Consider the following 144179-nt stretch of genomic DNA (forward strand, 5'->3'; position numbering starts at 1 on the left):
TCTCATTAAATTGGGTCCATAAAATTGGCAACCAGAACTACATAGGCTTACAGAGCCCACCCTTGGGGCAAGCAGCAATATGTGGTGGCTCCATGCATGTTTATAAACTTAAGACATGTTGCTCTTCATTGGCTAATGGTAATTTAAATTTCAAAGAGGGTAATAGTGAGGACTGCCATATTTTGGTGCTGAAATGCACATTTCACAAAATACAGTTTACATCAAAATGTTCTGTCACTAGTAAACGCTTTGGGCTCACAGCTTACTGAACTAAATAGCTCTATCTCCCCAGGTGATAATGATAAAGACTTAATCAAGCATCTAGTTTTTCTCAGCTGGAAATTAAACCTGTATTTACTTACAAGGAAGTGTGGACGAATAGCTGGGACAGGCAAAAGTAAAAGGTCATGTGGAAGCAAAGATGCAGATGTATTTTTGTTATATAATGTCCTTTCCCTCAGATAGAATAAGAACCATGTTACAGAGAAAGTGCTAGGGATGGATCATCAGGTAATGAGTTCAGAGACAAAAGCCTACGGGGATAACCAGCACATTCTTCATCATGGTCCCACTTCTACAATGCAGTCTACCCTCTTTTCGGTTTCCAACTAAACATTAAGTATCTATGACCCATTGGGAACAAATATAAGAATGGCCACAATGGGAATTTATCCAGCCACCACCGTGAAAGTGGTGTAAACCTGACCCTTCCACTAGTTACATACTTGGCCACAGAGGGAACTAAAAGGCCAGCTGCTGTGCTATCTGCATCATTACTTCCATTTAGAGATAGCACTAACTGTCTCACACCAAAGCTGTGCTTTTCCCAGTTCCCTGCACAATCAGACCTGAAGGGTCTAGAGGTCTTCCACACATGCAGGGAATTCCAGCTGTCTCTTCATCCTTGGCACCACAAACCACCTTGGCTCTAAGCACAAGAAAAAAAAGATTTTGAAAACTCCAAATTAATGTGCTTCAAACATTAGACTTATATAATTTTGTTGATATAATATGGTACCAGCACTTTCCTGATCTAAATCCATATAAACAAGAAGTCACCCAAGATTCTTCATCTCAGGGCAGGATTTTAACAGTAGCCTCTTAAGTAATATCCTTCAGGCCATTAGTGCTTCTTCCAAATCCATTATGCTCTAAATACACTTTTCTACATACCTACTTTATCATGATACATTCAGGCTTTTGCGTTTCTCCCATGATCTAGAATAAAATCCAAACTCCCTACTTCGGCATTTGAGGCTTTTCTCAATCTCACCTCAGTCTAGACATTCGGGCTTTTCTGATGCTCCATTTCATGAATCTTCCTTTCTAATCAGTCACATATATCTAGTTGCTAGAAAAATTTTCTGACTAAAATTATTCTGCTGCTTCACTGCTGTATTTCTCAAATCTGGAGTGCCCTTGCCAATCCTCCCTGCTTGTCCAGATGTTACTCACACTTTTCTTGTCTCAGCTTTTAGTCTGATCTCCTTTGTTAGCTCTTCATCATGTTAACTCTCACTGGTGACTTTGATCATGGTATTTCTCCAGCCCTTATAGTCAGCATCACTTGGTAGAATGAGGTGTGTTTGTGTGTGTTTGTGTGTGTGTGTGTGTGTGTTCCCATTGCACTGAACCTCACTTGGGGCAGAAACATTTTCAACATTTTCAACTCAATTTCTTTTTTTTTTTTTTTTTTTTGTTTGAGACAGAGACTCACTCCATCATCCAGGCTGGAGTGCAGTGGCATGATCTCAGCTCACTGCAACTTCTGCCTCCCAGGCCCAAGAGATTCTCGTGCCTCAGCCTCCCAAGTAGCTGGGATTATAGGCATGTGCCACTATGCCCAGCTAATTTTTGTATTTGTAGTAAAGACAGGTTTTTGCCATGCTGGCCAGGCTGTTCTCAAATTCCTCACCTCAAGTGATCTGCCTGCCTTGGCCTTCCAAAGTGCTGGGATTACAGGGTTATGCCATTGCGCCCAGCCCCAACTCAATGTTAAAATACATTTATTGAGAATCTACTTCATGCCAGGTACTGTGCTCTGCACTATCTTATACTTCTTTTAACCCCCAACATAACACCTGATGCCCAGCTGGGCTTAAATTGTGTATTCAAGTAATATTTGTAAAAGAAAGAAAAAATGAACACTATTTGAAGGCATATTCTGCACCAACCCCTGTAGTAGATGTTTCTATGTACACTGCTTTATATAATCATAAGAAGCATAAAGTATAATTTTATGATTTATATATTACATAATCATAAAACCACCCTAAAGAGTAGTTATAATTTTCTTATTCTTGAGAATTCTGAGACCTTAAACAATTCACCAAAGAACACCTAAAAACATGGCCAAGTTTAGATGAAAACTAGTGGTTCCTGTCTCCAAAATCTGTTATACTCTACAGCTGCCTTGTCTTTATCACAGTTAAATTTTTCTTCTGCCTTATTCTCCCACCTAGCATAAGCATTTAAATAAGTTAGTAAGGGATCCCATGAGAAAAATTTTTCTTGAGTCTTTCAAATAAATGTCATCTTGTAAGGAGAACTTCTCCTTCCATCACCAAACTGTGCTGTAAATTAGTTAGTGCATCCAAGTCCAAGCTACAAACTAGATGATGCAAACTTGTTATAAAATAGTAAACTTAGGTGCAAACATTATGTTTAAATCTTTAAGAATGTGGTAGTAGGAAGAATTTTTTTCTAAAAATTAAGCCTGTAGATTTAACTACCAGATTACAGAAAACTCAGGGTTCTGGGGACAAGCCGAGCAACACCGTGAAGAATCAATAAGCCAAATCCAAAATACAGAGTATATTATTGAACAAATGACCCAATTTGACAATAGATCAGCAGCCCAGATGTTAGTAGCTAAGCTAGTACTGAACTCAAGCAGTGTGCAGTTTGCTCTAAAATGTGGACTTGTAACCTCTATACCATATATAATGTTGTATTTCTCCCTTGACTGTTAGATTATCCTCAGTCAAATAGAAAATATAGATATAGATATAGATATAGATATATGTATATATATGGCAATGTAGTGCCACTTAATTTAGAAGCTGACCAACTTCACTTTTTATCCCCAAAACAGTCGTTTATAATGCCTAGTTATTTCCCAGTAGCATAAATACTGCTGACAGTATGGCTCAGGGCCATGATGAGAAATGAAACCACAAACCAGTCTTAGGCCACCATTACTGATATCCACAAGCCTGGGATGGTTGCCATGATTCTAACAATGTGTTTCCACTATTGTCTCACACCACACTCCTGATTATGTAACATGACCATTGCATAATAATTGAACTTCCTTTCTACTAGGTTGAACAATATCAGTATTATTTATAACCAGCTCTTTGCAGGTTCTTGGCTAGGTTGTGGGGCACTGGGGAACTGGGCTCTACCATCCATCCTATTAGCACCTATATCCAGCCCCATTTTTGCTGCTTCCAGGGCCTCCGCCTTCAAGGCCCCCACGGGGCTGTCCATCCGTGGCTCTCCCTAGGAAGCAGCTTAATGCATGTGCCTGCCCCCTCCCACCCAGCTGTTTTTAATGAAGCCAAAAAAACAGATTTGATCCAGGCAGGACTGTGGTGCAGAGCCCCAGCCTGCCCAGCCAGCCCCAAGATCTCAGGAGCTTTAGGGAGAAGAGTATTGGCAGGGCTGGAGTGCACCTCAGGCCTCAGTGGTTTCTGTGTCCTCGTGGTGCCAGGGCCTCTGGGCGGTGCAGGCAGCTGCTGAGCCCAGCCCCGACCTCCACTCTGGCTCAGCAACCTGGTTATTTACGTGGGGCCCTGCAGGCTTCATCCCACTGCCTGTCCGTCCCATTTCTCTTACCTATTGAAACTCACTGTTGCTCTATCCTTATGTCTCCATCCCCTTCCATTTGTTAAATAATAAAAGGTGGGAAAGTGCAAAACAATTTTTTTTCTGGATGCTTTATTATGCATCCCGATATTGATTTTAACATTGGCAAACATAGTTTGTAAAGCAGTTTAAGACCATCTAATTTAAAAGTCAGTCTAAAATGGTTACTAACTGTTGTCTGTGGTTTTAAACTCATGTGGGTTGGACTATTTCTTCCAAGCAGATAAAATGTATTTCTACCATGTGAATCCCTTGAAAAAGCTTTAGGAAGACGAAGTTCCCAAGTTTAAGTCATGATTCCCACACCTGATTAATCATCAAAACTTCTGGATCAGATTTTCAAAAACACAGGCTCCCAGCCTCCACCTTAGAAAATCTGAGTCTGAGTATGATTTTGGTGAGGCCCAAGAAGGTGTAATTCTTAAAACTCCCAGTGATTTTGATGATCAGCTAGGTTTCAGATGCTCTGCTTCAGAAAAAAAGAGGACTCCCTCTCTTTCTCCTTGTTCTATTTTGCTTCATGAAATAGAAACTTCCACCATCAATTTTACCTTAAGTATTAGGGAATCTGATAGCCATTTGTTCCTCTTGTCAATTCCTCCCACCCAAAAGAAAAGGAGTCAGTTGCCCCAACTGGGGAAGCCGGGGGAAAGTCCCCGAGCATGCATAGCTTGTCCTCTGGGGTCTGGTTTATTGCTGTCTCCCAAGGGATCTCAGAGGTAGACAATCTTCTCTAATGAGCTCCTGCTTCCATACTGGAAGTACCTCCTGAATTGCTCTGTCTTCTAGCCTTCTCTCTTGGCCCTCTGACTCTTGTTTATCTGAATTTGAAGGGCCACAGTACTCCGTGAACTTCCAATTGTCTGGAAAAGAAGCATCTACTTTATGGACTTAATAGTCTCTACATTCAATTCCCATGATCTTGATTTGAGTGCATGTAGAAGGAGTTTCCTATGCAGGCAACAAAATGGATCTTGCTATGATCTGAATGTGTGTGTCTCCCATCTATCAAATTCCTATATTAAAACCTAATTCCCCATATGAGAATATTTGGAGGCCTTTGAATGCTGATTAGGTTCTGGCCTCATGAATGGGATTAGTTCCCTTATTAAAAAGGCCCCAGAGGGCTCCCTCACTCCTTTTATCATGATACAGCAAGAAAACCCCATCAGTGCACCAAGAAGTAGATCCTCTCCAGACACTGAATCTGCCAGCACCTTGATCTCAGAATTTCCAGCCTCCAGAACTGTGGGAAATGTTGTTTATAAGCCACCCGGTTTATGATATTTTCTTAAACAAGTCCAAATGGCTTAAGACAATCCTGCATTTTCATTCCCATCTGGTTCCTATATCTACTCAACTGGCTCCTCCAGAACTGCTAATTCAGACCACCTGGCATCAATCCACAACACATCTGCATAGTCCATGATCCGTTTTACCATTCATCAGGAAGTGGTGCACAAGGAGCTCCAAAGCCAACATAAAGTTAAAGCCTCTTCCCTGAAAGCAGACACAAATTTGTGAACGGTGTCCTTTGGACTGCCTCTGACAAACCTCGCCAGTGGCATCAGCAGGTTTAGAATACAAGATAGAGTAAAGGAGGATGCATTGGTTAGAAATATTAAAATAAGGTGGTTGCAGGGAACAAAAGAAAAAGGAAAAGGACTTTCCCTCAGTTATCTCTGCTCAGTAGAGCCCAATTTGCCAGCACCTGTAGAGGACTAATCCTCCTACTTTTTCCTCCCTTTCTTGCTAACACACACACTCACACAGGTACACATACACAACCCTCATTTATAAGACCATACCTGTGGCTAAGTCACTTTACCTAGAAAAAAAACCACAAACATATGTATTGGGCATGTTAATTTTACTGAATGTGTTTTAGTGTGAATTTCTTTTTTTTTTTTTTTTTTTTTTTTTTTTTTTGAGACGGAGTTTCGCTCTCGTTACCCAGGCTGGAGTGCAATGGCGCGATCTCGGCTCACTGCAACCTCCGCCTCCTGGGCTCAGGCAATTCTCCTGCCTCAGCCTCCTAAGTAGCTGGGATTACAGGCACGTGCCACCATGCCCAGCTAGTTTTTTGTATTTTTAGTAGAGACGGGGTTTCACCATGTTGACCAGGATGGTCTCGATCTCTCGACCTCGTGATCCACCCACCTCGGCCTCCCAAAGTGCTGGGATTACAGGCTTGAGCCACCGCGCCCGGCTAGTGTGAATTTCATACATAATAATTGTACAGAGAAGTAGCAGCTTTTCCAAAATAATTGCTGTGAAAAACACTCCACACTCCGATTTCCTATCAGCTTTCTTAATGCAAACCCCATTACGCTGCAGGTAGAAATACATAAGTAATTTTGAGGTCGCTTTAGAGAAAGGGTCCAGGTGTTTTCGGTTTAAAGATAAATGCTCTTTATGGAACCAGGTGGAGTTCTCATAGAGAAGCAAATGCACTTTTCAAAACTCTTCAACTGAAATCTTGTTGATGTTACAAAGAGTTTCAGAGTGTACTGATAGAATAGTAATGAGAAAAAAATAAAACAAACCAGTATACCAGGAAGCAACTTTAATGCTAAAAGAACTAACAGCCTCCCAATTATCTACTATCAGAGTTTAATATATATGCAATCAACATGCATCAAGCTTGACTCTGCCAACTTTAAACTGATTATAATTCACACAGCAAGTTTTTTTTTTACTTGCCTATGAGAGAAAAAAGGCTTATAAAAAATCAATAGCATTGATAGCCTATGTGGGAGAGTGCTTCTTTGAAAATAAAAAGTGTTTAAATGCTTTTTAGAATTCTTTTGCAAGAAAGTAATATTCAATTTAAAAGCAAATGTTATTGCCTCATTATATAAACAAACATTCCTAGGCTATTCTTTAGCAATAAAAATTAAAGAAGGGACTAGTGTGACTTCCCACCATAACGGCTATTCTTTGATCCATTCTCATTCTTTTTTTTTTTTTTTTTTTTTTTTTTGAGACGGAGTTTCGCTCTTGTTACCCAGGCTGGAGTGCAATGGCGCGATCTCGGCTCACCGCAGCCTCCGCCTCCTGAGTTCAAGCAATTCTCCTGCCTCAGCCTCCCTAGTAGCTGGGACTACAGGCGTGCGCCACCATGCCCAGCTAATTTTTGTATTTTTAGTAGAGACGGGGTTTCACCGTGTTGACCAGGATGGTCTCGATCTCTTGACCTCGTGATCCACCCGCCTCGGCCTCCCAAAGTGCTGGGATTACAGGCTTGAGCCACCGCGCCCGGCCATTCTCATTCTTTTCTATGAGCTTCCTACTGACCAACAGTGCTAATCTGTCAGGACAAACAACCCTGACAGAGTAAACTTACTTGACCAATGTGTGGATGGTCCTAAGCTAGTGAGAACTGCGCCCTGATGTGGTTATTATAGAGTCCTAATCAAAACTAAACATAGTTATAAGAGGCTGTTTGCCCACTTTTAGAGTGTCTATTTATATACAAACAATGCAACTGTAATATACTTATTCTAGTGGTTTCATGAACTTTTCTATTTGTGGTTTCATTAAAGCAAGCATTCTAGGAGGCTTTCAGTGCAAGTGGGCACTTGAAAAAATTCAGTTGAATTTATTTACAAATTTCTGTTCAAATTTATTCCGTTTATGTCGACATTACCACCCACATTAACACTCATTTAAAACCTAAATTAGTAACATGGGATTATCATGTTGAGTTCTGAAGAATTCTGTCTATGAAATGCTTTTCATTAATGAGATAAATTATAACTGTACTTTCCTTGAAGAGCAATTATATATTCTCCACCTTGCAGCTTATATTTAAAAATAAGTTATCTTAATGCATTGTGTCTACACATAAAATATTTATCAACAATCACCAAGGATTTCATTCTGCCATTTTTAAAATATGCTTCACATCAAAGGCTTTAATATTCTTAAGTTACCCGCCAAGATGACATCCCAAGCAAGACATGATTTAATCAGATATTTGGAAACCATTCAATTTCATATAAGAGTGAAGGAAAGAAAACACATTAACTCTCAAAGAAAACGCATTTTCACCTATAAAAATATTTATTTGCTCATATGGATGATTTACTTTACCAGAAGAAATCTCTAAGTTGGACCCTCAGGGTCTATTTTGCACTATAATTTCAAACACGTGAATATTAAATTCCTCCAAGTTACAAATTTATTCTCTTGCATCAAAAATGTATTCCTCTGCGTGGTTTTTTTCAACTTTGACACGAATAATTTATTGCTAGATGCCTTTATAAGACAGCAGGAAACATGCTTACCTCTTTTATATCCTTTTAATCAGAAATGGACTGGAATCCATAGGGAACATTTAAACACATTTGGAAGAAGGAAAGTTTAACTAACTTGCTATTTTCTTATGAAAACATTGAGAAAGGAACCCTTCTAAATAACTTATGCTGTTTGTTAAATCTCTCTACCTAGAGAGAAATCCAATAATTGAATAATGGTGATAAGAAAAACATATCTCATCCTTATGCTTTATCTGTGTGACTCATAAGAAAAAAGATAAAAAGGAAAATTCTTATCCCATAATCACAAGAAACAGGATAATACTACCCGAATATTGTCATTTGTGTAGGTACCTCCTTGGAAGGAATCAGCATTCTCATCCATTGCAAGATGATCTTCAATTATATGATTCACATAGTATTTTATCACAGCAACACTAAAAGAATTATGCTATTTAAATTACAATGTATTTTAATATTTTTATATCTTAAAATGGATGTTGATGGCTGTCTTTTTGGCCACCCCCTTCATTTTACAAATGAGGAAACTAAGTTCTAGTGAGGGTAAGTGACTTGTTCAAGGTCACAAAATTTATGCTACAAGAGGTAGTAGAACTCCATATCACCTGGCTTTCAATCTAGGATGTACAAACAATACAACTGTAACACATTTAGCCTGGTGGCTTCATGAACTTTTCTATTTGTGGTTTTTGGTTATAGACCCTTGTTCTATAATCAAGTCATGCATCTACTAACTCAGCTAGCTAGCTTGGAACAAAGGATCTAGCCAACATTTATTGAGGACTTACATATGAGCAGAGACAAGGAACCCTGTGTACCAGTTATCAATCTATTGCTCAGCTCCAAATGCTCTTCATTAATGGATGAATTTTCATATGCATTTCTCTTGTGCAGTCAGCATGGTGTTAAGCTTTTATTGAGGAAGACACTGCAGCAATATCCCAAAAGGAAGGGACTCCCCTTATTTTTCCTGTGACTGCATGCATGGTCAGTCAGGGGTGTTATGGGAGGGTGTGTACAGCGCTTGACACCAGTCATACCCTTAGAAGCTTGACCTTGAAGCTCTGGCCTCGCATAGTGATCACCTTCCCAGAACCCTATCAACACTAACACTAGCCTATTCTGATGCCATTCTTCCCTCTGCACACCCACATGCCGTGCCCTGCCTAGCCATTAGCTGCAGCTCACCTGTTCCCCCTCTTTTCCTCTGTTCCTAAAGAGTTGCCTCCAACTTGCCCGGAGACTACAGACCAGCTCTGGCCCAAACAAACCAGCAAAATTCTCTGCCATCCAATGGGCTACAACTATACGTTCTCCAATAAGGTCTGAACCTCAGTCTTAAGGGGGAGCCCCCAAGTATGCATTTGCCCTTCTCCTCAGCCCTATGGTACCCTATAAGGTTTTCTTATATCTTATAGTTACCCTTTATCATAGTTTAATAATTATTTATATCATATGTCCCCTATTCAAATCATTGTGTGGCTTCCATCTCCTGATTGGACCCAGGCTGATACACCTTGCCAGAGATGGAGTCATGGCCCAGTCCAAGAATTACAGCACCAATGGCCGGGCGCGGTGGCTCAAGCCTGTAATCCCAGCACTTTGGGAGGCCGAGGCGGGTGGATCACGAGGTCGAGAGATCGAGACCAGCCCGGTCAACATGGTGAAACCCCGTCTCTACTAAAAATACAAAAAATTAGCTGGGCATGGTGGCGCGTGCCTGTAATCCCAGCTACTCAGGAGGCTGAGGCAGGAGAATTGCCTGAACCCAGGAGGCGGAGGTTGCGGTGAGCCGAGATTGCGCCATTGCACTCCAGCCTGGGTCACAAGAGCGAAACTCCATCTCAAAAAAAAAAAAAAAAAAAAAAAAAAAAAAAAAAAAAAGAATTACAGCACCAAGAACAAAGGTAACAAAAAAAAACAAAACAAAACAAAACAAAAAAAAAACTCTTTTTTCTGATACAGTGGATTAAATCAAGTCACCCAAGGAACATTACCACTGTTCAGCTATACAACAGGGGTTCTGTTGTGCTGAGTATAGTATAAAAATAAAAAGAATCATCAAACCTTTCTATACACCTGTGAGGCAAGCAGGGCAATCACCAGACACTTGTGTGGTGATCCAGAAGAGTATCTGCAGAGCTTCCACAGACAGACTCAACCTGCTTCATCACGGGCATGGGTTGGTCCTACCTGAAGGACCATTTGCCTGGTGCACAGGCTTCTTGACTCTCCCCATCCTGGAAACTTTCCCTGAAATAATTTCTTCCTGCTTTTCTCTGTGGTCTGCAGGCTGAGCTCTTCTATATTTCCTGGGTCTCAACTTGTAGGCATTGTGATTAACCTGTATTTCCTTACTTCTGACCAACATTAGTCATCTTGTGTCCTGAGTTCTGAAGGCTCTGATGACACTTTTTTGTTTGCTTGTTTGTTTGTTTGTTTGAGATGGAGTCTAGCTCTATTGCCCTGGCTGGAGCAGAGTGGTGCAATCTCAGCTAACTGCAACCTCCACCTCCTGGGTTCAAGTGATTCTCCTGCTTCAGCCTCCCTAGTAGCTGGGATTACAGATGTGCACCACCACACTCAGCTAATTTTTGTATTTTTATTAAAGACAGGGTTTCACCATGTTGGTCACTCTGGTCTTGAACTCCGACCTCAGGTGATCCACCCACCTCAGCCTCCCAAAATGCTGGGATAACAAGTGTGAGCCACCGCACGCAACCACTAACAACACTTTTTAAGTGATAAAAGAAATCTACTACTTCTTCTCACCTTCAACCAGCCATGGCAATTTCAGTTCCGTTAGGGACTGAGTACCTCTTCTTGACGCTTGTTCTATAATCAAGCTTATGTTTGAATCTAGAGGTGTTGCAAAAATCCACAGAAGCTGAGAGATGACCAAGCACAACCTGACTTTCTAGGCACTCGAGCCTCTCTCTTGCTCACTCATTCAGCAGCCGTGTGCACTGAGCCCCAGCTGTGGGCCAGGCAGTATTCAGGCTGGGGCATAATCATGACAATATCTGCTCTCCAAATTGACAGTCCACCAAGAGACAACTACAAACACAAAAGTCCTGCAAGGAGAAGCAGGGGCTGCTGTGAAAAGAGGAGGTGGCCGAACCTGGTCTGAAGATCAGTAAAGGTTTCTCACAAGAAGTGACATTGGCAGCTAAGGCTTTAAGGGTGAGCAGGAATTGGTCAGGCAACTGCCTTATTATCCCCAAGTGTCCAGTCCCTGCATTTCCTGTGCTCCAGAGGACACACCTGATTTGGCACCTCATCCTAGCTCTCCTTTCTCAGGAGTTTCTGCATTTCCCCTGGTTACCCCTCATTCTAGCCCCCATAATGAAACATAGGTCTTTGTCTCATATTGTCTTGGTTCGTTTGTGAACAGCACTCATAGTCCAATCACCTGAGATCAACATTCTGACCCTACCACCTACAGTCTTTATGAATAAGACAAGTCTTATTGCTTTTCTGAGTCATTTTTCTTATCCTGAAATATAGAGTTATTTATATCTTCCTACCTACTTCACAGGCATAAGAATAAATCAAATAATTGTGCTATTGCTGCTAGAGTATAAAAGGAGATTTTAAAGAAGTAGAACTATTTAGTTTAAAAAATATGAGTTAGGCCAGTTGTCCCCAAAACACTTATCATTTCCTATGATGCTCTTTATATTATAACTATAGTCATAGTAACAATAAAAGTGAATAATTTCATTGCTTATTTTGGGGTCTGTGCAGAGCAGACACCCTACAAGTATTTTTCAATCACTTAATCTTCCCAACAAGTCTGTGAGGTAGATATTGGTACTATTACTATTGTTATGATTATCCCATTTTCAGATGGATATGAGGCAGAGAGAGGTCCAGTAATTTGTGCATAATCACGCAGCCAAGAAATGGTGGAGCGAAGAGCAGTTGTGAGTGGGCACATCATGGCTATCTTCCCTTCATTTCCTAACTCTCTGCTTCAACACACCTCCCCTGATTCTGCCCCTGGTATTGTTTCCTGTGGTCTGAGTTAAAAGCAGCTTAGTCTGTTCTTTTCTTTATAGCACCTCCACAGAGCTGACTTTTACATGCTGCAATCATCACAAACTCCAAACCGCTTCTTGAACAGGCAGTCACACAGAGATAGAGAATGTGACAGTGGCCCACTCTATCAGTGCTGGAAAGACTGAGTCCATGGAGGGGTAGAGAAAAAGCAGGTCAAATGAAAGCCTCCTGCCTAAAGTGTTAAATTTTCTTTTTAAAAACAAAAACCTCTATCTACAGACAACAGCATGTGCATCCATCAGGGCACCTGACTCATTGCCTCTATTCCAGTGGCAATTCCTAACTGGATTAGGTTCAAAAAAGCAGGTAGAGAAAATATGATACTATCAGAGAGCCTTGGGCCTTTTTGTTACCCTGACAGGTTCTAGCTAGATTATCACCATCGGTGTTCCGATAACAAGATACTCCTTTTCTTTGCTAAAGCTCACGGGAGACTTTCTTTCAAATAGACAGGAAATTGAGAGTCCTGAATAGTCTATGCCCAAGGCACTCTCCTATAGCTCATTTCAAAAAAGCGTTGATTCTGTTATCATTTGGGGACATAATGTGCTATACAGAGTAAAGTAATGAGAAAGGAAATTAGATGAAAATGACTGAGACCAAAAAGAAAAGAGAAAGAGAAAGAAATATATCCATTCGAATAAAGTAGTCATGTCGGGAATCTCATTTGCTGAGAGGAGACAAACTATGTGCCTGCTAGATGGTCCTCCTGGCTCCACCCACACTGTACCTCCTCTGGTCCCCTCTACCCTTCAGAAGGTCTAGAAGTGCGCTCTCCCAGCAGGAATGAGCTGGTTCAGCTGAAGGCTACAAAGCCATTAGCTCACACTGGCATTGGTAGGTGAACTCTCTGAACTATTGACCTGTGGGTGCTGGACAATCCCTTGTTCCAGCAAGGCCACTTCTTGCAACCAGAAAACTCTCATGGCGCATGGCCAGCCAAGTGTTTCCTGCTCCCCTCCCTACTTCTCCATATAAATGAAAAGTCGTACCAGGGCAGGATTCTTCTTGAGGAGCATCTTCTTTGGTGCATCCAGCTCTCCCTGAGCACCTTGCACACAACGAACTGACTCTTTCAACCTTCCCCAGTAGATTTCATTTTAAGCATACCCCTCATGGTACTAGAAGTGTTTGTCCTACCCTATGACATGGCACTTGAATGACACAACTCAAGAAGTACACCCCCGTGCTCCATAATCACCCACTGATTTTTATTCCAAATAAATCTGCCCTGAGAAGGCAGGGTGGTGAAAAGGAAAAGCCAGTCTTTGGGGAAAGACAGAGCTGAGATGCAGTCCTGGCTCTGTCAACATGAACTATAAACTGTTGGGTCTCAGGAAAACAATACCCCAAAATGAAGGCCTCAGAAGCAGCCTCAGATGCAAAAGTTATTTTCCAACCCTCTGCCCTCCTGTCCCTGGCCCCTCATTCCAGAGGAGGCCCTGCCCCACATCCAGAGGGAAGAAATGCTTTCAGAGGCCATATTAGAACCAGACAGGCCTTTCTGGGTTTCCCTATTCAGTCTCTCAGTGCTTGATCACGCCCTTTTTGTCCAGTCATATTTCTACACAGCTGTGCATACTTGGCTGAACTTAAGCATAAAAATGGACCATTTCCCCTGTCTCTTTGGCTTTTCATTCTGAAGGCTCCTAAGTCATTTAACACTATGATCTATGATCAAATAAATTTGTTCACCTTTTCTCCTATGAACCTCCCTCTTGCCAGTGATTTTCAGCAAACCTTCAGAGGCCTGAGGAGAAGCTTTCCCTTAATCCCGGCATTACTCTCAGGCCAATTTATCCAACTTCCAGGTAAACTAGAGATAAAAATGCATACTTCGTAGGTTCTCACGAGCTTTAAAAAACTTGATAAAACTTTATTTCCTTTCTACATTTCTCCTTCTTCTACTTCAGTCTCTTTCTCTTCAGACTTAAGAATTCATTTCATTTGAATTCTGGATGTCTGTAGAAGTCAGGTCATTTTTATAGGATGAAGATTTACCTCTGCTGAGTTATTTAATTTAAAAATGCCACAGATTTTTTTTTTTTTTTTTTTTTTGAGACAGGTTCTTTCCCTACCATCCAGGCTGGAGTGCAGAGGCACAATCATGGTCTACTGCAGCCTCAGCCTCCCAGACCCAAGTGATCCGCCCATCTCAGCCTCCTAAGTAGCTGGGACCACAAGCATATGCCATTACGCTTGGCTAATTTTTTTATTATTTGTAGAAATGAGGGTCTCCCTATGTTGTCCAAGCTGGTCTCCAATTTCTAGACTCAAGTGATCCTCCCACCTCAGCCTCCCAAAGTGCAGGTATTACAGGTGTTAGTCACTGCACCTAGCCCTCAAAGATTTTTAAGGCAATTTTATAACATCATTTCTCAAAACATACTGAGCAATGACAGTAACATTTATTGAAGTGTGTCAAAGACTCCAAAGTGACTACTTTGAAAACAATAATAGGCCTTCTGTGAGTTCTGGTCTGTTGAAATAAAATTAGTTTAGATGTCTAATACTGGTCAGTCATGCCATTGTTAAGCACCTGCTCTCTTGAACAAACAGGGTTGTGCCCTGTGAGAAGCACAAAAACAAATCCAACAAAATCAAACACTACATGTTCTCACTCATAAGTGGGAGATGAACAACGAGAACACAAGGACATGGAGAGGGGAACATTGCATACCCGGGCTTGTTGGGAAGTTGGGGGAAAAAGGAAGGAGAGCATTAGGACAAATACGTAAAGCATGTGGGGCTTAAAACCTAGATAACAGGTTGATAGGTGCAGCAAACTACCATGGCAAATATATACCTATATAACAAACCTGCACATTCAGCACATGTATCCCAGAACTTAAAGTAAAATTTTTTTTAAAATGAATATAATCCACTCTTTGTTTACCTACCTAAATGATAGATACGTTTTGAGAATTAAAGTAATAAAATGGTGCATGTGAAATATGAGAATTAAAGTAATAAAATGGTGCATGTGAAATATTTTGTGATTATGTAAATAACAGGGAAAGTAGTCGTCAAGAGTCTTTCAGTCAAAAATGATAAATCCAATTGTCTTTCAGGAAAAAAATGGGGGTTTATTGTCTCAAGCAATTAAAGTCCAGGAAGATTTAGCTTCAGGAATCACCAGATCAAAATGTTCAAGTGATCTAACAATCTGTTTCTGTGTGTGTGTATGTGTGTGTTATTGTGTGTGTTTCTATGTGTGTATGTATATGTGTATACATGTGTGTGCATCATCTCTGTTCCAGCATTTTTCCTGTGTTGACTTATTTTGAAGACCAGTCATCTTTTGTGTTAATAATAGCCTTAAATTTATATCCTCACAGTTGAGCAACTGTGGTGGAAAAAGAGCCTGTCTTTCCTGTCTTTCCCATTAGTTACAGCAAAAGTCCCAGATTGCATCTCATTAGTCTGGTATGGACCATGTGACTCTCCATGAACTAATAACTAGGGCCCAGTAGATGAAATGCTAAGATTGCTGAGGCAAGACTCATATGGCCTTCCCTGGAGTCTGGAGTCAGCTTCATATAATCACATGGACAAAAGTAGGAAAATTCGGGTGATGTTTCCTAAAGAATTGGAAATATACGCTGGGCATGCAAAAAAAAAAAAAGTAGGTATTAAAGACAATATTAGAATGTGTGTGCCAGAATAACCCAAAGTTATAATGGCTTCAGTAAAAATAGAAGTGCACTTCTCTTTCACATTCAAGAATCACAGTGGTAGTCAGATCAGAACTTCAAGGAGTAAGAGATCAGGCTCAACTACCCTGTGGGATTTCCACTCTAAAAATCACCTCATAGTGCAAGATGAATGTTGCAGCTCCAGTGATTACATTCTCCTTCTACCCAACAGACAGGAAGTAGTGTACAAAAAATGCAGATTCCCCTGCCATTGGACCACTTCCATCTACATCCTATTGAGTAGAACATAGTCATGTGGTCACATCCATCTACAAAGGAGGCTAGAAAATATGGCCTTTATTCTGGGCAACCATGCACCCAACCAAAAAATTGAGATTTAAAATCACCATTGAATAAGGAGAGGATGAATACTCAGGGAAAACTAGAAGTCTTTACCACACAGATTTAAATATATACTTATAATACAATATAAGTAAGTGCTAATAATAATAAGATGATGGATTTTGCTTTATATTTCTGGAATGCTAAGCAGCTGAAATTCAAATTAGTCTTCTGATAATGCCGCCAAATTAGGGAATCACTGACCCAGAAGAATAGTAAATACTGATAAAAGTAAAATTGTGGCAGCCACAGACTTCAAACACATAACTTTTTTTTTTTTTTTTTTTTTTTTTGAGACGGAGTTTCGCTTTTGTTACCCAGGCTGGAGTGCAATGGCGCGATCTCGGCTCACCGCAACCTCCGCCTCCTGGGCTCAGGCAATTCTCCTGCCTCAGCCTCCTGAGTAGCTGGGATTACAGGCACGTGCCACCATGCCCAGCTAATTTTTTTGTATTTTTAGTAGAGACGGGGTTTCACCATGTTGACCAGGATGGTCTCGATCTCTCGACCTTGTGATCCACCCGCCTCGGCCTCCCAAAGTGCTGGGATTACAGGCTTGAGCCACCGCGCCCGGCTCAAACACATAACTTAACATAGCTTTAGGCATTCACCAAAAACATAGTTCTGAGAATATTAACAAAATAATTTTCTACACAATGGGAGTTTATAATTTCCTATCTTCAGATCATGTCACAAACAGTAACAACTAGTTTACATGATAACTTTGAGAATAATTGTCAACAAATATTATTCCTGTTTACCATTAAGGAATCAAAATCAAAGGCAAGACAAGAAAATACCTAAGAATTCTACATGTCTGCAGAATAAAAGGAAGAGGCTTGTTTCTAGGATTCTCATTGTTATGGATCCAGTCTACATTTCCAGATTCCCTTCTCAGAAATTCTCTTCCCAATGCAGCCATTGCTTCAGTGTAACTCTCCTTTCATTCTGCACAGTCCTCAGGTTTTCACCGGAATACTTTGATGCTGCCAAGCACTCCAGGTGAAACTTCCTGAAAACATTTCCTCTTGTGAAAATTTTATCCTTCCTTTCATAATTGCAAAACCACTAAACAAACACTTGACGGGCGCACTGGGAGAGAGAAAAATAATAACTAAAACTAAGCTCCCCTTTTAAAATAAGAATGCTCTCTCTGAACACTAACATAATTGAAAAAAAATCTAATCAAGCAAAAATATAAATGCAATCAATTTCTGTATCATTTGATAAAGACTAAAACAAGTATATTTAATTGCTTATAAAAATAAATGCAAAACACATTATTTTATTTATTTTATTTTTTCTTGAGACAAGGTCTCATTCTATTGCCCAGGCTGGGGTGCAGTGACGTGATCATTGCTCACTGCAGTCTGAAATTCCTGAACTCAAATAATCCTCACCTAAGCCTCTTGAGTAGCTAGGATGATAGCTGCAAGCCACTGTGCCCAGCTAATTTTTTAATATTTTGTAGAGACAGGGATATCACTATACTGCCCAGGTTGGTCTCGAACTTCTGGGCTCAAGCAATCCTCCTGCCTCAGCTTCCCAAAGTCCTGAGATTACAGGAATGAGAGAATGAGCTACTGTTCCCATATTAAAAAGCATTATACTAAAAATAACAACTACAGTAAGAGATTTATAACATAACCTCAGAAACTAATAGAACAAGCTAACAATAACAAATGAAGATATCAAATTCTTGAACAATTGGTATTGGATATATTAAATTTATTTAAATATTAGGTTGGTGTAAAAGTAATTGCAATTTTTACACACTATCAAAGTTTAATATTTAAATAAATCGCATTTATTCAATTACTTTTAATGGCAAACACTGCAATTACTTTTGCACCATCCTAATAGATTAGCTGTAGTATGATACATCATTTGAACATACATGCAACATATATAAGAATAAACCATTTCAAGCCTTTACAATAATCTCATCAAATTCCAAATGACCAATATGTACTTCAGACTATTATTCAGACTACTATACAATAATTTTATAAATGAATACCAAAAATATAGCTATTGAGATGTAACAAATGTTTGAGAACTAAATAATATATAATCCAACAATCCATGGGCTAAGATTAAAAAAAACTTAAAGAAAATTAAGATCTATTTCTACCCTGAATGCAAACAAAACCCAGTTTATGTAAAATTTTGTTTGACATGGCTAAGGCAGCACTTGGGGAATTTATTGTTTATATGGACTCACTAGGAATTAAGAAAGGTTAAAAATTAACATCTTTGTTATTTTTCTCCTTGCTTCTTTGGATGTGTCTTTCTCAGGAGACTTTTGTTTATTCAGTCCAACATTTAATTACTTGAAGTTTTTTCAGCCTTCACCTTTTATGGCGCTTTTGAAGCAATGCTATCTGAGATATTATTAAGCAGAACTGCTAGACAGTTCAAACCCTGGGGACTGATGGCAGCCAGCAACTTACAGTGAAAATCAGATGACCTTGCTTTTCTGTTTATGATATTCTATTGTTTATCAATAGTTTTATATTTTCAATTCTTTTCACATGAAAAGAACTATAAAACTTTTTGAATGCACTGACAAAGATTTGTAATACCTCTTTGTATCAAGAACACCATCTCTGGAAAACAAATGGGCATTTGACAAACCAATCAATTGTTTAATTGAATGCATTTGACAAAACAATCCATTGTTTAATTGGGGGAGGTGATTATTCACTTCTCCGAGTGGATTTGAAATGCCATAGTTTCTTGCCACAGAGGCTTCTAGTTACTTTCCAAGAAACAAAATTACCTGGTGTTATTAATATATAAAAGCTTGATTTTTTTATTCAGAAATATTTTAGTCTTCAGCCTTCCCGGCAGAATCTGGAAATTTTGTTGAACACTGAAAGCATTAAGAGACCTGTTGACACTTGTTACTGTAGTGAGAGGAAATGAAATATCATTTTCTTTTATACTGCTTGTCTCCTCTTTCTCATACCATACAAGAAAATGTAGATACGCAAGTAAAATCTGTCAAAAATTTACATTTGTTTAAGAAAAATATATTTAAGAGGAGATTACAGGAATTGGCCATATCATCTTTTTACTGGAAAACTACTGCCTGTCTGCCAGCATCAATGTCGAGTACCAGGTAAGCAACTTACCATATTTTAGGGATGGATCTAATTATAGCAAGCAAAATTAAGCTACTTTCTGATGGCACATGCACTTTCCTGTGTCCCACGTTTTATAATGTGCATTTCCTGTCATTTGTCCCTTTGCCTAATTCAGAAGTCTTGGGAGATGTTTAGCAGGAATGTGAGAGTCCTGAAGGTACAAGACATGCAAAAAATTCTAACAGGAAGTATAATCAATGGTGGGCAATGATGACAAATTGTGTCCCACAAGAATTTATGTTCAACCAGCACTCAAGTAAAAGAGGGCAAGACTGAGGAAGAAGCTGAAATACAGGTATCTGTGCTCAGGAAGCAAAAGCTAAAATTTTTTAGAGGCAGTTTTTCTGTGAGCAAAGAATTTCCTGCAAGGAAAAAAAATGGGATAAAGGGCATACAGGTGCTTCAAAAAAAGAATTTCGGAATGAATTAGCACTTTAATCTATGTGACTATATAATTTAATTTGAAAGTAAGCACTAAACAATTAAAAAGTTAAAATACAATTTATTTTCAAGTCCTAACTTCCAGTACCTGTGAACATGATTTTATTTGGAAACAGGCTCTTTGCAAATGTAATCAAATTAAGATGAGCTCATACTGGATAAGAGTGGGCCCTAAATTCATTAACTGGTATCCTTATAAGGAAAGAAAAATTTAGAGACACAGAGACACACACATACATAGAGGGGGAAAGTCCAAATAAAGACAGACAGAGATTGGAATCAGACAGGTATAAACCAATGTATTAATCCGTTCTTCCCCTGCTAATAAACACATTCTCAAGTCTGGGTACTTTATAAAGGAAAGAGGTTTAATTGACTCACGGTGCAGCATGGCTGGGAGGCCTCAGGAAACACACTACGATGGAAGGGAAAGCAAACAAGTCCTTCACATTATGGCAGGAAGGAGAAGAATGACTGCCGCGAAGGAGGAATCCCATTATAAAACCATCAGATCTCGTGAGACCTAACTCGCTATCATGAGAACAGAATGGGGGAACTGCCCCCATGATTCAGTTATCTCCACCTGGTTTCTCCCAAGACACATAGGGATTATGATAATTACAATTCAAGATGATATTTGGCCGGGAACACAGCCAAACCGTATCAACCAAGGAACACGAACAAATGCTGGGAGTTACCAGAAGCGAGGAAGAGGCAAAGGAAGGAGTCCTTGAGTCTCTGAAAGCTCAAGGAGTCTTCAGAGGGTATATGACCCTGCCAGCACCTTGATTTAGGGCTTCTGACATCCAGAACTGTGAGAGAATAATTTCTATTGTTTTAAGCCAACTCAGTTTGTAGTGATTTGGTTCAGCAGTCCTAGGAAACGAACATAGATAGAAATGATATTTCTGGCTCAAAATTTTCAACTACATCATCAGGAGTTAGTTGCAGACACTGGACCCTCGAGGATATGGAAAAGTCTGGCACTGGTTATTTGATTTAAACGTAGTAAGAACCATGTTAACGCTCAGAAACCAGACTTTAGCAGCCCATAGCATGCTGCAGTGAATTATCTAATTAAACTAATTCCTATGTTCACCTGGAATAAATTGACCTTTAAAAGAGATTTAGGGAACCTGAGCTACTCTCTGATCTTAGAATAGTATGAAGAACTAAAGAAATTCAAAATTGTGGAGTAGCAACTTTTAACAAAACCAGAAAGTTTAAACAGAGAGAAGTTCCAATGCTTAAATTCTCTGTACTAGGATGAACTGAAGAATTTCTAGTATTATTTAACACTAAAGCTAAGATAATTGGAGACCAAATTTCTTCCAAGGGCTGAGGTCAGTTTCATGATTTCTTACATGACAGTTACAGCGTTGGTCACAAAGGAGTGGGACAGAATTTAGAATATTTGGACTACACCAAGACTCCAACTCCCCATGAACCTCCTCAGACAAATGGATCAGCCCTCTCTGCCCTGTCCTGATAAGGCTGTGCCACTTTCTTAAAGACATTGTCTCTCCCTTACCTGAGTAGATCGCTTTGCAAGAGGAAGCCACTTCTCAATTCTCATCTTCGATCTTCCCGCACCCCACCGCCACTCCTCGCAGTCTTTAGATATGAACCATAAGAAGATACAGTGTATGCTAGTAGACTAAACCCAAGAAGAAAATTCCTTGTAGTATGTTAAATTTCAGGAAGGATACTATACCATGGTGGTTAAGGCACTGGCATCCAGCTGCCTGAATTCAATTCCCCCTGTGATACTTACTGTGTGACCTTTTTCAAGGTTTTTTACATATTTTTGCCTCAATTTTCTCATTTGTGAAATTCAAATAGTAACAGTTTTATCCCTTAGGGTCTTTGTAATAATTAATCAATATATACGTAACATGCTTAGAATAGCTGGCATACACTAAGTGCTATGTAAGTCATAGCTATTAGGGTACATGAAACTCTAGAATACAGTGTGCTCAGGGTCCACCCAGCAATCATCCCTTAGTGTAGTTAGACTCTGGCCTTTTCTGCTCTGCAGGCTCCATGCTGCTGTGTTCCACACCTCTGGATGACTGCTACCCTCGGCACAGTCAATCTGGACATCTTCTGTGCTGAGCAGGTGCACATGGCTAAGGAAACAAAGACAGTAACAAAGCCATATGTGCTGATATCAGATTCAGCTTACTTAATCTGCAACATGTAAAAGCAGAATTATGTAGTGAGACCAAAAGAGTGAGGCCCAGGATACAGCTGCTTCTTTTTATAAAACTACCATTTATTGCTTCTCTTTATAAAACCACCATTTACTGAGGGCCTTCAGTTACAGACACTGTGTGCTTCCCACTTTATAAGCTATTGTGGATTGAGGTCCACTCAAATGTTTATGTCCCCTCAAATTTCGCAGTTGAACCCTAACCCCCAGTGTGATGATATTTAGAGGTAGGGGTCTTTGGGAAGTAATTAGGGGCCCTCATGATAATGGAATTTATGTCCTTATAAGAACAGACCAGAGAATTTGCTCTATAAAGCTGTCTTCACCATTCTCCCTCACCCTCATATGAGGATACAGGGAGCTGGTGGTGGTCATTTACAAACCAGGAAAAGAGCCCTCACCAAAATTCAACCATGCTGGCACCCTTACCTTGGACTTCCAGCCCCCAGAACTGTGAGAAAATAAATGTATATTGTATAAGCCACCTGGGCTATCACACTTTTTACGGCAGTCCAAGCTAACTAAGACATGGACGTTTTCCATTGTCCTCACAAGAGTGAAGGAGACCCAGTCCCTGCCCTCAGGGAACTTTCAGTTTACTGATTAGGTACTGATACCAGGGTGATTAGATACAGAGATAGGGAAATACGCTAAGGATAGCTTGAGGAAAGAAATATATAAAGTTCCCCTTCAACACACACCTACAACTCTCTGACAAACACAAGGGGTTTGTTTCTTGCTTGATGACAGCAAACAGTGCACTTTGAAAACAATGTCAAACATGTTTCTTCCCACCCCTTGCCTAGCAAGTTCTTAGGAGTTATGCTTTTCTCTCTTCCTTCTCCTCCTCCTCTATGTTTTTCTCTACTTTTGCCCTCACCTGCTTCAAAATTCTTGGAAGAGGTTGTACCAGCGTTCACCAGAATCCTGAGATTTCATGGCAATTATGTCCCACTTAGTGTGGTTGTTTCAGAACCAAGGACAGCACTATCTTTCCCAGACCAAGTTTTCTATCTATGCTATAGAGTGATTCGATTTCCCCCAAAGTCACAGTTAAGACAGGTCTTTCATATGCCATTCTAAGAAAATAATATTAATGTAAAATAATAGTAGCAATGCCTAATGTTTATTGAGTGTTTAATGTATGCTATATGTTTATTATTTAATTTAATTCTCATAACAACCCTACAAAGTAGATATTTTTATTATCCCCATTTGACAGTTGAAAAACAAACATCAAGTGGTTTGCTCAAGGTCACATGGATAGTAAGAATCAGAACCAGAAGTGGAATCCAAATTAGGCATTTACTATTGTTATTCTATTTGATATCACTTCTTATATAACTCTGTTTGCTGCAATTATTCTTTCTCTTAATAACTTTTCCATAATAAAGCACTGTTTTCCAGGAGCGCTATCATAAATATGTGCATTTCACCATATGAACCTTACACAACATGACTTCATTACTCATGGGACGTCAAGCTTTCATGAAGCCAGATAACATTAGCAGAGACTCCTGCAAGGAATTACATGGTGAGGCTGAGACAAGACATTCACAATTAACCAGTGCCTTCCACCTTAACCGTTGAACCGCCAGCCCGCAGGACTGCAAGAAAGTGAATGTATATTGTTTAAGCCACCTAGTCAATAACACTTGGTTATGGCAGCTTAAGCTAACTATAAGACATAGACATTTTCCTTTGTCTTCAACCTGTGAGTGATGAAGAGTTACTGCCACCAACAGGAAGGAAATAAGAAGGGCAAATAATATTCATGAAAAAATGCTGTTTTGCAAGGATCTTGGTAGGTAATTTTTGCAATATTTTAAAATTTTATGCTCGATTTTTAAATAAAAGTTATTATAGTTTTTTTCAATTTTGTATACCTACTCCAGAGAAAAGGAAAACCTCACTCATTTTCCAGTACTCAAAGGTAACTACTCTATCTGTTTTGTGTATTTATCCACGGTCTTTACTTTCTAAAGTTATCTTCAGCAAGTAGGGGAGCAAATAGACCATCCAATGACAAACTAAACATTTATCAGCTAAACACACCAAGTAAACTCTCATTCGAAGAAAGGATATCATCTGTTTTTAAAACTAAAGTTTTTTAAATTTACCTAGTAAATATTTTGGATAAGCTTGTGAATATTTTGGAGTTGAGTTTTGATTGTAAACAAGGAATATTAGTAGCTGATTAGCAATCCCATGGAAGAGAAATGTCTAATCTGAGTACTGGATTTCAAAAATCCCAAAACCAACTCGCTATCTATTTATACACCACTAGGTGGTACTAGTTGCTTTTTCTTTCCTCTTTAAGAGGATTTGCACGTGTTTTCTGCTCTTAACACTCCTTAAAATGTGAAATTGAAGGAACTTTGGGAAGTGCTGGAAAAGTTCTAAAATTGGATTGTCGTGATGGCTGACAAATTTAAATCACAAATTTACTAATATGTCTTGAATGACATCTCAGTAAAGCTGTAAAAAAATTTTTAAAGTAAAATTTTCATGTGTGGTTTATCTTAAGAATCCATATGCTTTTCCTGTATATTCAAAGAAAGCAATCTACTTAGCAAATAGTTGAAAATTTTGAATTCATTTATATAATCTGGACATGCTTCCACCATTGTACTTTAGCTTCTTTAATCTGCATACTTTCAGACTTGCCTTACATCAGAAAATTGCCCTAATATTGCAGAAACCTAATTAACCAATATGATTAATTACTTATTTAAAACCTTTTTATATAGTACTCTCAAATAGAAGCAATTCGATTTTGGCATATTGCCTTGCAATAGGTTATTTGCCACGCAGATTATCTCTATGAAGCACAAGAGCCCATAAACCCACATCTTTAACTTGGATGGCATTTTCAGTATTTAATTTGATTAAAGATGGACTTTCTTTCCACAGTGATATAGACGGTACAGCCTATTATCACTAACGCAGACATCCCTTGTTAAGGAAATTACAAAATTGAGAAGTAAGCAAATTTAGTCCAGTAGTTAAATCCCTTGGCCTCTTGGATCTACATTGAACTCCTTATCCTAAGCTCTGTGAGCTTACACAGCATTCAGAAGTTGGAAGCTGCTTAACCTCCCCAGGCCTTTTCCTTATCTGTAAATTTGGAATAAAGCTTTCTCATAGAGATTTTGAGGATTAAATGGGTTTGACATCAGTAACATAGAGGAAGAAAAATGTTATTGAAACTACCATAGTTAACTGTGCTTGCCAAAAGTGGCTATCATAATTCATTTCTGTAAAACTAAATCTCTGTTCTTTTATTCACAGACGTTGTTGAGAAAGAAGAGAACAAAACTGAGATTTGAAGTCTTGGCCAGTGCTCTTAAGCTCAAGATCCGAAGTAGGTGGATGGCTTGTTCTTTTTAATAAAGACATTAAAGACTCAAATATAGCAACTGTTAAAAATTCCAGGAGAGATGGAGGGATATGAGGGTAGTTTAAGACATAGATGTTTAACATTCTGTTTCAATTTGTTTGCATTATTGCAATGCACCCAAGTTTATCATTCTCAAGCCTTCCTTTAATCCTGCCACACAAACAAAGTCTCTGTGTGATTCGTATGAGAGGAAATCAAAGAAAGGGAGCTGAGTCTTACCCTGGCTTGTTATGGAGCAGAAAGAGCAGCTGCAGAATTAGACAAGATCAAGGGCTGCTGTCCAGGCTGGAGTGCAGTGGCGTGATCATAGCTCACTGTAACCTCCAACTCCCTGGGCTTAAGTGTTCCTCTCCTATCAGCCTCCCAGGTAAATGGGACCACAGGCGTGAGTCACCATGCTCAACTGGTTTTCAAAAACTTTTTGTAGAGACAGGGTTTTGCTTTGTTGCCCAGGCTTGTCACTAACTCTTGGCCTCAAGTCATTCTCCCACCTCAGCCTCCCAAAGTGCTGGGATTACAGGCATGAGCCACTTGCACCACGCCTCAAATTTTTTTAAGATGTTAAATAGAAGGTTATAATCAAATGTTCCTGTTTGTGTGCGTGTTGGGTGGGGGGTGTCTTAGTGTATACAGAGTTGAGCCTCATTATTCATGGATTCCATGTTTGCAAATTCACCTACTTGCTAAAATTTATTTGCAGCCCCAACATAACTACTATAGACAACAATAAATACTGACAGCATTTTCTCAGTCGTTTGCACACACACACAGAGCAGGAAAAAAAAATTGAGTCACCTGAGGCACACTTTCCTAGGTACAATCAAACAAGGTAATGTTCTGCCATCTTGTTTCAGCTCACATAAACAAGTATCCTTTCCACTGTCTATTTACTGCCATGATTTTGCGTTTTGGTACTTTTATTTTATTATTTTTATTTACTTTTTTGGTGGCATTGCTTTTTAAAATGGCCCCACCAAGAGTAGTAAATGTAGCATTCCTAGCATTCCTAAATGTAGCAGGCCGTAATATGTATGAGGAAGAAAATATGCATGTAGATAAACTTCATTCAGGCATGAGTTACAGTGCTATTGGCTGGGGGTTCAGCATGACTCAATCAGCATTATATATTAACCAAGCTGTCTTTAAACAGCAATACACATTAAGATACTGCAATACAATTCTGTTGCTAACTATCCAGTTGACATTCAGACTCCACAAGTTAAAGGGCACAGTCCCTCCCAAAGACTGCCCTTACTTCAGATGCCAATATGGGGTATCCAGGCCACCCATACTTCTGACCAACTGGCTACAAATCTGGGGGTTTCAAGGACACCCTCAGGTTCAATAATTCACTAAAGTGACTCACAGAACTCAGGAGAGTGCTACACTTATAACAGTATATTGTAAAGGATTCAAATTACAGTATATTATAAAGTATACAAACCAGGACAAATTAAGTAAAGAGACACAAAGGGTGAGGTCTGGAAGGGCCCCAAACACAGAGCTCCCGTGCCTGCTAAGAAAGCTTCTATTAAAAAGAAAAAGAGTAGCTGTTGGCTGGGTGCGGTGGCTCACGCCTGTAATCCCAACACTTTGGGAGGCCGAGGTGGGCGGATCATGAGGTCAAGAGATCGAGACCATCCTGGTCAACATGATGAAACCCTATCTCTACTGAAAATACAAAAATTAGCTGGACGTGGTGGCACGTGCTCCTGTAATCCCAGCTACTTAGGAGGCTGAGGCAGGAGAATTGCTTGAACCCAGGAGGCGGAGGTTGCAGTGAGCTGAGGTCCCGCCACTGCACTCCAGCCTGGTGCCTGGTGACGAAGTGAGACTGTCTCAAAAAAAAGAAAGAAAGAGAGAAAGAGAGTAGCTGTTGAAAAGCAGGTAGAGCAGAACTACATGAGAGCACAGCCAGCTAGAGCCATTTATGCTCCAATAGCTTTGGAATCCTCAAAAGCCCCTGCAGCTAGTGGGGAACAGGACTGCAAATGTTTATTCTCTACATTTTAGAGTTACCAAAAAGACATTGCTCATTCATTCATTCTTTCTTTCTTTCTTTCAGTAAATATATAATGAGCACCTGCTCTGTCCCAAGCAGTGTTCTAGATGCTACAGAAGCAACCAGAAACGAAATTGGCAAAGCTTTTGCTCTCCTGGAACTTCCCTTCTAGAGGGGAAGAATATGGTGGGGGGTGGGGGCGGGTGGTTCAGGATGGGAGAGGCAGACAATAAATCAGTAAGAAAGACATAATGTATATATATGAAGAAACATTTGACAGTGTAAAATGCCTGAGTCATGAGGCACTGGTTGTTCTTATCCAGCAAAAAGCCTTCTAGGGCAATGACACAGGCACAGGGAACCGGAAAGCATCAGAGAGAACTCTATGAAGATGTGAAAGTTCAAAGCTCCAGGTAAAGGCAAGTTCAAATTCCGGTCATAGGAGGAAGAACGGCACAAAGCGCACAGAGGGCTAAGTATGATAGGAATGGAAGGAAATGTGATCAGAGAGGCAGTCACAGGTTCTAGAATGTAAGGCTCTGAAAGTCACTCTAAGTATTTTGGATTTTATTCAAGTGAGATGGGACACTTTTAGAGGATCTTGAGTGGTGAAATGACTTGACCCAGATTTTAACATCCTCATTCTCACTGCTGGTGGAGAAAGAGGATAGGGTGACAAGAGGGAAAGTATACAAGCATCTAGGAGGTCACTGGCAACCCTGGAAAGACATCATGGGGACTTGGACCAGGATATTAGCACTGGAGGTGCTGAGAGGGAGTCGGACTCTGCATGTATTTTTGAAGGAAGAACCAACAAACTTTACTAATTGAACAGATTCAGGAGAAAAAGTCAAAGATGACTTTTGTTTTGTTTTGTTGCAGAAACAGCTGGAAAGATGGCATTGACTCCAAAGATGGAGCTAAGGATCACCAGAAAAGAATCTATATTTTTCTAAGACTTTTTGGTTTCCTTACTGCTCTGATGTAGCTAAATTAGACTGAGACTATTTCTAATTGCTTTGGCTGCTAAATGGCTAATGGCTTAATTTATATAAAGTACAGTGCTTGAGAGTAAGAACTCAATGAATACTAGCTACTGTTACTACACTTTAGATCACAGTTTACCTTCTAGTCACTGCACTTTAGACTACGGTTTAAATTCATTAAATTCAGTAAAATATCCAGAATAACCAGACCAAAAATTAGGATCGTTCATGAGAAAGTAATCCTTTGTTTTCTAACTTGGTGACTTATCATCCATCTAAGTAAAGAAAGGGTGTTCAAGTATGAAAACTCAGAAGAAACTAAATTTGAATGTATGGCTCTCTGATTTGTTCTTTTGGAATACAAGTTTAAGAGCTAGAGATTAAAATGATTGGGCCAGGGGCAGTGGCTCATACCTGTAATTCCAGAACTTTGGGAGGCCGAGGCAGGTGGATCACGAGGTCAGGAGTTCAAAACCAGCCTGGCCAATCTGGTGAAACCCCGTCTCTACTAAAAATACAAAAAAATTAGCTGGATGTGGTGTCACGAATCTGCAGTCCCAGTTGCTTGGGAAGCTAAGGCAGGAGAGTCGCTTGAGCCCAGGAGGTGGAGGTTGCAGTGAACCGAGATCTCACCACTGGACTTCAGCCTGAGCAACAGTGAGATTCCATCTCAAAATAATAATAATAATACAATAACAATAATAATAATTAGTGATCTCCTAAGAGATGTTGCTGGGAGAGGGACATTTAACCTTTGTAAACCAGAAAATGTATTTTTCTTTCAGTCATACTGTGTTCTGCTCTGTGCTTTACTATCTAATTGCTGTGAAAACAAACTGAATGCATGTCTTAGAGCAAGGACAATTGGCAGAGCATGTGCAGGCCCTACATTGCCTATTGCTTATTTTCATAACTCTATTCAATTATAATTTACATATAACAAAATGTAACCATTCATAAGTTTCTCAAGCCTTGACAAATTCATAACATTTGTATAACCACTATCACAATCAAGGCAAACAATATTGCCATCAGTGCTTTCCCAGAACCCCTCATGTCTTCTGGTGACCACCTCTTCTCTTTATTGTTAAAGATTATTAACTCTAAGCCACCAATCTCTGTCCAGCCAGGTAAATCGAAGCCTCTAAGTTCAGTGGTTTTTTCCCTTTTGGGGAGAAGGAGGGAATTCCACCTCACAGAGACACTACCTGGTATAGTGGAGAAGAGAGGGTGATTTTAATGAAGTATTTGCAGAGTTTTAACTAATTCAGTCATCCAATCTGTGGAGGATTGGTTCCAGATGGATTTCAAAATCTGCAGATGCTCAAGTGTATGATATAAAGTGGTATGGCATTTGCATACAACTATCCATATCCTACTATATACTTTAAATCATCTCTAGATTATGTATTACATATAATACACTGTAAAAGCTATACAGTGTTATACCGTATTTTAAAATTTATACTAATTCTAATAATTGTTGCATTGTTGTTTTTGTTGGTTTTTTTTTTTCCTGAACATTTTCCATCTGTGGTTGGTTGGATCTGCAGAGAAACTTGCGGACACACAGAACCAGCTGTATTCTTTTCCCCAAGTGCTACTAGATAAAAGTCTGTCTGTCCATCTATCTGTCTGCCTATCTGTCTGTCTGTCTTTGGGTGGAAGTTTTCTAACTTCGTATTGATGCAAATGAACAAATTGTGTACCCTAAAGTATGGAGAAATGACGGGTACAAGAAGAGAATGACAAGTGCCCACTAGCCCTGGGCCCAAATCTTAGCTCTAACAACTAACTGCATGACATTAGGCAAGGTTAGTTATTAAGACTGGTCCTCAGTTCCCTCATCTGTAAAATGGACAGTAGTGGCCTCATTTACTGACTTAGCCACCTTGTGTCCTGGACAGTAGGGTAGGGCCTGCTTCTGCTGCAATACCCACCATCACTGCTTCACAGGCCTGACCCTCAGGAAGGAGCTGATCCAGGCTGTGGAGTCCACAGTGTACCTCTAAGTGTCTTCTGAATCTCTCGGCCTCACCTGAACTTTGGTTCCCTCAGAAAGATTCTTTTTAAAGACTCTATTTCTTGTGACATTCTTTGTGGCACACTCCTTTGTGGCCCATTTTCACAAAATGGACACAATGAAGACAGGAAAAGAATCAAAAGAGTAGAAAAGGCTGAAAATGCCTGAAATAATCAAGTTGCAAATTTTTATGTAGAAGAAGCTCATTTCTTCATTAAGAAAGAACTTTTAAAGGTATGAAAATACAACCTAAATTTTTTATTTTTGTTCAATTATTAAAGTCTTTTAAAAAATAATGCCACTGTTTTATGAGAACACATGGAACCATTTATTATACAAGGTCAAAGTATTTTCACCAGTGCAGAGGCCACTGAACTGAAGAAATTCTACTTAAACTTTTCTCACAATGTAATTAATACATTGTGTATTAATCTCACAGTGTAATCAATACATCATTGTAATCAATACATTGTGAGAAATTTAGACAAAAAAAAACTGGCATGCTTTAGTGTATTCCTAATAATGAAATACACCTAACTTGTGGCTGGAGCTGGACTGTCTTTGAATTGCGATGTGGTGTGTTTGGGTTTGTACACAAGTTTCTGATACTATAGACAGAGCTGTTAAACCATCTGGGGCCCAAGCTCTCTCATCTACCCAGTGGGGATTGCAATGAAAATAAATTGTAGCCTAAACATATTTTACACAGAAAAAAAGCACTGCTAGATGAAGCTATGTGACTTTAAAACGTAAGAAATGTAATTTTATTTATTCATTCAATGCATATGTATTAAGAATCTCGAATCATAATTCATGACTTATCCATGATGTAAAAATCTTTGTGACCTTGGGTTAGGTAAATATTTCTTAGAGCCAATATCAAATGTACCATACACAAAAAAGAAAAACCATTGATGTCTGCGAACTTAAAAATGTTTGGTTTTCAAAAAGAATGTCTTCTCTGAAATGAGAATGAAAGACAATTCACAGACTGGGAGAAAATACTTGCCAATCATATCGGATAAATAACTTGTATCCAGAATCATAAATTCCCAATGTGCAATGATGATATGGGGAGGAAAGCCTGTAAGAAACGAATGGTTAAAAAGTCAAACAGATACTTCCCCAAAGAAGATGTATAGATGGTAAATAAACACGTAAAATGACATCGTTAGCCATTAGTGACATTCAAATTAAAACCACAATGAGATACTACTGTACATCTATTAGATTTTTTTTTTTTTTTTTTTTTTTTTGAGACAGAGTTTTGCTCATTACCCAGGCTGGAGTGCAATGGCGCGATCTCGGCTCACCGCAACCTCCGCCTCCTGGGTTCAGGCAATTCTCCTGCCTCAGCCTCCTGAGTAGCTGGGATTACAGGCACGCGCCACCATGCCCAGCTAATTTTTGTATTTTTAGTAGAGATGGGGTTTCACCATGTTGACCAGGATGGTCTCGATCTCTTGACCTCGTGATCCACCCGCCTCGGCCTCCCAAAGTGCTGGGATTACAGGCGTGGGCCACCGCGCCCGGTCTTATTAGATTTTTTAAAACTGACCAAGCCACTGTTGGTGAGGATGCGAAGCAACCAGAAATAGTAAAATTACTGTGGAAAATCATTCAGCAATTTCTTAAGATGTTAAATCACTAAGTGACCCAGTCATTCTACTTCTAGGTATTTAACCAAGAAAAAAGGAAAGCATATGTTCATACAAAGATTTGTACACAAAAGTTCATAGTAGCTTTATTATGGTAATAATCAAACACCAGAAGTAATCAAAATTTCTATCAATAGGTCAACAGGAAAATTGTGCTCTCTGTCTCTCTCTCTCTCTCTCTCTCTCACATATATATATATATATATATATATATACATACATACGTATGTATATATATGAATACTATTTAGCAATTAAGGAAATGAACTATTGATACATGAAACTATGAGACTTAATTTTAAAACGATTATTCTGAGAGAAAGAAGCCATACCAAGTAAATCAATCAATAGAAAGTATAGAAATAACAAAAATTCAAGTTATTGCATGTACTTGAAAGCAAATCAGTATTTGCCTGGGATCAGAGAGAGGAAGGAGGGATGACGAGAAAGGGCTACAAGTAGGATTACAAATGGGTATAAGGAAATTTTTAGAGTTGATTGATATGTTCATTTTCCTGATGGTTTCACGGGTATATGCATCTATCAAAATTACCAGATTATACATTTTATATATGTGCAGTTTATTGTATATTATATAATAAAGCTGTTAAAAACAGATTGATCATATTTGTTGGTGTCTACTTCTGAACTTTTATGTTCCATCTGTCTATGTATCTATCTGTCAATATCACAGTGTCTTTGTTTTTTTTGTAGCTTTAGATTGAATCTTGGAATTTGGCAGTGTGAATTCTATAACTTCATTTTTTTTCTTTGAGACAGAATCTCCCTCTGTCACACAAGCTGCAGTGCAGTGGCAAGATCTCAGCTCAATGCAACATCTGCCTCCTGGGTTCAAATTATTTTCCTGCTTCAGCCTCATGAGTAGCTGAGCCCACAGGTGCGCATCACGCCAAGCTAATTTTTGCATTTTTAGTAAAGACGGGGTTTCACCATGTTGGCCAGGATGGTCTCGAACTCCTGACCTCAGGTGATCTGCCCGCCTCAGCCTCCCAAAATGCTGGGATTACAGGTGTGAGCCACCACACCCGGCCATACAACTTCATTCTATTTCAAAATATTTTTGGCTGTTTTATTCCCTTTGCCTTTCCATACATATTTTAGAGTATAGATTTATTCTAAGGGGAAAATCATTCTGCTAGGATTCAAATTAGGATAGTTTCAAATCTATAGATCATTTTGGTAATAATTGACATCTTAAAACTGAGTCTTTCAATACATAACTATGCCATGTCTTCTATTTATTTAGGTCTTCTTTGACTTTTCATCAGTGTTTTATGTATTGATTTTTGAAAATCGTATGTGTGAATAGATTATATTACCCATAAGTTTCAGTTCAGGGTAGCAAATGTGGTTTTGCAAAGTAGTCATTATTCAAACTTATTAAGTATAATAGGTTTGAGAACCTGACTTAAAGAATTATCACGTTAAAGAGAAGACTGACCTTCAGAATACACCAAGACTCAAGAGTTGGTGAAAAGAGAATGATTCAATGAAAGGTGCTGAGAAGATAAGAGGTTGGAGAAAAATATGGAGAATGAAATGTCAATAAGGCCAAATGAAGAAAGGGGACATTTATGAAGGAGAGTACATTCAACTGTTTTGAATGCTATTACATCATGTAAAATGAGGAGAATTGAACTTTAGATTTAATAATATAGAACTTGTTCTTGCCAAGAATTGTTTTGATTTATGGGCATGTCAGGCCTGGGGTGGTGAGAAAGCCTGATTGTTGTGTTAACAGAAAAAAAGAGGAGAATTGGAAATAAGTCGAGGCATTTTGCTGAAAAGGGAGCAAAGAAATAGAATGGTAGGTGTAGGAGTGAAAGAAAAGTCAATAATAGATGCTTAAGGGGGGAATATCATAGGTATGGAAAATCTTACATGTATACTAACGAGAATGCCACAGTAGAGAGAGAGACATTCCAGTTGCAGGAGAAAGGAGGGAGAATGTCAGTAGTAATGTTTTGTGGTTGTTTTTGAAACAGGGTCTCACTCAGTTGCCCAGGCTGAAGTGCAGTAGCACCATTGCAACTTACTGCATCCTCCACCTCATGGGTTCAAAAGATCTTCCTGCCTCAGCCTTCTGAGTAGCTGAGACTACAAGCGCATACCATCACAAATGGCTGTTTGTTTGTTGCTGTTTTAGAGGCAGGATCCCTGTATGTTACCCAGGCTGGTCTCAAACTCCCGGGCTCAAGAGATTCTCCTTCCTTGACCTCCCAAAGTGCTAGGATTACAGGCGTGAGCCAACACACCTGGTCCAGTGATGTTTTTTAATATGTGCTAGAGTATTGGATCTAAGAGTATTGGAGAAGAACTGAATTCACAGAGAAATTGCAGTGTTCATCCATTAAAATAGCAGAGAAGAAAAAAATATATGGCTATAGAAGGAGGTGGATATGTAGGTTTGAAGGTGAGGTAATGTGCTAACATTTTGATTACTACCATTTTCTTAGTGAAAAATAAAAGCATGGACTAAGTTGAATCTGAGGGAGGAGGCATGGTGACACAGCTCTCTGGAAGAATGGTGGGGTAACTGACTTTGAAGGTGTATTAAGATTGCCTTGAAGGCAATCTTTAAACCACTTGCAGTTTGATATGATAAATTTTGAGAGACACCAGGAAGATGGCTGTGTTTTTCTCCAACCATTTTCATCTAGCTATTTTTATTAAAATAATTTCAACTTTTATTTTAGATTCAAGCTGTAGTTTTGCAGGTTTATTACCTGGATATATTATACTGTGTGATGCTGAGGTTTAGGATATCATTGATCCCTTCACTCAGGTACTAAACATAGTGCCCAGTAGTTTTTCATCCCTTGACCCACCCCACCCCCAGTAGTTCCTGGTGTCTTGTTGCTATCTTTATGTCCATCCGTGTCTGTTGTTCAGCTCCCTCCCTTAAGTGAGAACATGCCAACTCTTTTCATCTCTAAGGTACAGGTACTGAGTTGGTAGAAAATAAAGAAAACCAGAGTTTGAGTTTCCCAGGGGAATACAATGAAAGGAATAGGGCTAGAAAGTCTGTGGCTGCATGTATGGGAGTGACTATAATGAAAAACTTTTGAATCCAAGTTGTACAAGGCTTAAAGTAAGAACATGGAAGATGATGGGCAATGCAAAGGTTAGGATCAATGCACTGGATCCCTGTGGGTGAAAATAGTAGAGAGAGGAAGTTGAAAGTATAGGAAGAGATAGAATGAGATGCTAATCAGTAATGTCTAGGGTGCCCATGAGAATGAGTGGCTGAAGTCGGGGTAGAAAATAAAATCACTGGCAGTGAAGAGGGCAAAGACTGAGGTCAAGGTGTCAGAAAATTCACGTATATGTACAAAAAGTCATTAATAATAACTTTAGAACTGGAGTGTGTAGAGTATGAATGTGACCCAGGTACTGTGTTTGACATAATTGGAGAGACTATGGATAGATGACTGAAATAAGGAGGGAGAGCAGGTCCTTCAGAGGAATGTGCTTTGTTTTGTTAAAGGAAGGAGCAGGAATAATGATGATTCTGAAAGTGTCTACAGAACATCTACCACCTCCTGGCCTGATTTTATTTAAGTACAGGGGAAAAACGGCCACTGTTTACCTTCAGTATCTCCTTCCGAAAATATGAGGAATTGTGCAATATCTTTTGGAAGGATTATTATAAACAGTTTGAGAACACTGAAATACCTGAAGAAATGCACTTCAGTTATTTGCAGATTTGTTACGTGGAAGCTTCTGTTATCTGCTGGTTATGGCTTCATCTCAAATGGATAATATATTTCAAAAACTCAGATCCTTGAGACCTTTTGAGAAAGCAAGGTCTCTACAAAAGCTATACGGAACAAGTAAAAATTAGCCTGGAAAAGCTACAAAGCACACATTTATGTGTAAATGAGCATAGGTCTGATTAATTCTCCTACTTAAGACTAGGCAAGTTTACCGAGCCCTAGGAAATTAGAGATAAACACAGTGACATCTTTGGATAAGGCCAGAGTGCTAGATGTTGCCATTTTTCAAAGAAGATTTACTGCTTTTATTATCCCCAAGAAATATATCCAAAACCAATTATTACATATATAAATGTACATATTATTACCAATAATAATAGGGTAAAAATAGTATCTCCTCTGGGGAAAAAAATGAATGGGAAATGCATGGGAAAGGGAAATTATAAAGTAATTATTCACACAGAAGAATAAAAGGCCAATGACACAAATAATAGAAAATAACAGGTCTATCATTACAGGATTCCCAAAACTTGTAGGAGGCACAGTTTAATGTTTCTGACATTAACTTTCCAATGAACTTTTTCTTCCAAGTAAGAGTGGCCAGTGTTATCTTAAGCCATTTCCAGCTGTATTCTCTTCACATTCTAAGCCCCTTTCTTTCTCTGTTGCCAGCACTCTCTCTTGGCTTTCAAATAGCTCTGCTTGGGCCTCTGCTCAAATGGTAGTGTATACCCTACCTCCAAGAACTTTTTGCAAATTTTGTTAGTAAAAAGTGTGGTCCATGGACCAGCATCACAGAGCCCAGTCCAGTCCACTTAATCAGAATCTGCATTTGAACAAAATCCTCAAGTGATTATTTTTACTTATTTTATAGTTTTCCATTTTTATTCTTTCCCTTCAGCTCTTATTTAGTCCTCACACTTAAGCTATAACTTGGGGACTATAGCAGTGGAATTCCAAGTTTTTTTTTTTTTAGCAGTTAGCCCTATCTTAAGCAGGGGGGAAAAAACTACTACATCACATAGTATTGGTTCTCCCCATAGCATTCACAAAGAAGCAGGCATAAAGGTGGAATGCAATACAACCTTCTTCAGCACTAAGATGTTATAAATCAAACTCTCTTCTTCTTACAAACTATTAGAATGACTTCTCTATCTTCACAATCCTGCTGAATATTGAGAAGTGTCAATCATAATTCCACTATTTTATCCCACGTCAACATGTTTTTTTCTCTCTTCCAGCCAGTATATATCTTCATAATAGGTACTGAATCCTTTATAACTTTTTAAAATCTCCAAAGCAAAATATAGTGCCTGGAAAAAGAGGTGTTGAGCAGTACCCTCTTTTTAACTAATAAAGAATAACTTGGTGACTAATTTCTGAAATTTCAAATACATGCCAAAAAAAAAAAAAAAACCTTACCTACTTTATTGTATTTTCACAACCACATCAATTTGTTTCTATAGCCCACTCCTTCTAGGGTGACTCCAAAGATTTTAGTTTATGTGATAGAAAAAATAAATATCCATGCAAAATGGTTTACATACTTGATCATTTCCAATGTGTACACTTAAAAATATCCCTTCCCCAATTTGTCTGAAAGTATGCTTCTTTCTACTGATGCACTTTCTTAGACATCTTTGATTCCCCAATGATTTCTATAGTTTGATATATAACATGCACTTAAATATTTGCTGAATGAATGAGTTATTTTTAAACCACCATGTTTGTTAGCATGTTACAATTAACAAAAAAAGTCCCAATGCAAAACATTTTAATAGGTTGCCAAATATACAGGTATTAGAATTATGTAAATATCACTTATAAAAATTGGTATATCACATTAGATGATTCTATAAAATAAAAACACAAATCACACATTGACAATAACCCCTGCAGTCCAAGCATATCCCCGCAATAGAACAAATTACAAACACATTTTTAAAAAAAACCCTAAAGACATTTATACATTTAAACCAAGGTAACTGTGACTAAATACATTCATTCATCAAGTACAATAAGATTAGCATTGCTGCTTATAGTCACTAATAACACAATTTTAGGTGCAATTTCACATGCTTTCATAAATCTTCCAGTACAGTTCCCATAAAGTGTCTTTGTGCACACCATTTTCATTTATACGCAGGTACATCGTACTTAAAACTATTTCACTTCACAAACCGTTAATATATATCTTAAGTGGACAGCAGGTAAAAAATTTAAACCTCAATGATGACAAAATTTAAAATTAAAGTCTTGAAAGCCTATAGTGATTTGTTTACTTGCATAAATACTATTTTCACTTAGTACAGGCTATTAAAATATATAATGAGAATTTAAATATTAACTCAAAAAAAAGAGGCTCCAAATCTTCCTATTAATGCATTTTCAAATAATAATATAATCAGTCTGTAAATCAAAAGTAATTTCATATTCATTGCCAAATTTAAAATACCAGTGATGTGAAGAGAAGATTGAGGCCTAAAATTGTTGTACTAAATCGTAAAATACAATAAAGAAGATGCAGCTCATTTGCTTGGGAATATATAATGGAATGTTTTTCACAGTAATGTTATGTTAAACACTACTTTATTATTATTATTATTATTATTTTTTTGAGACGGAGTTTCACTCTTGTTACCCAGGCTGGAGTGCAATGGCACGATCTCGGCTCACCGCAACCTCCGCCTCCTGGGTTCAGGCAATTCTCCTGCCTCAGCCTCCTGAGTAGTTGGGATTACAGGCACACACCACCATGCCCAGCTAATTTTTTGTATTTTTAGTAGAGACGGGGTTTCACCATGTTGACCAGGATGGTCTCGATCTCTTGACCTCGTGATCCACCCGCCTCGGCCTCCCAAAGTGCTGGGATTACAAGCTTGAGCCACCGCGCCCTGCCGTTAAACACTACTTTAAATGGACAGTCTAAATAAATGTACCTTTGCCAGCAAGGAAAGTGAAAAATTAAGGCTTTCTTATGCCATCTGTAATTACTACCCAAACTTAAGTTTAACAGAGGTTACAATACAGCAAAATATTACTTCTAACTTCTCTAATATTGTTAGTTGCTTCATTTCAACCCCATACTTATTATCTTATTTAGGTGCATATTTTTCTGTATCTGTATTTTAATTAAGTCCCCAATCCCAGCCCATCTAAACAGAACACTGAAAATGGTTAGGGCCTTATCTGTTTGGTTCACAGTTGTAATACTGGGGGCTAAAAATGCTTAACACATGGCATAAACCCAAGAACTATTTTTGAATAATCTAAGAAGCCTGGCCTCCAAAGGCAACCCTACTTGTTTTTCCAAAGCATTAACAGATAATTGTTACCTCTTTAGATAACCTGATTGACACTTATCACAAAGGAATAGATGTTTCCTAGGCTATGAAAACATCAAAAATATGTAATAGAAAGGATAACTGAGGGTACAAGCATATCAAATCGAGACTAAAGGCACTGGAGAAAGAAGGTAAGCATTGTAAACCATTTTAAAAGCAAATCAAGTTTTAAAGCATAAAATGCCAAACTACTAAGAGAAAATGTACTAAAATGATGACAATGCTTTACCATAGTGGACACAATTCCTGTAATTTAACAAACAGAATTGTTTCATTGTTCTATTGTTTTCTTTCATCCTACATCCTCTACAATATTCTGAACCCTAGAAACAAATGTATTTCCAGTTGCGTGAAACAAAAAATTGCAACTGAAATATCTATGGAAATTCCTTTTTTCTTAAATGATGCTATAAATTTGATACATAGACTTGGTAGACATAGAACATCATTTTGGAAATCATAAAATACTAAATTATGCTCAATTGAAATACAGACAAAGGTTCTTATTTAGTTGAACACAGTTTAGAGCCCCTTAAGAGCAAATTGTAGTGTAAAGAGGAAAAGTAAGTACAATCTTTCCAGACACACACAAAGAACAATGAATACTGAGTTGAAATATCACAAGCTCCATGTTAGAGCCATTTAATATACATATTTTCATAATTGTTTCTTGAAAAACTATTTAGATAAAATATTTAGCATTTATTATTGATTTTAATTTACTTGAATCTACGCAATGTCCATCCATATTAAAATATCAATTAATGTAAATACTTTATTATAAAACTATTATACAATTTAAATTTTTATTAGAGAAAGGTATTATTCACATCCACAATTTCTTAAAGTCCTTTCTAAATGAGTGCATTCCATAAGAAATACACTGAAATCATTACTTATGTTTCATAGGGGAAAAAAAGTATGAGAATCCTATTAACCCAAACTATATCGGTATTATACTTATTTCTTAAACATTTACATGTTCAAATACACTTGGTGAATAGTGATCATTCATCCCCACAGTGGTCAATTTCAGCATAATATTAAGTGACTGAGACTGACTAAAATAGTCACATGTAGGCTGGATAAACAGATACTTATTCTGTTATACCTAAGCTTACTTAAAAAGCAACATAAAAAGAGCAATGGGTAACAATGATAACAAATGTAAACCAACAGAATTAAATGTTAATCCTTTCCCTGAAAAAAAGACAGATAAAAGGACTTCTTGCTTTATTAAAAACAAAACATGATCTATTGTATCAAAAAGGTAAGACACTGATTTTACAAAATTATATTTCCAAATACAGATAAAAAAAAACTTTAACAGTTAATTCAGATTTTATTGAGCTAAAATGTGCAAAAAATCTGATAATACTTAAGTTTAATAAATTCATTGTACATAAGCTGATATCATCCCATACAAAAAAAGCCTCAGTATCTTGCTAAGATTCAAAATAGTGTTTAATTATCTGAGCTTAAGATTTATTGAACCACTATCCAAATAACAACAAAAGTCCGTACTGTAAGAGAAAAAAGTAAAACTAAAAATTTTCTGATTAGTAATTATGACTTAAAATTCACTCTCATTAAAACATAAAACTATAGCCAATATCCATTTGAAAAGTAAAGAAAAATTGGAAGTCCTTATGGAAAATACACCAATTCTAAATAAAAAATTAAAATCAAATTTTGCTATTACAAAACACACATTATCTTTTAGTTATTCAGGTTTAGTAGATTTACTAAGCACAGAGTTCATTAAGCATTTATTTGGTACTTCTGTTTGGACTCAGGTATTTGCAAAGTACCCCAAGAGAGGGTTGGGAAGGTAAGATAAACATAAAATTGTGATACTTTTCTCCACACCACAACAAAGGTGCTTGGATTTAAAAATTCAATTTGTAACTCTAGAAGAAAAAGAGGAGAAACAATTTACAACTCCAAGATATTTTGTAGAAATATGACAAAACTGCTAACTACTTAGAAATGTTATTAGTGAATCAAAGTGCAAGTAATGACAGCATTAACATCAAATGTATTTGAAGACTCAAAGTTTTAAATGTTTTCAGTGACAAATAATTAGTTGTTTTTTTTAAGGTGGTGGGTATGAAATACAAATCTAATTCTTCCAGGAATTGTAGCACTGCCCCTGCCCCCATGAAATTAAATTATAATTTCACTGTTGAACATGATATATAACTGTTTTGAATAAGAATGAAATAGAAGCCTGAATTTAGATATGCACCAAACCCTATATGACAGACTAATTTACACATAGTATTTTTGATAACAACCTAATTAGATATTGTTTTTCATGGCTTACTATAATTCTGAGAAACTGCTTTTAACAACATACATTTACACTGTCACTTAACTAAATGGAGACATATAAATACATAAATTTTTAAACAAAAAAATTCAAGTTAGAGGAGAAATAAAACTTCATTTACTTTTTTGAAGCTGCATTTATATAAAAAAGTATATGTTTTATGATACTTTTCACAATGTGATAAATTTATATTCCAATTTTCTCATAAATGAAAGATAATAAAAATATTTTGTTGGCTGGGCACAGTGGCTCACACCTGTAAACCCTGTACTTTGGGAGGACAAGGTGGGTGGATCACAAGGTTAGGAGATCAAGACCAGCCTGGCCAATATGGTGAAACCTTGTCTCTATTAAAAATACCAAAACATTAGCTGGGCATGGTGGCAGGCACCTATAATCCCAGCTACTCAGGAGGCTGAGGCAGAGAATTGCTTGAACCCAGGAAGCGGAGGTTGCAGTGAGCTGAGATCGTGCCACCGCACTCCAGCCTGGATGACAGAGCTAGACGTCATCTCAAAAAAAAAAAAAAATTTTTGTTTCTTGAAAATAACATCTCTCTTCTCCTAACCCCAGTAAGAACAATTAGTGTATCCTTAATTTCAAGACTTTTGTTGTTGTTGTCATCCACATCAATTGTCTTTTTCATGAAGTATAATATTTTGAGAGAGAGACAAATACTTAAAAAATCAAAGAGAAAACCTGCTTTTGGAATGCAACAATTCTAAATCATTTCACTAAGAAGCACCCTTTGATATGCTGGTCTGAACTTTTAATATAAAACCTAAACAGTACTTATTTCTGAGTAAAATATTCTCCAGTTTTAGTAACTTCATACACAGCAATACTAAGGACATCAACCTGTGCTTTCGAGATTTTGGTAGGTGTTCTAATAATGTAATAGTTTAGATATGGCTCGTTGTCAATGTTGGGTGAACAGAGATTTCATGAATTGGCTACAGAAAGCTAACTAAACTCTTCATGACTGAATAATGGTTTGCATTTTACTTGAGCCAAAAAGATGTTTAAGCCATGTACCACCACATTCCCTGCTTAACGTTCCTAAGTTTCTTTATTCTTCATAGTTTTCTAATAAACAAATACTTAGTTTTCCTGAGTAAGATTATAAAAAAGTTAACCTTTCTTCCAAAAGTAGAAAGACAAAGAAAATGTTGACTCACAATACAAATTTTTACATAGCATTACAGGTGCAGAGATATTGACTGCTGCTCTTCATTATGATTGGCCCACCCCTTAAAAAAAACTGCAACAAAGGATTCAATTGTCTAAAATACTTTGAAGTACAGAAATTAAATGCTTTAGCCCATAAACGTATCCCTCATCTACTGTGTTGCTAGGGAACACATGAGCAAAATCTATCATTCGCACTTCTACTTCAGCAATCTCTTGACAACCAGTGGGAAGATGGTAGAAAACTTTTTCCAGTTGGGAAAGTACATTTCCATTTAAGTGTTCCTGTGACATGCTTTTCCATCCATTGTCTTGGTCCAGATTTTCAACTTTCAATGAAGTCTGACTGTGATGCTTTTTAATATACATTTTCCTGTGACGAGCATACATCTTGGACAAGCTTTTGCCTACTGAAGACTCTATTCTTCCATTCACTGTAGAACTTAACACATGAAAGTTATTATTGTACTCTAGTACTTCTGTGTCTGACAGTGGTCCCTTGGACAAAAACTTTTCTGCCAAAGTTCTGTCATTCAGTTTTGTAGTGGTTGGCTGAGATGAACCTTCATAAACAAACAGTAATGAACTTGCGTAAAAGTTAAGCTGCTTCTGGTTTTCAAACCACTGCAGAATTTTCTCAATCTTCTGAATACTGGCAGCAACAGCATCTTTTCTTAAGCAGTACCCATTATGAAAAAATCTAGAGACTCCTATAAAAAGAAAAATGTGAGCATTATAATTAAATTATGAAATAACTATTATTTGGGAAGTAGACTCATCACAGACGGAATTCTCCAATATTTTCCCCATCATCCCTTATAATTAAGTGAACAGTTAATCTTAGAATTCTAGGAATTCTAGTCAGATATAGAAATATGCTTAATTTCTGCTGAAGATGCTCTTATTACAAAACATTTAAATGACACTAATGTCATATGAAGTATCCTATTCAGACAAAAAGAAATTTATTACAGGTAGACTGGTAGTTTACCTCTTTCACTATATTCTCTTAAGAAATAGGTTTCCAAGACTTGCTCTATCTGCTATTGTGAGGAATTTCACAGTAAAATTAATGGTTCAGGCTGGGTGCAGTGGCTCATTCCTATAATCCCAGCACTTTTGGAGGCTAAGGCAGGTGGATCACTTGAGATTAGGCATTCAAGACCAGCCGGGACAACATGGTAAAACCTTGTCTGTACTAAAATACAAAAATTACCCATGGTGGTACATGCCTGTATTCCCAGCTACTGGGAAGCCTGAGACACAAGAATCACCTGAACCTGGGAGGTGGAGGTTGCAGCGAGCCAAGATCATGCTACTGCACTCCAGCCTGGCTGAAAGAGCGAGACTGTCTTTTAAAACAAATACTCGTTAGAGTCTCATTTAGAGTTAACTAAAACCTAGAGTCAAATTTAGTTATTTTTTAATACTACCATTACCAAATACAAAACCATGACTCTACTAATTTTCATTTGCTCTCAATAATATTGATTAAGTCCATTTTTCAAAAAAGTTAAGCTCACTTTTGCGAATAGCACTTTCCCAGGTTAGGGATGCTATTGAAAATTGAGACCTTTAAATGTTTTAACCTAATAATTTTAACCTAATAATAACCTAATCAGATTATCAGGCCATTTTTAAAACTATGCCTATTTTATCATACTTGAGAATTTGCTTTCTGCTTTTAAACAACATGTTTCCCCAATTTGGGACAGAAACTAATAAAAGATATATTCAGTTGGACTAAATTATTAGCCTGAGAAAATATTTTTTAAATAGCCTATCTGAAAGTTATTTTGCTATTGATTAAGTACTCCAAGGCAAATACTAATTGTTAAGCTCATGCTATGGATGCTTGCTTTCTATACATAAAATAAGAATTATTCTATACATTTTTTACACTACGCCTAAGTTCTTCTCTATCTTAGTAGAGCTAAGAATAAACTTGTAATATAATGTTATTTCTAGGAATCTAGGATATTGTTGCTTTTGTAATATCTTGGCCATAAATATTTTAGAAGCATATATGTATGTTAACAGACTTACCAATTTAATGCCACTTAGTTAATCATTATGTAGCTCTAGAAACTTACATAACTCAACTACACATGGGAAAATTCAATAAAGATAACAGTACATGCTACAACACATATTTCAAAGTCTCTTAGGTAACGAACAGTTTTAATAATACTATGATCTATAACCTTTACTTACAAAATAATTTTAACAACAACCTCTAGTTCCAGTATTGAGCTAGACATTTGGTTCACAGCTGTTCATTATTTTTTTCAGTACATTAATAAGAAAGAAATGAAAATGTAACAGAGGGTCATTCATGGGCCATGGTCTTAATGTATTATGAAACAGGGATTAAGATTAATCCAATTCTGTAAATCTAAGTTTCAGTATTTTTTTTAAAGTATATTATGAATCAAATCGCTTCTCCAAATGAGAACTAAAACTGAAATAACCTTAGAATTATTTTGTTAACTGTTCAATCATAAATTAGTTTTTTAAATCCTTACCATCCTTTATAGTTTCTTTTGTTAAGCTTCTTCCATAATGCTGGTTTTGTGTCTCATAGCTATCAGAATGAATATGATACACCTGTTAAAAAAAAGCAGTGAATATTACAAACTAATACTCCTTGACCACGTGAGATTTATCCCAGCAACACAGGGTGGCTAAAGATGAAATCTACTTAGGTAATTCATTCTAATAGAGTTGAGAAGAAAAAAATCCCAGTCATATCAATGGATGCTGAAAAGGCACTTTACAAATTTAACATCCACTGCTGATGAAAACACTTTGTAATATAGGGATAGATGAATATTTCCAATATGATAAAACTATCTACCTCAACCTACCAGGAATTAGTTTCAAGTTTAAAGAAGAGAACTGAAAAAGCACTTCTTTTAAAATATAAGAAGGTTTCACAAAAATATTTTATCACAATGTCTTTTATATTATTATTATCTAATATTCTGGAGTTCCTAGCAAATGTAATTGAAAAGAAATTAGAAGTATAATAATTTGAAAAGATGGAGATAACATTAATACTCTGAAGATAATACTTGTACACTGGAAAACAAAATTAAAAACAAATACAAATAATAAAATAGATGACATGGCATTTGAATACAAATTAGTAAACAGAAAATAAGCTTTCTAAACACAAATAACTGGTTAGAAAATGTAATGAAAGACCCCTATTTATAAAATGTAACCCCTGAAAGCACGAAAATAAGCTAAATATGTAAAAGATATATAAAAAGATATCTTTAAGACATTCCTAAGACACACCTATGTTCTCAAAGAAGATTCAACATATCAATTTTACTTAAATTAATCTACAACTAAAGTGAGATTATAATAAAAATATCAACTTTTTTTTTTGATGATGTCTCACTCTGTTGCCCAGGCTGAAATGAAGTGTCAGGATCTTGGCTCACTGCAACCCCTGCCTCCAGGGTTCAAGTGATTGTCGTGCCTCAGCCTCTTGAGTAGCTGGGATTACAGGCTCGAGACACCACATCTGGCTAATTTTTGTATTTCTAGTAGAGGTGGGGTTTTACCATGTTGGCCAGGCTGGTCTCAAACTCCTGACCTCCTCAAGTGATCCACCCGCCTCAGCTTCCCGAAGTGTTGAGATTACGGGTGTAAGTTACCATGCCCGGCCCTAACAATTTTTTTTTTAACCAAAAGCCAACTCTGAAGTTTATATATATATATCTTAAAAGAGCCAAGAAAAGTTAAAGTAAGATTAATAAGGTAGAACTAACCTTGCCATCCTACCAGATATTAAAACGTATTTTGGAATCAAACATGTGGGAATTTAATATGTGATAATGGGATTTTCAACAGGAAAGGCTTATTTATTAAATGGTGTTAGTCTGATTAAACAGTGATCAGGAAAAACTAAGTTGTATTCATATCTGGTATCTTATGTCAGGATAAATCTCAAATGTATCAAAGATTGAAATGATAAAAGGGTCCCTGAAAACATGTAGGAATCCTTGAGTAACTGATAATAACTAGGGACGGCATTTCCAACTAAAACTCAGAAATGTCACAGTTGGATTTTTTTGGTACATATTTGTACATATTTATGGGGTACATGTGACATTTTCTTACAGGCATAGAATGTGTAATGATCAAGTCAGGCTATTTAGGATATTCACCACTACATATATTTATCATTTCTATGTGTACATAGTGCTCTTGCCATGAAGAAATCGAAAGAAAAATAGGGAAAAAAATCATTTGAAATTTATCTGATGAACAAAGGGCATGTTTACACTTATGGAGGAACAAACAAGAAACCAAAAGTGTTTAAGGTAGGTTTTGTAATAAATATATATACAGTATCTGCATTTTAAAAATATCTCTGGAAAAATATACAGAGAAAAAATAACTATAATATCTTGCATGGAGGCAGACTATTCAACTGTACAGGTATACCTCATTTTACTGGGTTTCACTTCATTGTGCTTTACAAATACTGCATTATTTACAAATTGAAGGCCTGTGGCAACCCTGCTTGAGCAAATCTATTGGTGCCACTTTTCCAACAGTACATGGTCACTTCATGTCTTTGTATTACAATATTTCATTTTTGAAATATTTCAAACTTATTATATCTGTGTGGTGATCTGTCATTAGTGATCTTTGATGTTACTCCTGTAATTATTTTGGGATGTCACAAAGCACACCAACATAAAATGGCAAATTTAATTGATAAATATGTATGTTCTGACTGCTCCACTAACCAGCTGTCCCTCCAACTCTCTTCCTCTCCTCAGGCCTCCCTATTCCCTGAGACATAACAATATTGAAATTAGGCCAATTAATAACCCTCCAATGGCCTCTAAGTGTTCAAATGAAAGAAAATATCACCTCTCTCACTTTAAATCAAAAGCTAAAGAGTGGGCTGGGCATGGTGGCTCACGCCTGTAATCCCAGAGCTTTGGGAGGCCGAGGTAGGCGGATCATTAGGTCAAGAGATTGACACCACCCTGGCCAGCACGGTAAAACCCCTTCTCCACTAAAAAGTACAAAAATTAGCCAGGTGCAGTGGCACGCACCTATAGTCCCAGCTACTGGGAAGGCTGAGGCAGGAGAATCACTAGAACCCGAGAGGAAGAGGTTGCAGTGAGCAGAGATCCCGCCACTGCATTCCAGTCTGGTGACACAGTGAGACTCCATCTCAAAAAAAAAAAAAAAAAAAAAAGGTGATTAACTTATTAAGGAAAGCATGTCGAAAGCAAAGACAGGCCTAAAGCTAGGCCTCTTGTGCCAAACAGCCAACCTATGAACGCAAAGAAAAAGCTCTTGAAGGAAATTCAGAGTGCTACTACATTAAACACACAAATCATAAGAAAGTGAAACAGCCTTATTGCTAATGTGAAGAAAGTGTTAGTGGTTTGGATAGAAGACCAAACCAGCTACAACATTAGCTCAAGCCAAAGCCTGATCCAGGGTAAGACCTTAACTCTTTTCAATTCCATTAAGGCTGAGAGTCACTGTGAGGAAGCTGCAGAACAAGTGCGAAGCTAGCAGAGGCTGTTTCACAGAACCTAGCAGAAGTTTATGGGAAGATGTTTTTATCATAAAATGCGAGGTGAAGCAGAAAGTGCTGGTGTAGAAGCTACAGCAACTTATCCAGAAGATAACTGATGAGGGTTTCTAACCTAAACCACAGGTTCTCAGTGTAGATGAAACAGCCTTCTATTGGGAAAAAAAATGCCACCTACAGTTTTCATAGCTAGAGATAGCAGGTCAATTCCTGGCTTCAAAGCTTCAAAGGACAGGCTATCTCTCGTATTAGGGGCAAATGCAACTGGTGGCTTTAAGTTGAATCCTATACTCACTCATTTGTCCTAGAGCCCATAAGAATTATGCTGAATCTCCCAGCCCTTTAGGAGGCTGAGGCAGAGGCTAGCTTGAGGCTAGAGGACAACCTGAGGCAAGGAGCTCAAGAAGAGCCTGAGCATCATAGTGAGACCCCACCTCCACAAAAAAATGTAAAAATTAATTGGGTGTGGTGGCACATGCCTGTAGTCCCAGCTACTCCAGAGGCTGAGGTGGAAGGATTGCTTGAGTCCAGAAGTTGGAGGCTGCAGTGAGCTATGATCATGCCACTGCACTCCAGCCTAGGTGATAGAGCAAGACCCTGTCTCAAAAAACAATTTTTTTTTTGCTGAATCTACTGTCTGCCTATGCTCAAAGACTTGACAGTACATCTGCTTATTGATGGAACAACAAAGCCTGGATGACAACACATCTGTTTATAGCATGGTTTACTGAATATTTTCAGCCCACATTTGAGAACTACTGTTCAGAAAAAAAAGATTCCTTTCAAAATATTACTGCTCATTGACAGCGCACTTGGTCACCTAAGAGCACTGATGATATACAAGGAGATTAATGTTGTCTTCATGCCTACTAACAACATTCCTTTTGCAGTTCTATGGATCAAGGAGTGATTTCAACTATTAAGTCTTACTATTTAAGCAATATATTTTTTAAGGCTATAGCTGCCATTGATAGCAATTCCTCTGGTGGACTGGAGCAAAGTAAATTGAAAACCTTTTGGAAAGAATTCACCATTCTAGATGCCATAAAGAACTAACAGGAGTTTGGAAGAAGTTAATTCCAACCCTCATGGGTGACTTTGAGAGGTTCAGTTCAAGACTTCAGTAGAAAGAGCAAGAGAACTAGAACTAAAAGTGAGGCCTGAAGATGTGACTGAGTCGCTGCATTCTCATGATAAACCTTGAATGGATGAAGAGTGGCTTGCTTGCTTGTTTTATTGATTAACTGAGACAGGGTCTTGCTGTCGTCAGGCTGGAGTGCAGTGGCACGATCATGGCTCACTGCAGTCTCAACTTCTTGTGCTCAAGCATTCCTCCCACTTCAGCCTCTTGAGTAGCTGGCACTACAGGCGTGTGCCACCATGTATTTTTTTTGTAGACGGGGTTTTGTCATGTTACCCAGGCTGGTCTCAAACTCCTGAGCTCAAGTGATCCACTTGCCTTGACCTCCCAAAGTGTTGAGATTACTGGCATAAGCCACTGTACCTGGCCTCAGACTGGCTTCTTACAGATAAACAAAGAAAGTGGTTTCTTGAGATGGAATCTACTCCTAGTAAAGATCCTGTAAACACTGATGAAATGACAACGAACAATTTGAAATATTATATGAACTTACTTGATAAAGCAGTGGCAGGGTCTGAGAGGACTGACTCCAGTTTTCAAAGTTCTACTGTGGGTAAAATTCTATCAAAGAGCAACACATGCTCCAGAAAAAGCTTTCATTAAAGGAAGAGTAAATTTATGTAGCAAACTTCATTGCTCTTATTTTAAGAAATTGCTGCAGGCACTCCAACCTTCAGCAACCACCTCCCTGATCAATCAGGCACCATAGGCAAGAGCCTCTACCAACAAAAGAAAACAATTCACTGAACGCTCAGATGATCATTAGTATTCTTTAGCAATATGTATTTTTAAATTAAAGTATATACGTTGTTTTTTTAAAAACATAATGCAGCCAGGCACAGTGTCTCATGCCTTTAATGACAGTGCTTTGGGAAGCTGAGGCAGGAGGATCGTTTGAGCCTAGAAGTTTAAGACCAGCCTGGGCAACACGGCAAGGCTCCATCTCTATAAAAATTAAACCGGTGTGGTAGCAAAGATATTTCTAAATCAAAAGTTAACATTCCCATCCTAAAAACACGTAAATGTGCAGCAAAAAGATATCTTTTTTTTTTTTAATGGAAAGAAGGCTGAAGAACAGGTGTAGGAGGTGAGAATGATAAGCAAAAGCAAGCTCCAGCTTTTCCTGGATTGTATGTCACCATATGAGTTGCTCATTTTGTGATTTCTTTGCAGAAACTGACAAACTGATCCTAAAATTCATGTGGAAATTAAAGGCACACAGAATAGCCAAAACAAATTTGAAAAAGAACAAAGTTGAGGCCAGGTGGCTCACACCTGCAATATTAGCACTTTGGAGGCCAGAGCAGGAGGCTCACTTGAGTCCAGGAGTTTAACACCAGCCTGGGCAACAAAGTGAGACACAGTCTCCACAAAATAATTTAAAAATTAGTTGGGTGTGATGGCGTACACTTGTAGTCTCAATTATTTGGGGGGCTTAAGTGGGGGGATTGCTTGAGCCCAGTAGTTCAAGGCTACCATAAGACACGATCATGCTACTGCACTCTAGCCTGGGTGACAGAGCAAAGACACAGTCCCAAAATAAAAACTAAAAAAAAAAAAAAAAAAAAAAAAAAAAGAGCAAAATTGGAAGACTCATAATTCAAAACTTATTCCAAAGCAACATTAATCAAAAGAAGACAGTGTAGTATTGGACATAAGGATAGACCAGGGGGTCCCCAAACTACGGCCCATGGGCCGCATGTGGCCCCCTGAGGCCATTTATCCGGCCCCCACCGCACTTCAGGAAGGGGCACCTCTTTCATTGGTGGTCAGTGAGAGGAGCACAGTATGTGGCAGCGCAGCAAAGCGCGGCGTCACTCACGTACAGTGCTACTTCCGGTGACGCGGAACGCACGCGTCAAGGCTCCAGAAGCGCAACATATGACGCACATCCGGTCTGCAGCTGCAGCACCCCGCATCACCAGAAGCAATGTGAAATAACAGCAGAAGCAGGAAGAAAGGCAAAGCACTGTAACGATTACTACACAGTACAATGGCCCCCATACTCCCCCAAATGTACAACAACATAATGGCCCCTATAACCTCCCTTTGCCCAAAAGTCTCCCCAACATTACTACACACCATGTTTCCCCTATTATAAGACTCTGTCTTATATGAATTTTACCCCCAAAAGATGGGGGCTGTCTTATTTTTAGGAGGTGTCTTATAATAGGAGAAACATGCAGCAGTGGGCTTCCCACAGAAGAGGCCCACCGCTGCTGCAGATGTCCAGGACGCTGTATACACAGTGTCACAGGCTGATCACCGCCATCCCTGTATACAGCACTGGAGGCGCTGCTGGGCCTGTGACACCGTATACCGCTGTCTGGGATAGTGGAGGCAGCATCGCTGGCTGTGAAGGGTGTCACACCTTGCATAGTCCGGCCCTCCAATGGTCTGAGGGACAGTGAACTGGCCCCCTGTGTAAAAAGTTTGGGGATCCCTGGGATAGACAATATGAAACAATGGAAAACATTTATGGTCAATTTATTTTCAACAAAGGTATCACAATTATTCATTGGGGGAATAACAGTCTTATCAACAAACGGTGTTAGGACAACTGGATATCCACACGTAAAAGAATGAAGTTTGACCCCTTCCTTAAAGCACACAAAAAATTAACTTAAAATGTATCAGAAATCTCAAAACAAGAGATAAAACTATAACATTCTTACAAGAAAATTAGGAGTAAATCTTGAGAAGTTTGGATTAGGCAATGGTTTCTTAGATTTTACACCAAAAGTGTAAGTAACAACAAAAATAAGTAAATTGGACTTCAAAACTAAAAGTTTGGGGGCTTCAACAAATACTATCAAGTAAAGGCAATTAAATTGGAAAAAATATTTGCAAATCAAAAGTTTGATAGATTTATATACAACTCAATAATTAAAAACAAAATGTCTGAATAGACATATTTCTGAAGAAGACATATGTACAGTCAATAATACTGCACATTAAAAGATACTCAACATCATTAATCATTAGAGGAAGGAAAATCAAAACCACAATGAGATGCTACTCAACACTCACTAGGATGGCTTATGGTAGAAAAACCAAAAGGAACAAAGGTTTCAAGAATGTAGAGAAAATGGAACTATCATGAACTGCTGGTGGGGATGTAAAATGAATGGTGAAGTCAGCATATGTTCTCACTTACAAGTGGGAGCTAAGCTATGAGTAAACAAAGGCATATAGGGTAATATAATGGACTTTAGACACTCAGAAGGAGAAGGTATGCTACTCATGTGATAAGTACACTAAAATCTAAGCATTTACCACTATATAATTCATCCACATAACAAAAAACAATGGTACTCCAAAAGCTACTTAAATAATTTTTTAAAAAAATAACTCAATAAAATGGTGAAGTCACTCTGGAAAAACACTTCGGCAGTTTTGCCAAAAGTTAAACAAAAACTTAACCCTAGAACCTACAATTTCATACTTAGGAATCTACCTGAGAGAAATAAAAACATACCTAAACAGAAACTTGTATACAAATATTCATAACAGTTATTAATAGCCAAAAAGTAGAAACAACCCAAAGTTCATCATTGAATGAATGCATAAACAAAATGTGGTATATTCATATAATGGAATATTATTTGGCAACAAAAAACCATGTACTGACTTATTCTACAACATGGATGAACTTTCGAAACACTAAGCTAAAAGAAAGAAGCCAGTCACAAAATACCACACATTGTACTGTATGATTCGATTTATATGAATTGTCCAGAAGAGGCAAATCTATAGAGATAGAAAATGGATTACTGGTTTCCTAGGGACAGGGAGTTTGGAAGGAGGAAATTGGTAAGGACTGCTAATGCGTATGAATGTTTTTTGTGGAAGTGATAAAATTGTTCTAAATTGAATGTGGTAATAATTGCCCAAGTCTGAATTGACTAAAACCAGTAAACTGTATACTTAAAATAATAAACAGAATGGTATCTAAATGACATCTCATTAAAGCTATTTGGGGAAAAAAGCCTCTTTACGAAATAAACAAATCTGTTCCACTGGTCTATGTGCCAGTTGTATACAAGTACCATGCTGCTTTGGTAACTATATCCTTGTAGTATAGTTCGTAGTCAGGTAATGTGAAGCCTATAGATTTGTGTTTTTTTTGCTTAGTATTTCTTTGGCTATACAGACTCTTTTTCGAGTCCATAGGATTTTAAGTTTGGGGCTTTTTTTTTGTTTTTTTTGTTTTTTTTTTTTGGTAGTTCTGGAAAGAATGATAATGGTATTTTGATGGGCATTGCATTGAATCTGTAGATTGCTTTTGGTAGTATGGTCATTTTCACAATATTGACTCTACACATTTATGAGCACGGGATGTGTTTCCAATTGTTTGTGTCAGCCATGATTTCTTTCAGCAGGGTGTTATAGTTTTCCTTGCAGAAATCTTTCACCTCCTTGGTTTATTTTGCAGCTGTTATAAAAGAGATTTAAATTCTTGATTTGATCCTTGGCTTAGTAGTTTTTGGTGCTATTGATTTGTGTACACTGAATTTGTATCCTGAAACGTTATTGAATTCATTTATTAGATCTAAGAACTTTTTGGATAAGTCTCTAGGATTTCCTAGGTATACAATCATGTCACTGGCAAACAGTCACCGTTTATTTCCTCTTTACTGATCTGGATGCCCTTTCTTTCTTTCTCTTGTCTGATTGCTCTGGCTAGGAACTCCAGTACTATGTTGAATAGAAGTGGTGAAGTGGGCATATTTGTCTTGTTCCAGTACTCGGGGTAAATGCTTTCAACTTTTCCCTATTCAGTATGATGATGGCTATGGGTTTGACACAGACAGCTTTTATTATTTTGAAGTATGCCCTTCTGACATCAATTTTGCTCAGGGTTTTTATCATAAAGGTATGCAGGATTTTGTGAAATGCTTTTCTGCATCTATTGAGATGATCACATGATTTTTATTTTTAATTCTGTTTATGTTACATATCCCAGTTATAAACTGGTGTATGTTAAATCATCCCTGCATTCCTGGTATGAAACCCACTTGATCATGGTGTATTATGTTTTTACTATGCTATTGAATTTGGTTAGCTAGTATTTTGTTGAGGATTTTTGCATCTATGTTCATCAAGGACACTGGTCTGTAGTTTTCTTTTTTTGTTATGTCCCTTCCTGGTTTTGGTATTAGGGTAATATTGGCTTCACAGAATGATTTAGGGAAGATTCCCTCTTTCTTTATCTTTTGGAATTTCACTAAGATTGATAAGAATTCTTTGAATGTCTGACAGAACTCAGCTGTGAATCCATCAGATCCTGGACTTTTTTTCTTGGCAATTCCTTTATTACTGTTCCAATCTCGCTGTTTGTTACTGGTCTGTTCAGAGCTTCTATTTTTTCCTGATTTAATGTAGGAGGGTTGTATATTTCCAGGAATTTATTCATTTCTTCTAGATGTTCTTGTTTGTGCACATAAAGGTGTTCATAGTAGCCCTGAATGATGTTTTGTATTTCTGTGTTATCAGTTTTAATATCACCAGTTTTGTTTCTAATTAAGCTTATTTGGATCTTCTCTCTTCTTGGTTAATCTAGCTAATGGTCTATCGATTTTGTTTATCTTTTCAAAGAACCAGCTTTTTGCTTCACTTCTATTTTGCATTACTTTTTGTTGCTGTTTCAGTTTTATTTAGTTCTGCCTTGATCTTTGTTATTTCTTTTCTTCTGCTGGGTTTGGGTTTGGTTTGTTCTTCTTTCTCTAGTTCCTTGAGATGTGACATTAGGTTGTCTACCTATACTCTTTCAGACTTTTTGATATAGGTATTTAATGCTATGAACTTTACTCTTGGCACCACTTTTGCTGCATCCCAGAGGTTTTGGTAAGTTGTGTCACTACTATTGTTCAGTTTAAAGAATTTTTACATTTCCATCTTGTTCATGCAAAAACCATTTAAGAGCAGATTATTTAACTTCCATGTATTTGTATGGTTTTGAGGGTTCCTTTTGGAGTTAATTTCTAGTTTTATTCTGCTGTGGTCTCAGAAGATACTTGTTATGATTTTGATTTTCTTGAATTTATTGAGACTTGTTTTGTGACCTATCATATGGCCTATCTTGGAGAACATTCCATGTGCTGATGAACAAAATGTTGTTTCTGCAGTTGTTGGGTAAAATGTTCTGTAAATACCTGTTAAAGTCCATTTGTTTTAGGGCATAGTTTAAGTTCATCGTTTCTTTGTTGACTTTCTGTCTTGATAACCTGTCGAGTGCTGTCAGTGGATTACTGAAGTGCCCCAATATTATTGTGTGTTGTTATCTCATAGGTCTAGTAATAATTATTTTATGAATTTAGGAGCTCCAGTATTAGGTGCCTATATATTTAGGATTGTGATGAACTTTTTGCAATGAATTTCCCAGGAGTTCTTTAAGCTTCTTGTATTTGGATGTCTAGATCTCTAATACGGCCAGAGAAGTTTCCCTCAATTATTCCCTCAGATAAGTTTTCCAAACTTTTAGATTTTTCTTCTTCAAAAAGACCAATTATTCTTAGGTTTGGTCATTTAACATAATCCCAAATTTCTTGAAGGCTCTGTTCCATTAAAAGAATTTTTTTTTCTTCGTCTTTGTCTGATTGGGTTAATTTCAAACCCTTGTCTTTGAGCTCTGAAATTCCTTCTTCTACTTGTTCTACTCTATCACTGCATTTTGTGTTTCCCTAAGAGTGTCTTTCATTTCCAGAAGCTGTGATTGTTTTTTCTTTATAATATCTATTTCTCCAAAAAAATTTCTTAGCCATATCCTGTATTGTTCTTTTTTTGAGATGGAGTCTCACTCTATTGCCCGGGCTGAAGTGCAGTGGCACAATCTTAGCTCACTGTAACCTCCACTTTCCAGGTTCAGGTGATTCTCGTGCCTCAGCTTCCTGAGTAGCTGAAACCATAGGCATGTGCCACCACACCTGGCTAATTTTTCACAGAACGGGGCTTCACCATGTTGGCCAGGCCAGACTTGAACTCCTGACTTCAAGTGATCTGCCCACCTTGGCCTCCCAAAGTGCTGGGGTTACAGGCATGAGCCACTATGCCTGGCCTATTTTGTTTTGTTTTTGAGATGGAGTCCTGCTCTGTCGCCCAGGCTGGAGTGCAGTGGCACAATCTCGGCTCACTGAAACCTCTGCCTCCCGGGTTCAAGTGATTCTCCTGCCTCAGCCTCCTGAATAGCTGGGATTGCAGACATGTGTCACCAAGCCCAGCTAATTTTGTATTTTTAGTAGAGATGGGGTTTCACCATGTCGGTCAGGCTGGTCTTGAACTCCCAATCTTAGGTGATCAACCCACCCTGGCCTTCCAAAATGTTGGGATTACAGGCGTGAGCCACACGCCCAGCCGTTTTTTACATTTAAGTTGCAATAATCAACCTTCTGAATTCCTTATATGGCAACTGATTTCTTCTCGGTTTGGACCCATTGCTAGGGAGCTACTGTGATATTTTGGGGTGTTATAGAACCTTGTTTTTGTCATATTACCAGAATTACTTTTCTAATTCCTTCTCATTTGAGTAGACTGTTTCTTCAAATTGTTCTTGAATATATTTTTGATTGGACTTTTTTTTTTTTTAAGTTTACATTTTTTTTTTTCTCTCTCTCTCTTAAGGATCAGACTTTATTGTTTATTTTAGCCTAAATTGATTCTTCCTACTTGTAGGGGTAAAGGCTCTGTATGAATCCTTAAAGAGAGTCTTTTGTGTGCTGGCTTTCCCCAATGCTGGCTGTAGTAGTTATAATCTTGGTGTATGAGTGAGTTCACTGTCTCCTATAGAGTTGGAATGGCAGGGATCTCTTGAAGTTTATCTCACTCTCTTGTGGTGTACATTTTATTTATTTAATTTTTTCCTGGTGTTTTATTTCCTAAGTTGATGATTCTGGCTTCAGAGAAGGTATCTCTGGGAAGGTCCAAGTTGTGGCTAAGGCCGGTGAGTAGATGTAATACCCAATGGCAGGCCAAGGTCCCAGCCTTCATGAGGGTAACTGTGTGTGTATGTACGTGTGAAGCTCTCAATTATTAGATGTGTTGAGGATTTACCAGAGTGAAGAGTGGGAGCTACCTCAGCTTCAGTGCCAAGTTATCAGGAAAGCTATTTACCTCACAGCCTCACTCCTGTCCTAGTGTTTCAGCTATTCAAATCAGACAGGCACCTCTTTTCATCTATAGAAATGTTGGTATTCCAAATAGGGAGTGATTGTGACTCTGCCTCTTGTGCAGGCCTGAGGGGTGCTCCTCCTGTCCTCACCCTGGATTATTCCAGAAGGGCTGTCTATAGGTGCATCCATGCTGCATTCCTGTGGGGGAAGACCCAGCTACATCTGCAGTAGAGTGCTATGGAGAACAAGGACCTCTTCTCCAAGGTCCTTCATGATCACAGTGGCTGCCTGCCTGTTGCAGTGTATGCGCAGACTTTCCTGGCTGTGCCCAGCACTGCAATTGTGTCTCTGCTGTGAGAAACTACCCACCACTGGAAAGTTCCGGAACTCAAGACCTGCTATTTAGATTCTTTTGTCCCACAGAGTGATACTTTAGTGTGGTGCTCTCCCCATTCTCCTAGCAACGGGGCTTCCTGAGAGCCAGACTGCAGTGACTGTTACTGTTCTTCTGGGTCTAGCCACTCAGCAGGGCTACCAGGCTCCAGGTTTGTGCTGGGGAATGTCTGCAAAGAGTCCTGTGATGCGATCAGTCTTCAAAGTCTTCAATCGTGAATAACAGCATATGCTCTGGTAGATGTGGCAGGGGAGTAATGTAGACTCTGTGAGAATCCTTCGTTGTAGGTAGGTTTAGTGTGCTGGCTTTCTCAAATTCTGGTTATGCTAGCAGTGAAGTTGTCACATGGACAGACTGACGACCACTGGTTGCCAGGGTGTTCAGGTAGTAGTTTTAGCTGTTTCCTCCTACCTGGGAGCAGTTACTCTGTCATGAGTTGCCATAATGGCCTGAGTTGGTTGGCCTCCAGCCAGGAGGGCGTGCTTTCAAGAGAGCACCACTTTCAGTATTAGCAGTAGGATCTGAGTTTGCCCTAAGTTGGCGGTGGGGAACTATTCTGGTTTCTCACGTAATGGGCATTGCCATAAAGCTCCCAAGAGTTTATGTCTTGCCAGGGCAGGTAGGAAAAAACCATCAGATAGGGGCAGGGGTAGGCAGGTCTGAGCTCAGCCTCTCCTTGGGTGGGGCATGCTGCAGCCATTGTGGCGGATAGGGAGTGGTTCTCAGGCCAATGGGGTTATATTCCAGCGGGATGTATTGCTGCCTTTGCTGTGCTGTATAGTTTGCCGGAAGTACGGAACAGTCACTAGAGAAAGGCCTCACCCAGCTCCCACACAGTTGGTGAGGCCAGTGGTGCTCCTGCAGTGCACACTAACAACACCAAGTTTAGATGCAGGCAGCCTGCATGTGGAACTCAGACCTAGCCAGGGCCATAAGCTTCCCCACTTAGAAAGCAAGCACAGCTTTCAGGGCACACCCCTCCTTGTCTACCAACAATGGTGGTCACTCCTGTGCTCCTATCTGTAGCAGTTCCCATTTGCCCCTGGATTCTGCTCAAGGAAGTTCATGCCCACTTGAAATTATCACAAAATTCAGCTGCAAGCTTCTTTCACCCTGTGACTCCTCCCTAATTCTGCTGGCTGCCTTCCCCAAGAGCTCATGTGAGATATACTCAGGGATGACTCCCCTGGGTTTGCGCTGGAGACTGGAAGTATCTACAAGGCTGTTCTTGCTGTTGCTTCTACTTTTACATTTCACATGGCTCCCTAAATCCATTCCACCTCTAGGTAAGGTTAAATCCTTCTACTGTGATCTGGATTCTCAGATTCACCCAGGAGATATGTGTTCAGAGGCAGGTTTTCCACCTCTCACACTTTGGGAACTTAGTTTTTCACCTGACTCACAGAGTTTGCAGTGATCCTTTCAAAAGATCTGTGAATTCATTTGGTTTTCCTGGTACTTTCCTGTGGTGGTTTTGGAACAACAGTTCACAGTGTGAATCTCCAGACACTGTTCTGTGTGTCCAGTGGGAGATGCACAGTAGCTCTGCCTCCCGTCTACCATCTTCCTCCCATCCAACAAGAGAGTTCTTAGATAGGGAATGTCATGATTAGATATATATTCTACAATGTTTAGAGAAAGGATTGTAAAATAACAAAATTGAACTTGAGAGACTAGAGTCTGAAGAGGGATAATAGTGATAATGGGACTCAGGAAGTTTAGGAATCAAGATTAATAGGATTGATGGATGGCTGACAGGTGACAGTAATTACCCGTTTTTTTTTGTTTGTTTGTTTGTTTGTTTTTTGAGACAGTGTCTTGTTCTGTCACCCAGGCTGGAGTACAGTTGCATAGTCTCAGCTCACTGCAATCTCCACCTCCTGGGTTCAAGTGATTCTCCTGCCGCAGCCTCTCGAGTATCTGAGACAACAGGCGTGTGCAACTACGTCCGTGAGCCACCATGTCTCGCTGACTACCCAGTTTCTACTGTATAAAACTGGATATATGGTGATGCCATTTACTGGACAGGGAATAATAGAGATTTGTTTTTAGGCTGGGCATGGTGGCTCATGCCTGCAATCCCAGCACTGCTTGGGATTGCCCCAGATCACTTGAGCCCAGGAATTTGACACAAGCCTGGGAAACACAGTGAGACCTCATCTGCACTAAAAATAAAAATAAAATAAAAATAAAAAATCAGCTAAGTTTAGTGGCACATGCCTGTAGTCCCAGCTACTCGGGAGGCTGAGGCAGAAAGATCCCTTGAGCCCAGGGGTCAAGGCTGCAAAGAGACTGATCTCACCACTGCACTCCAGCCTAGGTCTCAAAAAAAAAAAAAAAAGATACTTGTTTTCATTGTTGTGGTTGCTGGTTTACAAAAAGGATGACGAGTGTGTCAGTTTTGTGGGGGTTTTTTCCCCAGCTGAATTTAGCCTCTTTTTATTCTCTTAGTAATCCCTTCCAGAGTCAACTACTTCCACTGTAGGTGATAAAAGGTATAAGGCTCCGCTTCAGATGTTGGCATTGCCAAGAGTGTGGTCTTTCCCCTTTACTGCAACTCAGAATTAAAACTTCTGCTTCTTATTTTTTATATTCCAGTTCCAGCAGTAGTTTTCACTGTAGATGTTATCTAATGACAGTCTTAACTCTTTCTGGTAGTGGTTTACTACCAGGCTCTAACTTCTAGATTTAGTTTAAATATGGATTAAAATAAAAGGTATTCTCTCAAATGAGTTTAAATGCATTTTATTTTTAGAAAACCTACATGACACGCTTTTCTTAAAAACAATGCATCCACTCCATGCATCCATAGTCAAAATAAATGAAAAGCTCAAGATGACATCAGTCCTATTTGTCTTAAGTCCTGGTGTTGTGTGGATAACAAGCAGCAGCCAGTTACGATGACAGGTGATAGATTCAAAGAAACTGCCAAATTTGTTAACATTTTTTCCATTTCTGAACCACCCTTAAAGAAAGTCATTTATGGAGTCATACTATCCTCATGATAGTCCAATAGAGCAACCATGCCATCTGGATTCATGTTTTTACCAATAAAGAACTAGTAGTTTTTGCAATTAGCAAGGATGTGCTGGATTTGTTCTATAGCCTCTGTCACAAAAGGTTTTACTCTTTCTGGTCTCTGTTGAACAAGTTTGCCTTTGATTGTTTTCAGGTAATCTTTGATATAGTTCTTGTAGGCATTTTTAGTGAAGCTGGTTTCTTGCAAATGATGGTTTGTGACAGTAACAACAACAACGATTACTGTGCTTTTGGTACCTTTGCCCTCAGGACCTTCAGTGGAGGCATTTCCACCAATGAGCAAGTCATCAGTGTCACCCTCTGTCCTACTGACCATATTCCCCTTCACCACCAGGCACAGCCCATCTGTAATCTCCCAAATCTTGTAAATGTGGAATAACATCTATCTCATCACAGCTGATGAGATGCTTGTAAACAAACAAGATGGCAGCTGAAGGGAGACAGAGGACAGCATGCTACCTTAGCAGGAACTGGGAGCTCTGGGCGAGGGTGGTGGAGCCAGAGCACTCCAGGAAAGGCGAGCCATGGAAAAAACTGTCAGTTTTTTATGTATTGAGTTTAAGATGTCTTTAAGCACTTAACATATTTAGGTACAGTGTCCAGTAAATTGTTAGATGTGCATATCAGGAGATCAAAGAAAAAGCAGAGCATGCTGATAAACATTCATGAGTTATAAGTGTAACTAATACTGAACTAATGAGAACAGGGAGCTCTGCTTAGGAAGAAATAGAAAAGAAAGGTAAACATTAAAATGGAACCAAGAGGAATACCTCCACATTTAAAGAATAAATAAAAATGGGCTGTCAAAGATTGCAAAATGGCCTTAGACAGAAACCAGGAGACAGGTGGGTGTCATAGATTCAAAGTAGAATGTTTCAAGGAGGACTTGGTCAGCATTGAAAGCTACTTTTCAAAGTAAAGTAAGATAAGGAAAAATGCCATTTGGAATTAGTGGCATGGTAATGCTTAATGAAGAGCTAATCCATTAGCATGATGGGGCAGAAGCCAGATTAGAATGAGCTGAATACTGAATGGGAAGTAAGAAAATAGAAATAAGGAGTTTGACTGTCAAGGGGAGACAAGTTAAATCCGCAGCTGCAAAGCAAAGCAGGTTAGAGGTGGGGTTTTCATGTTTTGTTTTTTAAAAAACTTGACAGTGATTTGAAGGTATTTAAAGCAAAAAGATAAAAGCCAATAAAGAGAGAGAGAAGTTGAAGACGTAAGAAAGATAAGAGAAAATCAATAGTATAAGGTTCTTGAAGAGGTAAGAAGGAATGTGATTCGGAGGAAGTACAGAGCAGCTGTCCTTAGGAAGATGGAAAATTCTTCAATGTGACAGGAAAGAATCAGAAAATAAAAGCAATTGCAGGTAAGGTATGTGCATCTGTTAGCAGGAAATTAAGGGAAATCTTGTCTGATGGTTTTAATTTTTTCTAAAGCAGAAAGCAGTTACCCACTAAAAGTCAGAAAGAAAGTGGGAGGGTGAGAGATCTGAGAACAGTAGAGGTTTAAATAGTTACCCAGTCAGATTCCCGTGGGATGTTTATTTCTTATTTGTTTTAGCTTTATTCCATTACCGTTGTTTCTTTTTCTATACACTCACATTTAATTATAGTTGTCTAAAATGAAATAACTGCTTGAACAATTTCTCTGGTTTTATATAAAACCCAAATATCAAATTCAATTGACAATTTATCTGTAATGCTTCCTATTAGCTCTTCTGTTTAAAACTCAAAAAGAAAGATCCATATATCAATTTCCAGGAATTTCAGAACTACCAATTATGCTTACATATAGGTAAACAAGTATTTAGTATATCCACAAATTTTACCTTCACACATCTAGAAGACACAGCTTTTGTTTAGAGGACTTTATACCACATTACTTCTTTTTTTTTAATTGAGACGGAGTCACTCTTGTCACCCAGGCTGGAATACAATGGCATGTTCTTGGCTCACTGCAACCTCTACCTCCCAGGCTCAAGCAATTCTCCTGCCTCAGCCTCCCAAGTAGCTGGGATTACAGGCACATACTACCATGTCTGGCTAATTTTTGTATTTTTAATAGAGACAAGGTCTCACCATGTTGGCTAGGCTGGTCTCAAACTCCTGACCTCAGGTGATCCGTCTGCCTCGGCCTCCCAAATTGCTGGGATTACAGGTGTGAGCCACTGCACCCGACCACCACATTACTTTTTGACTTGTTTTTTTCAAAATGGCCTCAACAATTCTCCTCACCCTGTGCACACTGCTATTCATGCTGTGACTTTGCTTTTCCTACCATCAGGAATGGAGTCTGTTTCCTCACCCTATAAATCTGGGCTAGCCCCGTGCTAGATTTTGCCCTACAGAATTCCATAGAAGTGCCAGCAAAGAATTTCCTAACCTAAAATTTAAAAATCCCTATAGCTCCTACTCTCACCTTCTTGGAATGTGGTACTTCAAAATAAAAAAGCCCAAGCTAGCCTTCTGACAGATAAGGACACAAAGAAAAAGCCCCAGCCAACAGTATCAACTTCCTGACACAAGAACAATTTTTCTGGTTTTATATACAACCCAAATAAATGAGGGTGAGTCATTTTAGACCACAGATACCAAGCTGAAACATCAGATGATTGTAGAAGAAACCCTAAGTGAGATCAGCAAAAGAACTGCACACTTGAGCCTAGTTCAAATTGCAAATTCACAGAATTGTGAGAAAATAAAACAACTGTTTTAACCCAAAAAGTCTGAAGCAATTACCTATTTTCTGGGGAGGCATGTGGCAGTTTGTTTTTCTGAGACAGGGTCTCACTCTGTCACCCAGGCTGGAGTGCAGTGGCATGATCACGGCTTATTTCAGTCTTGACCTCCTGGGCTCAAGTGATCCTCCAACCTCAGCCTCCCGAGTAGCTCAGACTACAGGCACATGCTATCATACCCAGCTAGCTTTGTAATTTTGTAGAGACGGGATTTTGCCATGTTGCCCAGCCAGTCTCAAACTCCTGGGTTCAAGCAATCCACCTATCTTGGCCTCCCAAAGTGCTGGGATTATAGGCTTCAGCCACTGTGCCCAGCCACACAATTAACTAGTTTTAAATTTCTTTTCTATTTTGAAAATGTAGAAGAATTACTGAATATATAAACTAAGCACTTTTCTCATGGGAAAAATCATAAACAATATCACATTTACTTTTAATATTTGCTTTGCACCTAAACTTAAGCCTTCTTTAAAACAAAATTACCAGAATTATAGTCTTAAGATTCAGCCATCCATCCATTTATTTATTAATCACCCTACTATGTCCCAGAACCAGAGAAACTGACCATGTATCAGTGAACAAATAAATATTTTAAAAATCCTTGCCCTCTCAGAGTATACACACTGGGGAGTTACAGACAACTCAATTCTAAAATACATTATTTTCTGATATGTTAGTACTAAAATGAAATCCATAATTTTAAAGGGAAGAACATGTACAGAAAAATGTGCATATTATACTAATAAGCACTCTTACCCTCATGCCAAGCACCAAGAACCCAATCTCTTCCATTAATGGGTACTTGCTGACCTGTTGCTGAATCTTCTCAGATGAGGCAAAAGGATCATAGCTTTTTTGCCCTATCTTTACATCCATTATACAGGGCTTATTAAATTTATGGGTCACATCTTCCAGTTTTAGGTATAAATCTGTTATTAAAGAAAAAAACTAATTAGTAATGCGCAAACATATTACTACTCAAGTACTTGTCAGGGAAAAACAAAATGAGAAAATCCTAAAACAGAGAAAAAAGTTAAAATAAATCTGGAGTCAATAATTATTCTTACTCTACCTAAAAAAAAAAAAACTAAACCAACAAATTTATAACAAGTATTACATACCACAGAGAAATTCTTGCAAGAGGTGAACTACATAAATTCAACCATAAGCAAAAGATGGCAGATATAAGGTTTCCAACAATACAAAAAAGGCAATGGGACCATTTCAAAGCTCTTCCAGAATGCATTCCCCTTATAAATACAATTTATGCCATATGTCTCAGCAGATCTCTTAGTATTTTAATAATTTTAAAACATCTATTCATTTAAACTTAGGAATAAACCCTTCCCACACAGTAATATAACAGAAGTACAGATTAAGAAAGGGTAAACTAATCCAAATGATAATCATCGTCAAACATACATTCTAGTCTTACTAATTTCAAAGGAAAAATTTTAAAAAAAGAAGTATCTTGCCTTTTTATTTTTTTGTGACAGGGTCTTGCTGTGTTGCCTGGAATAGAGCACAGTGGCCAATCTTGGCTCACTGCAACCTCCTCCTCCCAGGATCAAGCAATTCTTGTGCCTCAGGCTCCTGAGTAACTGGGATCACAGGCCACAGCTTGGCTGATTTTTATATTTTTAGTAGAGATGGTATTTTACCATGTTGGCCAGCCTGATCTCAAACTCCTTGCCTCACGTGATCTGCCCACCTCGGCTTCCCAAAGTGCTGAGATTGGAGGTGTGAGTGACCATGCCCAGCCCATCTTGCTTCTTTTTAGAACACAGGCATTCCCCAAAAATTGGTCTGTAAATCATGTTGACATCCTGCATACATCTTTCCACAAAAAAATTAGAGATTCAAATATGGTATTATAAAAGCCCCAGTTGTCATACACAGCTGACCTGCTTATAGTTTTAGCTTGAAACCAAGCGTCCACGTCCCCTGAGGGAAGCAGTAAGGAAAGAAATTCTTCCTCCTTTCCTAGGTTAAAGAATTGTCTCAAAGTTCTGAATTAGATCATGAATCAATTTTTTAGTTAGAAATGTAATAAAAAATTTCTCCTCAAAGACAGAAAAGATTACTATCAAGCAACATGACAAATAAGGTTAGAGAAGGTGCGTATTTTCTCTGAATTAAATAAATGGGTAGCAGGGGTAAGAGAAGCCTTACTCTCTGATGTCCTTTCATTATTCCTATCCCACCAAGACTAGCATAGTTATTAAATTACAATAAAGAAATCTGTGCTAACCCAGTTAGGGTCTGAAAAAGTTTTAAGCCCCTCAGATTTAAAAGGTATAAATCTTCTCCTTCAAAGAATAAGAGATACTTTTTATCCCTTAGTCAAAGAGCAAGGTTATAACTCTGTAGAATTAGGTGAAGTTGGCCAGGTGCGGTGGCTCACACCTGTAATCCCAGTACTTTGGGAGACTGAGGCGGGTGGATCACGAGGTCAAGAGATCGAGACCATCCTGGTCAACATGGTGAAACCCCATCTCTACTAAAAATACAAAAAATTAGCTAGGCATGGTGGCACATGCCTGTAATCCCAGCTACTCAGGAGGCTGAGGCAGGAGAATTGCCTGAACCCGGGAGGCGGAGGTTGCGGTGAGCCAAGATCGTGCCATTGCACTCCAGCCTGGGTAACCAGTGAAACCCCGTCTCAAAAAAAAAAAAAAAAAAAAGAAAAAAAAAAAAGAAAGAAAGAAATAGGTGAAGTTAAGCCCAAATATGACAAAAAAAGTTACTGCAGTCCAAGGGAGCAGCACTGACACACCCCAGGAGCCCTCCACACCTGAAAGAAAGGTTCTCCCAGAAAGACACCTTCAGGATAAGAGAAAACAAAATATCTTGACACAGACATGAAACTGTTGTCTGTGAAAGCTAATGAGACAAGTGGAAAAATATCTTGATGAAGAAGCTGGAACACACCCAAGCTTCTGTGTCTAAAAGATAACCACGAATGGTATGAAAGAAGAAAGCAGCACAGTATAGTTACCTTCAGATTTTCTCCTCCCATTTCCAACCATCTTAAGCAAAAAAGAAGAAAACAGATCCAGCCCCTCTCTAGGGTTACATAATAATTTCAGTAAAAAGACTTGAATTTCAAATATCAGAAAAAAACTAATTAGATTGTAATATATAGTACAGTAGATCCTTGGCATTCATAAATTTATTATCATTAATTTAGACTCAAGAGACTCCACAAATCTTACTGAAGTAAAGTTGTATATGGGAGTATAAAGATAGTGAGAGAACCTAGCTAACTGTCATAGCATTTGTATCTCAGTGTAGGGTTAGTATCTTCTACCTGTCAATTTGTTACTGATTAAAAACAAACAACAAACTGTTTCTTTATGGTAAGATGAAGATGACAGAAGCTAGGGTAGAGACTTGGCAAATCTGAAATAAAATCACCTCTCTCTGCCTTTTTCTCTTTGAAAGGAGGAAAATACAAATGCAAACTCTATATATAGTGGAAATACAATATGTCTTTGCTGAATAAATGAGTGTTTGCCCTTCCCATTCCTATGGTCCAGTGGAACTTCAGACTTGGCCTTTCCTCACGCTATAATAAATTGAGGCATCTCTTCAGTAAATAGGAACAAGTATAATGCATTTTATTTGATGTTTAGTTAGACTAGCCAAATGTGTTTTTCTTTACTTTACTTTCAGGTTCTTGTTATGTTTCATATGTTTGGAATTACCAAATAACTGCTAAATTATTTCTTATTAGCCTTCAAAAATAAAACCATTAGCTAAGCCTAGTGAAGACTGGTTTTGTGTTTTCTTTCCATTCTCTAATCTCAAATTTTTTTTAAGTGAAAATAAGAATTTGAGATTCTCATTTCTATCTTTCCCTCTGAGTTAAAAAATAAACATCAAAACCTGCTTTAGAGATGCAGAATTTTTAAGAAAGAATGTGATACCATGTATCTCACAACTTAACTGCAAGTGCTTTTGAAAAAGGTAAATAGAGAAATAGGGCATGAAAGTCTTACTTTACAAGTCTTACTTTACTTACTTATTTAAAGTCTTACTTTACTAAGTATTGTTGTCTGGGTTGGTCTCCGTCTTATAAACATTGAGTTGCAATGTAATGTATTTATTAGGTATCATGGACAAAGAAGTTTATTCCCCTCATGACCTAAAGACCCAGTGTTTCCTTGTTTTTTTTTTTTTTCCTTTTAAACAAAGAAGTTTTAAAAACACTTAACTAGAATAGATGGGATGTCACTGTGTCATTAGCGTGTCCACCCAGCTCAAGAACTATCCTCAGATCTACAGAAGTGGTCCCTTTGCCAGCACCATCATACTGTGAGAATCCAGCCCATGGGTCACAGTCACTAGGACAGGAGCAAATATCTGATACAGGCTTGGCCGGTCTTGCCAATTTGGCACTAGAACGCAGAGAAAACCTGTTGCTGACCTCTGCAGGTGACTGGTACTATATAACATGCAAGTCCCTTGGTAGGGAAGGGAGAGATGTGGATAGTAAGGAAGGCAAAGGAGAGAAGAAGAAGGGTTAAGAAAATATGCAGACAGAGATCTCCCTGGGCTAGGGTTCAGATTCTGGTTCCAGCCCCATCTTAGACTCAAATGCATGACCCTTGGTTTTCATAAGACACCCTCATATCCTTATAAGAACTTATCCTTTTTGTTTAATCAAGTTCAAGTTTATTTCTGTGACTTGTGCCCAAAGAATCTTAGCTGAGATAATAAAGTTTAAAGCAACTGCTTTGGAAGAAGGAAAGGTACGCTCAAATCTCAACTCTATCATTTGTTAGTCTGTGACCTCAGGAGCACTTTTCAAAACCTCAACTGTATGTAAAATGGAGATAATTATAGACTCTACCAGCAGGGATATTAAGAAGACTAAATGATATAATGTACAGTAAAGCACTCAGCATAGTGTCAGTCCTGTCCTATAAATGAAGGTTACATATTCCCACATCCTCTCCAAAATAAAATTTCATACATTCCATATGTAATTACTGTCAAGGCACATAAGTGAAGAAAACAGATAAAAATTCTGCCTTCATAGAGGTGCTTTTGAAGAGTTGAAATAGCATTACATTTAGCATAATGGCTACTACATACTTGGTACTCACTGATATTTATTAATTTTACCTGTAAGTGTATATAAATATTAAACAAGCAAGTCACTGATAAATATTAAAATCTGCTAACTATGTTAGGTCACCAACGAGTCCAGGTCTAACTTCAATATTCAGTATAAATAAAACTATAAGATGATTCCCCGGAGTCTGTTCTTTCCCTTCCAGACGAGATAGGCATAATAAACACAAAATAAAAAGATGCAGTCATAACTCAATTATGCACTTAATAATGGATATTCTCCAACCCTCAGGCTAGTATCAAGTCTTAGTCTTTAGTTCAATATTAAAAAGAATACCTATATATAATAAACCTACTTATTACGTATTGATTTCCTCTCAGGTTAAAGTAACTCTCTTTTGCATGTGTCATGACTGCAAAACACACTCAGATCTGACCACTAACCTCCAAGTAGGCCCTTAAAGTTGCTCAACTATCTTACTCTATTTCCCAAATCTCCTCACTTTTCCATCCTCTAAGACTACTATTTCATCATTCCTTCCCCACTCATCCATAAGCTCAGCTTGCCTATTTTTTTTTTTTTAATTCTCAAGAAAAAGTTACAGATTAGTCAAGGTTATAGATGGTAAAGGTTACTACAGTAAATATGAGAGCTGGGTTTTCTCTGATGCAATATTAACATTGAAAAGATGACAGCAAATAGGAAATTTGTTCTAAGACTCATCCAAAATAATCTAATGAACTAAAAATAAGATAGATTTTTGTTGTTGTTATTGCTGTTTTTGTTTGAGACAGGTCTCAATCTGTCACCTAGGCTGGAGGATAGTGGTACAATCATAGCTCACTGCAGCCTCAAATTCCTAGGCTAAAGTGCTCCTCCCATTGCAGCCTCCTGAGTAGCTGGTACTACAGGTGCATGCCATCACACCCAGCTAATTTTCTTTTTTCTTTTTTTCAAGAGAGGGTCTCACTCTGTCACCCAGGCTGGAGTGCAGCGGCGTGATCTCAGCTCACTGCAACCTCCATATCCTGGGTTCAAGTGATTCTCCTGCTTCAGCCTCCTGAGTAACTGGAACTACAGGCGCCCGCCAACATGACTGGCTAATTTTTGTATTTTAGTAGAGACAGGGTTTGACCATGTTGGCCAGTCTGGTCTCAAACTCCTGACCTCGGGTGATCCACCATCCTCAGCCTCCCAAAGTGCTGGGATTACACGCATTAGCCACTGCGCCTGGCCTAATTTTTAAAATTTGTTGTAGATATAAAGTCTTGTTATGTTGCCTAGGCTGACCTTAAACTCCTCCTTAAGCAATCCTCCTACCTTGGCCTCCCAAAGTGCTGGGATTACAGGTGAGAGCCACTGTGCCTGGCAAGACAGATATGTTCTATCTGGAATAGTTTAAGTTCACTCTGTTCAAGGTCAAGAATATAGACTATATTAATATGATGTTTGGAAAATACATTGTAAAATAATTATAATGAGTATTTCATATGATGTAGTTTATAGGTAAAGGCAGAATATTAGAATAGAGCTTATTTTTGCATATATATACATAGACATGTGTATCATAAAGATAGCATAATTCACTAGATTTACTTTTATAATTCTGGAAACTCTATTTAGGACTCTTATGAAGCCAGTCTTGCATAAGTCTAAGGACTGACACTTGTAAACCCCAGATCTAAGAGACAGCCTGTCAAGCTTAGTGCTGGTACTTGTATAATAAATAAAAGGATATCTACTCTTCATAAATATGTGGAGTTCATTTCAAAAGGTAACAATGTTTAGAAATATAGTTATGTTTAAGAGGCTATGGTCAATAACCTATCATTTATTAATTTAGAGAAAGTATATAAAGAATTTCTACAGTCCTTTAATTTTTTTGAGGTAAAGACCATGAAAATACCATGTGTTAAGAAATATAACACTTCCTGCTGTTTTAAGCAGACTCTCTCTGTGGCATTACCAAGGATATTGTTTTCATGCTCAAAATATTTGTATATTTTGTGATGCTGATGATAGTATAAGATTATATTAGATTAAATGAAGTAACTCAGGAATGGAAAACCAAACATCATATGTTTTCATTCATAAGTGGGAGCTAAGCTATGAGGATGCAAAGGCGTAAGAACAATACAATGGACTTCGGGGATTCTGAGGAAAGAGCAGAAGGTGGTGAGGGATAAAAGACCACACATCGGGTACACTGCTCAGGTGATGGGCACGCCAAAATCTCAGAAATCACCACTAAAGAACTTATTCATGTAAACAAACACCACCTGTTTCTCAAAAACCTACTAAAATTAAAAAAAAAAAATTGGCTGGGCGCAGTGGCTCACACCTGTAATCCCAGCACTTTGGAAGGCCGAGTCAGGTGGATCACGAGGTCAAGAGTTCGAGACCAGCCTGGTCAACATGGTGAAACCCCGTCTCTACTGAAAATACAAAAACTAGTTGGGTGTGGTGACATGTGCCTGTAATCCCAGCTACTTGGTAAGCTGTGGCAGAAGAATCCCTTGAACCCAGGAGGTGGAGGTTGGAATGAGCCAAGATTGTACCACTGAACTCCAGCCTGGGCAACAAAGTGAGAGTCTGTCTCAAAAAAATAAATAAATAAAATAAAAAATAAAGATTACATAAGGTGACTATGAATGAAGAAAACTTTTCTATTTTGTTAAATATGTATAATTAAATATAATTATCTTAAACATAAGTTAATATACATATTGTTTTATAACACATTAGGTATTTTAAAAATTCCTTTAGCTAATTTTCTATAGCTAGTCTTGATGTCCTAAGAAAAAGAGGTAAAAAGTGCCCAATAGAAAAGTCTAGAAAAGTCTACAGATAACTAAATAGTATAGATGAAATAACTAGTTCCTTTAAAGGGAAGGCAATAGGGAGGACATTTAGGGAATTGAAGGAGTACTTATTGTTATTCCCTTAATCAATATTGTTGATTTCATAAATTATGAAAATACGGGTTTCAAGTTTCATTAAGTTTTTCCTTACCCTATCTGGAAAATCAACTAGGTATTAGCTACCATCTTGATTTCTAAACCTCACAAAAAAGGAGGAAAGACCAGATGAAGAACCACTGCTCAATTATGAAGCCAACTGGAAAAACGGATGACATGGTTTGGCTCTGTGCTCCCACCCAAATCTCAGCTCCAACTGCAATTCCCACGTGCTGAGGGAGAAACCTGGTTGGGGAGTGATTGGATTATACGGGTGTTTTCCCCCACGTTGTTCTCATGATAGTGAGGGAGTTCTCATGAGATATGATGGTTTTAAAAGTGGCAGTTTCCCCTGCACTTCTCTCTCCTGCCACCATGTAAGATGTGCCTTACTTCCCCTTCACCTTCCACCATGATTATAGGTTTCCTGAGGCCTCCTCTGCCATGCAGAACTATGAGTCGACTAAACTTGTTTTCTTTATAAATTATCCAATCTCAGGAAATATCTTTAAAGCAGTATGAAAAATGGACTAATAGAAGAGACAAGACCTTTCTTTTCCATATCAATCTTCAGCTATTTCTAAGAACAACACAAGTTGAAAGCAGAAAGAATAATAAATAGAGAACTGGGGCCCCAGATTTGGGGTAAAGGAAGAGGGATGTAACAGACATGTATATCAGCTTGTTTCAGTTCACGCTTCCTGCAACATGAGTAGTAGCTAGATCCAGAAAACTGCCAATCAATCAGGCTAGAGATTACATTTTGAAAACTCCATTTTTTCAAACATATTTGATGTTATACTTTTCTGTCCCTCCAAATAATTATACCCAAAGGTTTTGGATGCTACATGTATAGCCTTTTACATGTTTATACACAGGTACAAATGATATTTATTATACATAACTAGCCTGAAATGTTCAAAACTAATTGCCAACAAATGTTATAATTTTGAAATTCCACTGTTCATGTTCTAAAATTAGATAATCATGGTGATCGTACAATTCTGTGAATATACTAGAAACCACCGAGTTGTATGCTTTAAATGGGTGAGTTTTATGGTATGTAAATTATACCTCAATAAAACTACCATAACAAAATTAAAAGAAAAAAACCTCATTGGTCAGAACATTCTTATTCTTCAAATTATTATTATGTAATAATTTGTTGAAAAAGTTGGCTCTCAGCATTTTACTACTTTGGATTATTAAAAACAATATCAGCTTTATAAAACTCCACTCTGAATACATAAGAAAAGACACCCAAACAACAACAAAACCAACAGGAAATAATGTCATTAGTTTAAGACCACATAAAACACAGTAATGCAAACCATAGTATTCTACTAAAATTTAAGAAAATATGTTTTCATGATCCTGTGAGCTAAACATGTACATAAGTTTGCCATCTTATATTTCTTTCATTTACAATCAAAAGGATAAAAACAGAAAGACGATTATATGAAACTGCTAGTAAAATCAAAGAAAATAATCTACGTGGTCCAACACTTTTGTCCAACTTCTTCCAAAGGTAAAGAAGTAGGAAATAAGTAGAAAATCACTTGAGGCAATTGTTGGTACTACTGGACCACTCTGTTATCGTATATAACTTTATTCCTTGTCCTTTTTTAGCCTTCAGTTTAGATTTTCTCCTCTCTTCACTCAGCTTCCTTACTTCATCCTCTCATCTTAGCACCAATATCTCCATTTATTTTCAAATGAGAGAATTAGAGTTTATACAATATTTTCACATAAGATTACATGCATCTTCACAACTCTGTGGTATTACTTTCTATGTGTAGAAAAGGTGGAGCTCAAAAAAGTTACTGAGTTAGCCAAGTTCACAAAACTTGTAAATAACCAAGATAGAGGCCAAATATTTTAACTTCAAAGTTACTGTTCCTTCTATATTAGCACAGCTGAACTTCGAGATTATATAGTATGAAAGGCCAAAAAGATTGATTACTAGCAATCCGTTGATTATTTAAATCATATGCTATTAGATCTAAACTAAAAATGTTATCTTTAATTAAAATATTTCTCTTATCCAAATTCTTTCTGTATACTCTACTCATAGTAATTATGCTGTTTGCTAGTTATGCTACTCTTTCCAAACAATCTTTTAACTAAGCATTTATCTAGATTTTTAATCAAACACCATCCTCAGCAACCTTTGTTAATATTTCAGCATCACTTTACAGAAAAATAGTGATTTACTCTAAATTAAACAGCGATCAGAAGCAATGTTCATTGGAATCTAGATATTGTAACTTCTCCTTTCCTTTATCTCATTCCTAGCATTCCTGAAAACTTCCACTTACCACAAAGGGAGAAAGAAAAGGAAGACATTAAATGGAAAGGTCTACAAAGCAAAAGAGTTTCTACAGGCATGTGCAAGAGATTATATAGAGAATGATGACCAAATTTGGGGCAATCATAATGACTTGCGAAATAATTTAAGCAAAATGTTAATCTGAATCATAGACAAATATGTATCTGTGTGTGTGTGTGTGTGTGTGTGTGTATAATTAAATAAATAAATATATATATATATATATATATATATATGAATAAAAAGACCTGTAAGCCCACAAAAAGAAGGAAGGAATTCAGAGAGGGAGGAAGGAAAAAAGATAGTCGATGGAGCTTCAGCTCACTTTCTTTTTTTCCATACAATTAAAGTCCAGGGGAATCCTAAATAAAAGGGAGCCATCGATTTACTATTAGCTAGCTGAGGAGACTCACAGAGAGATACCAGGGTTCCCTACTAGCAAAATCTGGCATATGAAGTCAGTAAGTCATAGGAAGACAAGAACTGACAAAAGGAATAGGCAGGAACAGACTGGAATCCCCTTCTCTTTCTGTCCTCAAAGTGTGCTTCAAGAACTATCCACATCAGAAATACCCATGGCTTTTATTTAACAAGCTTATCACTACATTCCAACATACATTTGTATAAAAAAAATGTCTGGGAGTTGGGCTTATACATTTGCATTTTAACAAGACCACAGGTTATTTTTAAACTCATTAAAGTTTGAAGCTCTTTCCCCTCAATTCACCTTCGTCAATGGTTAGTCGATCTCAAGCTGCTTGTTTAATTAAACTGTGTATGCTCGGGTAACGGCCTTCTGGGGGCAAATACTGCTTCAGGTATTAGTTAATCTTTAAAAAGAGAAATTCTGCACCCTTATTTAGGTCATTTTATTCTCTATGAAACTTACCAGTGTTTTTCAAAGGACTGTAATTTAAAGCCTAGAGGTGAGGGATGAAGGAACAGGTTAAGAGACAGGGAGGAAGTCACGCAGAGTCAGTATTTTTCTTGATTTTTAAAACATTACTCAAAATGGGAAAAGAAACTGCACAATAAATTAGGACAGAACATCTGCAAATTAAGATAGCATTAAGTATATATGCTTCCATTCAACTATAAGAGATTAACCATTTACTTGTATAAGTCATTTTAAAAATGGTTATGAAAACAAAAGTATTAGTAAGTTTTATTTAGTGAAAGAAAGATTAGAAAGCAAAACATACATATTTTGTGTTTTTGTAATACATACTAGGTCAAATTTTAATTTTACGTAAGGCCTTTAAAGAAGCTACACTCATTAATTAAAAGATAATTTTTATAAAAAGATTACCATTTGGTGCAGTGGGAGGTGACCAGATGCCATAATATTTTGGTAAATATTTTCGTAGCTCTAGAAGAACACCATCAGTACAGTCAGCAGCATAAACCTGAAACAGAGAAATGTAACATTGCTAGGTTCCTATAATGATTTGTAACTACCCTGCACATTTCTCAGATAAAATATATTATGTTGAATCATAATTCATCCGGTTTGGCTTCGACTGCAAGTAAATTTGGAACAAGTGAAAAATATTACTGTGGGTCTCCAATGAGTAACTATGTATTATTTAGAATACTCTCTTCTTGGTTATCTAATTCTAGCCTTTTACTGTCCTTGGACTATTTTACAACTTTGTAAGTTACAGATATTGATAGCAAATGCAAAATGACTCTTGTCCATAGACATGCAACTAAATTCTGGTCAGAGGACGTTCTTCTGAGTTTCCTCCATGCATCCTGAGAGGAGGATATGTAGTGTCCATATGAAAATTCATCTCTAACTTCCACTATTCCACATAAATGTGTGTTTTCTTGACTTCTCTTTTGAATCAGTTTTAAAATCTGCCTGGTTCTCTCATTAAACAGTAAGTTAAAGCAAATCTTTTACACATATTTATTTTATATCAGTAAGTGGATTTTTGCTTTTATCTCACTGAAGTTTACTGGTGTAAAATGCTTAGGAAAACTTGTTTTAGAATATAATTATATATGCCAAACCATATTAATGTCAAGTAGCTGTATGCAACATAATTCTTCAGAATAAACTCAAGTGTAGCAGACTCTTGGCAGACCAAATATCCATGTGGTACACTGTATTTCCCAGACTCCCCTGTTGAAATGTTAGCAGCAGTGATATTAGTCACTTCCAGGCCAGCGTAATTTAGAGCAAGTATACCTGAATGTCCCTCCATTTCTAACACAATGACCATGGGTGCAGAGTTGAGGATAAGCTAATTACAAGACAGAGGAATAAAACAGATCTCTGTGTACTGATCTAAAGAACTCCATGATGTATTTATAAATCAAAAAGATAAAAGGCATATTACATACAAATATATATAGCAGGTTCATGAAATTAAGTAAGATACACATGTGTGCATCATCTCTGTAAAGGCATAGGAAAAATTAAAAATATGCATTTAAAACTACTCATAGTTTAATTCTGAAATGGAAATGAAAGAGATAAATTTTTTCTTCTGATTTTTAATATTTTTTAAAAGTAGTGGGACTGGTGTTTACTGTAATATGCCAGATGAGATAACCTAAAAATCTTTCTATCTAGAAATGTAGACTAAAATATAACAAATACTTTCTTAAATGCATAGCTGGGCTGTCAAGGAAAAAAAAGGGAATTCTTCTTAGTTTTGCATGCTTAGTGCAATTCTTCTCAGTTTTTGCATGAAACAGAAGTGTTAACCTGAGCAGTGATGTTTGGGCTTCACAGAGGTTCACTCAAGACTTAAACCAAAGGATCTCAGAACTCGGGAACAAGGCAGAGCTGAGGACAGTTACTATACTAAAACACAGAGAGTAAATAAAATTCTAAAACCTGAACTTGGCTTCCTTCTGCCTCCCTCAACCACTAAACTCCAAGAATGCTGGCAGCTAAGCTGATAGAGAAAAACAGAGAAGTGGCAAATAAACAATATTAGGAATGAAAAGGGAATCTCAACTGACAGAGCAGAAATTGTTTTAAAATACTAGGAAAAGCTTTGTCAAGTGGGCAATTTTGTATTAAAAAGGTAATCTAGGCCAGGTGCAGTGGCTAACACCTGTAATCCCAACACTTTGAGGGGCTGAGGTAGGTGGATTACCTGAGGTCAGGAGTTCTAGTCTAACATGGCGAAACCCCATCTCCATCAAAAATACAAAAATTAGCTGGCATGGTGGCAAAAGCCTGTAATCCCAGCTACTCAAGAGGCTGAGGGAGGAGAATCACTTGAACCTAGGAAGCCAAGGTTGTAGTGAGTACAGAGATAGTGCCACTGCACTCCAACCTAGGCAACAGAGCAAGATCATATCTCAAAAAAAAAAAAAAAAAAAAAAAGTACTGTACTATCACACTAACAAATAAAAAATCTGAAAGGCTGGAGCGTAGTGGCCCAATCTCAACTCACTGCATCCTCTGCCTCCTGGATTCAAGTGACTTTCCTGCCTCAGTCTCCCAAGTAGCTGGGATTATAGACATGATGATATAGAAATCTGTTTTTGTATTTTACCACATTAACAGATTAAAGAAGGAAACTCACATCATCATTTCAATAGATATCAAAAAGGTAGCTGGAAGGGCCGGGCGCAGTACTCACGCCTATAATCCCAGCACTTTGGGAGGCCGAGGCGGGCGGATCACAAGGTCAAGAGATCGAGACCATCCTGATCAACAAGGTGAAACCCCGTCTCTACTAAAAATACAAAAACTAGCTGGGCATGGTGGTGCTTGCCTGTAGTCCCAACTACTCGGGAGGCTGAGGCAGGAGAATTGCTTGAACCCAGAAGGCGGAGGCTGCAGTAAGCCAAGATCGTGCCATTGCACTCCAGCCTGGGTAACAACAGCAAAAATCCGTCTCAAAAAAAAAAAAAAAAAGGTAGCTGGAAAACATTCAATGTTCATTCATGCTTTAAATTGTTTCCTAAAACTAGAAGGGTCAGGCATCGTGGCTCATGTCTGTAATCACAAAAGTTTGGGAGGCAGAGGCAAGAGGACTGCTTGAGCCTAGGAGTTCAAGACCAGCCTGGAAAACATAGTGAAACCTCATCTCTACAAAAAAAATTTTTTTAAATTAGCCAGGCATGCTGGCCTGTGCCTGTAGTTCCAGCTACCGTGGGGAGGTTGGGGTAGGGGTGGGGAGATACTGAAGTGAGAGGGTCACTTGAGCTTAGGTGTTCAAGACTAGCCTAGGCAACAAAGTGAGATCCCATCTCTACAAAAAATACAAAAATTAGCTAGGCTCCGTGATACACGCCTGTAGTTTCAGCTACCTAGGAGAAACAGGCTAAGGTGGGAGGATAGCTTGAGCCTGGGAGGCAGAGGTTGCAATGAACCAAGATCATGCCACTGTATTCCAGCCTGGGCAACAGAGCCAGACCTATCTCAAAAAAAGAAAAAATCAAAACAGGAAAAGATGCTATGTATCGTCCCTTTCCCACTCCACCCTGCTCCACCCAAGAGGCTGACTTATATCAACTGCATCAGTGAGGTCCTTTGCCTTTTTGCTCTTAGAAGACAAAAATAAGAGACTAGAGGATATGAGAAGAGTTGAGGTCAGTTATTTACTTCTCTAGCTTCCTCCTTAACAGGTCATATCTTCTCATGAAGTTACCTTCCCTGGGTTCCAGGAAACGTTCTCTCCACATCAGGCCCAGGGATGGTATAACATCATAACATCTCTTGCATGTTGCCATAAGCTCTGACCCTACCTCTGTAAATAGTTCCTTTATGAAACCAACTGAGCATACCATTCGTTTCTTGACAAAATGTTGCCTCACAGAGGGTAATTTCAATTTCCTTAACCTGAGAAGAAGTATCTACCACAAACACAGAATAAGAATCTAAGAATTGAAATAGAAAATACTAGACTGAATCACATAAAGATAAGCATTGTTTTCCATGAAGCTTTTGTTTCTGTTACATACACACAGTGACCATGCTGTCAAGTATGTGTCTTACTGTGAGTCACCACAAGACAACTCTGAAAAACACTTTTAATACAATGAAACAAATCTTACCTCACTTACCATATTATAGAATTCCAGCTCTCTTGGGCCCCTTGGAGGTGGTTGTAACTGTTTCAAAACTGTGCCATCTGGATGTTGCAGTATACCTATGGAACAAAAATCAGAAATTTTTTAATGCTTTAATAACAGTAAAGTGTGCTTCATAAAATAGATTTGTTCCTGAAGTGACAGGTAAACTACTTCCTTTAAACTTAAGGGTTTACTTTTACTTATTTCAGAAATTCTAACATTCAACCAACAGGTTTCAGTACTTGTTACATGCAAAGCACCAGAACACAAATTCCAAATATCTTAGTTTTATTGTCTCCAATCACTACCTCTTTTGACACCCTCAGGCTTTATAATACATAGAACATATGTGTAACATTGTATAGAAATTTCTTAGTAATAGGCTTTCCATAAGATGTTAATTTATAGTTATAAGAAGCAAGTTAAAAGCAATAGCACAAATTGACCCCACTTTTAAAACCAGAAAAGAATATATGTGTCAACAGTGGCCATATATGAATTTCCTACTTGGTAATTTTTTGTAAATCTCTCTTGTCTCTTATAAGAAAGCAATTAAAGTACTTCCTGATTCAAATGCACTGTATACAACTGTATAGATAGTACAAGGGCATCTAGCCAATAGGTAAAGTGACAGCTGAAATCAGGCGACAAGCCTAGAGCAGGAAGGGATACCATTTTATAATCTGCCCACTCAAAGGAAGAGACTTTTTATAAAGTTACCATATGTATAACAACACTGGTCCTATTCCTAGCCCATGAAGATTCATTCCAAATTTATATGTTAAAATCTTAAATTTTGATATATTGGAATTTTATAAAATCATGCTAGTGAGACTATGACTCAAATAAACATATTTAGAATTCTGACATAATATGCCACTTGAGTTTCCTTTTCTTTTTGGCAAGTGTTAGGAATTCTTTTCTTCCTATCAGACAGGTAATATGCTAACACTGTAACAAGACTGGAGTGAGCTACATCTCACACATGAGCATGAAAACTCAATCATTGTGCTTATGAACTACAGAACAATCTAGAATTTTTAATAATGGCAAAAATGCAGAATTCAGCCAACAGAAGCAGACAGAAAATCTCACAAGATACAGAAGTCGAGTTGTTGTTTTTAATCTTAAGACTTAGACATAGGCCAGGCATACTGGCTCACACCTGTAATTCCAGCACTTTGGTAGGCTGTGGCTGGAAGGTCACTTGAGGCTCAGAGTTTGAGATGAATCTGGGCAACATAGTAGAGAGCCTGTTTCTACAAAAAATTAAAAAAAGAAAATTAGCTGGGCATGGTGGCACGTGTCTATAGTCCCAGCTACTCAGGAGAATGAGGTGGGAAGATGGCTTGAACTCAGGAGTTTGAGGCTGCAATTAGCTATGATCATATCACTGCACTTCAACCCGGGTGACAGAGCAAGAGACCCTCTCTTAAAAACCTTTTTTTTTTTTTTAATTTTATAAAGACCTAGATATAGAATAGAAGGAAGGTAAATATTAGCCTGTATAAGACTGGATGGTAAACAATCAAAAGACTTCAAAGAGTAGTACAACATAACTAAAAGTTACTGAAGAAGTCCAACATAACTTCTGTTCCTGAAGGTTGGGATGAAGTACAAGAAAGGCCTTTACTCTCATGGTTATGACATTTTCTGTGGGGCTAAAATGAGTAAAGAAGCTTTGATGAATAGAATTCCAGAGGAAAATAAAACTTGAACTTTCATAAATAAGCAGAGAACCATGACAGCTTCCCTGCCTTGAGCAAACACCTTGCCCAAATACAGGTGATCTTCCATTAGACAAATACATATTGTTAGGCAAGCAGAAATCAGCCAAGCTGTAGACAACAGTGTGGGATAGCAGGATGGATTAGAGACTGTAATAATCCCCACACAAAAAGAGATTGTTTGGCCCAATAAGTCTCCCATATTACTCACCTTGCAACATAATCCCTCAAGTTTGAGAAGACAGAAGATGGTAATCTCTGGTATTCTCTAGGCAAATAAATTCCAGAATCCAAGTAAACCAACAGTAAATCAAGAGTATCTAAACCTGCAACCAAATCCCCACCCCTAGCTCAAAAACTGTCAAGATAAAAAAAAGGAGGCCCCTTGGAAGGCTGAGCCAGTAACAGATACACTGAATCAGAGACTGCAGCCTAGCACTAACTCAACTAAACTCAATCCCTTACCCTAAACACAGAAAAGGGCATGTACTCCATGGGGGAACCAAAACAAAGCAAAAAAAAAAAAAAAAAAAAAAATAGTACATATCACTTCCCACTGTTCTTTAAATAAAATGCCCTAAATTTAGGGAAAAATTATGATACATACTCAAAATATCCGGAAAACAAGCAGCACAATTAAGAGAAAACATAACAAATAGGAGATGACACACAGATGACCAAGTCATTCTAATTAGCAAGCAAGCATACTAAAACAAAAATCGTAAATATGCTAAAGATATTTATAAATACTCTTTCACTGGAAATTTTTGTTTGAGTGAATTTGTTCATCCGTCACTGGGGCAGAGTCTGTGGGTCAGACCCCGATATTTCCCAAAGTAGCTATACTAATTTACATCTCTAGCAACTGTTACTGTTCCCTTTCTCCACATCTTGGCAGCATCTGCAATTTTTAAACTTTCCTTTAAAAATTGATTTTTTGTTTGTTTGTTTTTGAGATAGGGTCTCACTTTGTAACACAGGCTGGAGTGCAATGGCACAATCATAGTTCACTGCATCCTCCAACCCTTGGGCTCAGGCAATCCTCCCACCCCAGCCTCTCAAGGCTGGGATTACAGGCATAAGCCACCACACTCAGCTTGACTTTTTAATAACAGCCATTTTAACTAGCATGAGATAATATCTCACTGTTTTTTAGATTTAAATTTAGTGATGTTGAGCAGTTTTTCATACCCCAATTGGTCACTTATATGTCTACTTTTGAGAGATGTCTATTGAGAATCTTTGTCTAGTTTTAACTGGATTATTATTTTTGCTGTTAGGTTTGATTTCTTTATATATTCTGCTTATTAATCTGTTCTCACATGGATAGCTTCCAAATATTTTCTCCCATTCTGTAGGCTGTCACTCTGTTGATTGTTTCCTTTGCAGTTCATAAGCTTTTTGGCTTGATGTAACCCCATTTGTCTATGTTTGCTTTTGTTGCATGTACCTTTGAGGTCTTATCCAAAAAATCTTTGCCCAGACCATTGTCCTAAAGTATTTCTCCAATATTTTCTTCTAGTAGTTTCATGTTTTACATCCAATCCAATCAAATATACATTGGCTTTATATATATATATGGTAAGAGACAGAGGTCTAGTTTCAGTTTTCTGCTTATGAATATCCAATTTTCCCACCACATTTATTGAAGACACCATCCCTTCCCCAGTTTATGTGCTTGGAACCTTTGTCAAAAATCAATTGGTTGGAAATGTATGAATTTATTTCCAAGTTCTCTATTATGTTCCATTAAACTATGTGTCTGTTTCTGTTAGTGCCATACTGTTTTGGATATTATAACTATGTAGTCAATTTTGAAGCCAGGTAGTATGATGTTTCCAGCTTTATTCTTTTTGCTCAGGATTTCTTTGGGTATTTGAGGTTTTTTGTGGTTCCACAGAAATTTAGGACTTTTTTCTATTTCTCTGAAGAGTGTCTTTGGTGACTGGATAGAGATTACATCGGCTCTGTAGACTGCTTTGGTAGTATGGACATTTTAATGACATTATTCTTCCAATCCATGAACATATCTTTCCCTATTGTGTGTCTTCTTCAATTCTTAGGTTTCATTATAAAGATATTTCACTTTTCTGGTTAAATTTTTTCCTAGAGTTTGTTGTTGTTAACTACTGTACATGAGATTGCTTTTTTAATTTCTTTTTCAGATTATTCACTGCTGCTCTACAGAAATGCGGATTTTTGTATGTTAACTTGTACCTTGCAGCTTTGTTGAATTCTTTCATCAGCTCTAACAGTATTTTGGCGGAGTCTTTAGATTTTTCTAAATATAAGATCATGTTGTCTACAAACAAAGATAATTTGACTTCTTTCTGTCTTATTTCCTTCTCTTGACAAATTACTCTGACTAGGACTTCCACTCATATGTTGAATAGAGTGATGAAAATAGGCGTCCTTGTCTTGTTCTAAGAGCTCACAGAAAGGGATTCAGTTTTTCCAAATTCAGTATTATATTAGCTATGAGTTTTCACAAATGGCCTTTATTGTTCTTAAGTGTGTTCCTTCTATACACAACAGTTTGGTGAGAGTTTTTATCAGGAAGAAATGTTGAATATTATCAAATCTTTTTAGCATCTATTGAAATAATTATACGGTTTCTGTCCTTTATTCTGTGAACGTGATGTACCATGTTTCTTAATTTGCCATGCTATGTCAAACCATCCTTAGAGACTTTCAGCCTATTTCACTTCTAATTTTGGTTTTGGTTTGTTCTTGCTCTTCTAGCTCAAGGTGCATCATTAGTTTATTTGAAGTCTTCCTACATTTTGATGTAGGTGTTTATTACTATAAACTTCCCTCAAAGAACTGCTTTTCTTGCCTCCCATGTGTTGGTATGCTGTGTTTCCATTTCAATTTGTCCAAAGACATTTTATAATTTATTTTAATTTCTTAATTGACTCCATTCATTGTTCAGGAGCATGTTGTTTAGTTTCCATAAATTTGTACTATCTCCAACGTTCCTTCTATTATTGGTTTCTAGGTTTATTCCATGTGGTCAGAAAAGATACCTGCTATAATTTTTGTTTGTTTGTTTTTTTCAGTCCCTAGGATTTTTATTAAAATATTACTAATCTGAGAAATACAAAGCTGGGAACCATGGGAACAGGAGATAACAAGAATTTCAATTATTTTAATGCCAGTATGCATAATATAAACCAGATGTCATCAAATCTTACAGCTTTCTGGGAACAATCTTTAAGATGCAAATGCAGTAGTAAGAAATTACCCTGCCCTTCCCACCAGCCAGTATTTCTGTTGTGTTCTCCAGAGAATACATTCTCTTTTTTTTTTTAATTGCATTTTAGGTTTTGGGGTACATGTGAAGAACATACAAGATTGTTGCATAGGTACACACGTATTATTTTTATTGTTAAAAATGTGTTAAGACTTGCTTTGTGACTTAACATATGATTTATCCTGGAGAATGCTCCATGTGCTGTTTAGAAAAATGTGTATTCTGCAACTGTTTAATGCAATATTCTGTAAATGTCTGTTAGGTCCATTTAGCTTACAGTCCAGTTTAACTCTGAAGATTGTTGATTTTTCTGTCTGGATCATGTGTCCATTGCTGCAAGGTCCCCTACTGTTACTGTATTACAGTCAATTTTTCCCTTTAGGTCCATTAGTATGTTCGATACATTTGGGTGCTCCAGTGTTGACTCCCTACACATTTACAACTATTATATCCTCTTGCTGTACTACTGACTCCATCATTATGTAACAGATGGCCTCCTTTGTTCTCTGTAGCATTGTTGACTTAAAGTTTATTTGATCTGATACAACAATAGCTACTCCAGCTCCTTTTTGGTTTGCATTTGCATGGAATATCTTTGCATCCTTTGCTTTCAATCTGTGCATGTCTTTAAAGGTAAAGTGAGTTTCCTGCACACAGCATATAGTTGGGTCTAGTTTTATTATCCATTCAGCAACTCTATGTCTTTTTATTGGAGAATTTAATACATTTACACTCAAGGTGTGATAGGTAAGGGTTTACTACTGTCATTTTGCTAGTTGTTTTGTGGTTGTTTTGTAGATCTTTTCTTCCTTTATTCCTCTTACTGTCTTCCTTTGCAGTTAAAGATTTTTTCTAGTAGTATGTTATGATTCTGTGGCATTTATTTTTAGTGTCTCTCTTACAGGTTTTTTGGTTTGCGGTTACCACAAGGCTTATAAAAAACATCTTGTAGTTATAACAGGTTATTTTAAAGTGATAACAACTCAGTGTGGATTGCCATGTATCAAAAACAAACTCTGTAACACCGTATCACCCCCTGTACTTTGACTTGCATGTTTCAATTTATACCTTTTCATATTGCCTTTTAACCAATTGTTGCAGTTACTGTTTTTAAGAGTTTTTTTAGTCTTCATATTTAAGATGTAAGTGGTTTTATTTATCACAATTATAGTATTACTCTGAATTTGACTGTTTTTACTTTTTTTTATTTTTAGGCTCATGGGTCCATGTACATGTTCAATCTGTACGAAAATTGTGTGTCATGAAAGTTTGGTGTACAGACTATTTCATCACACAGATAATAAGCATAATACCACATAGGTAGTTGTTTTACTTTTATCCATGATTTTTTTTTTTTTTTTTTTTTTTTTGAGATGGAATCTCCTATTGGCGTCCAAGGTGGAGAGCAATGGTACAATCTAGGCTTGCTGCAACCTCCACCTTCTGGGTTCAAGCAATTCTCCTGCCTCGGCCTCCCAAGTACCTGGGATCACAGGTGCCCACCACCACACCTGGCAAATTTTTCTATTTCTACTAGAGACCTAGAGACAGGGTTTTACCATGTGAGCCAGGCTGGTCTCAAACTCTTGACCTCAGATGATCTGCCCGCCTCAGCCTACAAAAGTGCTAGAATCACAGGCATGAGCCACTGCACCCAGTCTTATCGATGAGTTTTTTAACTTTAGATGTTTTCTTGTTACATCTTAGCATCCATTTCCTTCAGATTGAAGAACTCCCTCTAGCGGTCTGATATGGTTTGGCTGTATCCCCACCCAAATCTTGCCATCAATTGTAATAATCCTTATTATTACAAGGGCAATACCAGGTGGAGATAACTGAATCATGAGGGTGGTTTCCCCCATACCATTCTTGTGGTAGTGAATAAGTCTCATGAGATTTGATAGTTTTATAAATGGGAGTTTCCCTGTACAAGCTGTCTTGCCTGCTGCTACGTAAGACATGACTTTGCTCCTCGTACACCTTCTGCCATGATTGTGAGGCCTCCCCAGACATGTGGAACTGTGAGTCAATTAAATCTCCTTCCTTTATAAATTACCCAGTCTCAGATATGTCTTTATTAGCAGCGTGAGAACAGACTAATACACGGTTCTTATAAAACAGGTATGGCATTGATGAATTCCCTCAACTTTTGTTTGTCTGGAAAAATCTTTCTTTCCTTTGTGTTTGAAAAATGGTTTTACTGGGCCAGGCGCAGTGGTTCACGCCTATAATTCTAGTACTTTGGGAGGCTGAGGTGGGTGGATTGCCTGAGCTCAGGAGTTTGAGAGCAGCCTGGGCAACACAGTGAAACCCTGTCTCTACTAAAATATAAAAAATTAGCCAGGCATGGCAGCGTGTGCCTGTAGTCCCACCTACTCAGGAGTCTGAGGCAGGAGAATTGCTTGAAACAAAAGGTGGAGGCTGCTGTAAGCCAAGATCACGCCACTGCATTCCAGCCTGGGTGACAGAGCAAGACTCCATCTCCAAAAAAAAAAAAAGGAAGAAAGAAAAAAGAAAAATAGCTTTACTGGGTACAATATTCTTGGATGACAATTTCCCTTCCACCTTCCCTTCCTTCCTTCAAATATAGCATTCCAGTGTCTCCTGACCTGTAGGGTTTCTACTGAGGAATCCAATGAAAGCCATATTGGGGCTCCATTGACTGAGACATGTTTCTTTTCTCTTGATGGTTTGAGTATTTCTTCTTTGTCTTTGATTTTTGCTAATTTGATTGTAACGTACGTTGGGGAATTCCCTCTCTAGGTTGAATTTGACTGGTAACCTTGGAGCTTTCTTTGCCTGGATGTTGTCATCTTTCTTCAGATTTTGGAAATTTTCAGCCATCATTTCCTTAAATTTGCCTTCTAGGCCTTTTTCACTCTCATCTCCTTTAAAAATTCCAATTACCAGAGATTGCTTCCCTTAATGGTGTCTCAGAATTCTTGTAGGCCCTCTTCATTCTTTATTCTTTTCTTTTTGCTCTTCTGTTTAGGTAACTTCATAGCTTCTACCCTTAAACTCATTAATTCTTTCCTCTGTTTGATCAAATTTGCTGTTGAAACTTTCTAATGAGTTTTTCCATTCAGTTACGGTACTCTTCATTTATAGGATCTGTGTTTTTTAAAAAATAATTTCTATTTTTTGTCAAACTTCTCATTTTGTTCCCGGACTGTTTTCTAAATTTCATTTAGATTTCTATCCATATTTTCTTGTGATTCCCTAAACTTCTTCAAAAAAATTATTCTAAATTCTCTTTCAAACATCTTGTAGATCTTTAGTTCTTCTGGTTCATTACTGGAGTTCAGTTGGTTTCTTTCAGTAGTATCATATTTTGTTGGATTTTCACAATCCTTGCATCTTTATGTTGATGCCTGCACATTTGAAGAGACAGTTATCTCTTGTAGTTTTTGCAGATGTTCTTTATTGGTATTAGACCTTTACTTTTTAGTATCAGAACTTAAAAATGGCCTGTTGTTTCCTCCTGTTCAGTGGATGACTTACAGTAAGTACTGAAACTAAAACACTGCACTAGAATAATTCATTGCACTGTCATTGTTTTCTGGTCTGAGGAAGACTTATAGTGAACATTGTAGCATAAATGTGGTTATAGGATGAAAGTGCTGTCCTGCCATTGTTTCACACTCTAGGAAAGATTTACAGTGAGCACGAAAGCTTAAACACTGCCCGAGAACTATACTGCTGCCCTACCACTGTTTCTCAAACCTGGGAAAACTTAGGTGGGCACCGCAACTTAATCATGGCTGTTAGTTGTTTCCATCCAGGGAAGGTTCCACACAAGTGCCTGACCTTTGTGGAAAACCTGGGATTCAGGCTTTCCCATAGACTATGCCTCTGCAGCTCTATGGCATCAGCCAGTCTCTTCAGCATGGTTTCCCAGTCGATTGGAACACTGAGTAGCCATAAAGAAACACACACCTGTCACTGCAATCACTGACTCACTTTTGCTCCAATACACTCCAGTTGGTTCAGCCCTTCTGGCATTTCCAGTGGTTCCTGTGAGATGGAACTGGAATGGGCTTTCCATAAGATTCCCAGACCAGTGAGAAGATCGAACATCCACCTCCAGTTATCTTCTCTCACCTCAGAAACCATGGATCTAGGGAGATTTTCTGTGAGTGGTGTTATGCCAGCTTGGGGGAGAGGATGGCACAGTCTGAAATTATGATTTCTCTCATCAGTCAAATTTCCTCTCAGGTCTGTGAACACAGAAGATTTCTCTGATTCTCCCCCAAGTTCTCATGTATTCAGACTGGTGCTCTTGTCTTTGAATGGTTTCTAATTGTATTTTTACGAAAGCAGTGATGCTAGGGAATCTTCTATTCTGCCACCTTGATGCTATCACCATCTAGGTGATTTATATTTCCTTTTTTTTTTTTTTGTAAATTTCTCCTGGAAATTTCTATGATAAAGTATTAACTAGGTGTGGTAGTTCACACCTATAATCCCAACACTTTGGAAGGTTGAGACAGGAGGAAAACTGGAACCCAGGAGTTCAAGACCAGCCTGGGCAAAATAGTGAGATCCCATCTCTAAAAAAAAAAAAAAAAAAAATAGCCAGGCAAGTTGGCACATGCCTGTAGTCTCAGCTACTTGAGAGGCTGACATGAGAGGATCACTTGAGCCCAGGAGGCTGAGGCGTCAATGAGCTGTGATCACACCACTGCACTCCAATCTGAGTTTAAGAGACCCTGCCTCTAAAAACAAACAGAACAAAACAAATGAAAACATCTATTGCTTTTATTATTAGAGAAGAAAATCTGTGATAAAAGAAAGTATATACATACTAAGAGAAACACAGATTCTGTTTAATCTTAATTATGTAAAGAGGGTATTTAAAAAGATAAAGAACAGCCAGGCCCAGTGGCTGTAATCCCAGCACTTCCAGAGGCCAAGGTGGATTGATTGCCTGAGGTCAGAAGTTCAAAACCAGTCTGGCCAACATGGTGAAACCCTATCTCTACTAAAAATACAATAATTAGCCGGGTGTGGTGGCAAACACCTGTAGTCCCAGCAACTCAGGAGGCTGAGGCAGGAGAATCACTTGAACTTGGGAGGCAGAGGTTGCAGTGAGCCAAGATCACACCACTGTACTCCAGCCTGGGCAACAGAGCAAGACTCCATCTCAATAAATAAATAAATAAGTAAATAGAATAAAAAACATTTTTAAAATGTGAGAAAATATTTGACAAGGCAATGGCTGATACGTTCTAAAAGTATTAAGAAACATAACAATGTACAGCCAAGATGCTCAGAGAATCCCAAACAGACAGAAAAAAATCAAACCCCAGACACTTTTTAACAAACGAGTTAAAAGTGAAAGAATGGAAAAGATGTATCATGCAATTATTGCTCATAAGAACATTTGATATAGTACTATTATATATCAGACTATATAGTATTAGAGACAGTAGATTACATTGAGGACAGTAGAGACCATTGTATATAAAGAGAGACATTTCATAACAATAAAAAGTTCAGTTCATTAAGATGATACAAAAACCTTAAATGCGTGTGTACCAAATTATCTGGTGCTTCAAAATACATGAAGCAAAAACTGACAGAACTGAAAGGACAGACAGATCCACAAAGGACAAACCCATAATTACTCTCTCAATAAGTGATAAAACAAATGGAATATTAGTAATGATATATAAAATTTGAACAACAAACAAGTTGACCAAATTGACACCTGTAAAATGAATGCTACAGCCAACAGAATATATATTATTTTAATATATAAAGGGAGCATTTACCAAGATTGACTATGGGCTGGACCTTGAAACAAGTCTAAAATCTAACGAGGTTGAAATCATAGAGAATATTGATAAAGGGAGTATTTTCTAACCACAATGGAAATAATAAGATAGTTGGGAAATAATAAGAAAGTTCACAAGGGAAATTAGAAAGTATTTTAATTAAATTATAATAAAAACGTTATCAAAATTTGTGGGACACAGCTCAAGTATCACTTAGAACTTAAACGGAAATGGGCAGTTTTAAATGCTTGCATTAGAAGAAAAAGGAGGTGTCCAATTTAAAATGTCAGAAAAAGAACATATTAATTCCAAATAAATAGAAAGAGAGGAATCAAAAATCAAAGAAATGAGAAATGGACAATGATGAAAAATCAATGAAATAAAAAGGTTCTTTTAGATCATTCCAGGAATATAAGTTGGTTTAAATATTTCAAAATGAATAAATATACTGATGTTTTGAGGAGACAGTTCTCACTGAGGAAAAAGGGAGATGTAAATACTGAATGTGGGAAGGCAAAAAAGAACCTTGTGGTGTTAAATTTAAATTATAGGTATGGGGACTAACTCAAATGTTTAAGAATATGAAATTATACACTTTGTGTCCAGTCTGTCAAAGGACAAACAGCAATCACACCCAAGGAGCCATGAACACACCTAGCGGCCAGACCATAGTTTCTAAATACCATTCATCCTGCTGTTAAAGGAACAAGGGTTTCTTCAAGAAAAATGGCTCATTTGAGGGCCAAGACAGGGAAAACACAAAAGAAGTGTGGAACATCGTTTTATGCCAGAAAGTTAAAAAACGCTTTAAAAGAAAAAAACAGGAAATATCAAAAAGACACAGGAGCCAGCTTGAAGTTTCCACTGCTCAAATCTGAGACAACCTTAACATCAAAATAAGCAGCAATAATAATGAATAATATCTATCCATTAAAGCATGAAAAAAATCCAGCTTAACATGAATGAATGAATGAGGAGAGAAATCTATTCCTTAATGTAGAATGCCAACTAACAAACATAATAGGAATGAGGGCTGGCAGAATGGCTCATGCCTATAATGCCAGCACTTTGAGAGGCTGAGGAGGGTGGATCGCATGAGCTCAGGAGTTCAAGACCAGCCTGACCAACATGGTAAAACCCTGTCTCTACAAAAAAAAAAAAAAAAAAATTAGTCAGGCATGATGGTGCACACCTATAGTCCCAGCTACTCAGGAGGCTTAGGTGGGAGGATCACTTGAGCCTGGGAGGTGGAGGTTGCAGTGAGCCATGATAGCACCACTGCACTCCAGCCTGGGTAACAGAGCAAGACCCCTTCTCAAAATAAACAAAAACAAAAACAAATGTAACAGGAATGATAGTTAGATTACTATTTTGCAATTATCATAGTACTATATGAGTCTGTCACATATTATCAGCCAAGGTAAAATTTCATGAGGAACAGGATATGTAGCAGTCTCAAAATAGTCCTCTCAAATTACTTAACAGCAAAAATGATAATGTTCCTGTGGCAAAACCTGGCAGAAATCACTTAACCAGGTGATCAAAGTTACCTCACCAATAATGCACCTGACATCCTATGTCTTATGATATGAATGCTTTGAGGACATGACATAGTCATATAATAGTTTCACCAAAAATGCATAATCTGAATATAATCATGACAGAACAATCATACAAAACTAATTTAAAGAACACTCTAAGGCCGGGCACGGTGGCTCAAGCCTGTAATCCCAGCACTTTGGGAGGCCGAGGCGGGTGGATCACAAGGTCAAGAGATCGAGACCATCATGGTCAATATGGTGAAACCCCGTCTCTACTAAAAATACAAAAAATTAGCTGGGCATGGTGGCTCGTGCCTGTAATCCCAGCTACTCAGGAGGCTGAGGCAGGAGAATTGCCTGAACCCAGGAGGTGGAGATTGCGGTGAGCCGAGATCGCGCCATTGCACTCCAGCCTGGGTAACAAGAGCGAAACGCCGTCTCAAAAAAAAAAAAAAAAAGAACACTCTAAAATGTCATACACCTATACTCTTCAAAAATTTTATGGTTATGAAAGATACAGAAAGAAGTGCTCCCAATAACAGGAAACTAAAGAATCATGAAAATGAAATGCAATGTGTGATCCTGAATGAAGGAAAGTGCTGTAAATGGTGTTACTAGAATAATGACAAAAGACGAATGTTAAATAGTCTGAATTTTGTAATTTTACTATGGTTAGGTAAGAAAATTATCTTATTTTTAGGCAATATACACAATTATTTAGAGGAAAGGGGTTGTGATGTCTAAAATTTAATCTGAAATGTTTCTGCACAATCATCATAAAGTAATAAAGCCTATGCAGCAAAATTAATATTAACAACTGATAAATCCAGACGAATGGCATACATTAGTTCACTCTACTATTCTGGCATCTTTTAATACATTTAAAATTTTTTCAAAAAAAACCCTTAAGGCAGTACAATTTATAGTAAAATCAAATACTTAAGGAAAAGCCTAGTAAACATTGTGTAAGACCTGTACACTAAAAAACTGACTCACTGAGAAAAATTAAAGGACTAAATAGAGAGATATACCACGTCCAAGTATCGGAAGGCTCAATATTGTAAAGAAATCAGTTCTCACCAAAGCAATCTACAGATTGAAGGCAATGCCAAATAAAATCTCATCAGGCTTCTGGGGGAAAGTAACAAGTTGATTTAAAATCTGTATGTAAATGCAAGGGACCAGAAAAAGCCAAGACAATCTTGAAATAGTAAATGGGATACATCAAGACTTATTACAAAAAATCAAGATTGTGAAGTAGGATAAACAAGCCAACGAAAATAAAAGGCCAAAAGCAAATCCAGGAAATTGATTGAATAAGCACAGCTGAGCTATTAAAAGAGAGAGAGAGAGAGAGAGAGAGAGAGAGAGAGAGAGAGAGAAAAGGAACTCTATGAACTGATACATATGGATTTCTAGGATACAGTCTTAACTCTTACAAGCAATGTGCAAAATAGTATATACAGCATACTATCCTTTGTATCATAAAGAATGGGAAATAAAACTTACATAGATCTATTTAATTCTGCAAAAAGAAACTCAAAAAGGATAAATCAGAAAACAATGAAATTGATTACCTACCAGAGATGCTGAGGAATGGATGGGTGAAGTGATAAGGGAGTGACACTTCTGATTATACTTTTCTGTAAAGTTTTGTTTTTTGGAAGCATGTTAATGTTACAAGCTTTCAAACATATAATTAAGTAAACAAAATTTGAGGAGTCGGAGATATGAATTTAAACAGAAACAAATGATCCCAACCATATTTCAAATGAATATGACTACTGCAAAAAAAGGAGAAAAAGAAATAACAACCAAAAAAATTTTTTAAAGTCTCATTCTATAGCCCAGGCTGGAGTGCTGTGGCACAATCTCAGCTCACTGCAACCTCCACTCCCAGGTTCAAGTGATTCTCCTGCCTCAGCCTCCTGAGTAGCTGGGACTACAGGCGCCACCAACACATCCACCTAATTTTTGCATTTTTTGTAGAGACAGGATTTCACCACGTTAGCCAGGCTGGTCTCGATCTCCTGGCCTCAAATGACCCTCCTGCCCTGACCTCCCAAAGTGTTGGGATTACAAGCATGATGAGCCACTATCCCCAGCCCCAAGTAACTTTTGAACACAGTTTTCAACAACATACCCACAGTATAAGAAAATCTCATCCTAAATTCTTTATTCTAGGTTTGTTTCCTGAAGTAGTGTGGGTATAGAAATTCTGAAAATTATAGGATTGAGCAAAAGAATAAACATATTAATATCACTGGGAGCCAGGATTCTCACTATAGAAAAAGGGAAATACAAACTTAGAATCAAGGAAAAGGAAGAACTCTGGGGTTTAAATGAAATTTGAAATATGAAATTATAATTTCTAAAATATTTATACATACTTTAAAAATCATGTTCATTGAAAAGGCCTGGAGCAAATGATACTCCCACAGCTATGACAATACCTAGAAGCCAAGATCTTCGTTTCTAAACACCATTTTCCACTAAAAAGAAACCAGGGCTCCTTAGAGAAAAAAAATGGTTGATTCTAGGACTGGAGAAGGAAAGTTATGAGATAATTCTAAAAAAAAACCTATTGTGACAGAAAGCAAGTGCTCTCAATGGTCAAATTTAGGACAATTTGAGCAACAAAATAATTAAGCTCCTTTTTAAAAAACATTGAGATGTGATTAAAGCCTAGTAAATAAGTTCCACAATAGGTTATGATACATGTTATCAAATAGGAATCCATGATGCAAACTGATTATGAAAAAGCACATAAATACTTAGGGGTAAGGGGAGAGCTATTTCCTGGAATGCTAGCTGTTAAAGCAGAGGGAGTGAAAGCATTGGAAAAAAAAAAAATCACAATTTTTTAACTACCAGAATAAAGACAGCTTCAGGCAATACTCGACAGATGCCAAATCTAGGGATGAAGTTGAGAATCCAGATAGCTGCAAGACTGTAAAGTGTCTCCTCAAATATAGCTTATTAACTGTAGAATAGAAAATACTAACTATATACTGCAGACAGGCACGGTGGCTCATGCCTGTAATCCCAGCACTTTGGGATGCTGAAGCAGAAGAATCACTTGAAGCCAGTAGTTGAAAACCAGCCTGGGCAACAAAGCCAGACCGCATCTCTACAAAAAATTTTAAAATTAGCCGGGCCCAGCAGTGGCTCACGCCTGTAATCCCAGCACTCTGGGAGGCAGAGGCAGGTGGATTACCTGAGGCCAGGAGCTCAAGACCAGGTTAGCCAACATGGCAAAACCCCATCGCTACTAAAAATACAAAAATTAGCCAGGAGTGGTGGCACACTCCTGTAATCCCAGCTACTTAGGAGGCTGAAGCAGGAGAATCACTTGAACCTGGGAGAGGAAAGTTGCAGTGAGCCAAGACTGTGCCACTGTACTCCAGCCTGGGCGACAGAGCAAGACTCATTTCAAAAAAAAAAAAAAAAAAAATTAGCCTGGCCTAGTGGTGTGCACCTACACTCCTGGCAACTTGGGAGGCTGAGGCAGGAGGATAGCTTGAGCCCTGAATTTTGAGGCTGCAGTTAACTATACCACGCCACTGCACTCCAGCCTAGGTTGCAGAGCAGGAGCCTGTCTCAACAAACAAACAAACAAACAAAACACTATATACTGAAGAAGCCAGATCATACTTGAATCAGACAACCAGAATCAACCAACTACTAAAGGGCAGATATTATTGGCCTCCACTTATTTAATGTTCCAGCTGGAAATGTATCACCTGAATCCCATCATAAGGAACTATCAGAAACCCAAATTAAAGAACATTTCATAAAATAATTGGCCTGGACTCTTCAAAATGGCAATGTCATAAAAGATAGGGAAAGGCTGAGGATAGGATGCAAATGAAAGGATAGTAAAAGACATAACAACTAATTGCAATAAATGATTCTGGACTGGATCCTCTACTGAGAAAAACAAATGTGATAGAAGACATTACAGTATTGGAACAGTTGACAAAATGAGAATATAACTATAGATTAAAATATTATATCCCTGTTAAATTTCCCATAGTTGATCAATATGCTATGGCTACAGAAGAGAATATCTTTGTTCTTAAGGAAGACACACTAGCCGGGTGCAGTGGCTCATGCTTGCAATCCCAGCACTTTTTTTTTTTTTTGAGATGGAGTTTCGCTCTATTTACCCAGGCTGGAGTGCAATGGTGCCAACTTGGCTCACCGCAACCTCCGCCTCCTGGGTTCAGGCAATTCTCCTGCCTCAGCCTCCTGAGTAGCTGGGATTACAGGCATGAGCCACCATGCCCAGCTAATTTTTTGTATTTTTAGTAGAGACGGGGTTTCACCATGTTGACCAGGATGGTCTCGATCTCTTGACTTCATGATCCACCCGCCTCGGCCTCCCAAAGTGCTGGGATTACAGGCGTGAGCCACCATGCCCAGCCGAATCCCAGCACTTTGGGAGGCTGAGGCGGGTGGATCACGAGGTCAAGAGATCGAGACCATCCTGGCCAACATGGTGAAACCCCGTCTCTACTAAAAAAATACAAAAATTAGCTGAGTGTGGTGGCGTACACCTTGTAGTCCCAGCTACTCGGGAGGCTGAGGCAGGAGAATTCCTTGAACCCGGGAGGCAGAGGTTGCAGTGAGCCGAGATCGCACCACTGCACTCCAGCCTGGTGCCTGGCAACACAACAAGACTCTGTCTTAAAAAGAAAAAAAGGAAGACACACTGAAGTATTAACATGTAAAGTGGCATGACGTATACAACCTACTTGCAAATAGTTAAGAAAAAAGTATTTGCATTGAGAGATAATAAAACAAATTTGGCAAAATGTTAATTTCTATTGTTCTTGTAACTTCTGCAGACTTGAAATTATTTTAGGTCAATTAGTTTCAGAGGATATCTAATAAAAATAGACTACTGGCCTGGTGCGGTGGCTCACACCTGTAACCCCAACACTTTGGGAGGTGGAGGTGGGCAAATCAAGAGGTTAGGAGTTTAAAACCAGCCTGGCCAACATGGTGAAACCCTGTCTCTACTAAAAATACAAAAAATAAGCTGGGTGTGGCAGGAGCCTCTAATCCCAGTTACTCAGGAGGCTGAGGCTAGAAAATCACTTGAATCCAGGAGGAGGAGGCTGCAGTGAGCTGAGACTGCGCCACTGCAATCCAGCCCAGGTGACAGTGTGACTCCATCACACACACACACACACACACACACACACACACACACACACACACACTAGACTACTAAGTCAAGATAATTGTAGGCCTTTCTCCCCCACAACAATTATCAGTTTAAATCCTTATTTTCCCTATAGACTACCCCATATCTACATCCTACATAGGATCAAGAAATAAATATCAGATTTCCACCATTTGTTCAAAACTTTAAGAACTTTTTAAAGAAATTAATAATACATATTAAAAGAATTTTATGCAGAAAAAAATTTTACGCTAACTTTGGCGAGTTTTGGGAATTTAAATTGATAGCTTTTTTGTGTGAAAACTTCCTACAGAAATAGGTACAGAATGTGCAAGGTATGCTATAATATACAAGAATGTTTAATAAATACATTACTTATAACCACAAACAAATGGTGAAAGTCTAAAAATCTACCATTAGAGGAATAGTTAAATAAATTGTGATACATCCACATTGTAGAATACAATTTTTAGAAAGAACTAAAGTATATCATAAGTACAAAAATATACGTATAAAACATGATATAATACAGAATGAGTGAGAAAAGTTGCTGATAGATTTATTTGTATAAAAACACAGAACTGCGATAATGTGTTTATGTATGTGCCCAGAAACAAAGGCCTGAAATGATAGACAGGAAGTAGTTACCAGTGATTGCCCCTGGGAGAATGCATAGGGGGAAGGGTACTACTTAAACTGTTTGAATTTTTTTCCAAAAAGATCCGGGTACTATATAATTTTTACAATTTAAAAAATAAAATAGTTTGTATTCTTAGAACTAAGATTTAAATGTACTTTGATGAAATACGGTTTCAGTGAAGAACAGAAAATATAACTGATATCTGAACTACTAATATATGCTTATTACCTAGTATATATAACTAGATTTATTTTTGTGCTCAAGCACCTTTGTGCTCAGAAAGTTCCATGAGTTTAATTTTTAAACTAACAAAGCTAACAAGTACTTTTTGGAAACAGGTAAAATAATCTTAAATTAAACATTTCTGGTTACTTAATGACAGTAACACAAATTTAAAAACAAAACAAAACAAATACCAACATAATGTCCTTAACAAAGCTTATCCTGAGAATTATTTCAATTGACAGACCAAAGCATGATCTAAATGATGTACTTTAAACTGTACATGACTTACGACAGTGGAGAAACATAATAAACTGTTGAACTTTGAATTCGTGACCATCTTGTTATCCATTTTACAACTATGGAAGATGATTATCATTCAGTTATCCTTTTACTTAACAATACATGCAGGATTGTACAACTATCTGAGAATTAAATTCAACAAATATTTATTAGGTTGCTAGCACAGTATGTTCAAGCCATTGTACTATGGTGACACAAAGACAGTCCCTAGTCAAAAGAATCTTACGAAATTGAAAAAAAAGTTTATCTTACATTGAATGCAATAATAAAATTAAGGACTACTACCTCTAGAATCTAAACTATTCCTTTAATTAGGCAATTTGGGTGACAAATTAACTTTTCAGCCACTATTTGCAATAATTCTCTGAATGGGATCACTGTTACATACTGCAATAAGCAGTGGTTACACTCTTTAAGTGACAGTTATCATTTAGATTGTTTTTATGTTGGGATTTTAAAAATCTATTCTCCTTTGCATATAAGTCAATCTCTAGGGACTTTAGGGAAACATTTACTTTTTCAGGCATCTAGATTATTAGGACTATTATCATCATAATTTATTAATATAAATCAATGGGCATTCCTCTATTAACAGAAACCTCATGAGCCCTCTAAAACTCTCATTACAAGACACTGACACACAGAGGAAATGTCTATGCTGAGCACCTTGAGGACGTTGTTTCTTTACCTCGGTGTACTAAAAGAACTGTCAGTTTTCACTTTTCAACATTTCCTGAGTGTTAACGAGTCCCAAGTCCGTGCACCAGGCTATAAGAATACACAGATTCCCTCTCTAACCTCTAGAAATTCACAATTTAGTGTAGAGAAAGGCACATAATCTAGAAGACGATATTGTCCATAACTCCTCACTTTCAACAAAGTAGGTAAAAACAAAAGTAGTGGGAAATGTCGCTTTGAGAAATAGCATATATTCAAACTAACATTTATCCATTTTCAGAAAGCCTTGAGTTGACTCAGCAAACACAATATATGGTGAAAAAAACAGTACCCCAAGGAAGAACTCTTGGTTTCACAATTCTTAACACATTGTAACATGACTTTAGGCACGTCATTCTTAACCAGGGTTGGCCTTAGTCACCTCGTCTAAAAATGTCAGGATTAGCAGCCTGAACCCGAATCATTTTACCAGCATAAACTAAATTGTTTCTAGTGGCTCTTCCGGGTCAAAGCCACAATACTCACACACTCATCCGTCAGATTATCCAAGTAATCATGGCCCAGGGAACCACTAAGAGTAAGACAGATAAATTACAGTTCCTAAACTGAGATAGGCTTTAAATTTGTGAACTCAGAAAATGTATTACAGTGGTCATGACATAGCCTTATAAAATTAACAAGAATAGCTGAACATTTTGTGCATTATTCTAGTACAATATCTCTGTGTATTTCCTACCAGGAATCCGAATTTCTGCACTACTGGAACCACGCCTCCCAGAGAAATCAGGAAGACACCAGAAAAACCTCCTCAAGGGGCACGGAGAAATCGCGGATAAGTCACGACAGGCTTTCTCCCCTTGTCACCTCCCCCCCAAAAAAGCCCAGTGTTTTTCTTCCCCTCTAGCTATGCAGCTGCACCCAGCAGAGAAGTACTAGATTAGCATCAACTGCATTTCATTCCTTTTCTTTTGCAATAGCTACTCGCCTATAATAAACAGACCTTGTGTTCAGGGGAGAATTTCCTTCCCCGTCCAGTAAAAATGAAGTTCCTTATTTTCACTAACAACGCCGTCTCCAATCAACACCCAACCTCCCTGGAGGGTGGGTGAGACCAGGCACGCCTCTCCCTGCCACCCGTGCTGCAAGGCTGACGACCCACACCCTAGGAATTGTCCCACTTTCCAAGCCCCTTCTGCACGGGTAGCAAGGCTTTGGGGGACAGCGGAAGAGGCCGGGGGTTTGGTGTGCACACCCGGGGGGCGTCCAGGCCGTCCCGGGAGCGCCAGACTGCCTCAGCTGGCAGGGGGCTCGCAGAAGCGGAAGGGGAGCGGCGAACCCCGTGCCACCCCCACTTACCCACTTTGTCCTTCCCGTACATGTGCCCGGCCACCTGATGCGAGAGGGGCACGCAGCCGTTGAGGAAGCGGAGTCTGCCGCCCGCCGGCTGCGGGGCGCCCTCAGGGGTGGCCTCGATCGCCAGTGGGGTCCGCATTTCTGGGGGACCCGGAGCCTCGAGCCGGATGGGGGATGGTGGTTCTGTTGCCATAACGGAGAGCCGAAGCGGTAGCGGCAGCGAGAGCAGGGGAAAAAAAAAAAAATAGGGCGAGGGAGGGGGCGCCGGAGAACCCGGGGGTCGCTCAAGCTCTGGCGCGAGGAGGCCCGGGGGTTCCCGCGGCTGGTGCCCGCTGAGGCCCGGGGAGTGGGCCCATGATGCCGAGCGGGGTGCGGGCGCTCCTCTGCCCAACTCTCGGCGGAGCGCGGCTCCCGGCTCCTGCTCCTCCGCCGCCCAGCTGCCTGCCCGGCGCTGCCCAGTAGACACAACCGTGCCGAGGAGCAGCGGCAGCGGCGCCCCGCGCTCCCTGGGGCCCTGACGGCAACTGCGGCCCCACCTCCTGCGCCCCCGCCCCCTCCCCGTCCCCGTCCCCCTCTCCCTCCCGCCGTCCTCCAGTCCCCTCGGCTGCCGCGCGAGCGTCAGCGCCGCCTGCACAGCCGCCGCCGCCGTCGCTACTGAGCATGCCCAGAGGCGGTCCGACGGAACCCCGGGGCGGGCGAGCTGAGCGTCAGGAAACTGACGACCGCGACACGGAAGGGGCGAGCCCACTCCTGGCCCTTCTGACCCCTACCCACGGGCGTTTCGAAGCCAAGTGTGCTGTTGTGGCTTCATTCATTCAACGCGCTTTTCAGCGCGTCCCGAGGGTCGGCTCAGAGACGCCAGGGACTTCCAAGTGTGCGGAGCAGTCGGGTATTCGAATTGGAAGGTTCTGCCATTGCCAAGGGTGACTCTAAAGGCCACCGCTAACTGCAGTGACCTCCCTCCAGTTCCCACACCGCACAAAAACAACAGAAGTAAAAACCAGGCAGCTTATTAGAAGACACGCCTTCAAAACACCCTTCTAGATAATCTCAACCTCCCTCCCTGGATTGCTGTCTCTAAACCACTCTTACCAAAAAAATAAAAATAAAATAAAAATGGAACCGACACTAATTTTTTTTTTTCAATTATATCCACAGTCACCTTTATTCTGGTTTGTTTTGTTTTGTTTTTTTTACAATTATATCCGACACTAAGGCCGTAGAAGATAAAGAAAAATCCTAATTTCTTTAAGTGAACACGTTTTCTAAAGAGAGGAGCAAGATTTTTTTTTTCTCTCCCACTCGACCTTTAAGATACGCAGGTTCCAAGGTCCTGAGTAGATGACTAACTACTTCAAAAATATAAGAAAGGGATGGACACCGGTAGCTACGCGAGATTCTGGAATGGGACTCAGTCATTGATTCCTGTATGTCCGCCACTGGCATGTTATATAAAAGCTAGACCTGGCCTTGAAGGTAGTCGTCACAAGCCCCGAGCAAGAAAAACTGGGGTCAAAGCTTAGGTATCTGATTCAAGTTAAGCGTCCTACTAATACGTGTCTCTGCCCCGAGAAGCCCACACACCTGAAAGAGACGTAAAATCTGGCCTGGATTCCCTATTCCCAGGCCCCTGTCCCTCCACTTCAGGGCCCCGCCCCTCGGCGTTGCGCAAACTCAGTGGCTACCTAAGTCTTCCTCCTCCCCTCTCCTGTGGCTGTCAGAATCCGTAGTTCAGACTTCCTTAAGGCCCAGGACACAGTTCTACGCATGCTCAGCACCTACCAGGGTCGAGCTCACACACACGTGCTTACGGCCCGCCGCGGCGCCTGCGCGGTAGCAGCGCGAAGTCGGCTCCCTGAGTACGCCGCCGGCACATTGACTCTCGCCGGCCGCGCGAACCCGTTTGTGCTCGGTATCCTAGTGCACACGCCTTGCAAGCGACGGCGCCATGACTCTGACTTCCAGTTCCAGCGTACGAGGTGAAGTGGGGCCTGGGAGCGGGTGAGGCTGACGAGACGCAGCGGTTGCGGCGCCTGCACCTCGGCTGGGTTGTTTTACCCCTGCTCTACGCGCCCGCCGGTCCTATAACCTTGGGATGCAGAAGGGCAAGCGCTTGGCCCGGCTGCGGGTTCCGGGCCGGACAGCCAAAGGGGGCGAGGTCAGGGATGGATTGATGGTTTGAGACCACGCCGGCGTCTCATCTCTGGTCCACGTTACCCCTAACTAGGCAAAACCCGTTACACCTAATGACCGCGCCGCTAGCTTTTCTTGTTCTCCCCTAAGACTCTTTCATACATGTCTTTAAGTCACAGAGCCTGGGAAAGAAGGAAAGGTAAGAGAAAACAGTAACAGCAAACCCGTTTGCCCTTCTTATGTTTCAGTCAGCGTCGGGCCACAGCGTCGATTTCCTGCGATCCTGAAGCAGTGCATGACTAATCACATCTTAGTTTTGCAGATTTTTTTTTTTTTAGGGATAAAACCCAATCCGAGGTCTTCAGTTTTCCTGGTTTTGCATTATGCCCTTGGCATCTGGCCCTCGCGGGGAGTAGTCCAGGATAGAGTATTGAAAACCGCGTTCCTTGAACCTTCAGCTTCGAGTCTTCTTTCCCGTGTGCTAGTACCTAGTGTTTGGAAACGGTATTTCGCAGAAAGTCCCGTTTTAATAAAATTGAGATACTTTAACGCAGTCATTTAGTGTGGATTTTCACTTTTCTTGGTGATGTTATAATTGTTACTATAATACTGTGTACCAGACACACGGTATGTGTGATCTTTGCCCCATATGAAACGCCACTTGGCAAGGTTTTGCATAGAGATTGTCCCAGAGGTTAATTAAAAATACGTTCAGTAAATATTGAGCATCTGTAGTGTCAGGTAATATAAAGTTCCTACTAAGTTGAGCCCTAATTTTTTCATAGAGAGGTAGTTTCCAAAAATTGGAGAGTTCCACTTCTGTTGTCAGAATTTACCTGGCAGAGTAAGGGTGACATGACATTTCGAATTTACTGATGATACAGAAATTACTATTTGCAAAAATTATTTTAAAGGATACTCATCTTGAGACTTTTTTAATAGAGGCAGCTTGGTGCATTTAAAATAGGTTGTAATTTTTGTTTTTGTTTTTTAAAAAACTATATTCTCTTAGGATTAAGACTTGTGAAATGAGATGTTCATGTAACTTGTGCTGCTGATATTTTTAATTTTACAGGAACACTGAACATGTTTGAGGTGGACCAAAAGATTCCACAATATGTGTTTAAAATGTGGGATCATTTTGTGTACATGAACACTAAATTCTGTTTAGGTAGCATATTATTGAAACGTGAAACAGGTGAACCCCCTAGAACTTACCACTCTTTGCAGGCTAGTCTGCAAGATTGGTTTTTTAAACAAGACAATTTGTTGTTTTGTTTTGTTTTTTAAGTCTAACCATAGGGGAATTCAAAGGCAACTTTCCCAATCATTTTCCATTGTATAAAGAATAGGCAATCAATGAAGAAGGTTATTGGCTTCAACTGGAGGTATTCAATATTGTTGTGAGGCTCCTTGGTCCCCCAGCTTCCCAAAGTGCTGGGATTACATACACTACACCCTGCCATGACTACTTTTTTATTTCATCAAAAAGCATTAAAGTTGTTATGAATACTGTAGGGAGAGGCCCAAAGCCTTTGTAAATCTCTTCCACCAACACTTTCCTCCTCATAATATAGTAGTAGGTAGGCAAGGTAGGAACAGAGAATGTCTAGGGAATTTAACTTTTAGTGTTTAGATCACACAGAAGTTTGGTTCTTCTCTCAATCTTTAAACCAAATTTGTTCCTACAGATTGAAAATTAATTTAGATCTTTTAATTTGGGAGATATCATGTCTCTTCTCAAATTCATAATTATAAAGAGCTTAGAATGATATGTGACAATGGTAAGCACTGTATAAATATATGTTAAATATAAAGTGTGTATATGTACATATACATAACTCTTGTTCATTTTCAGAAGAAAAATAAAAGGTAGTTTATAAATAAAACTTAACGGGGACCAGACCAGAACTGGAATCAGGCAGAGGCAATGAGAATGAAGGATTGGAACTGAAATAGTCTTAAGATCCTGGTCATTGAGATAGCTCTTGATACCAGTATGGTCCATAAGACCATTAGTTTATTACATTTTCTAGTGCTAAGTGCCCCTCACTGCCTACGTGTCCAGTCTCTTCTGATTCCTCCTCATATCCAAATAGATAACTTTTCTGAACATCATCCTGCTCCTTTATAACTCCAGCACTCATTGATAGCTCTCACCTGTAATGATCTCCCTTCTATTTGCAAGGAAGGTGTTAACTCTTAGGCTATTCCAGGTATCCCCAAACTACAGGGGCCCCCCGAGGCCGTTTATCCGGCCCCCCGCCACACTTCAGGAAGGGGGCACCTCTTTCACTGGTGGTCAGTGAGAGGAGCACAGTATGTGGCGGCCCTCCAACGGTCTGAGGGACAGTGAACGGGCCCCCTGTATAAAAAGTTTGGAGACGCCTGGGCTGTTCTCTCTCCCTGACCTCCAGATGTTGTTTTCTTTTGCTTAAATCCTTGCCTCAGTGATACCTGTTGCTTATAAATCTTTAGCACTTCATAAAGATGTTCTTCTCTTCAGCCTAAAGTCACTCATAATTCACCCTCATCTTTAAAAAAAAAAAAAAAAAAAGCCAGCCAAACCAAATAAATTTAAAAGGCCTTCGTTAACCTGCCTTCCCCTGAAATCACTTTATTTTACTTTACCCTCAACTTGCAAAATAGGAATTTGTCTGTTCACCTTGTACTTTGTTATCTATCCCAAACTCTGATCATTACAGTGCATGTAACCAAAGTTACATTTCATAAATTCTTACTCTCTTTCATATTCTTGTGTATTTTATTGAAACTAATTTTCTAATTCATTTAACCTCAACATAGGAAAATACAATTTTGGTTCACTAAATTCACCAAGTCATTTAAAGTAACTATTTAACAGTTTTTGTCTGAAAAGGAATGTATGGATCATAGGCTCATACTGAAAATAAAGGGGTTAGCTCCTATAAGCAAATTGGTGGTTGTTAGAGCTAGTTGAGTTAAATGGGAGTTCATTATAGTATTCCGTGTGTGTGTCTGAAATGGTCCATAATAAAGTTTTTTTAAACATAGCTTCTTATATATGCCTGAAGTTGTTTTGTTTTGTTTTGCTTTTTTACATCAGGGAGTAAATTCCACATCCTGATACAACAGATTAAGAAGAGGGTAAAGATAAGTCATTTAGTATAAGAGCAATCCAATGTTAGGATAGAAAAATTACATATAGGAATTACAAATTTAAATTAGTCATCCATTATTTCTTTTTTATTCCCCACCCCAAGACGGAGTCCTGCTGTGTCACCCAGGCTAGAGTGCAATGGCACGATCTCAGCTCACTGTAACCTCCACCTCCTGGGTTCAAGCAATTCTCCTGCCTCAGCCTCCCAAGTGTCTGGGACCACAGGCGCCCACCACCGCACCTGGCTAATTTTTGTATTTTTAGTAGAAAAGGGGTTTCACCATATTTGCCAGGCTAATCTCAAATTCCTGACCTCATAATCCAGCCGCCTCCGCCTCCCAAAGTGCTGGAATTATAGGCCTGAGCTACCGCACCCGGCCCATTATTTGTTTTGACTGAACCAACATTATTGAATACCATCTATATGCCAGGACTTGAGGAAAAAAAAATATTACCAAGCACAGCCTGCCAGTCTATGAGAGATCTAAGGGAGGGAAGGGTTTGAACACAGCTCCCCTCCCCCTCTCCTGATAGAAGAGGAGAAACATTATGATTCTGTGGCAGTTGATGGTGGTCTGAAGAGGGCAGTTTATAGCAGAAAACGGGCTAAGGTAAAAGAAGCCGAGAAAGATTTCTAAGTTAAAGCAAAATAATCCTCACGGTAAAAAAAACAAACAGCCAGACTGAGTTACAAACAAGGCTTTGGAGTTTGGGAACAAGTTTATGTTTTCTCTCTCTGAATAACTTTAAGAGAGAAAGCCAAAGATTATAGTATGCCAATGCAATAATAAGCAAAGGGGAGGATTATTTAGAAATGTTACCTTTCTCTGCATTTTTGGTCTTTTATGGTGTTTGTATAGATATAAAACATGATTATACAAGGTCTGGTAGGGTGGGGTTTGACCTAACTACAGAAATTAACTTGAAAAATGTCTATAGAAAAGAAAATTGTGGGCCAGGTGTGGTGGCTCATGTCTGTAATCCCAGAACTTTGGGAGGCCGAGGTGAGTGGATCACATGAGGTCAGGCGTTCCAGACCAGCCTGGCCAACATGGTGAAACCCGTCTCTACTACAAATACAAAAATTAGCTGGATGTAGTGGCATGGCAGGCCCCTGTAATTCCAGCTACTCAGGAGGCTGAGGCCAGAGAACTGCTTGAACCCGGGAGGCAGAGATTGCAGTGAGCTGAGATTGCATTGTTGCACTCCAGACTGGGCAACAGAGTGAGACTCTTTCTCAAAAAAAAAAAAAAGAAAAGAAAAGAAAAGAAAAGCAAGGATGAACCAGAAGAAGAAAATAATGCTCAGGGGCCAGGTGCAGTGGTTCATGCCTGTAATCCCGGGCACTTTTGGAGGCCGAGGTGGGTGGATCACTTGAGGCCAGGAGTTCAAGACCAGCCTGGCCAACATGGTGAAACCCTGTCTCTACTAAAAAAATAAATATACAAAAAATTAGACAGGTCTGGTGGTGCACACCTATTATCCCAGCTACTCAGGAGGCTGAGGCAGGAGAATCGCTTGACCTCAGGAGGTGGAGGTTGCAATGGAGCTGGCATCACACCTCTGTACCCTACCTTGGGCAATAGAAACTCTGTCTCAAAAAAAAAAAAGAGTTATCCGGATTTTTCTAGATTCCAAGTCTGAACTAGTATCTGAAAGGTGCCAATGAAAATATCTTTAAGAATTGGGTCTCAGATTGTCGCTTGTTACTTCTGAGATTGTGACAATTCCTGATAGGCATATACCCGGTTATAAAGGATTATTTGTATTTTGCTATTTTTATTTGTTTAATTTCTCAGGTCTTCAGTTCTTTCTTTGTCCTAATTTTTGACTTATGGACCTTTCATCATTTTTGTCTATTCCTTTTCCTTTAAAGTTGCCAGTGGCATCCACAGCTTTTTGCCAGAAAAGACTGATTCTGGCTGCAGTCATGAAATGATAAAATAGCAACATTTTTTTTTTACTTCTGGGAACTCTTGCATTTATCCCTAATGAGATTAGAGAATTAGAATTTGGGAAGGGAAGAAAAAAAAATGGAAATTGTTTTCTCAAGACCTTGGAGCAAATACAAAGGTATTTTCCTTGAACACATGGACTGTGACATTTATATCAGGTTGTAAGTTGCCTTTACTAGTGGTAGGAGCACAAAGTGTGTGTTTTGAATCCCCATGAAACAGCCAGACTTGGATATCTGGAGTCAGTTTCCATTTCTTTCATGATGCCTTTGGTGTTACCTCTTTTCCATGTCAGTTGTTCAGTCATCTCTCCCACCATCACAAAGTCCAAGGGAGGTAAAGCTTTAAAAGTCACCTATTGGTGCAGTTGGTTAATTATCTGAGAAAAAAGAAGGGAAGAAGAATGTTTTAATGACTAGGAGAGATTGTTTTTACCTATCATGATGAAGTTTCATGTAGAAATTCCTATTCTCTTTTTAGATCATGAAACAAATTAATACTAGCCAATTGTAGTTGTTCTTTGGATCTCAGCACTTTTTGCAATTTGTAGGTGCCATCCAAATAAATATGATATTAAGTACTTTATGAGTCACCTAAAAAGTAAGGTGTAATTAAACTTGACAGCACTTAGGGAATTGTGTTATTTTAGTCTTTTTGGGATGTTGCTTCCCTTTAAGTTTGTACTAAAGACAGTGGTCAGCAAATGTTATGGTGCATACACTATGCAAAGCAATGTCTTAGCCCATCTTGTGATAGGTACATTAGCTATTCAAAGTGGCTTTCCATTAGCAAAGAAGTGGATTGCTACAGCTCCTGGCATAGGGAATATTTTCTTAAGAAAGTTCCATGGTAAATAACATTAGAAAAGAAGATCATGAATCTAGCTAGAAGTCACAGCAAAGTTGCAGCCCTGCTTGGAGTCACCTCAGGGTAATACCGTGAAGCAGCACTAAAATTCTAGATAAATCTACATGTAATGTGTACCTACTTAAAAACATCCTCTGATGAGGCCAAAGGTTTGAAGCTGTCAGATAACGTATTAACTTGTCTTCTCAGTCATGCAGACCTGGGAAAGAGAAAATATTATTGTTTATTAGGGAATTATAGAAGGGAATAAAAGAAATGTTATGGGAAGGAAAGCAGTATAAATTAATTTGTTAAGAAAAATACTACCGTGGTTGAAAACAGAATCCAAGTAATATATTAATTAGAAAGTGAGGATAAACCAGAAGAGGCAGAAATAATGCTCTCTTACGAGATGAGCAAAATGCAGGAATAATTTAGATAAAGTAAGTCTAAATTTAGTAATTTAGATAAAGTCTAAATTATTAAATAAACTAGAAAAGAAGACCAGGAAACAAGAAACTGAGAATGATCCTTTCTATTCAGTTTTAGAAGATTGAGCCCCAATTTTATGTAAGGTACTATTAGGTATGGTAAAATAAAAAACTTGACTCAATAATGCAAGTAAATTATGAAGCTAATTAGTCATTATGTGTTTTTATTTGGCCTTGGAATGTGTGTGTGTGTGTGGTGTTTTGTTTTGTTTTGTTTTGTTTTGTTTTGTTTTGTTTGTACTTATCTCTCTAAGGCTTTATTTGATAGTCTGGGAACTTGTTTCAGACACTGAAGATCTGACTCAGGAAGTGCTGGGAAGGAGTCCCGTGTGTTTATCCTGACCCGTTCAACTTCTTCCTGCAGCCCACTCCATGCTGGGAATAGACAACTCTCCTCTGAGACTGAGGCTAACCAGATTATGCAGAACTTTCTTCTCTCCATCATTGCCTGGAGCTGGGGTAGTTGTTAAGCCTTTGGGTTTCTAAAGACTTGAAAAGCTGCTTGAAAAGAATAACTAGATGGCTTGTTAGTCCAACAGTTTTATTATTAATATTATAAAGTAGAATAATGCCATTAAATTTAAAATGAATTTTTAAATTTATGAAATAAAACATATTAATCGTATTTCCTACAAAATATGAAATTAGTACATTCTGATTTTTATTTTAATGAGAAAACACTTTCAATTTTTAAAAAAAGGACTTTTGAATGAAAAAGGACTTTGAAACCTGGAAATCCTGCTACGTACATTCCTTTGAATATTTTAACATTAAGGTGGTTTGGTTTTGTTTGTCTGTTTCTTTGAGTATCATTTCTCTTACAGCTTTCTGCAATAGTTGCAAGTGAGTTTTGGTAAATTAAATCATTTAAAAATCACTAAGGGATCTTGCTATTTAAATTATAATGAGTCATTTTTGTTAGCATACCATATTATTTGTGATCTGAATTTTTATGTGTTAGGGCTTTTTTTTTTTGAAGTAATAGATACCTGCAGGTTCACATATTATTTAAAATCTACTTATAAACACTTTTTAAATAATTATTGAGCTTTAGGGTATTTTACTCCAGCTTTAAAATAATAATTTTAAGTTTCCTCTTCTTATGTAGCTGTCATCACTCAATAGAAAATACACAATTGCTCTAGTAATTGCCAGGGAAAGTCATAATAACAAAGGACCATTATTCCAATGTGGTCTGGTCATTTTGTTAACATTGAAAACCTTGGACTGTTAGGATGCTTAATACTCAAAGACTGGATTTTCTGAACATTCATGTGATATCATTGGCTTATATCTTGGTTCTGATGATTATTTGTTTTCCTTCCCTGCTCTAGTTGAATGGATCGCAGCAGTTACCATTGCTGCTGGGACAGCTGCAATTGGTTATCTAGCTTACAAAAGATTTTATGTTAAAGATCATCGAAATAAAGCTATGATAAACCTTCATATCCAGAAAGACAACCCCAAGATAGTACATGCTTTTGACATGGAGGATTTGGGAGATAAAGCTGTGTATTGCCGTTGTTGGAGGTCCAAAAAGGTGAGGAAAGCAATTCCTTCATATGGTACCATTTTTAATGTTATGTTTCTAAATTATTCTGTCAGACTTGTATCCCCAGATATTGTTATGATATCCCTTTTTTGTTATTGTTGAGACAGAGTTTTGCTCTGTCATCCAGGCTGTTTCTGTTAATGGCATAACCCTCTTCTGATCTTACATGCTTAGATCCTTCAGTGAGCTGTGGTTTTTCTCCCCAGTCTTTTACGTAGAAGTCAGTGCATTCCGCTGACTCTTTCCCCAAAATGTTTCATGTCTCTGCTCTTTTGTCTCCATTTCCACAGCTAGCACCCTGATATAAGTGTCATAACTCTATGTTTGAAACCCCTGTCAAGGAGCTCCCCATGTCTGGAGCCACAAACTCCTCACAGTGGTCCTTAAAAGACTCCTCAATTTAGATTTATTCCTTGGGGGAGGGTAGTAAAATAACCAGACTATCTTCTTTATCCATTTCACCTTTGTTCACGTGTCCTTTCTTGCAGATTCATTTGGAATTTGGAATTGTTGATAAATACTAGTGAGGTTACTAGAAAATAATAAAGTGATACATCTAGAAATTTGGAATTTCTAAGTTGGAGTTTTGATAGTTCTTTAGTAAGTGATCTTAGATAGTTCATTTAATATCTACTATGTGTACATGCGTGAGGAGCGTTGAAGAGTAAAACAGATGTCACGTAGTGTAAGTGATCTAAATAAATGGAAGCTAAAAGGAAGAAATTACACCATGAGGCTGGGTGCAGTGGCTCATGCCTGTAATCCTAACACTTTGAGAGGCCAAGGCAGGAGGATCACTTCAGGCCAGGAGTTCAGGGCCACCCTGAGCAACATGGTGAGACCCAAGCTCTCTCTCCTTTTTTTTTTTTTTTAAATTAAAAATAAAACTACACCATGTCTTCTGCAAAAGCATAGTCATATACTTGGAAGTTAAACTGATGTGAGAAAAATTGGTAGCATTTGAATAAACTGCAAATGTTGGAGACTGAAAATCTTTTATGCCATTAACAGAAATAAAAGCTTCAAGGTGAAAGGCTAATTTTCCAGGACGACAATAAGGAGTTCTGTTTCAGAGAGTGAATTTGAGATGACAGTTGAATGGAAATGCACAGCAGACAATGTGAAATGTGAGACGTCAGGGTTGGAGATAGAGATCAGCAAAACTGATGAGTCAAGTGTAGGAATGCAACTGATCTTTGATATAGATAAAAATCAAGGGCTAAATATGAAATCTTGGGGAATTTTCTGCGTTTTGGAAAGGAGACAAAAGCCATTTAAGGAGATGGAATGGGCCAGAGAGGTTAGAATAAAACTAAAAATATCATAGCTTCAAAGTGGAAGAGGGAAAAGTTTCGAAGATTTTGAACTGAACATTGGCCTGTGCAAAGGCAACTACGTGAATGAATAGACTAAACTGTTAAAGATTGTGCAATTGCCCTTTTGGTGTCATTTCAATGGAATAATTAGAATAGAAGCTATGTCCAAGTGTGTTAAAGTGTGAATTAAGTAATAAAGAATTGCCAGAAGTCTATGTCAGATTACTCTTTCAGTAGATGAAACAGTGAATGGAAAAGAAAACAAGATAATTGCTTGAATGAACACTACGGCTTGGCTTTGAGATCAAGTAAAGGGAGTTTGCTTTGATCGGGTTTTCCCAGAGGGCAAAGAATCCAATAAAGTAATTATGTGCTTTCATGAACTAAAATCTCAAATATTCCAGGAAGAATCACCAATGGACACAAACTAGTAGTATAAATGTTTATTAGACTTTATAATTCAAAATATTCCAGGATTATTCTTTCATTTTACAATTTAGAGTTTCCAGGTGGTTCGGCCAGGGACTGCCATTTCCTGTAGGTGGACTTCAAGAGAGGGAATGAGACCAGTCATTTTATTTCCAGTTTTTTCATGCCTTTTTTCCTCTGGCTTATTTTTTTTTTTTTTTTTTGAGACAGAGTCTTGCTCTGTCACCCAGGCTGGAGTTCAGTGGCAGGATCTCAGCTCACTGCAACCTCTGCCTCCTGGGTTCAAGCAATTCTCCTGCCTAAGCCTCCTGAGTAGCTGGGATTACAGGTGCGCACCTCCACGCCCAGCTGATTTTTGTATTTTTAGTAGAGACTGAGTTGTACCATGTTGGTCAGGCTGGTTTCGAACTCCTGACCTTGTGATCTGCCTGCCTCAGACTCCCAAAGTGCTGGGATTACAGGCATGAGCCACCACACCTGGCTTCTCTGGCTTATCTTTTATGACATTTAGTGATCCTCTTTGTGTCTGGGATTTGTCAGTCCTGAATTTTCACTGCATCTTGGGCACTTATTCCTACGTGAATCAATTAATAGTTTGCTTTGAATATTATCCAAGTTAACAAATGTTGTTATTCTTCAAACACTTTGGGAAACACTCCACATTCCTGTTCTAAGATTATATCACATAGGTGCCAAGTCACACACTTACATGCCAGTTCACGGAAGACTTGTAATTAATACCTTTGATTAAGTGGCTACATTGAGGTTATAGTCAGTAATTTTGCCCTCATACAAACCAGTTGTGTTTATAATAAAATTTAAACATCTTTTTACCAATGGAAAAAAAAGTTTTATGCAATATAAACTTCAATTCTAATTCATTCTTAAGGTGCAGTCTCTAGTAACCTGTTGTGTGTCTGTAACATTTTGAACAGATTTCCCAACCCTAATGAATCAGATCGCTTAGTAATGGGCAGAAATTAGATTTTTTAGAACATATCCCTCCCTTTTCTCCAGTGCTTCTCTTGCCAGCATTGGTATGTCATCTGATGTTTCAGAAATTGGCTTATCGTTTTTTTTTTGAGACAGTTTCTTACTCTGTTGCCCAGGCTGGAGTACAATGGCATGATCTTGGCTTACTGCAACCTCTGCCTTCCGGATTCAAGCGATTCTCATGCTTCAACCTGCTGAGTAGCTGGAATTACAGGCATGCACCATCGTGCCTGGCTGATTTTTGTATTTTTAGTAGAGATGGAGTTTTACCATGTTGGCCAGGCTAGTCTTGAACTCCTGACCTCCGGTGATCCACCTGCCTTGGCCTCCCAGAGTGCTGGGATTGCAGGTATGAGCCACTGTGCCTGGCCCAGAAATTGGCTTATTTTATTGTTAAGTCTTCCCTCGGTATCCGTGGATTGGTTCCAGGACCTCCCATGGATAACCAAAATCTGAGAATGCTCAAGCCCCTGATTTAAAATGACAGTATTTGCCTAGAAGCTATGCACATAATCCTGTATACTTTAAATTATTACATCTTCTCTCTGTTACATATAATACCTAATTCAGTGTGAATGCTATGTAAACAGTTGTTATACTGTATTGTTTAGAGAATAATGACAAGGAAAAAAAAACTATGCTATACATGTTCAGTACCCATACAATTGTTTTAGTGAGTATTATCTATCAGCAGTTGGTTGAATCCATGGATGTGGAACCCACAGGCACAGATGGGACCAACTGTATTTCACAAAAGGGCTATCCATATTTGAAGTGAGAATGAAAGGAGCCAGTATAGAGGAAATGATTAAAGTGACTACCGGGAAAGATACTATTTGAGACAGTGGCATCTTGACAAAGGGTGGAAGGAAATGAGAGTAAGAGCACAGATGTGAAACTCAGCTTTAAAAAGGAAGAGAGAGTTTTGCTTTTGAAACAAGAAGATGAAAGAATTCTGATGTAAGAGGGCAGGGTATGGGATGTAGTATTGCTAGATTCCTATGCCTGCAACTTCAGGTAGGTTTACATCATTCGCTATGTTGTATGATGGCCACATAGGAGACAGTTCAAACAAGAACAGCATAAGAATACAGACTAAGAAGAAGGAGAAGAAAGTCTTACCAGTTAACATCAGGTGCTCAACTGAAATTGAAATGAAATGCAGCTGGACATACTTACACTCACTGTCTTTCATTTACAGTGTTAGATTTGAGTTGTAATATTTTTGTTTTGTTGTTGATAGTGGGCTTGATCCTGGGATATTTTTGGCTCGGCGGGGAAGGGCTGGGGGAGAAAGAGAAAGCCTCCATGCTATTAATGGCTTAGAAGTGGGTTCTACTGAGTCTGTTTCTTCATAAAAACAATATTCTGAATGTTGGTGACATTCCTTGGCCAATCCACATAAAGACAGTCTTGTAAAAATCTTAATTTCTCTTTGTACCTTTTCATATTATAGCTACTGTCTTAGGTTTATTTAAGTACGTACATAAGAATGGTATAAAATGTCATAATCTCTAGGGTAGTCTCAAAAATCTTACTACTTCAGTTTTCTTTCTCAACCAAAACAAGTATATTTTTCTGAGCAGTTTATGATAATGAGCCAGAATGGTGCCAGGCAACTTACTTTGGATACAAAGTCAAATCTCTAATGCAAAGTATGAAGTTCAGAGAAGGAAGATTGTCTTTAAAAGAAAATTGTTTCAGGTGGAAGAGATAAGTCAAATTTGTTTCTATCTTGAGTTACCCTCAAAACAGACATAACTTGAGATGTGGGGTCATTAAAAAGAAATCTTATCTTTTTATGAAGATCCATATAGCATTGCTACCTTTCCAGGTAGAGAGCAAGGATCTCCAGTGTTTTTTCTACTAGACTTTTATTCCAACTTCTTCTAACCCTTTCTTCCCCACTTTTAAAGATACTTGGGATTTGTAGTGTTCATATTGGGTTAACAAACATAAAAGGATGTTTTCTGGACATAAAGGAAATCCAGCCAATTTGACTTACAGACGTTTTCCAGGATTTGTTAGTAAACAAACACTGACATCTTAGAATGAAGTAAGTATCAATACTACACGAACTGAATTTAATATTCTTTGTGGGGTTTTTTTGTAATTTTACTTTTTGCTTAACAATTTAACATTTCAAAATTTTTAGTGAAAGAGGGTTAATTATATTATCGTACAGTATTTGATATAAAAACTTCTGTACTTCCTACCTTGTATTTGAAAATATATAATGCCGGGCACAGTGGCTTAGGGTCGTAATTCCAACACTTTGGGAATGTGATGGACAATGTAATGAGACCTTTTTTCCACAAAAAATTTAGAAATTATTTGAGTGTGGTGGCATGCACCTATAGTCCTAGCTACCCAGGAGGCTGAGATGGAAGGATCACTTGAGCCTGGGAGATTGAGGCTTCAGTGAGCTCCGATTATACCACTGTGCTTCAGCTTGGGCAACAGAGGGAGACCCTGTCTTTTAAAAAAAAACAAAAAGTTTATATCCACCACACATTATATTTCTCCTGCATAGGTCAGAAATAAAGCAAGACACAGAAGACAGTAATTCCTGGGGCTAAGTGATATAAAAAGTGCCATTAAAAAATATGTCTCTGAACAAAATTATTTTTAATATCTAGTTTACATCTTGAAGGTATAAAAGCTTTATATACTTTAATCCCATGAAAGTTTATTAACAGATAACCAGGATTAACTACGCATTGCTTTTTAGAGAAATATTTATTTTTTTATTTGTTTGCTTTTAAGAATATGAAGAAACAGGCTGATTTCAGTTTTTAGGCAGACTTGGGTTATTAGAAAAAATGTATTCTCATTTTAGATACATGACAAATATTTTGTAAGATTTTCTTTGTATATTTTTCTGTAGCTTTCTCCTATTGATTCTGTATATGGAGGAAAATAATTTGAGAAAATGTTAATATCTAATATTTTCAACATGAGATTAAAAATAAATAAAAGTTGTTTTATAGTTTTTTTGTTTTTGAGCTGGAGTCTTGCTCTGTCACCCAGGCTGGAGTGCAGTGGCACTATCTCGGCTCACTGCAATCTCTGCCTCCTGGGTTCAAGTGATTCTCCTGCCTTAACCTCCCGAGTAGCTGTGATTACAGGCGCCCACTGCACACCCAGCTAATTTTTAGTCGAGACAGGGTTTCACCATCTTGGCCAGACTGGTCTCAAACTCCTGACCTCATGATCCACCTGCCTTGGCCTCCCAAAGTGCTGGGATTACAGGCATGAGCCACCGCTCCTGGCCAAAAAATAAAAATTAAACATGCCATTTCAGTAAGTTATTTGTAGCTTCTTATTTAGAAATACTTTATTTTTCAGAAATACAGCCTATGTGGATTTAACTGTACAGTGAAGTTTTTTGTGTGTGCTATTTATAAAAATAGTCTTTACAATGTAAACTTTTATACTCACTAAAATCATCTGTGTTTGTTTATTAAACATGTGTCACTTTGAAATGCTGTATTTTGCTGTGGGATAATTTAGTTTCATTTTTATAGCCTCCTTCCTCATCCACGCCAAGAAAAAACTGAAAGCTTGACTTTATGTTTTTGTGTCAAGGGCTTGTTTTTAATATGAATATACTGTTTACCACATCTTATTGACCTCAAAATAAGAAATAATGTAAACTTTACATATGCTGCATTTACACTGCCCACTATGACAGGATACAATTTATATCTGGAAATAGAAGTTGTACAAATACCTTGAGTTTTTCTGTAATTTTTAGCAAATTTAGTGCCTCTTTCAATTATTTACAGATAGATTAAATTTTGATTACTTTTTAACATTAAGTAGACTTTTGGATATCAAAGTTTAAGATTAAATACCATTATTATCGCGTTTCACTTATCTGCTATATTCCTTTCATTGAACATAATGAGGTACTTGTTTCTCAGGCTAAGACTCCTCTTACTTTACTCTTCTAAATAGGTTTCTTCAGAGCAACAGCATACCTTAGACTAAACAGAGAAACTCTAGATTCTAGAGTGTAGATACATTCAAAGCATCAAGATTAATGCAAAGATGCTAGCTCTCGCCATTTGACATGAAATAGAAATAAAAGATATAGAAGAAACAAAAAAATTACTGATAATTATACCTTCTAAGTGTAAAACATTTCATTACCTGAGGAGTTACTGAAATACTATTAAATTCTTATTTTTTCATTTTACAATAGAGAGGGATATACTTATTAAAAAATGATTTTATGGCAGGGCACGGTGGCTCACACCTGTAATCCCAGCACTTTGGGAGGCTGAAACAGGCAGATCATAAGATCAGGAATGTGAGACCAACCTGACCAACATGGTGAAACTCCATCTCTGCTAAAAATACAAAAATTACCTGGGTGTGGTAGCGCATGCTTGTAATCCCGGCTACTCAGGAGGCTGAGACAGGAGAATCGCTAGAAACCCAGAGGCAGAGGTTGCAGTGAGCCGAAATCGTGCTACTACACTTCAGCCTGGAGACTCCATCTCAAAAAAAAAAAAAATTTACATAGCAAGAGTGTTCAGATATGAAAATAATTGTAATAATGATTAAAACATGACAGCAATAATCTTAACCAGAATATACATGAGATCTGAGGATGAAAAACTGCAAAAGAAATTAAGACTTGGCAAAAAACATTCTCAAGCTTATCTGGAGGAATAAAGTAATAAAGTTTCATAAAGTTAACAAAGAAGAATAATGAAGAAAAACTAGCCCTACAAAACACTGAAATGTTTAAAATACAAATATTCCGGTGTAACAGGCTGATCAACATAACATAGATAGGTGCTTTTATATGTAGAATTTATTTCAATCAAATTATGAATAAAGGTATAAGAATGTGGGAAGCAATAGCATTCGGTAATACTGAAGCAACAGGATCTTAACATTTGCAAAGTGTGCTCAACAGAAAACTCTTAATAGAAATCAAAATGTGAAGTGTCCGTAAGTCCAGTCACCTTAAAAAACTTTGGGAAAAAATTCTGGTTTCTATAGCAAAATTAGTAATGTGTGCTGTGACTCAAATGGGCTATATGATATGTTTTTCAAACACAATGAAACCAAATCAGAGTGTCTTGCAGGATTCAGCTTCTTTGGAGCATACTCTGAGAAACACTGTTAGAAATTTAGTTTTGTCCCTTTCCCTCCCACTGGACACCAAAACATCAGTTATATCTAAGATGTGAAATCATGAAAAGGGATGGAAATTTATATTTGTCACATCTCTAGAAGAAAGATGTCTTCATGAATGATGTTGAAAAGGGAAATATTGGCATATTTGTATGAAAGTGGAGAAATTGAGAATATGAAAAAATGAACCAAATGAAAAGATTTCGGAAAGATTGCTGCAAACATCAACAAAGGGATAATAGGCAAATTGATTTTTTTTGAGATGGAGTCTTGCCATCTCCCAGGTTGGAGTGCAGTGGTGCAATCTCAGCTCACCACAACTTCCGCCTCCCTGGTTGAAGCCTCAGCCTCCCAAGTAGCTGGGATTACAGGCACTCGCCATCATGCCTGGCTGAATTTTGTATTTTTAGTAGAGATGGGGTTTTACCATGTTGACCAGGCTGGTTTTAAACTCCTGACCTTAAATGGTCCAGTCATCTCAGCCTCCCAAAGTGCTGGGATTGTAGGCATGAGCTACCGCACCCAACCACAAATTGATTTTAAATAAATGAACTTAAACTCTTAGAATTAAATAGACAATAGACATAGTTAACTAGAAAGAAATGTAACTAGTATATAAACATAAAATAGGTCTTCAACACTCATCAGATATCACAATGAAATTCAATAAGTGATATGTGCATTATGCACAAGTCGATTTCTTCCCCCTACTAAGTAGTGTATGTACTTTACATAGGCTCTTTAAGAAAGCCCGTATATAAGATAAACAAGAAAATCTTTGTGTTATCTTACATGAATTAAGCATCACCATCCACTCTGCCAAGCATAATACTGATTTGGGGATTAGATGTTTCATTCTTTCTTTCTCTTCCTAGTTCCCATTCTGTGATGGATCTCACACAAAACACAATGAAGAGACTGGAGACAACGTGGGACCTCTGATCATCAAGAAAAAAGAAACTTAAATGGACACTTGATGCTGCAAATCAACTTGTCATGAAGTTACCTGATTGTTTAATTAGAATGACTACCACCTCTGCCTAATTGACCTTCCCTGGGTTCTAAATGTGGCATATTGCAAACTGCAGCTTTCACATTCATGGCATTTGTCTTACTTGTTGAAACATCGTGGTGCACATTTGTTTAAACAAAAAAAAAAAGAAAGAAAAACCACCCTCATGGCCTGTGGGTTATTTTGGTCTTGTAAGGATCCGTTTCTTTAAAATACTAACATATAGAGTCGTATCTTGAAGGCAACATATTATTCTCAAAATTATGTATTTGCAGATTCTACTTGAAAGTTTCAAAGAAAAATTATCATCTTTTCATATTAACCTGGAAAGTATATAGGATGTGATTCAGCTACATTAATTTCTTAATACAATCTCAGAAGGACCTGTTTTGACCTTGATTTTCTTGGCATTGGTAATAACGCTGAGAAAATGTGGCTTTTGTATCTTCACAGTTTTCAGTCAAAATGATTGATGAATGTTATTCTGCTTAATTTTATAAGTCAGCCAGGTCAATAATAAAGGGGTGATAACTTCTTATTCATCTTCATAGATATTTAGTGAAGATAGATCCAATAAAGGAGCCAATAGTGAAAATTTACTTAAAATTGATACTAGATTTAAATTAGTCATGTTTTAAAATCTAATGATCCAGAATTCTGGCCCAAGGAATGGTAAGCACTTGAACTGAGGACATAGAAGGAACTGGAGCACATAATGTCAAGTCTTTTGATCACTAAGCCACATATCCTGACAGAAATAGTCACAAGATTAGATCAAAGGCGTGGGAAGGTTTTCTTTTTTCCCCACTCCAGCTAATCAAGCACATGGATTTTAAATTGTATGATCTTTTTCTTAAAAGTAAAAATTTGAGGACAAGTGTTTGTTTAAGTAATACTCTTCAAAGACTCAGAGCAGAAACATTGCGTTCATTGTTGATTCAGAAAAAAGAACATGAAAGCTGAATAATTAGCAATAAAAGAATTAAGGAAATAGTTCATAAATATTTTTAAAGATACTAGACTTTGAATTTCATAGGTTAGAAAGAAAATCATGGCAAAATATATGGAAAACGTGGGCAAATATAATTTGATGAAATGTAAACATTTTCATTATTTTAGTATACATGAATTCTCAATAGTAGTCAATCCCAAGTTTCTGCTTGCTAAAATCCATTTACCTTGACGGGAATCAAATCCGACAGCAACATTTCTACATAATACATGATCATGGCTATTTTTACGTATATAGTTTTGTGTATTACTGTAGGTAAAAGTTGGTAACAAAATTGTACACTGGTTTTAAGAAGCCCATGTAACTAACTTGGACATGTCTCTAAGTTACGTATTTATCATAAAATCTGAAATCCTGGCCAGGCACGGTGGCTCACACCTGTAAGCTCAGCACTTTGGGAGGCCAAGGTGGGTGGATCATGAGGTCAGGAGTTCGAGTGCAGCCTGGCCAATATGGTGAAACCCTGTCGCTACTAAAAATACAAAATTAGCTGGGTGTGGTGGCACTGGACTGTAATCCCTAACACTCGGAAGGCTGAGCTAGGAGAATCACGGGAACCCAGGAGGTGGAGGTTGCAGTGAGCCAAGATCGTTCCTGGGCAACAAAAGCGAAACTTCATCTCAAAAACAACGACTAAAACCCTACAAACTGATTCTATTAGATTCTTTAGGCAATTGTTCCCAGATTCTAGGCCAAGACTAAATTTTCAGCTCTTCTCGAAAGAAATTTTTTTCTTTGCCCACCTCCTTTTTAAAATAAGTATGCATGTCAGCAAAGCAGAGCAGTAATACTTTTAAAGATGAATTGTTTTAAAGAAAAAATAAATCCCTCAACTCAAAATGTTTCTGATAAAGGGACATCCTTCTAACTTGACAGACTATTCTTTATCTTGAATTTCAAATTATATTGTTAGTCGTGCATTTTTGTAATGTTGGGGGAACCTGATACCAGTTTTCAAAACTATAGGATTATATGAGTGTGTGTGTATGGCAAAAATACAAATGACCATCCTACTGTGAAACATAGATCTTGAGCATTTTGAAAGACCAGTTAGGTGAATGTATTTTCAAGGTCGTGTTAAAATTTTTACATGCTTTTGAACTAGCATTCATTTATGATTAAAACCTTTTCATGTTATTTAACCTAAAAACCAATGTGAGTGTGGTTAGGTTAAGTGAGATTTTTTTTTTTATACAAAAATTGTGTGTAGTTACTGTTCTAGCCAAGCACCTTAATGCTTCTAAGTGCTTTTCATTTCATTGAGGCTAAGTAAGTGGGGCTTACATCTGTTTTTCTCTATGTCATTTATGTTCTAGTTATTTCTGAAAAGTTTGTGCTAGGTTGAGAAGTTTCTAATGTGAAAAACCTTGTTTTTTAGAGTGATGTTCATCTGTTCATGCAACAGACATTTATTAGGCTTCTGTAGACCACGTAATTGAGACTGAGAAACTTTTGGAGAATTAGAAGCTCCCCCTATTTATGGCACAGGTTATATAATTATGGTAATTTGTGATGTATGTCCTTGACAAAACAGCTACAACCATGTATACCGAGTATTTCTACTACAAGTAGGTGAGATTATTTGATTTTACATTAGTTAGGGAGGTTTTTGATTTGGTTTTGCTTTAAGATAAGCATTGACTTTGGCTCTTGATTAGCAACAGACAGTATTTTGTGCATGGGTATCTGTGAGGGTGTGTAATTCTAGTTGTTAGAAGCTGTGCTTTGTCTCCTTGATTATAATACTAGCTGACCTCAGGCAAAGCCACTCACCTCTCAGCCTTTTAAATTGTGAGGTGAGTGGACTAAATGGCATTTTAGGCAATTGTTCCCAGATTCTAGGCCAAGACTAAATTTTCAGCTCTCCTCAAAAGAAAAATATAAATAATGCTAATAGAAAGCTATCAGCTCAAATTTAATTTTTATTATGATTATTTCAGCTGTTATGGTATTGAAGTGTCTTTTATGAAATGTTGATGGTAGTATATTTACTTGGCAAAATAATAAGGTGGCAGCCCAGTGTTGGTCCCTACTTTTTTTTTTTTTCACTGCTTCATGCAATCTAAAAGTCTGGGAACCACTAAGCCAACATCATATCTAAAGTTCTGAGACTTATTAAGGTATTAAAATAACAGTTTTATTTTGAGATTTAGTTTGTGTTACGTGGAATTTTTCATTAGCACAATGTGTAGAGGCCTCATGGAAAGTTACTGTTAAAAAAAAGTTTTTACTTCCATTCAGTTTACCATCCTGTATCCAAACTAAGGGTAAAGCCAATGCATCCTAATGTGTTCCCAACCCATAACTTTAAATGATTAAATTAATACACAACAGGGAGATTGATTGTTAACTGAGCATCTGCCTTTCTTGAGAAAAGTCAGTGGTTTTTATGGACTTAAATGAAGAAGTTTCCATAAATAAAGGCATTACATGTGTTAACTGAAATTGCCAGGAATCGTCCTAAAGGGGAAAAGGTGTCTAATCAGTAAATCAGTGAAGAAATATAAGATTATAAGTTAGAAGTGTTGCTGTGGTATTAGCCCTTATGTCCCTAAACAACAAAAAAGACAATTCAACTCAAGCATGGAATAGAAAAATGCTGAGCTTAGAATGTTGTCATCTAGATACTGTGTAAACTAGATGTTCTCTTTAAGACCTGTATCTCTGTGGATAGTGTATTACTTTCTAGTTTTTCCAGCCTATTCCTTACAATCAGAAGTCAATTCATGTCAATGTTTTATTTAATTGTGAGATTGTTTTCATTTGTAAATATGCAGTGATTCCCAGCCTTTTCATTTAAAATAATTGTGAACATTGCCCACCTGCCTGCATGCTCATAACTGGGACATAAATAATTTTTCTGTTGGTGATACTGCCTGCCAACAATTTCATAAGCAGTGGTTAATCTAACTCATTATACAAGATAGACATGAGATACAGATAAGAGAGATTGTCTTTTATTGCTTTATCATCAGTTAAACTTAGCAAAGTCTGTTAAATTGATTTCAAAGTCTCCCAACTGTGAAAGTAGAATTCCACTTATGTTATGCATATCTGCACAGTAATCTTTTTTTGAGCCTAAACTTTCTTAACAGTTTCCTTCTCCTTATTCTAGACAATCATGCTGTGTGTTTTCCTTGACTACCAGGATTTTAAACTTTGAAAATGTCTCAGTCTTCATCTTTCCAGTGTAGTCTACCCTGTAGTCTTCACATGAACCTTCTATATCTCTTCACTTTCATATCCCTCCCAGCAAAGAACATTTTGATTATGACTTAGAGTAACCTCACCCCTTTCTCTTTTAAAACTGTTTCTCTTAGAATCCACAGGGAATCTGCATTGAGCACAGAAGCTAATATGATTGGCTTTTCATTGCTAGTTACAACTTTCAGCCTGACCCTGGATGCCACCTAGTGTTGAGTCTCTGATAATGAAAATATTAAACCATAAATTACATTTCGTAATTTAACAATGCATATTTACCAAGTATGTGCATTTGGTATATGTCCCTGATCTTTGTACTCCAAAAAGTTTGGTCACTTAGAGCAGTTTACATTTCTGTGACTCCCTTACGCTTTCAGCATCTGGAGTTTGGAAAATACAATGTTCAAGCATTCACCTTTCTTAATCCCTGAGAAAGAAAATAATTTTTAAAATTTTGATTATTACATTAGTGTCTGTACCCAGAACAGTTACATGTACATAGCAGATGCTCAACAAATACTTGTTTTAATAAATAGGCATGCAAGATTTTTCAAGGATACAAAGGTAACTGCCAAAAAGTCCATATTTTGTCTTGTTCTGCCCCCAAACCTGATTACCTTTTTTTTTTTTTAAATATTTGTATTCTAAATGTTTGAATATGCATGTTAGGAAAATGTACTGAATAGTTACCTTATTCTGACAAGATTGGCTATAAAGTAATCTACCTAATCAGCACTTCTGTGGCTAAACTTGTGGTATAAAAACCAACCAACTGACAAAACTATCCAAGTCAGCTTGCTTTAAACCAGTGTTCACATGATGTATCATAACTGGGGAGAAGTATGGTACTTGGTTATTTCAAATCTGTGGACAGTGCTCTGGAAGAAAGCTGCTATGAAAAAACTCAAGTGTCCGGTGTTTGTCAGCCTGGTAGTCCTAGTGATTGCCCTTGGGGCAACGTGGTGGCAACAATCATGGAATTCTAGGTCAGACTTAAATTCAGATCCCCGATCTGCCCCTCATTAGTTGAGATCTTGAAGAAATTATTCTCTAACGGTTAATTTTATGTTTGGGCTACAAGGTCCCCAGATATTTGGTCAGACATTCTTCTGGGTGTTTCTGTGAGTAGTTTGGGATGAGATTAACATTTAAATCAGTAGACTAAGTAAAGCAGATTATGGTCCCTAACATAGGTGGGCCTCATTCAATCCTTTAAAGACCTCTATAAAGCAAAAATGCTGTTCCTTCTCCTGGAAGAGAAAATTCTTCCTGCCTGACTGCTTTGAATTGGAATACGGACTCTTCCTGGATCTCAAGCCTGCCTGCTTTCAGACTAAAACTATACCATCTGCTCTCCTGTGTCTCTAGCTTGTTGACTCACCCTGCAGACCTTGTCACCCTCTGTAATCATGTGAACTAATTCCTAGTAATATTTCCGTCTCCATCCTATTTATTTCTCTTAACATGTAAAAAGGAGATTCATGCATTAGAGATTATGAATTTAAATATCATGATATCTCACAGATAATATAGACTAGCTTAGCCTCCTTAGCCTAAAATCATGTCAGTTACTAAAAGTAGTACAATGATTCATAGTTGTTTCCTACATAATTTTAATATGGAGAAATGATTGAACATTGGCAAATCTGTTAACATCCTAAAACAATTTTGGAAAAATGTAAATTTTTAGAATTTTAATGCGTGAGAGAGAAAAAGGGACATTTTATAGTAATTTCTACAAATAATTATTGTTGGCCTAAAGAAACTGAATCAAAATTAATATAGACAAAAAGTTTATTTAGGCCATATTTGAGGACTGCAACCCAGGAGACACAGATTCAAGTTGCCCTGAATATATGCCCCTATTAGCAGCAGTTACAAGTGAGTTTTTAAAGGAAAAAAATGTGGAGGTGGGGAGTTCTTACACTGGTTCATTAACATAAGCTATTGATTGGCTATACACTTGTTCCTATCACAAATTCCAGTAAGGCGAAGACAACAGGTGAGGGTTACATTGTGCAACTTGTAATAACATTTCAGGTAATTTATTAGCTAGTCTGGAAATTACAGGAAAGGAAAAAGAAAATGTCCTTAAACAATTGCTCCCAGGCATGAATGGGTTAGTGTATTAGACCATTTTCATATTGCTATAAAGAACTGCCAGAAACTGGGTAGTGTATAAAGGAATGAGGCTTAATTGACTCACAGTGCAGCACTGCCAGGGGGTCCTCAGGAAACTTAAACTCATGGCAGAAGGTGAAGAGGAAGCAAGGGACCCTCATCACAAGGCAGCAGGAAGGAGAATTGCCAAGCGAAGGGGGAAGAGCCCCTTATAAAACCTTATAAAATGAGCTCTTGTGAGAACTCACTCAGTATCATGACAACAGCATGAGGAAACAATCCCCATGATTCAGTTACCTCCACATGGTCCCTCCCTTGACTTATGGGGATTATGGGGTTTATAATTCAAAATGAGATTCAGGTGGGGACACAAAGCCTAACCATATCAGTGGGTAAGGCTGTGATTGAAATATCTTATTCCTGCCTTGCCTGATCAATTCTGCATACTTCACATAGCTCAGACAGCTCTGAGCTACTTTTCTTTCACATTATTGAGAACCTACTGTTTGCTAGACTGTAAGCAACAAGACAGAAACATTTTCTGCCCTTATGAAGTTCATCAGTACACATACACACACCCTTCTTAGTAGAAGGAAAAGTTAGAGACAAATTAAAAGGCCATTATTAACTAATATGATTAGAGCTACGAGGTGGGAGAGTGAAGTACAAAAACTATATGGGTACAAGGGGCATAAATATAGAACCACGCAGGTCAGGGCAATAGGAACTGAGGCAGCAAGTTTGAAGGCTGGGAGACCAGTTCAGAGCCATACACCTTGCCCTCCCCACCACGATGGATGTGATTGGTCCCACCACTTGTGTCTGCAGTATGCCTTCCTGTAGAATAATATCATTAATGGTTTTTTCCCCTCACTTTTAATATGCAAAGTAAAATCTAGTTAACACTTCTGACTCATCAGGTGAAAGCAGAACAATGTCAGGATTAAACAGTAGAAGAGGCTGGCTCACATTGCCTTGGCCAGAACTTAAAAGGTCTTGTATTAAAATGTACACCAAAAATAAAGGTGTAAGCCTCTCAGCCAACTAAATGGACCCTCCTCTCAGCCAAAGTGATGCCAATCAAACATGAAAAACTAAATCAGGTCATTCATGTTGGGAAGTGAGAGCTCAGATATGCCTCATTATACCCTCTCCCTTTTGAGGTTTAGATACAACAAACCAGCATTAACATTAAAATAGATATCTTAAGACTGACAGATTCTAGCAACAAGACATGAAATTCCGGCAGGGTGCAGTGGCTCATGCCTGTAATCCCAGCACTTGAGGAGACTGAAGCAGGTGAATCATTTGAGATCAGGAGTTCAAGAGCATCCTGGCCAACATGGTGAAACCCTGTCTCTACTAAAAATACAAAAATTAGCTGGGCATGATGGTGCACACCCATAGTTCCAGCTACTTGGAAGGCTGAGACAGGAGACGAGGAGGTGGAGGTTGCAGTGAGCCGACATTGTGCCACTGCACTCCAGACTGGGCAAAAGAGCAAGACTCGGTCTCAAAAAAAAAAAAAAAAAAAAAAAAGATACGAAATTCCAGCCTAACTCTAGTATAGCATTACATGACAAATAACATGCCCCAAAGGAAATGAAAGTATTTAGCCCCAAAATATATTTCTTTGACATATTTTGAAATGACCCTGCAAAGCTGCCTCTTGTGGGGGAAATTTACATTCCATAGAGAATCCCCTTCCCTTTCCAGATATTTTTCTGATCCTGAGGAGACTAGCTGAGAGTCTCTAACACGTTTTAAATGTCTCAATAGGAAATATTTGCCATCTATGACCTCTAAGAGCAGCCACCTATGAGGCTTTATCTACATAATAACCTTGGTCTCCACAACTGCTTATCTTAAACTAGACACTCTGTTCTGTTTATTTGCAGCTTGTAAATAAACAATAACTTAGATCTTTCAACAAATTGCCAATCAGTACAAACCACAGCGCTTATATGGAAAAAAAAATTGCCACTCAGAAATTTTTGAATCCACCTATGACCTGGAAGCCCCCTGCTTCGAATTGTCCTGATGTTCTGAACGGGACCAATGTATACTTCCCACATATTGATTGATGTCTTATATCCCCCTAAAGCATATAAAACCAAGCTGTAACCCAACTACCTTGGACATGTGTTCTCAGGACCTCCTGAGGTCCTTAAACGCAGCAAAATAAATCTCTAAATTGATTGAGACCTGTCTTACATACTTTCTGGTTTACACAACGATGATCACTTCACCAGAGAGGCGAAAATGTTAAATCAATGGTGGTTATGTACTCTCATTGCCTAATAAAGAAATACTTGATCTGGATACAAGTGTTTCATGATCTCAGTACAAATAGTGATGTTTTAAATTAAGCTATACTTAAACTTTTTTTTTACTGACTTTAGTTAAAAAAATTTTTTACTACATTTTACTAAAATTAAGCTCTACTTAAAATATTTTTGTATTAAAAATACAAAAAATTAGCCAGGTGTGGCAGCAGGCATCTGTAATCCCAGCTATTTGTGAGGCTGAGGCAGGAGAATCGCTTGAACCCAGGAGGCAGAGGTTGCAGTGAGCCAAGATGATGCCACTGCACTCCAGCCTGGGCAACAGAGCAAGACTCCATGTCAAAAAATAATTAAAAATAAAAATAAATAAATTAAGCTATACCACCATGTGATTTTTGAGGAAGAAGGCTAAGCGGGTGTTTATATCAAAGCCATTCTCAGTATTCACTGCTCGTTACTGAGCACATTGGGAGAATCCTTAACAAAGAGCTAAGGACTTTAGGTCAGGTCATTTAGCCTCTCTGAGCACCTATTAAACATGGATAAAAAGACTATCTCGCAGAGCTGTCATGAAGGTGAAATGCACAGGAAGCACTTTGCACTGTGCACAACACCTGGTTAAGTGTTCTCTGTTATTAATTACTGTCCGTAATGGTTCAGCTGTTGAACAGCATGTCAGAAAGAGTATGAATCGTTACTACTGCATAGTCATGGGTGTTTCCACTCAAAGAAGCCGTTTTCTTTATTAGAAACTATAGCTTAGTGGTATCTATAGTCAAGCAACAACAGTTGGCTTGGGGACTAAGGTTGCTTTGTTTGTTATACCCTTTGTTTGATTAATACTGTCGAAAGACCGAAAGGAAACTGGAGAAGGACAGAAGCAATAAACACACTACATGAAGGTGAGGAGACTGGAAATCTGAACTGAGAGAAGTAGTTCAAACATTCCTGCTTTTTCTAGTTCCTCTTTTGTCCTTTAGCCTCCTCTATTTTTTTTTTTTTTTTTTGAGACGGAGTTTCGCTCTTGTTACCCAGGCTGGAGTGCAATGGCGCGATCTCGGCTCACCGCAACCTCCGCCTCCTGGGTTCAGGCAATTCTCCTGCCTCAGCCTCCTGAGTAGCTGGGATTACAGGCACGCGCCACCACGCCCAGCTAATTTTTTTGTATCTTTAGTAGAGACGGGGTTTCACCATGTTGACCAGGATGGTCTCGATCTCTCGACCTCGTGATCCACCCGCCTCGGCCTCCCAAAGTGCTGGGATTACAGGCTTGAGCCACCGCGCCCGGCCTTAGCCTCCTCTATTAATATCTGCTCCGTAGTAGGAAAGCCTAGTAAGAAATCCGAGTTTTAGGGACCTCCATGCACTTGTTACAACCACCACCCGGGGGAGGGCTGACAACACCTTTCTATGACAAGGTAATACAGGTGGGAGTGGGTCAAAGTCTTCTTTTTGTAGAAGTTTCTCATTAACACTTCATCAAGATTAGAAAAACGAAAAACAGTGGTACTGTTGGTGAAGGCAAATGTGCCACCTGATTTCAAAGAAGCAAGTTGATTTCAACCAGCTAAGTTTTTATTGGTGTGCTAAGAAAGGGGAAAACATAGACCCTAAGGGAAGAATCAAAAACCAGACGGTAAGCTGATCAAAGCAAGGGGATTTTAGACTGTTCTTTTATCAGTAGGAGAGAAAAATGCACACTGGCAGGGCAAGAGCTCTAAGAAACTCCACATGTAATGTCAAATAAAATTTATAACGTCACATTGCCTTCAAATACATCTTAAACTATAGGAAATGTTTGATATACTTCCTGGGTGAAGCACATTTTTCTACCCTTACTCTTCTAATTTTATGGAGTTTTTTTCCTTTTGGGTAAGAAGGATTCCATACATTCATAATTCCTCTCTCAAATGAAAAAGAGTCAACTCTCTACATATATATCTCTCTGTGTATTTATATATTTGCAGTAAGTATTTATGATGTCTTGCAAATACCAACCGCAAGCTAAAAAAATCACTCTACAGATACAAATCAAAGTGTAAAGTACGCAATTGGAAAAGAAGTAAACATGCCTTTAGGGATTGTTTGTTTGTTTATTTGAGACGGAGCCTCTTTGGAGTACAATGGTGCAATTTTGGCTCACTGCAACCTCCATCTCCTGGGTTCAAGTGATTCTCCTGCCTCAGCCTCCTGAGTAGCTGGGATTACAGGCATGCAACACCATGCCTGACTAATTTTTGTATTTTTAGTAGAGACAGGGTTTCACCATGTTGGCCAGGCTGATCTCAAACTCCTGACCTCAAGTGATCTGCCCACCTCAGCCTACCAAAGTGCTGGGATTACAGGCATGAGCCACCATACTCAGCCTGATTATAATTTATATTCAAAGATATCGCATAAGCAGAAAGTGCAGAGAGGTCCAGAAAAGAGGCAGGAGCTCTTTGGGTTTTAATAGTTGGAAACCACTGCATGGAAAAAGTGCAACATGAACTGGACTTTTAATTTATCTTTTTAATAATTTAAAATATTTTAATACTATCTGTGTGATAGTATACACAAGGAAGAGGCCTGCTAAGGAAACACCTGTCATAGTTGTCTGTTCAATGTCACTAACACAAAGAGGTTCACCCTCAATGTTTGAACACAGCCCAAAACAATAGAAGCAGAACTCAGTGTGACATGGAATTCCATGACAGCCTTCCTCCTAAACAAATGCCATTAAATTTTCATCCCCACTTTATCACTTGCAACATCAGTTTAAACTAGATTTTGTAAGAACCTGCCTACTAATGAATACCATTACTTTTGCATAGGGTTTTACAGAGTTTACAAAATGCTTCTCATATAATATCTCAGTTGATCTTCGCAGCAAATCTGTGAGGTTGGTAGGGTTTCTTGGTCCTCATTTTATAGATGGCCTGAAAAGTTAGGTGCCTTGCAAAGGTCATGCCATTAGCAAGGAAGGTATAGAATGTTGATGTGAGGTCCTATATGTTTTCTGCAGAAACAGATCACCTCTTGTGTCATGGCTAAATGTAAATTTAACTCATTTTAATTCATTTTTTCTCTTCTGTCTCTTACTCTATCTCCGTGCTTCTTTTTTGAAGATCTTCCCTTAATTTTTTTTCCCTGAAGCCTACAAATTTCTCCCACTTATTTATCTCTTTATTATTTATGTATCTTTGATCCCTCAGGCTACACACCTTTTGCAAGGATATGGTAATGTCTACTTCCTTTGATTATTTTGTCCTCCTCCTCTTTGTTCTATTCTGACTCTAGAGACAACAGGCTATTTGGCATAGATTTTATTTGTGAATTAGTCCCTTTCCTTTTTATCTGAGCCATTTAAGCATGAGTTGACCCAAACTGACATGCTCTCTGGACTTCCATTCAATACACAGACTTCAGCTTCCACGACAACTAAAATAGGCTCTAACTGGATATCAGATTTCAGAGTGTTTGTTTCGGGACTTACTTGTCACAGTGTCACCAAATCTTGATACTCTCAAGTCCACGTATCAAAAATCTGCCCTGGATCATAATATTATGCTGCTTTACCACACTATGTCTTCCACCTAATCATATGATCTCCAACAATTTCATTCCTGAATAATAATGTACGTAGACAAATCTTTAACTTGCTGCTTAATGCTGTCCTTTCAAAACTGTTCCTCAGATCTTATTCCTTCAGATGTTTCTTCACACATAGACCATAAGCTTTACATCACACTCCATCACAGTCTAAAACTAGGCAAAATGGGATTTCACATCAAAGTTTTACCTACATAATCCCTAAGGACCCGCTGACTTGGAAACTAATCCTAGCAACAGATAATCTTTGTAGAGATTTCTGATGAAGTGTTGTTTTTTTTTTTCCCCCTAAGACATTGCTGGCAGTCCTTTTTAATTCCTGTGACCTTAGAGGAGTAAGCAGATGTCCCAACACTATCAGAAGTTCCTTTTGCTTTTTCCCCTACTCAAGGTACAGCAGAATTTCTCTCCCTGCTTTTTTTCTGTTCCATCCTTTATACATTAAAAAAAAAAAAAAGATATTACTTCATTTTGTTTGCTTCTTTTTCTACTACCTTACTACTCTTTGTTTGAGGTGACCGTTATCAGACAAATCTGGTTGCAGATCTTGGCTCCACCCCACTTTATCACCTGTGTGACCCTCAGCAAATGAACCTCTGAACCCCAGACTCTGTGTGTGTAATACGAAAGGTGAAAGCTACTTCAAAGGGCTGTTGTCAGTGAAAAGGCAGATAATATACCTAAAGCACGTAGCACAACATCTGGTACATAACAAGTGCTAAGAAGCCATGTTATTATTTGTTATTACTATTATTGTTCTTCTCAATTTCAGTTCTTCCCAGTGCTTACTTCCCAGTTACTTCATGGCACAAAAATTTTACTCTCCATCAATTATTTTTCAAGGACTCTATCTATTGTCTCTCAAAGTGGACGACTATCTAACCTTCTACCAAAGCAGCAATCAATATTCAGGATGCCAATAATACTGATCAAATATTCACTCTAATTTCTCCTATATTAGACATGATGACCTCAGAGATGTGAACTGAGCTCAGAGGGGGGCTACTAAACAGCTGGAGCTCCCATGTTTCGATTCCGGGACAATTCGCAACTAGAGATCCAAAGTAGGATACGTTTGCATTTGTCTTCCCACTGTCTTTCGATTACTCTATTTAATTTTTAAAAATCTGAAAATCTACCACATTCATGAATAATGTCCATATTAACTAATGGATTAAATCTGAACCCCTCACTGGATATTCAAGGCCCTTTATAATATAACCCTAACTTAACTTTCTTTTTATTAAATACTCCCTAATGCCTGCCTTACATTCATCCCTTGTCATTATTTAGTATTCTTTAGTATTTGCCTTCACAGTTTGGCCTCTGTATCCTTGCTTATGCTATTCCATTTGCATATGTCTTCTCTCACTCTTTATTTATGTGAAATATTATTTATTCTTAACATCCATTTCAAATTATCTCTCCTCTGATGTTAGTGACAATCTTACCCCTTTTGCATTTCCCAAACGCTCATATGCAGATATTTATTCATTCAGGGAACTTACAAAGTATCATTCTTTGGATACAAAGATGAATTTTTTAAAATGTAAGACAAATCCACTCTAGCAAGAAAACTAATAATAATACCTCTAAAACAAAATAACTGGTGTTAAAATAAAAATATGTGGAAAGTACAGCGGTTCAATCTATTCAAATTCTGTTCTTGGGGGCTACAGGGTGGTTGGATTGTCTTTCCAGAGAAAGTGTCATTTGAACTGATACACGAAGAATAGAGAATAAGAGGAAGTTAAGAGGGGCTTGGGGGGTTGCAGGAAGCCACTGGGGAAAAAGAGGTACTAGGTTGCATAGTATGATAGTGTAGATCAAGGTTATTCAGCATAGTTCTTCAATACCAAGCCTGACTACCTATAGAAATCAGCTCTTCCAATCTAATTTAGATCCATCACCAAGCTATTCTTTTTTCTTGCAACACTTTCCCTCATCGTCTTTCCTTCCTTCCTTTCTTTCTTTTTCCTTCTTCTTTCCTTCCTTCCTTCCTTCCTTTTCTTTCTTCCTTCTTTTTTCTTCCTTCCTTCCTTTCTTTTTTCCTTTCTTCCTTTATTTTTTCCTTCCTTCCTTCCCTTCTTCCTTCCTTCTTTCCTTTCTTGTTTTTTTTTTTTTTTAAAGACAGAGTCTTGCTCTGTCACTCAGGCTGGAGTGCAGTGGTATGATCTTGAGCTCACTGCAGCCCTAACCTTCTGGGTTCAAGCAATTCTCCCACCTCAGCCTCCTAAGGAACTGGGACTACAGGCATGTGCCACCATACCTGGCTAATTTTTCTTTTTTTCTTTCTTTTTGTAGGGACAAAGTTTCACTGTGTTGCCCACACCGGTCTTTTTTTCTTTTTCTTTTTCTGGGTAAATTGGCATATTGCTCCTTCTGGAGAGCCATTCCTACTCCTTCAGTCAAGATTAAGTGCCCCTTCCTTATGGCCCTCAGAACTCTGCATAGTTTTTGTCAATGGTCTTACAATTACTATAAACCTTTTGACTTAAGCTATAAAGTCTTATGTATTTCCCTGTTGTCTAACATATGATGAATGAATATTTCATCATATGTAATATTCATGCCAATATTTCTGGCACCTGTTATGTGCCAGAAATTCTGGTAGGCCCTAGGAGGGAAAGTGCAGTTCTTGTCCTTGAGGAGTCTGCAGCTCAAGTGTGTCATACGGGTTGTATCAGTGGTTGAGGATGAAGGGAGAAAAGAGGAAGAGGCATTGAGTTGTGGGAGCCATTGGCCGAGACTGGAAAGAGAGACAAGGAGAAGGATTCCCTTTGTGTGACCCCAGCACCTACCAACATAAACACTGAAAGCTGTTGGACTCATGCCCGAAAGAATCATAGGCTAGTTGTGTTTGTCCCCTTAAGCTAACATTTAAAAATCAGAAGATTTTATCCAAAAGATGAATTTCCAGCTTCTTCTGAATAACCTGACAACATGGGACTGTAGTCTCAGAATGGAAAAACAGCTACCTTTTAAAGATACGGTATTAACTCTTACATTTACCAGTTTTTATTTTGAATCAACCTATTTCAGTTAAGAAATGAGTTACTTTAAAGAAAAATAAAGATAAATAATTAGACAGTCAGTCCTTGGATATGGCCTAAAAAGTGAAGGGGATTGGAAGTGATGGTTCATAGCGAGCCACACATGGGCCTCCAGTTTGTCTACCACTGCCCACCCTGTCCCATTCCCAGCTTCCAACAATTTTAGTCAAAATATATACATACGTTGGAGATATCTGTAAAATCATTATAGATTGCTTCCTTTATAAAGTGCCATCTTTGTAATTATTTTCCAGAATTTAGTCTCATCTGATGTTTATATTGCAACCTCTATTCTATTATTTGTATTTTCTTAGAATACCTTTGTTCATTCTTTTATTTTTAAGTTTTCTGAAAGTAATTTTAATTTAGTGCTCTCTCTGTATATACACAATGTAAATGTTCTTTGCTTTATAATTCAAGCAGACTATTTTATAATAGGTTTATCATATTTACACTTATGGATATAACAGATAAGTGTTAGTTCTATCATTTCTTGATGACTCTTTTCTTATTATTAGCTTTTTAAATTTTTTTAGCTTATTTTTAATGATATTTCACTATATGTTCTACGCTTGTTTTGTGTTGTTACATTTTTTTCTGACAATTGGAAGAGTTTGTGTGTTTGTTATTTTTATTGTGAAATATACATACTCTTCTATTTTTTTTTTTTGGTTTGTTTGTTTGTTTGTTTGTTTTTAGACAGAGTCAGTGGCAGCCAGGCTGGAGTGCAGTTGGGTGATCTCGACTCCCTGTAACCTCTGCCTCCTGGGTTCAAGTGATTCTCCTGCCTCAGCTTCCTGGGTAGCTGGGATTACAAGCACCATCACCACGCCCAGCTAATATTTTGTATTTTTAGTACAGATGGAGTTTCACCATGTTGGCCAGGCTGGTTTCCAACTCCTGATGTCAGGTGATCCACCTGTGCTCAGCCTCCCAAAGTACTGGGATTTTAGGCATGAGCCACTGTGCCCTGCCCTATTTGTTTAGATAGTATTTAGCTACTACCTATTATGAAATTATGACATAGCATATTTACACTTCCTACTCCCTGCCTTCCATCTGTGCCACCATTCTAAATGGATAGCTGAGGGAAGCAAGTTCCAGGAAATGGGAATGACAAGTGTAAAGGCATCCTGCAATAAATGATGCTTAGTTTGTTGATATATTTGCTTAAGAAATAACTAAAAGGCCCATGGGACTGGAGCAGAGTGAAGAAGGAGGGGGAGGGGATGAGGTCCAAGAGGTCATTAGAGCCGTGTTAGCCAAGGTATGGGTATTCGGCTTTTACTCTGACTCGGGCTTCTGTGTGGAAACTAAATAGTAAAAAAAATACCAAGCACAGAAGCAAGGAAATCATTTGGGAGGGTCTTGCAATAATCCAGAGAACAGAAATGATGGTGACTTTGACTAGGATGGAGTGCTAGAAAGTTAGCCAGCTTCAGGATATATTTTGAAGGTAGAATGGCCCAGATTTGCTGATGGATTAAATGCAGTGTGTGAGAGAGGGGATTACTGCAAGGCTTTTGACCTGAGCGTTTACTGGGATGTTCTCCAGATTGCTGTAGAAGGACAACAAAACCTATTATTAAACCTCAAAGTAGCAAGCCAGTTAGTTAAACGTATATTTAAACTACAATAATAATTGGAATGATGAGATAAATGAGGCATAAATTTTTTTTAATCTGTGAAAAAGAATAAAAACTTAGAAAGGACCTTAATTCAAATGAGAATTCATTATGAAAGTAGCATTTCAAACCATCATAAAAAGGATAAGTAATCCAAAGTATTGTGCTGAAACAACTAGATAGCCAGCTGGGGGAAAAAACAATGTTGGATACTTACCACTACCTGATCTATCTTACAACAAAATAAATTTCAGATTCATGTCCCTCCTCAAAAATGTGAAGACAAAGAGAGACTATAAAGCTCTAGAAGAGCCGGGCGCGGTGGCTCAAGCCTGTAATCCCAGCACTTTGGGAGGCCGAGGCGGGTGGATCACGAGGTTGAGAGATCGAGACCATCCCGCTCAACATGGTGAAACCCCGTCTCTACTAAAAATACAAAAAACTAGCTGGGCGTGGTGGCGCGTGCCTGTAATCCCAGCTACTCAGGAGGCTGAGGCAGGAGAATTGCCTGAACCCAGGAGGTGGAGGTTGCGGTGAGCCGAGATCGCGCCATTGCACTCCAGCCTGGGTAACAAGAGCAAAAAACTCCGTCTCAAAAAAAAAAAAAAGCTCTAGAAGAAAAGATAGGACAATATTCTTTAACTCTTGAGATAGTAAAGACTTATATAACACAAAACACAGAAGCATAGCATTTGACTTCATTCGCACACACACACACACACACACACACAAAACTTCTGCATGACAAACACCCAAGAAATAAAGTCAAAAGATGAGTAAGAAATTGGGAGGAGAAGAGGGTTATATTTGCAACTATTACACACATATATAATGTTACTTTTCAATTTTTCTGTATCAATAAAAATTGTATTTAAAAATCTCATATACAAATATGAAGAAGGAAAATAAACCCTATGGAGAGTCAGGAACTGAGCATTAACTTTGAACATGGTGGGAGAAAGGTGTCACTGGAAACAGCAGGATAGCTTAAACATCTGACTGAGGAGTTATAGACACCTCTTACCAAATCCCCTGTCATACTCACCTGAGCTGGTGGATGTCCCTCTGCACATTTTTCTGAAAGGTGATTTGAAGTTTACCCTGGGGAGAAGTTGTCAGGGAGGGACACTGGACTCCAGCACTCTAGATACAGTGAAAGACTGAATTAAAAACCAAAGGGTGAAGTTAAAATCTGTCTATTAAATGGTGAGCCTTAAAACCCTTTTACTGATAGCTTGCTTATGACTCCCACTGTAAGCCTAACAGAGCAGCCAAGCGAAAATATTAACATTTGTAACACAAATAAATAACCCTAAAGTAATTCCCATCATCTAACTCCTAAATGTGAACCAATAGACAATGATTGCCAGACCTCTGAGGTAAAACCTCTAATGCAAAAAACTGAAGCAAAAATCAAACAAACAAACAAAAAACAATGGTGAAAATAATTTTAAAGTTAATAGATGCATTATAAACTCCAGGACAAGTAAGTGCGATATAAGACAATAAAAAGTTGTGTGTGGCTCTGCTGTGAATACTATTTATCTGATTCTAATAATTAAAGTATTAAATTTGATTTTCCTCAAACTAGATAACTAAGAGAGGACAGCTGTTTTCTCTTTAGAACCTTGTAGTATTACCTGACTATGAAAATTATGTACAAGTCAGGCGTTGTAGTGCCTGCGTGTAGCCCCATCCACTCCAAAGGCTAAGGCTGGAGGATTGCTTGAATCCAGGAGTTCAAGGCCAGCCTGAGCAACATAACAAGAACCCACCTCTTTAAAAAAATTTTTTTAAACTATATACAGACAAGTTCATTAAGGTCCTAGTCAGTCAGTGGGGAAGTTGGGACAGGGAGACCAAGAAACTTAAATAAGAGACAAAAGGATTGATAAGGACAGATACAATTCTAGGTGGACTATTTGTCACTTCATGATTTTCAGAGTTTTAACTGTCACCTTACAATTATTTTTGACTTTGGGATACACATGGTGCCCTGAAGATTGTTGATATGAACATCTTGGAATCATTAGAGCATATAAAATCATACAGGTTTGTTGAATACAAGCTCATGATAACAAAATCCATTATATTTGTATACAGCCAATAATTACCAAAATACCAAGAAATAAATTTAACAAAAGATGTGAATACTTTTATGGAAAAAAGTATACAATTTTAGCAAAGAAAAACATAAGAAGACCTAAGTAAATGAAGAACACAGCATATACAAAAATGTTAAGAACTGTCATCATAATGATGTCAGTTTCTCCCAAATTAATCTTAACACTTATGCAATTACAATTGAAATCTCTACAAGGTTTTTCATGCACTTTGACAGGCTGATCTTAAAATTAATATGAAAGAATAAACAAGGGCAACTTAATTTTCAAGGCAAATAAGAAAGGGATGCTTATCCTACAGGGAAAGAAAAACTTGTCATAAAGCCAGAATAATTGAAACAGCATACTTCAATATGATACAAAAGTATCTAGTGAAAAAGAATAGTGAGTTCATAACAGTTCCACATAAATATGAACAGTAGCAAGACAATTGTCTAACCAGACAGAAAGAGATAAAATCAGATCCCTCTATCATTCCATATAAAAAAATTTTAGATAATTTAAAGATCAAATATAAAACGCAAACTTTAAAATGTTTAGAAAACATACACCAGCAAAGCATGGTGGCTCATGTCTGTAATTCCAGCACTTTGGGAGGCCGAAGTGGGTGGATCACTTGAGATCAGAAGTTTGAGACTGCCCTGGCCAACATGGCAAAACCCCGTCTCCATTAAAAATACAAGTAATTAGCCAGGCAGGCTAAATTAGGTGGCAGGAGCCTGTAATCCCAGCTATTGGGGAGGCTGAGGTGGGAGAATTGCTTGAACCCAGGAGGTGGAGGTTACAGTGTGCTGAGATTATGCCATTGCACTCCAGCCTGGACAACAGAGTAAGAGTCGGTTTCTGGGGGGGGTGGGGGGGAAGCAAGAAAGAAAGAAAAAAATACAGCAATAATAATAATAATAATACTGACATTTACATAGGGAGAGATTTCTTAAGCAAGATCCAAAAATCTCAAACTCTGAAGAAAAAGACCCAATTATATAGATCACGGAGATAATCGATTACATAGATATTTAAAACTTCCGCTTAACAAAGTACAATTAATCTAGTAGCTGAAATGTATAAAGAATTTCTACAAATTCATAAAGAAAGAAAAGGTGTTAAGAAAGGCAAAAGATGTGAAAAGGCGATTCACAGACAAGGACCCCCAAACCCAAATGATCAATAATCAGATAGAAGGTGCTCAACCTCTTGAGTAATCAGGAGAATGTAGTATTAAAAATGATCAAGAAAATACTGGTATACTTTGAATATGCATCCCCTTGAAATCTCATGTTGAATTATCATCCTCAATGTTCGAGGTGGGACGTGGTGGGAGATACCTGGATCATGGGAGTGGTCTCTCATGGTTTAGTGCTGTCCTCACAATAGTGAGTTCTCATGTCGTATTGTTGTTTAAAAGTGTGACACTTTCCCCTCTCTCTCTTGCTCTCGCTGTGTCATGTGAGACGTCTGCTCCCTCTTTGCCTTCCACCGTGATTATAAGTTTCCCAAGGCTGCCCCAGAAGCAGATGCCGGCACTAAGCTTCCTGTACAGACTGTAGAACTATGAGCCAATTAAACCTCTTTTCTCCTAAATTACCCAGTCTCAGGCGTTACTTTACAGCAGTGCAGGAACCACCTAACACAAATACCATTTGACATACAACTGATCATCAAAAAATTCTGATAATACTAAATGTTAGGAGAGAGTGAGGGAGTGTAAGCTGGCACAAGAAGTTTGGAGAACCATTTGGCAATGTTGAGTGAAACTGAAAACGCATGTGCTCTATGATCCAGCAATTTCACGTCTAGAATTTAACTTAGAAAAACTTTCTCAGTTGTAAGATCCAAAAAGCAAAAGCCGTCAGAGATACATTATCAGTAAAAATAAAAACTGAAACAATCCAAATGTCATTGAGATGAACTAATGAAAAACTGTCATAAATTCTTATATAATATACAGTAATTAAAATTACTTAATAAGTTCTATGGAGGTCATTATGCTAAGTGAAATAAGCCAGGCCCCTAAAGACAAACATTGCACGTTTTCACTTATTTGTGGCATCTAAAAATCAAAACAATTGAACATGGAGATAAAGAGTAGAAGGAAGGTTACCAAAGGCTGGGAAGCGTAGTGGAGGGGAAGGGGAATAGGGATGGTTAATGGGTATAACAAAATATAGTGAGAGGCCGGGCACGGTGGCTCACGCCTGTAATCCCAGCACTTTGGGAGGCCGAGGCGGGTGGATCACGAGGTCAAGAAATCGAGACCATCTTGGTCAATATGGTGAAACTCCGTCTCTACTAAAAATACAAAAAATTAGCTGGGCATGGTGGCGCGTCCCTGTAATCCCAGCTATTCAGGAGGCTGAGGCAGGAGAATTGCCTGAACCCAGGAGGCAGAGGTTGCGGTGAGCAGAGATCGCGCCATTGCACTCCAGCCTGGGTAACAAGAGCGAAACTCCATCTCAAAAAAAAAAAAAAAAAAAAAAATATATATATATATATATACACACACACATATATACTGAGAAACAATGAATAAGATCTAGTGTTTGACAGTACAACCAGGTGACTATAGCCAATAATAATTTAAATGTACATATAAAAATAACGAAATAATATATTAGATTGTAACACAAAGGATAAATGCTTGAGGGGATGGGTACTCCATTTTACACAATATGATTATTACACATTGCATGCCTGTATCCAAAAAATCTCATATACTCCATAAATATATACAGCTACTATGTACCCACAGAAATTAAAATTAAAAATCAAGCAATAAAAATAAAAATTACTATAGAAGTTCTATATGCATAAAAATAAATAAAACTAAAAGACATTTTGGTTGACCAATGAAAGGAGATTGTAGTTTGATAAAATGTGATACCATTAATGTACTATTTTAAGACACAAAGCAATATTTTATATAGCTAATAATATGTAGAGTTACATGTTTGTGAATGTGTAATAAAGTTATAATAACATACACAGGAAGGATCACACAAAACTTGAGTATACAAACTACCTCTTGAGAAAGAAGTAGGAGATGCAATGTCTTTAATTTTATCTGTAACATTAAATATTGTAAATATATACATTAATTAAATCTAGGTTGTGGGCATGAGAGTAGGGATTTTTGACATTTTCCAGATGCTTAAAATATATCACAATTTAAAGAGAGAAAGAGAAGCAGACAAACTTAATCTAGTACCAAAGACTTAGTCATCACTGAGAAGGAATGCTTTTAACTAACACATAATATTTCTACTCATATTCTTCATTGAGCCAAGTCTCCACCCTCACATGGGCTCATGCCCAAAGTTTTCTGCCAAGGACGGGAGGCTAAGAGAGGGAGAAGGAGGGAAATGCTTTAAATATAGACTGCAAATATGCTGTTCTTAAAATTCTAGAAGACATAGTAGTGCAAGGTATAGTGGGGCAAATTTTCTTCTTGCACTTCCTTTTTGATTCCTGATGCACAGTAAGGCTGTGAAAACACAGAAGAGCAGTACAATCCAAAGCCAAGGAGGAGACAAGCATCCTTTCGGTACACTGGAGCTATGCTGGCAGAAGGCCAATTTCAACAGTGTGAAAGTTAGCTTTCTTTTAGGTACTCTGCTGGAAGTTAACACTAGCTGGCATTGCTGTTGAGAACCATTAGCCATTGAGCCTGAGGCTGCTCTATTAAGAGCACATTTTTTGTAGCCATTATATTGCATGTGAAGTTCAGAGACATTAAATAACTTGCCCAAGTTCACATCACTGTAAGTAGAGGGGTCAGGATTCAAACCTAAGTCTCTCTGACTCTAAAAATCCAAGCTCATAGGCCAGGCGTAGTGGCTCATACCTGTAATCTCAGCACTTTGGGAGGATGAGGCAAGAGGATCACCTGAGGTCAAGAGTTCAAGACCAGTCTGGCCAATATGGTGAAAGCCTGTCTCTATTAAAAATACAAAAATTAGCCAGGCATGGTGATGGGCACCTGTAATCCCAGCTACTTGGGAGGATGAGGTGGGAGAATCGCTTCAACCTGGGAGGCGGAAGTTGCAGTGAGCCAAGATAGCACCATTGCACTCCAGCCTGGGTGATAGAGTAGAAGCTCTGTCTCAAAATAAATAAATAAACAAATAAAGAAATAAGATAAAAGCTGAAGATACTTCAAAAGAAAGAAGATAAAGAGAGAAAAAAAGGAATCGGAAGAGAAAAGATAGATGGGAAGTATATTAGTTACTTATTACTGCAAAACAGTAGTATCAAAAATTTGGCAGCTTAAAATAACACATTTATTAGCTCATAATTTTTTTCTTTTTTTTTCAACTTTTATTTTAGAATTGGGGGCACGTGTGCAAGTTTGTTACATGGCGATATGGTGTGATGCTGAGGTTTCGGGTACAAATGAACCCATCCCCCAGGTACTGAGTACACTATCCAGTAGTTTTACAACACTTTCCCACTTCCCCGCCTCCTCCCTCTAGTGGTTTCCAGTGTCTGTTGTTGCCATCTTTATGGTATTCATACCATCCACGTGTACCCAACGTTTAGTTCCCACTTATAAGTGAGAACATGCAGTATTTGGTTTTCTATTCCTGCATTAACTTGCTTAGGATAATGGCCTTCAGCTGTATTCATGTTGCTGAAAAGGTCATTATTTTATTCTTTTTTTTTAATAGATGTGTAGTATTCCATGGTGTGTGTACTCCACATTTTCCTTATCCAATCCACCGTTGATGGGCACCTGGGTTGATTCCATGTTTTTTCTGTTGTGTGACAGCAAATGTATGATTTCTGTAGGTCAGGAATCCAGGCATGGCTTAGTGTCAGAGTCTCACAAGGCTGACATCAAGCTGTTGGTCAGGTTGGTTTGATTGGGAAACGATCTGTTCCAAACTCAAATGGTTAGTAGCAGAAGTCAGTTTCTCATGGCCTATTGAACCGAGAGCCTCCTTTTCTTGCTCTCAGTGGAAGCTGTCTTCATTTCCTGCTTGGTTGTTGCCCAAAGGTTACCCTCAGTTCCTTGCCACAGGGGCCCCCTCAACATGACCCTTTGCTTCATCAATGCCAGCAAGATGGGCATTGTGTGGGGCTGGTGGTTGAGGGGATGGGGTGAGAAGTGGGGATGGTTAATGCATATAAAAAAAATGAAAAGAATGAATAAGACCCAGTAATCAACAGCTCAACAGGGTGACTATACTCAGTAATAATTTAATGGTACTTTTTAAAATAACTAAAAGAGTTTATTTAGATTGCTTGTAACACAAAGGATAAATGCTTGAGCAAATAGATAGCCAATTTTCCATATTACTCACTGCATGAGTAATATCTATACCAAAATATCTCATAAACCTTATAAATATATACACCTACTATACATCCACAAAAACTTTTTCTAAAAGATGGACATTATACCTTAGTAATGTAATTGCAGAACTGAAATGGTATATGCTATTACCTTTGTAGTATTCTGTTGGTTAGAAACAAGTCACAGATCCCATCCACAATAAAAGGGAAGGGATTACACAAGGGCATGATACCAGACGATGGGATCTTCAAGGGCCATCTTAAAGTCTATCCACAACAGAGAGCAGAGAATGTGAGGCCTCCAGACACTAGTTTGCTTCTCTGTAAGCCTAAAAGAAATCCCCAAAACCAACAGCTCCTCAAATTTTGTTCCCATGTTGTCACCTGCCAAATGCATAATCATCCTTCAGAATGCAGATCAACTATTCATTTAACCATGAAATTGTTATTTTTAAATTTTGTTTCCTATCTGCACATTCCATTACTCCCTCCTCTGTTATACCATGGTGTTCTGTTCAAACTTCTAATAGAGATAGCACGTAACACATGGTATTATTGTTATCTGGTTATGTGCTTCGTTCACACTATCAGCTTTTGAGGGCATGGCCTGTCTTATTTATTGAAATATTCATAGAATGTAGGCAAATGCCTAACATGTATTATGGATTGTTCAGAGGTGTTTACTGATAAACTGCTATGTTAAATATCTCAAGATAAGAGATAATAAGTCCCAGAAAAATAAAATAGATAGTAAGTTCTATAAGCAATCAGAGGAGTAAGAAATGATGTTAATTTCATATGACTCCAGAGCTAGCAATTGAACTGATAGGTAAATGTTACAAGGAAAGCAAGTTTAGGCTCACATCTAAAAAGGAGTGTGAATAATCAAACACTGCAAGAGCTGATCTGTTTCCCCAAACTCACTAGAGTTTCTTATCATTACAGGCCAGGGGTCTGGGATTCCTGTATTTTTTAAGTATGGGACCAAGGACCCCTAATATCTTTTCCTAACTTCTGACCTATGATATCATGAAGTTACTGAGT

The 144179-nt window shown here is 38.1% G+C and overlaps 2 protein-coding genes, 1 non-coding gene and 1 pseudogene across 7 annotated transcripts; 1 reads left to right on the plus strand and 3 right to left on the minus strand.

The window, feature by feature from the left end:
* Window positions 1-37614: 37614 nt before the first annotated feature.
* On the minus strand, window positions 37615-100359 carry IPMK (inositol polyphosphate multikinase). 2 transcript variants are annotated; one of them, XM_039478485.2, is made up of 6 exons: window positions 99816-100359; window positions 79119-79204; window positions 75394-75490; window positions 64475-64647; window positions 45247-45328; window positions 37615-43431 (listed from the first exon to the last, which is right to left on the minus strand). In XM_039478485.2, the coding sequence occupies exons 1-6, from the start codon at window positions 100003-100005 to the stop codon at window positions 42809-42811; spliced, it is 1251 nt and encodes a 416-aa protein (XP_039334419.1). In that variant the 5' UTR covers window positions 100006-100359; the 3' UTR covers window positions 37615-42808. The 2 variants fall into 2 exon arrangements, with proteins under 2 accessions (XP_039334419.1, XP_074238357.1); XM_074382256.1 differs by lacking the exon at window positions 99816-100359 and adding an exon at window positions 81066-95627.
* LOC141580573 (translationally-controlled tumor protein-like) lies at window positions 47913-64467 on the minus strand (annotated as a pseudogene).
* Window positions 80055-80158, minus strand: LOC120367489 (small nucleolar RNA U13). Its single transcript, XR_005581867.1, has one exon. It is a non-coding gene; the product is annotated as a small nucleolar RNA U13 (small nucleolar RNA).
* A 1194-nt stretch (window positions 100360-101553) lies between the features above and the next one.
* Window positions 101554-118990, plus strand: CISD1 (CDGSH iron sulfur domain 1). 4 transcript variants are annotated; one of them, XM_074382257.1, is made up of 4 exons: window positions 101554-101791; window positions 108741-108835; window positions 109711-109916; window positions 118693-118990. In XM_074382257.1, the coding sequence occupies exons 1-4, from the start codon at window positions 101580-101582 to the stop codon at window positions 118780-118782; spliced, it is 603 nt and encodes a 200-aa protein (XP_074238358.1). In that variant the 5' UTR covers window positions 101554-101579; the 3' UTR covers window positions 118783-118990. The 4 variants fall into 4 exon arrangements, with proteins under 4 accessions (XP_074238358.1, XP_010337650.1, XP_003928757.1 ...); XM_010339348.3 differs by having other exon boundaries at window positions 101600-101791; window positions 108663-108835; XM_003928708.4 differs by lacking the exon at window positions 108741-108835 and having other exon boundaries at window positions 101603-101791.
* Window positions 118991-144179: the final 25189 nt, after the last annotated feature.

The sequence above is a fragment of the Saimiri boliviensis genome, chromosome 12 (genome assembly GCF_048565385.1).
Source record: "Saimiri boliviensis isolate mSaiBol1 chromosome 12, mSaiBol1.pri, whole genome shotgun sequence".
In the NCBI taxonomy this organism is placed as follows: domain Eukaryota; kingdom Metazoa; phylum Chordata; class Mammalia; order Primates; family Cebidae; genus Saimiri; species Saimiri boliviensis.

Excerpts from the sequence above, each read along its gene's own strand:
- IPMK (XM_039478485.2), bottom strand. The coding sequence starts at position 100,005 with ATGGCAACAGAACCACCATCCCCCATCCGGCTCGAGGCTCCGGGTCCC. Across the intron at positions 75,491-79,118 it reads AGCTGGAATTCTATAATATG|GTTTATGCTGCTGACTGTAC; the intron begins GTAAGTGAGGTA and ends TCTCTGTTTCAG. Across the intron at positions 43,432-45,246 it reads AAAAGAAACTATAAAGGATG|GAGTCTCTAGATTTTTTCAT; the intron begins GTAAGGATTTAA and ends TTCTTTTTATAG.
- CISD1 (XM_074382257.1), top strand. The coding sequence starts at position 101,580 with ATGCTCAGCACCTACCAGGGTCGAGCTCACACACACGTGCTTACGGCC. Across the intron at positions 101,792-108,740 it reads TTCCAGTTCCAGCGTACGAG|CCCACTCCATGCTGGGAATA; the intron begins GTGAAGTGGGGC and ends TTCTTCCTGCAG. Across the intron at positions 108,836-109,710 it reads CATCATTGCCTGGAGCTGGG|TTGAATGGATCGCAGCAGTT; the intron begins GTAGTTGTTAAG and ends TCCCTGCTCTAG.